Raw genomic sequence first — 144,179 nt, forward strand, 5'->3', positions numbered from 1 at the left:
CTAGCATTTCATCAAACATAACATGTGTATAGGTTGCACTACAACAAGTAAGCAATCTCATGAGAACATATTAGATTAAGCATGAATCTACCCCCATATTATAGTTCCCCTAATCCCTCACTAATCCTAGCTAGGAAATTACTCACTCATGATCATGGAAAACATGCTAACAAGGGTGTCAATCATATTAACAAGTCTAAACATGATGAATGAGTAAAACAATAAACAATAAAGAATAAAGAGTAGAGAAATTGTACCAACTTAGGATGATCAAATAGAAAGCAAAGAATAATAGAAGAAAACTTGATCGATTGGTGAAGAGTTGTCAATTCCCTCAAGGATACGCGCGTCATAGCTTTCAAAGAAAGCTTGCTGTAGAACGATCCGCTCGTCCCGAGTGAAAGACGCGCGTACTAAGCATCAACCCGAGCGGGTTGAGACTGATCCGAGCGGGGTGGACTCCAGAATTCGCTTTTCTTGCTTTTATGCCTATGACCCTTCTATATACTCTTTATTCTACATCTTTGGTTATCATTCTTGCCTCCTCTTCATACTAGTCCATCCAAGATCGTCAACAAGCTTCTGAATATGCATGAGAGACGGGGATTCTGCCTCATTATCTTCGTTCCTACAAGACATATAAAATGCAATAGGAAAGCAAAATAGGAGGGAATTGATGGAAAAAATGGCCATGAAATGCTATATTAGTATGCAAAATAGGTTCAATTAGGAGACTAAATGTGCGCAATTAAGAGTCACATCACTCTGATACCACTTTGTAACACCCCCATCTACCAAGGGGCCTTAACAAGACCTTCCCTAGCAGATAAGGGCGTTACCATCTCAGTTGCCCGAGGAACAGTAATAATCAAATGTCGATAAAAGAACAATTATATTAAATTACAAGTGATTTACCAAAATAAAAGATACAAATCGTGACAACTAACAACTATGTGAAACTATCTCTGCCATGACTCGTGGTTGATTCGTCCCTCCAAGCACCCAGCTATGATCCAGATATCAACCTGCTAAGACCGACTGCTCACCATAGTGGATCACGGCAGACATAACACAAGAAGACAACACAATAATACCACACAAGGTCAGTAACTGAAGGAACAATACAAAGGTAGACATAACAAACACACCAACACACACACACCACCTCCTCCAATCACCCACACGTACCTCTGACTGCCCGAAGGTCCAGTGCTGCCAGATTACCAATCGCAACCAGTAATCCACACCGCCAGTGGGGGACCGCAGCCATTCCCACCTAAGCCCCACTCATCTAATCCGAGCGATAACCCATGTTCCTTAATGTGCACATCCCCTTCTGTGGCGGGCTCCACAGAGGGCGAATCTGAAAGGATTCTATAACCCTCAAATTAAACTCCTTTAATTTTAGATCTACATATCTCATAAAATTAGATGTTGATCTTATGCATGCATTACATAATAAAATAGAAAAGTAAGAACAAGGTTCCTTACTATGATAAAAACGGTTTTAAGGGCACAAGTAAGAACACCTTTCTTAACTTGTTCTTGAGCTCAAAGTAAATGGATGATCCCCTTAGTCCCAATAGTGTGAGAACCTCCTTTCAATTGCACCAAGACAATCACTTAAGTCTAATTAATATATTAACTAGATAAATAATTAGAGACCTTAAAATTAATCTTATTATTATTTCTATTACTACCTTTAGTAATCTAAATATAAGATTTTGAACAATATTTTTCTAAAACTTATTTTAGAGAGATAAAGAGAGAAGTAAGAAGTAAATAATCTAAGAATGAATCTTTTAGAATAAGAACAATTCTTATCAAAATAAAGAGGGGGAAAACCGGTGGGTAGGGGGTGGTCTAAGGACCCAATGCATGCCCTTCAACTTTTAGAATTGTTCTTATCAAAAGAACTAGGGTGTAGATTAGGTTAAGAAGTTAATCATTATGTTTTCCGAAATATAAAATAATTAACCATCTCACCCCATTTACCTTCTAAAAATCGGTTCCTTTATGTAATATGGAGTCTATTTTATTTTTGTCAATTGTCAATTTGTCATATAATGTGTAACATGTAACATGTAACATGTTATTAATAATATTAATGCATATTTAACAATTAAATATCATTACATATATTAATTCAATTATATATAACACTTGATTAGTAATTCATGATTACAAGTATATAAAATGGTTCATGTTAATATAATCTACAACAGATTGTAATTATAATTAACCGATCATTCTTAATTTAATTGTTTCATAAACAAAGTTTTAGTAATATATAACATTTTATTTATTAAAACGAATCTCATTTAATCGAATTACAATAAGATTCATATTCTCACTCACATATGTAAATTGTTCAATTTTAAGGAATTAATTAATATGTATCAATATATAATTAATTAATTTGTCTATTAAGGGAACCGTCCTTTAGGTGTGACCTTAAGGGATCAACTGATCACCACCGTCAAACGACAGTAATGTCAAACTCTAGTCAGTCAATCATTACCGATTAATGTTGATCGGTTGACGTATAAATATGAATCATCCCTTGTGTATTCTTATCATGAGTTTTAATAATGTGATTGCGCTATTGTTGAGGACACATACTCCAACAATCTCCCACTTGTCCGAGACAAGTGTGCGTCACCAATTCTCTTGTCCTATTACAATATCCCACTCAATGCAAGGTGTCTTGCAAGTCGTTCTTGCAAGTGATCATATCAAGAGTGGTTTCCTCCATCTGGAGAGTAACTGTCTGACTGGAATTATCTACCGTAAATACCTTCCGAGCGTGGCCACGCATTTTCAGTTCATAACTCCTCGAGTGGCCCTGAGATTTTTAAATAACCCTGACAAGGGGGTGGACAATTCCTATTGCACAATTCCCTTTGTCTAGCCACAACTCATCATGACCCAAAAGATGCCCATTTGACCTCATTTACGAAAGTCGTAGAGCATAATTTAAAGTCACTCAGAAATTGTGCCAACTTGGGCGAACAGTCTCTAGTCAAAGAATTGACTCAAAAGAATACTATAGTAGCTCTCGCCACGACCAGGCTATGCGAATTACCAGAACTCTATAAGCGGTCACTGCCCGACAGAGTGTCCCATACAGTCTGCCTATGTGATCGACTAGTCATCTCTTATGACCCTATGACACTTGAACTTGCCATCAATCGACTCATATTCTAGTCACTAGGAGACGTCACCTCATATAAGTGACTAGGAGCGAATACTATGTTAATCAAGTTCACTTTAATAGGGTTCAATATTATCTCGACAACCTATTTGGAAAACAAAGTATTATAAGAAAAGAGTTTTGAATAAAACTCAAACGATGAGTGCATTATCACATATGTAAAATTGATACCATATCAATTACTACATAATCTATAATCCATACTTAATGTTGTATATAACTATACATCTCAACTCAATTGAAATGGCATGACTTATCATGCTTAGCATATGAAAAGGCTTTGGTTAGCAAGTTTTAGCAACACCTTGCACTTTCCTAACCTTACTATATACTTTTTCCCTTTGTTATGTATAATCTTTATTATAAACCCCTTGAGTAAGTGTCTAGAGCCAATCTAGACATAGGCTCTCTTGCCTTAGGATACCTCCCACTGTCCTCATAGCGAGTAGGGATAGGACCTTCGGTTATTGGAACGGACTACTATAGTTCCTCCAATTCACAAAACCGAATCATAATATCATCCCTTCCTTCTTGCATATCTTATTACTGCAAGTGTATTCAATTTTCATTGTATATATCTCATTGTTCAACTGCCTAGGATGTTTCTAGCAGATATCCTCCTTTAAAATTATAGCCAAGATGGTTCTCCAATCATCCTTATGTGTTTACAATATGGTTTTTGTGTAACTCCTTGCACATAAAACCATCTCATTTCTAAATGCTTAGCTTCATTTCCTTAGTACTTCCTGAGTACTAACTAATGAACTATGTGTTGGAGTGTCCCCGACAATAATGCGATCACAATTGTCGATCATGATGATCACATGTTTAAATCTCATTTTTAAGAATACGTAAGGGATGATTCATTTTATAGTCAACTGATCAACATTAATCGGTAACGATTGGCTTGCTAGAGTTTGACGTTACTGTCGTGGGACGGTGGTGGTCAGTTGATCCCCTTAGGTCACACCTAAAGGATGATGCCCTAATCTGTAAAGTTGATTAATTGTATGACGATACAAATTTATCAATTCCTTAAAATTGAACAATTCAATTTGTGAGAGAGAATATTGATATCTTATTATAATGGAATTAAATAAGATTTATATTAGTAATTGAAATATTTTATTACTAAAATTGTTTATTGTTTGTGAAACAATAGAGATGAGAATGAATGGTTAATTATAACTAGTATAGTTCCCGTGCTACAGCACGGTATTTTTTAGATTTGTTTTATATAGAAATTTTCTTATTAAATTAATTGTATAAATTAACTATACTTGGAGTTTAATGTTATAATGTACGGAGTACTAAATATAATCTTAGTAAGAGATAGAAAACGAAAGTTTATCACCATTAAAAGACACTTTATAAGTTATTTTTGTCTGAAACTGTTTTTTACTTTACCATTAAAAATAACAATATAATGTTATATCGTTATATGATATGACATAAAATAAAATTAAGTGATGTAAGATCTAATTAAAATGCGTATTGCCTTATAACAAAAACAGGTAAAAACAGTATAGTACGCATTTAAGAAGACAATTTACAAATAATTAACTAATATTTATTATTTTTATTTTTTATTTACATAAAAATTTGTTACGCCATAGAAAACCATATTTTGAGTCTAACTGATGAAGGATAATACTATAAAAAGGAGATTTGCGTAACTTTAGAGTGTAACTGATGAAGGATAACATTTATGGAAATGATTGTATACTAATAAATTAGGGATAATAACTGTTTTTTTGTAAAAGAGGTAAATATAAATGTAATATTGTTTCCATATATAGTTTTGAGAGTTATTTTCTTAGGCGGGAAAACTACTAAGAGTTTTTATTCTCTTAGTAGTAGGGGGATTTTTGTCTGAAACTGTTTTTTACTTTACCATTAAAAATAACAATATAATGTTATATCGTTATATGATATGACATAAAATAAAATTAAGTGATGTAAGATCTAATTAAAATGCGTATTGCCTTATAACAAAAACAGGTAAAAACAGTATACTACGCATTTAAGAAGACAATTTACAAATAATTAACTAATATTTATTATTTTTATTTTTTATTTACATAAAAATTTGTTACGCCATAGAAAACCATATTTTGAGTCTAACTGATGAAGGATAATACTATAAAAAGGAGATTTGCGTAACTTTAGAGTGTAACTGATGAAGGATAACATTTATGGAAATGATTGTATACTAATAAATTAGGGATAATAACTGTTTTTTTGTAAAAGAGGTAAATATAAATGTAATATTGTTTCCATATATAGTTTTGAGAGTTATTTTCTTAGGCGGGAAAACTACTAAGAGTTTTTATTCTCTTAGTAGTAGGGGGATTACAAGATGTTGTGAATTATAATTAAATGACCCATTTTATTTATGTGATCAAGTATTACTAGTCAATTTGTTGTATGTAATTTAATTAATTCATAAAATGATATTTATGTGATAAATATGCATTAAATTAATTAATAACATGTATCATACTACATGTGACATATTGTGTGACAAGTGACAAATTGACAAAAATAAAATGGTAGTCCATTTTAAGTAAATGGACCGAAATGAAGAGGGTTAGTGGATGGTGGTGTTTTATTTTAATAAGCTAAAACAAACATCATCATAACACTACTTACCTAGCCTTACATGTCTAAGGTTTTGATAAGAACAAAAGGGAAAAGGGAAGGACCATATATTGGTGTCCCAACCTCCAAAAACCGTGACCCCTTTAATATACTAGAGATTTTGTTCTCTACCTATTCAACTCATGCATGTTCATTCACACACATGCATAACTTTCCTCTCTCACACATTATTGTTCATCTTTCTCTAAAAAAACTTGAGAAATGATGATCCAAATTGTTCAATCACATTACTGATATTATTAATATAATATATGAGTATTAGTAATCAATTATAAGGTAAACTACTAAACAAATATCTAGCACATATTATTTAGTAGAGATAAGGGATAATCTTGGGTGCAATCAAGAGGAGTGACTTCTATGCTTGAAGTCTTTGGAGGATCATCCTATTACTCATCATAGCTCAAGAACAAGTGAAGGTAGGAGACCTTACTTGTGCCCATGAACCGAAATATTCAATGTAAGGAACCGGTTTTTCCTCTACGCTTATTTATATGTTTTGCATGCATAAGATCCTTAAGTTTTTATGACTAAAAATTTAAACTAAAATATGTGATATTTAAAATATGATTTCGAACAAGTGCTATCAGAGCTTTATGGTTGTTGCATGCAAGATCGGGATCGTTTTTCCGAGATAATACGATTAACGAATAAAACTTGAAATTTGTGTTTTATGTTGATAAATCACGAAATAACGTTGCATGTTAAAAGTTTCTGGTCCTAAGTGATTTTTAAGACATTTTGGTTTATTTATGGATTTTATTGTTCATTTTATATATTATTGGCATTAAAATATGATTTTTATGAGAAAAATGTCATTTTTGGACGAAAAATAGCTAAACTTTGAATTTTCCAGTGGTTTATGGATATGTTTTCACATATATTATCTACTGATGGCCTGTAAATTTTCATGATAAAATGAGTTGTTTTTCTCGAAATATGGATTTTTCAAGTTAAAATCGTATTTAAATGGGTAAATAGGTTAATATGAGATATATTTCGAATCTGGTCATGGAAACTTAGTATGTTGTCATATGAAATTTTACAAGATGTGTGTAAAATATTTGGCTATAATGAAGTATTTATGCATGATTTATGAATTTTTGATGAAAAATCACATAAATAGTGACTATAATTAGTAATAATGCTAAAACATACTTCATGAGTAAAGGAAAAATGTCACATGTTGCATTTTAACATATATTTCAAATCTAAAAGTGAAAAGATGATGTGGATTTTGATCATGGACACATTTATTCGAAATTTGGGTTGAACTCAACAAAAGTATTCTCGACCATTGCCGGATGTGTTTTGGGCTAAAGATAAATATTAATGTAATTTTATCGATCAAGAGTTCTAAAATTAGAATAGATTAAAGAGTTAATCCACCGAGTTATATTGATAAGGGATGAATCGGCCCTACCGTGCCCAAGTTAATATGAATTTGGATCTTGGAATCATTTATCATAGTTGGGTAGAGGTCACTATGTAAATGCATTACTTGTTAAATTATTTATAAGTATTATTATAACGATAAATGTTTTGTTTTCATTATTCCGTTATCATGTTGTTCTATTTCTTTACCTCAATTTATACGATATCATTTCGATTTTAATTCAATTCTCCATTAAAACATCGTAACTAAAGACAAAATTAGAATTTTCTTCTAAAAACCTCGGATTATCCATTGCAAGGATCTCTTGTGAAGAGTATAGATAAAAGTTATTCGTGATCAAAAGGGTTTTTTGATTTTTGACTAACATATCTACTTACAATGAATTATTTCTCATATGCTTAATTAAGTTAAGTACTTTGAAACGTTACATCATTTTGGTAACTAGATTTGTTTGAAATCAAAATTGACCAAAATACCGCAACCACTTCAATGAAAGTTTTAAGACTAAACAAACGAATGAAGAGTAGTCTTCATGAGTTTCAATTTTGCGTCTCTTGGCAAAGACTCATTGAAATGAGTGGGAGCATTCTCTTAAATGGTTAAGAAAAGGACGAAGTTTAAAGAAGTAAAATTAGAATGGAATTGATGCAAGATAATGTTAAAAGTAAAGTTATTGAGAATAACGATACTAAACCTATCAATCCCGACCGATAAAGTTTCCATTTTCTTAATTGTTGGACGCTAGAAAGGAAACTACCCCAAATTATTGAAGAATCAACAAGTTAGTTGTGGGACATCTAATGGGACCTTCTTCTTTAAATGTTTATTTGATTGACATAAATTTTTGCTAGTACTACTTCGTCAATATTAGAAACCGGTGGTGGTTTTCATCATTGTATTTGATACATAGGATGATTAGAATATGACGACTAGCAACAATGATGTTGAGAGATAGAGTCATTGTGTACTCAATCTATTTTTGGGTTTAGAGTTGTACTTAATTGTGACTATTAAGTGCATAAACTCTAAATAAGAATATAAACTTGTTAAGATACAAAAGAGGTTTAACTTTTGTGACCCTATACACCATGATTTGATGTATGGCTAGCCCATTATCAAGGTGATTATATTCTAAACCAAACTAGACTGATATATCATGAAGATGATGCAAGACTCAAATTGGTAACCCAAGATTAAACCTTAGATTCTGGAATGATGAACGCAAAGAGTTATCGAGTACTCTTGAAACCATTAGATCTTACGGTATATGCGTTTCTTGTATTCAAAGCAAGATGTCTCGTGCCTTTTGGTTGAAAAGGAGATCGAGGTTGTAAATCATTGATCCAAAATAGGTTGATCATTTTCTTTTACCAACGATTTAAGTTGACGCTAATGTGTTCACTTAATAAGGTAAATAGAGAAATCTTTGAAGAAGTTCAAAGAGTTCAAAGAATCACTATTTAATCGTGATGGGATTATCAAAGTGAAGACTTTGATATAAGCCAAAGGAAATGTGATATAGTATCACAAATTAATCTCTCTTAACACGCATTATGGGATAATGTGTGGTTGGATAAAGAAATCAAACGCTATTCGATATGGTTTGGACTTCAATCAAGTTACTTTGAATTACTTGATCCTTTTGGGGATTTTATCATTTTGTCTAAACTATTTTTCCACTAAATCTAAAACGAATCCTATGAGATATGAAATGGTAGGGTACCATGTTTGTAAGTTTTCAAAAGAAACAAATGCTCATTTTTCCTTACTATAATCACGAGTACAACAGGTTTGTGGCTCGTGAAGCTGTCTTTCTAGAATACAAGTTTATTTCTAGAAGACAAAGTGGGAGAAATTATTCAAGAGCCACAAAGAATTTTATGTCGCAAGAAACTGGTCTTTCTTCGCTATATGAGACGTTTTATGTAAGACGTTGTTTCTTAAAAACCTAGGAGGTTAAAGTCATCACTTGTTGAAGATGATGAATTAGTGTTACTTTTAGAAAGTAAAGAGCTTGCAACTTACAAAGAAATTGTTTGATTCAAGTTGATTATTTCTGGAAAGTAATGAACTTATGACTTACATGAGAGTGTTTAAGTCACAACTCAATACAAGGCTTAGAGCCATGAAAATCCGAAATAAATTCCAAGTGAAAAGTAAAGAGCTTGCAACTTACAAAGAAATTGTTTGATTCAAGTTGATTACTTCTGGAAAGTAATGAACATATGCCTTACATGAGAGTGTTTAAGTCACAACTCAATACAAGGCTTAGAGCCATGAAAATCCGAAATAAATTCCAAGTGAATTGTTAGATATCAAAGCTTGATTGGTTGCAAAGGGTTTTGCACTAGTTGAAATGCTTAAGTCTATTTGGATTTTCTTAGGGATAGTGTTTCATTATGAGTTATATATAGCGAGTGAATCTAAAACCAACTTCTTCAATTAGAAGGAATGTATTCAATACATGTCTTGAGTTTTGTAGATTCTTGCCATCCTAAGATAATGTGAAACTTAAGAGAGGGTCTTAAGTAGGACATCAATGAGTTTGAATCAATGTTTTGATCATGTTATAAAACTTTTCTCGATAGGTCGAGAAGTTGTGTTTATACATGAAGTTTAGTGGGAGTTACGGTAATTTTAATTAGTCTAATATGTGGATGACATATTGATCATTGGGAATGATTTAAGACTTGGAGAAATATAATACATCTTTAATATCCAGATTTATGGAGATAAATCCACATGATATTAGCATCAAATAAGAAGTCTTATGTTGATAAGATTCATGACTAGTTCAATCAAGTTGAACATATTTGATTGATTCCATTTGCTTCCGCTGCCGGATCATTAAATGAGTAATGATGTATAGCACTTCATATACTTTGAGTATGATGAGTTGTTTCAAAATAGAATTTAAGTAATAGTTACCAAGTAGCCATAAAGATTACCCTTAAGTGCTTGCAGAAGCATTAAAGATGTAAAGCAGTGTTTCTGATGCAATTTGGTGTAAGGGTGTGTTAGAAAATATTAATCTCATTATTAAACATGTTCATATATGATACATTTTAATTTAGTCATAAAATTAAAACTAGATCTTATGCATGCAAACTAAAATAGAAAAGTGAAGAAATCGTCATTCTTACTATAGTAGTTTCGGATTTAGGGCACAAGTGAATTCTCCTTCTCGCTTGTTTTTGAGCTTTCCTTACAAATGGAAGAACAAAGATTCAAAGATAGAATCCCTCCTTAAAGCATATACCCAAGATGACCCTTAAAAGACTATTATTATTTGATCTAGAATAATTATAATCGTACTAAAAATGACCCAAACTATTGTTTTGATCTCTATTATTTCGGTATAGAGAGGAAGGATTTTGGAGTTTTATTTCTCTAAACTTCTCTAAGTTTTGTTGTGTAAAGAATGAATAATACACTTGAGAATGTCTTAGTGTATATCACAAAATAAATTGTAGAAAAGCCTTTGCCTTTTGCTCTAGGAAAACCGGGTATGGGGGGGGGGGGGGGGGGGCAAGGGCCAATGCATGACCAAGATGCTCTACACAAAAGCAACTAGGTGTGCATGGCTACTAATTAGGTTAATGATTATGCTTCTTATATATTATAAAACATAATACAAACCCCAACCCACCCCATTATTTCGGTACATATATTGTAAAATGGAAAGTTCATTTTACAATTTATTTGTCAATTTGTCACATGTAACATGTTCCTTGACATTATGTGTATAAAATGTATTTTTAACATTTAAAAATCAACATATTAATAAAATATGTCACTTATAAAATTAACCTAGTAATTCATAATTACTTGTACCGTAATGGGTTCACGAGTCATAAATTACAACATTCTGTATTTATAATAATTTATTCATTCCGTTTCAATTGTTTCCGTAAACAATAATTTCATCCAAGTAATAAGACAATTCGATCACTTAGACCGTATCTTATTTAATAAAATTACAATGAGACACGTAAATATTACTTCCAAAATCGTCCGTCAATTTTAAGTAATTTAATTAACTCGTATCGTCATACGATCAATTAAATATTCAATTAAGAGTATCATCCTATAGGTATGACCTTATGGGATCAACTGATCACCACCGTCGCACGACAGTAATGTCAAACTCTAGTCAGCCAATCATTACCGATATGTGTGGAACAGTTGACTGTAAAATGTTACTTCCTACATGCATTCTTAAATATGAGATTTAAACATGTGATCATCATGATCAACTATTGTGATCGCATTATTGTCAGAGGACACTTATTCCAACAATCTCCCACTTGTTCTCGACAAGTGTGCGTCACCAATTCTCTTGTCCTATTACTATCTCTCACTCAATGCAAGGTGTCTTTCGGGTCATACTTGCAAGTGATCATATCAAGAGTGGTTTCCTCGATCTGGAGAATAACTAATTGACCGAAATTTTCTACCATAGATACCTTCCGAGCGTGGCCACGCATTTCCAGTTCATTACTCCTCGAGTGGCCCTGAGATATTGTTATAACCTTGACAAGGGGTGGACAATTCCTATCGCACTTATTCCCTTCGACTAGCCACAGCCATCATAACCCAAAATATGCCCATTTGACCCCATTTACGAAGGTCGTAGTAACATAAATCAAAGTTAATCTGAAATTGTGCCACCTTAGGCGAACAGTCTTTAGTCAAAAGAATCGACTCATTAGAATACTATAGTAGCTCTCGCCACGACCAGGCGATATAAATTTGCCAGAACTCTATAAGCGATCATTAGGCCCGACAAAGTGTTCCTAACAGTCTGCCTATGTGATCGACTAGTCATCTCACATGACTCCATGGCACTAGAACTTGCCATCAATCGCATCACACTATAGTCACTTCGAGACGTCACCTCATGTAAGTGACTATGGGCGAATACAATGCTAATCCGTGTTCACTTTAACAAGGTTCAATTGTCTCTACAACCCGTTTGGATGTAACAAAGTATAAGGTGAGATAATAATAACTCAAACGACGAATGTCGACATCACATTCGGGTAGTCAATACCATATTACAACTTTGTGATGTATATCATAAGTGTGCAAACACTAGTTGTTTGCAACATGAGTTTAACATACCATGTGTCCATGTGTTCAAACTCTTGAATTGCATTTTCCTTTATTTTCATGTTTGTCTCACATAGCATGAACCTTACCAAGTACACATCTAGGTTCCCAACCAAGGTTCAGGTTCTTTATCTTGAAAGAACTTTCTTGTTGTTTATCACATAACCAACGAATTGTGGTGGATGATATAACTTGCACTGGTCAAGTGTTCTACCAACTCGCAATGCACTAGGTATACGTTTTCTAGGGTCTTGCAACAATTGTCAAGATGATTAGCCTAGCACTTCTCATAAGTCCTAGCATATTAGAAAATATCAGTTTTGAGTAACTTCTTACTATAACTAAGTATCTTTCCAACTTCTTATTTCTCCCTTTAGCTTGAATACCTTAGGATTTTCATAAATCCTTACGTGTGTTCGAACTTCAATATGTGCAACTTCTTGTCACATAACAGAGTGTTCTGTCAAACACTAGAATAGCTCATTAGTTCTCCTCGAGAATTCATGACGATTCTTCTATGGCTTGCCAATGACTCATCATGCACTTAAGCATATGATTCATTATTAGACATGTGTATGATTATTCTAATGGCGGAAACATTAGTAATCTTTAATCATGTGATCAACCATTCTTAGGTTCAATGAATGACCATGACTGCTTATGGTAATTCCATTTTCATTGACATGAATAACCTACGTTTCTCATTGATTTGATGTGTATATCTCAATACCTATCCAACATCCCATGATGTGATTGGATTCATCATAGTCCATTTTCATCCAGAATTGAAAACTCAAACACTTCTTTGTGAAAGATAGTACTAGCTCGTCATTCTCAATGAGTAATGAGTTATAAATTTTGCAAGATAATTGCTCCCACTAAATTCCATGTCTTCACGTGATAATTTCAAACTCCCACTCAATTCCACATGTTTCGCAATTGACTACTCAATCGAAACATTTCAAGAATTGAAATACATATTGCTTTGCCAAGTTATTAAGATTAAAACCATATATGTTCCCAGCATATCCTTTCAAAATACCTATTTTGAAAAGGTTTTAGTCTTAAACTTATGGAAAGAGATTTTAATCTCTAACTCATTCATTTTTATAATGATGCGTAGCAATGTCATTATTTAAATGTGAAATTCCATTTAATACACGTCCTTCTCAAAATACCTTTTTCCGGAAGGAGGTTTAACCATTTCATTTTCATAATGAGGTTAAGTAATGACACTAGCATGGTTAACAATTAACTTAGCTCTTGTAGATATCGGCATATCTTTCTTTGCAGCTTTTAGTCATAAATCTCATTTATTTTCAAGGATGCAACTTTGTTTCATTTAGGCTCTTAAGTAAATATTAATATTGAAACTCTTTGTCAAAAGTTGTTCATAAACTAGCCAAATCTCTTGTTAAGACTTTTCTTTAGTCATTTTCTTCCAAAAATTTCTTTTGGTTTCCTCGTGTAGTTATCTTGAGAACATATCCTTTTGATTACTTCACTTGGTCTCTTTTGTTATGTAGATCTCATCTATTCAAGACCATAGATCTCATCTATTCGTGTATACTTTCTATTTAGGTATACAAATCATTCTTTCTTCCGTAGATATCATTTACTCAAGTATACAAATTATCTTTCTATTCTTTGTGTCTTAATTTTTCTCCCACTCTATCTTTAGAATAAATACACTAGATATTCAAAGATAGCTTATGAGACACAAATAATGATTTTGAAGTACAAGGAGGACTGTTTCATGGATTAACTAATAGTTTTAGTTTTGATGAGTGTACTTGGTAATTGACATTCCTTTAGGTGAGTTCATCAACTCAACATCACTTTATAATTGATCATACACAAGCCTTTAAGCTTGTGGACATATAATGAATCTCATCATTATAGTTGTCTAATGGATCACTTTAAGTAGATGATCATATGTTTCTATGTGCAAGCATATAAAGACGAATTTTTAGAACAAAGAAATACGATAAAAGGGGTGACTTGGGTTGCAAACCAAGCCACCATAATCCAAAATACAACCATTATTTAGAAAGGATCAACCATTTCCATGTCGAACACGGAAATCAATATAGTTCTAAAAATCCGAAACACATCTTAAAATAAGACAATAATAAAAGCCAAGCTTCATTGGTAGCTACTCCTAGCTCCTTGATGATTTATCAAGCTTGCTTTTCCTTTCCGTTGTCTTTGCTTGGAGGAGGCCCTATTTACAATAAAAAGGGGATACATTATCACAACTTTGTAGCAAAATACCATAGTTGAATTAGAAACATAAAAGAAGGGATAGTCATTTACCTACTGGAGTGATCTTTCCAGCTTTGATGTCACCAAGGTACTTGGAACAATTCCTTTTCCAATGCCCAACACCATTACAATAATGGCATTTATCAAGAAGACCCTTCTTGGTCTTGGAAGTGCTAGCTTCAAAAGTCCTTGGTGGACATGGGAGCTTGCCTCTTACCCTTTTTCCCATTCTTTTTGAACTTCCCTTTGATCTTGGTGCTTATGTTAAGCACATCCTTAGGTGGGTTAACATTTAACCCCATGTCTCTTTCGGCTTGCACAAGTAACTTGTGCAACTCTTCAAGAGACACGTCCTTGTCTTGCATGTAAAAATTCACCCGGAATTGAACATACGCTTTGACTTTGGATAAGGAGTGTAGAATCCTATCTAGAATGAGCTCTTTGGGGATTTTAACTTTTTGAATCTTCAAAGTCTCGACTAGCTCCAACAATTTGAGCACGTGAGGGCTAACCTTTTTGCCCTCCTTGAAATCGAGATCAAAGAATGCCGAGGCCGGCTCATATTGGACGATCCTCGGAGTTTGTGAAAACATTGTCACAAGTTTGGAATAGATTTCATTAGCGGTGCCCATTTTAAAGGCTTTGCTTTGGAGATCCACCTCCATCGCAAAAATCAACACATTTTTCATTGCGGCAAACTCTTTGTGGTAAGCCTCATATGCTTCCCTAGTGGCGGCACTCGACCTAGCATTAGGTTCGGGTGGAGAGGCCTCGGTGAGGTAACGAAGCTTGTCGTCACCTTGGGCGGCTAATTTGAGTTGGGCATCCCAATTGGAGAAATTTAACCCACTCTTTTCAAGTTTACAACGATCCATGAAGGATCGGAGCCATGAAGCATTAGTGAGAGGTGCGGCGTTGGTGTTTGGTGCGGCCATTTGTTATGAGAAATAAAAGTGGTCTACAAAACGAAAATAGAAGGAATAAAACATTTGTCGTTTTCAAAATAATAATAACACTCGTAAAAATTTAATTTAAATTTAATTTAAACAAGTTTTATTGCATTTATCTAGTGACCTCTACCCAAGTTGATAAATGATTTCAAGACCCAAATTCATATTAACTTGGGCACGGGGTAGCCGATTCATCCCTTATCAATATAACTCGGTGGATTAACTCTTTAATCGATTCTACTTTTAGAACTCTTGGTCGATAAATTACACTAATATTTATCTATAGCCCGGAACACATGCGACTACGGTCACGAATACTTCCGTTGAGGTCAATCCAAATTTCAAATAAATGTGTCCATGATCCAAATTCACATTAACTTGGGCACGGGGTAGCCGATTCATCCCTCATCAACATGAATTCGGTGGATAGACATTTATCACCCACTTCCTCTACGTAACAAGGTTTGTACCCCGGGGTGGCCGAGTGCACTCCCTCGCGAAATAGGTTTTCATGGTTTCTACTTTTCGGTAAGGCTAAGTCTCAATTGTTTATTTTAGCGAGAGGTCATGTCAATTTATTATCTATCACGTTTTAAGTGAACTAAAGCGGTGAACTACGATAATTGTAATTGACACGTTCGATAAACTCGATTAAAATGATAATGCATGTTTTAGTTATGACGATTTAGCGATGCATGCAATATATAAATAAAATGCAAAGCATAAATAAAATCCTAGTATGGCCTTCCTTATAAAATAGTAAATCTAATAAACTATTACAAATTCGGAAACCAACTCCTTTGGACCCTTGAACTTCGGTCTTGGCACGCATTTCAAGGCAATACTTTCTTTAATGGATCGCCTTCTCGAGTGGCACCGTCTTCAAGGAACTCCGGAAAAAATAAATTACATAATAAATTACATAATTTCCTATTATACATTTGTAATTAAAAATAAAAATAAATCTATTAAATTACAAAACAGTGATACGAGATCACAATAAATTACAACCGAATCGATATTCCCATACATTTCGGGTAATACCAATTAAAACTAAGGCCATACTAAGTAAAATTACATAATTCAAAAATTACATAAAATTAAAATATGACAATCATGAATAAAATGCAGCATTATAATATGTATGAACATGCCCAATTTTATGCTAAATCGCCTTTAAGGAGCCAATATCATATATTAATCGGTTTTTACGGATTTGCGTGATTTAACCTTTTAAAATCACAATGATTACATAAAATTATATTTATGTACAAGTTAATTACCCTAACCATCTTAGGACTCAAAATTAGTCTCCACTAACATTTGACAATAATTAACCTAGATTTCTTAATATTGTTCTTAAATAGACCCAAAATACAAAATTATGCTATAAACTTCAAATTAAATCATAAAAAATTCAAATAATTTCAAAATTTGAAATTTAAAATCATGAACATTCTGGAAAAATACCATGACACTCATAATACTCAAAAACATGGGTTAAAAATTTTGAAAATTTATTGAGAAAAACAATGTTGCGCTTTATCGGATTTATCAATTATTACCATAAAAATATGAGAAAAATTATTTTTATTAACCTTTCACTTTAAGATCTGAAATATATGATAAAATGCAACATGTGACATTTTTCCTTAGTCATGAAGTATGTTTTAGCATTTTTACTAATTAAAGTCACTATTTATGTGATTTTTCATCAAAAATTCATAAATCATGCATAAAGACTTCATTAATGCCAAAAATTTTACACACATCTTTTAAAATTTCATGTGACAACATACTAAATTTCCATGACCAGATTCGAAATATAACTCATATTAACCTATTTTCCCAGTTAAATACGATTTTAACTTGAAAAATCCATATTTCGAGCATAACAACTCATTTTATTATGAAAATTTATAGGACATCATTAAATAATATATGTGAAAACATATCCAAAAACAACTGGAAAAATAGAAGTTTAGCTATATTTAGTCCAAAAATGACATTTTTATCATAAAAATCACATTTTAATGCCATTATTATATAAAATGAACAATATAATCCATAAATAAACCAAAATGTCCTAAATACATTTTAGGACCAGAAACTTTAACATGCAAATAAATTTCGTGATATTTCATAATAAACACAAATTTATAAGTTTTGTTTGTTAATCGTATAACTCGGAAAAACAATAACCGATTTGCATGCAAACAACCTAAGGCTCATGATACCGCTTGTTAGAAAATATTAATCTCATTATTCAACATATTCATATATGTTACATTTTAATTTAGTCATAAAATTAAAACTAGATTTTATGCATGCAAACTAAAATAGACAAGTGAAGAAATCGTCATTCTTACTATAATAGCTTCGGATTTAGGGCACAAGTGAGTTCTCCTTCTCGCTTATTCTTGAGCTTTCCTTACAAATGGAAGAACAAAGATTCAAAGATAGAATCTCTCCTTAAAGCATATACCCAAGATGACCCTTAAAAGACTACTATTATTTGATCTAGAATAATTATAATCTTACTAAAAATGACCCAAAACTATTGTTTTGATCTCTATTATTTCGGTATAGAGAGGAAGGATTTTGGAGTTTTATTTCTATAAACTTCTCTAAGTTTTGTTGTGTAAAGAATGAATAATACACTTAAGAATGTCTTAGTGTATATCACAAAATAAATTGTAGAAAACCCTTTGCCTTTTGCTCTAGGAAAATCGGGTATAGGGGGTGGCAAGGGCCAATACATGACCAAGATGCTCTTCACAAAAGCAACTAAGTGTGCATGGCTATCAATTAGGTTAATGATTATGCTTCTTATATATTATAAAACATAATACAAACCCTAACCCACCCCATTATTTCGGTACATATATTGTAAAATGGAAAGTCCATTTTACAATTTATTTGTCAATTTGTCACATGTAACATGTTCCATGACATTATGTGTATAAAATGTATTTTTAACAATTAAAAATAAACATATTAATAAAATATGTCACTTATAAAATTAACCTAGTAATTCATAGTTACTTGTACCGTAATGGGTTCCCGAGTCATAAATTACAACATTCTGTATTTATAATAATTTATTCATTTCGTTTCAATTGTTTCCGTAAACAATAATTTCATCCAAGTAATAAAACAATTCGATCACGTAGACCGTATCTTATTTAATCAAATTACAATGAGACACGTAAATATTACTTCCAAAATCGTCCGTCAATTTTAAGTAATTTAATTAACTCGTATCGTCATACGATCAATTAAATATTCAATTAAGAGTATCATCCTATAGGTATGACCTTATGGGATCAACTGATCACCACCGTCGCACGACAGTAATGTCAAACTCTAGTCAGCCAATCATTACCTATATGTGTGGACCAGTTGACTGTAAAATGTTATTTCCCACATGCATTCTTAAATATGAGATTTAAACATGTGATCATCATGATCAACTGTTGTGATCGCATTATTGTCAGAGGACACTTATTCCAACAGGGTGTTACACAAATGACAATTGGCAATTGAGATTGCGCATGCTTTCCGACAAAACCATAATCAAAACACATTAGGATGGTTAAGATACCATTGCGGCTATGTTATTTAAGAAATAGATTTTCTAGAATCGTTCTAGGCAATAAAGAACAATAAGAAATATTTACAACGGAAATTGAGTACACTTGCAATCATGAGATGTGCAAGAAGGATGAGTCTCGCACACTGTGAAAAAAGTGGGAGCTATTCTAAGGCTTGTGGGCCTATGTCTAGATTGGATCTAGACACGTACTCAGAAAGTTTTGTAATGCAAATGTATACATTACAAAGGAAAACGAGTATGTAGTAAGGTTGAGTAAGGTACAAGAAGTTGATAAAACCTACTAACCAAAGCCTTCTCATAGGCTTAACATGATGAGTCATGTCATTTCAATTGGATTGAGATGAACAACTACATACATGATCAAATTGGATTATAAAAATATGAAGTAGTAATCAGGTATTGACCATTCATATGTGATAATCACATTTGTCATTCGAGTTTTTAAATCTAAAAACGCCTTTTATACTTTGTTACATCCAAACGGGTTGGAGAGACAATATTGAACCCCGTTAAAGTGAACTCGGATTAACATGGTATTTGCCCATAGTCACTTGTATAAGGTGACGTCTCGAAGTGACTAGAGTGTGATGCGATTGATGGCAAGTTCAAGTGCCATAGAGTCATGTGAGATGACTAGTCGATCACATAGGCAGACTGTTAGGAACACTCTGTCGGGCAGTGACCGCTTATAGAGTTCTGGCATATTTATAAAGCCTGGTCGTCGCGAGAGCTACTATAGTATTCTAATAAGTCGATTCTTTTGACTAAAGACTGTTCGCCTAAGGTGGCACGGTTTCAGATTAACTTTGATTTATGTTACTACGACCTTCATAAATGGGGCCAGGGCATATTTTGGGTTATGATGGTTGTGGCTAATCGAAGGGAATAGTGCGATAGGAATTGTCCACCCCCTTGTCAGAGTTAAAACAATATCTCAGGGCCACTCGAGGAGTAATGAACTGGAAATGCGTGGCCACGCTCGGAAGGTATCTATGGTAGATAATTCCGGTCAAATCAGTTATTCACCAGATCGAGGAAACCACTCTCTATATGATCACTTGCAAGTACGACCTGAAAGACACCTTGCATTGAGTGGGAGATAGTAATAGGACAAGAGAATTGGTGACGCACACTTATCGAGGACAAGTGGGAGATTGTTGGAGTGTCCCCGACAATAATGCGATCACAATTGCCGATCATGATGATCACATGTTTAAATCTCATTTTTAAGAATACGTAAGGGATGATTCATTTTATAGTCAACTGATCAACATTAATTGGTAACGATTGGCTTGGTAGAGTTTGACGTTACTGTCGTGGGACGGTGGTGGTCAGTTGATCCCTTAAGGTCACACCTAAAGGATGATGCCTATTCTGTAAAGTTGATTAATTGTATGACGATACAAGTTAATCAATTCCTTAAAATTGAACAATTCAATTTGTGAGAGAGAATATTGATATCTTATTATAATGGGATTAAATAAGATTTATGTTAGTAATTGAATTATTTTATTACTAAAATTGTTTATTGTTTGTGAAACAATAGAGATGAGAATGAATGGTTAATTATAATTACAAGATGTTGTGAATTATAATTAAATGACCTATTTTATTTATGTGATCAAGTATTACTATTTAATTTGTTGTATGTAATTTAATTAATTCATAAAATGATATTTATGTGATAAATATGCATTAAATTATTTAATAACATGTATCATACTACATGTGACATATTGTGTGACAAGTGACAAATTGACAAAAATAAAATGGTAGTCCATTTTAAGTAAATGGGCCGTAATGAAGAGGGTTAGTGGATGGCGGTGTTTTATTTTAATAAGCTAAAACAAACATCATCATAACACTACTTACCTAGCCTTACATGCCTAAGGTTTTGATAAGAACAAAAGGGAAAAGGGAAGGACCATATATTGGTCTCCCAACCTCCCAAAACCGTGACCCCTTTAATATACTAGAGATTTTGTTCTCTACCTATTCAACTCATGCATGTTCATTCACACACATGCATAACTTTCCTCTCTCTCACATTATTGTTCATCTTTCTCTAAAAAACTTGAGAAATTATGATCCAAATTGTTCAATCACATTACTAATATTATTAATGCAATATATGAGTATTAGTAATCAATTATAAGGTAAACTACTAAACAAATATCTAGCACATATTATTTAGTAGAGATAAGGGATAATCTTGGGTGCAATCAAGAGTAGTGACTTCTATACTTGAAGTCTTTGGAGGATCATCCTATTACTCATCATAGCTCAAGAACAAGTGAAGGTAGGAGACCTTACTTGTGCCCATGAACCGAAATATTCAATGTAAGGAACCGGTTTTTCCTCTACACTTCTTTATATGTTTTGCATGCATAAGATCCTTAAGTTTTTATGACTAAAACTTTAAACTAAAATATGTGATATTTAAAATATGATTTCCAACACTATGTGTCTATATAGAGACTTCTCTCAAAGATTCGATTTGTAACATCTCGTTATCGCAATGAATTAATCTCACAACGGAAGCATGTGGATTCAAATTCTTCATGTTCAATACTTTTGAACTCGTTAAGATTCTTATTAACATAAGAATATTAACTTTATGCCAATATCCTCTTAGATCTATCTTTATAGGTCTGGATACCTTAGAGATGTATTATTCTTCTCCTATGTCTTTAATCATTCACAATGATCAATATGTCGCTTACATATAAGACTAGTAACACCACATTCCTCCCACTAAACTCCATGTATAAACAAAACTAATCGACAACTCGAGAAAGATTTATCACATGATCAAAACATACAATTCAACTCCTTAACTTCTACTTAAGATTTCTTCTTAAGATTGTATCCTACCTTAGGATAGTTGCGATTTACAAAACTCATGCAAGATGATTTTAAAATCCAACTATATCAAATTATATCCGAATACAATGAAGCGTTGTTGTTGCGTGCAACACCCTTTGCCACCAACCAACCAAGCTAAATAAACATTTTCATGTTTATGCTTATTTCGGACTCTTGTGGAGTTGAGACTAGATAAAGCATTTTAAGAAGTTACAAGTTTATTACTTTTAAAAGGTAACATGACTCCTGTCCATTTTAGGTTTCGAAGAAATAATTACTAATTTTGACCAAGAAGGAACATCTTCCTACATCTTATTCTCAGTTTGTGGCTCTTGAACATTTTCTCTGACTTTGTCTTTAAGAAATAATCCTCTTTTCTCAAAAGACAGCATCACGAGCCACAAACCTGTTAGTCTCGTGATAGTTGGGTTACAAAGCCATATGCTTTTTTCCAAAACAAGCTACAACTTAAGTACCATGCCTAATAATATCATATATGAATTGTACTTGATTGCTTTAACTATGTTTTGTTTTAGTGGAATAAATAATTACTAGACAAATTGTGATAGAAACTACTTCCAACTTTATAGTAAAGATTCAATCATATCGTAATGAAAGTGAACTTGTGATACCATGTCACTCTCTTTCGGCGCAGATAAAAGTCATCACTTTGTTGTTCCCCATTTTAACAAAGTACTAATACTTTGGTTTTTATACTTCATAAGAAGAATTCAATGAACTTATTCAAAGAATTTCTCTTCTCACCTCATTAAGCGGATACCAAGTATCTACCTAGTTTGTTGGTAGAAGAGATGAAGAAGTAATAACCCTTTCTGATTGAAATTATATTCGACCACACATTGAAGTGTAATTTGGTAAATAACTTATTCTATTCGCTATACTTTTCAAGAAAAGTCACGAAAACATCTTGCTTTGAATACAAGATACGCACATTTCATGAGATTCACAAACAAATGGTGTGGGATACTAGTCAAAACTAGTTTTAATGCGATTTTCAATCGAAAATGAGAAATAATTTGGGGTCACCAACTCGAGTCTTGTATATATATAAAATTTTGTTTCTAGTTTGAATATAATTACCTTGATTTGTATGGTCTCACCATAAACTTAATCATGGTATATTAGGGCACAACGCTTATTTTAATTGCATAATTGAGAAACCCTTTGCGTTTTATACAAAACTTGAATTATACTCTTATTAGACATATTGTACATCATAATGATTATTGAGGTACATTTCTAAATACAAAACTAAAACGAGTATGCTACAACATTCATATGTTTACGGATGAAATGGCAACTACCCTAGTTCCATTCATGGAAATTTCTGAACTTATTCTTGCTTATGGTCATACGATTATTTAATGTTAGGATTCTAAGGATTTACAAAACCCTCGGATTGTGTTATGAACACATCCTCCTCTTAATACCCATTTAGAAAGATGGTTTTGTCATCCTTTTGCCATATTTCATTGATACTGTCATTATGTACCAAAAATAATTACCTAGCTACTACTAACAGAAGTCAGCGGTAAGTAGGGTCGATCTCCACAGGGAGGCGGTTTACTATCTACTTGTCTATTCTATCTGTCTAATGTCACAAGTTGGGGGTTTGAAAGGTTTTGACTAAACTACTGAGGCTAAGACAAGAGAGAAAGAAATAAGGGAAATTAACAGAAGAAAAGGGAAACTAGGATTTCGGGTCATCAATGAACGTCAGTTAATTGCAGTTAAGGTCACAAATCAGTCGATGTGTCGGTCTAAGGGGCAATGAATATCTCCTTTCGGTCTCAATTCACCCTAAAATGCTATTAGCTTAACTTTCGCCCTCACTAAAGCATCCTATCGTTCACTGCGGGTCTCACCTATTCCAACCTTTCGGTCCAGGTCAAGGGTTACCAATATTAAAAGGCTAATTGCTTCGAATCAACTAGCAAGATACAGTTAAGGGAAGTTTAACAACAAAGACAACAACAGCAACGACAGATCTAATAGAGTAATTAGCAATTAACATACATTCATTGACTACCCTAATCCTAGCAAGAGAATTAGCTAGACATAAATGAAAGAGCAAGAACAAGGAAAAGAGTAATAAACATTAATTAAAGAGAGTAAGGGAAAGAAGAGAATTACAGTAGAAATAGATCCGGAAATTAAGAGGAACAAAGTAGCATTAAAACAGTAACCGAGGAACAGTAACATGCGATCCCCTCAGCAAAGCACACTTACAAATGACGAAATACCTTCCTATTTATAAGAAAATAGGAATTATTTAACCTAATGACGGAAATAAACTAAAAAGCCCAAGCCCGTAGGAGAATTCACTCGATCGAGTGGTTTTAAACTACTCGATCGAGCAATTCAGAGCTCAGACCGTTCGATCGACCAAAATATTCACTCGATCGACTAAACACTAATATGGAACTGGTCGATCTACCATATAAAGTGCTCGATCGACTGATTATTGAATCTAAACCCACTTGATCGACTAGTAAAGTGCTCGATCGAGTGAATACTAACTTCATCAGCTCATAATTCTCGTTAGTTTGACTTTGACTTGTCCTTTTAGCTCCCGAAACAGCTTCACGCATCCCAAGACAACAATATTTCCGCTTCCAAATTCACTCTTCCTCCAAATGCATGCAAAACAGACGATAAATGGCTTGATTTCACTACTTTCTGGTTCATTCCTGCAAATAAGACAAAATAACCCAAAGTAGCATATTCGGGGCATTTCGTAGCATAAACTACGATAAAAGCATAGAAATACGTGCATAAAATAGGCTAAAAATACTATATAAAATGCACGTATCAAATCTCCCCAAACCAAACCTTTACTCGTCCTCGAGTAAACTAAATGCAAAATAATGGAACGGAAAAGATAACTCAGAGCTAGCTACAAATGCCCGCTTAACCCAATTTAATGCAAGCAAACTAACACTTATAGCAAACAGTCAAATGCAAACGAGTTGTAAGATGTTTATAATAAAGCTGAACCGTCGACCTTGCAAGACCTTTAATAATAGGCTCTCACGGGTCACTCTTCTCTCATGAAGCAAAGGGTGAACATATATATGTAAGAGAGAAAGAAAAATAGTTGCTCACCTAGACTACGACCCACATAGACATGCATGCAACTAATATGATAGACAATTCTAGCTACCGTACACACATTCCAACCAAACAAGGTCCTGTCACAGTCGAGGGCTTACAAAAATATGGTAAAGTGAGGCAATGGGTAAGAAAAGGCAAAACATTTATGGGAATGTGGAGGTATAGGTGATCAAGCTAGTACCTAAACAGAACCATATAACAACATCTATTTCTTAAGCAATTATGAAATAAGCGCATATGCCCTTCAATTGGCACAAAACTCACCAAACCGAACTGAAAATACTCCTCAATAAATGTAAATAAAGCATAGGAGTGAAACCGTCTCATCAAACAACATCTTTTTTTCTTCTATTTTTTTCGGTTTCTTCTTTTCTTTTCCGAATTCCTTTTTTCAAATTCTTTTTTTTCACGTTTTTTTTTTCATCATCCTCCCTTTCTTCATAGATTACCAACTCCGAATCAACAGAATACGAGCCAAACTTGGCACAATGAAATATATACCGCAAATCATACACTAAACTAGCTTGACAAGGCAGGCTAAATTTGGAATGTAGCTAAGGGTCAACAGGCAAATTTGGCTAATGTGGAGTTAAATGGGTAAAAATGAAAGAAAGGAAAATTGTAAGCACCTCCCTGCATGTGACACCAACCACTAACCCGAATGTATACAGGCAAAAAGCAATTGAATTTCATATACGTGCAAATTGATGAACATGTTATGCAAGGAGTAACTACTCACAATCCTACATGAAACTGGTCACAAATGACACCAGTTTATAAGGCTCTAATCCTTAGAAATTATAAGTAGGTTGCCAAAATTTCAGGTCAAGTCTATTCGTTCAGCTTAATTTTAACATAAACTCGTAGATATGCAATAAGACAATGCTAAAAGATAACAGTTCATGCAAGGCTTAAGCAAAAAGATAAATAATAGTGCAATATCATCATTGAAATTGACCATTCCGACTCAACCTATATGCAAAAATAAACATGAATTTTTTTGAATTTTTAACAATTTTTCAATTTTTATGAGATTTTAAAATTTTATGAAAATAACAGACAATGCATACATAAAATAAATATGATAACAGAAATGCAATAAAAAAAATATGCAGACACCGATATGGATGCATAACCTCCCCAAACCAAACCGTACAATGCCCTCATTGTACCAAAACATGGAAAGGAAATGCAAACTAAAGGAAGAAAGAGAGTAAATACGGATAGCTTACAAGATTGTGCGAATAAGAGACCTCCCCAAACCAGCCAGCAACGTGGGAGGTCGCTAAAGAGCTCAAAAATCGTCACGGAAACCGAATCCAAGTAAAAAACACACGATAGCAATAGAACAGTGATCGATCGAGTGAACTGGGCGTCCAAAACTGCTCGATTGAGAAGAATAGCCGTCGATCGAGTAGTTCTCTCTTTTGCAGGTGCTCGATCGAGTAAAATAATCACTCGATCGAGTGGATGTAGCAGCAAAAGTGCTCGATCGAGTACAAAAAGTACTCGATCGAGTGATCCTCAGCGTGTTCCTGCAAAACGCAATTAAAAACAGCCTGCAAACTAACTAAACAAGCATACTGATATAGTCTATGGTATGAAAACCATTTATTACAACTGAAATGAAATAGAAAATGCAAAATAAAAACTCTGGGTTGCCTCCCGGGTAGCGCTAGCTTCAGTCAGGCCCCAGCTCGACCTTCTTTTTCTTCGAGGCTCTCTAATCAGTCATAATCAAAATAGCTCAAAGCGCGCAGCATTAAATCATACATCTGCGCATGTGCTACACAAAAGCATAAGTAGCACCAAAGTAGAATACAAGCATAGGAAATAAAAGTGTATAAACATTTAAGTCTAACAAATTTCCTATGAGAGCTCCTAAATTTATCCACAAAATATAGGAGCGCGGGAGCAGTAGACGATAAATTTGGGCTCCGTTTTAGATTAACAAAATTGAAATGACAAGGACGGTGAAAATTCGTTAAATTAAACGTCCACATGGGAGGGGGTATAGCATTAAAAGGCGAAGCATAAGTCAAGTGAGGTAGCGTACTTTGAATATTAACAATAATAAAATTATCGCTAATTACCTCAGGTAGGTTACTCTCAAGGGAATCATTGACAAAAGAATGTAATACCTCATCCGTGCTAGGAGCAAATACCGACTCAGCTGTCCTTTCGTCGCCCTCAGTGGAATTCGTCCCGTAAATCGCGGCCTCAAGTGCATCCAACTCGGCTTTGAATAGGGGAGACTCACCATAGCCATTGTCATCATCAAAATCATCGTCTAAAACGAACCCAAGCAACAAATCGTTGCTCTCGCTCGCCAACTCACTCGATCGAGCAGAATTATCACTCGATCGAGCATTTTCCTCCTGCATTTCACTCGATCGAGTAGAAATATCACTCGATCGAGAACTTTCTTCGGGAAATTCACTCGATCGACTATTATAAGTCACTCGATCGAGTGATTCTTCTGTACAGCGCTAAAGTCTTCGTGTAAACTTTTGAAGTATGATAGGAATTCGTCATCCGAGTCATAAAGTTCATCCTCAGCATTGGGCAACACGGTTTCTTCATGGGAAAAACCGCTCTCGGTAAAATATACCTCTTCTGGTTGCCAACTATCCGACTCAGCTACTAACTGAGCAATTTCAGACTCGAGCTTATCAAATCGCGCACAAGTGCGTCTATCATCATCTTGCATTTGGAATGCAAGTGTCTCCAACAAAGATTTCAGCTCCGCAAGCTCTTCTTTCTGTATATTAGGAGGATCTTGTTGCGGTGGCCATTGATAGGGTGGATGTGGCGGCACAACTACAGCTGCTTGACTAGCTCGACATTTTCTGCCATGCAAAAGGCTGCATTGTGCTCAGCAGCACCACATCTCCCGCAGTAGATCACCTGTTGTGCCATATAATGGGACATAGGTGATGGGTCAAAGGTACTCAAGCCTTCCCTTTGACGATCTTTCACCTAGAACTGTCTAGGTAGAACCTGTAAGGCCTATCAAAACAGCACTAAAGAAAAAGATTAGAACGGCCTCAAGGGAAAAATCCCCAGAGGCTAAAAACAGACAGAATTAAACAAATAAATAAATAGTTGCCTCCCCGGCAACGACGCCAAAATTTGATACTGTCGTTATGTACCAAAAATAATTACCTAGCTACTATTAACAGAAGTCAGCGGTAAGTAGGGTCGATCTCCACAGGGAGGCGGTTTACTATCTACTTGTCTATTCTATCTGTCTAATGTCACAAGTTGGGGGTTTGAAAGGTTTTGACTAAACTACTGAGGCTAAGACAAGAGAGGAAGAAATAAGGGAAATTAACAGAAGAAAAGGGAAACTAGGATTTCGGGTCATCAATGAACGTCAGTTAATTGCAGTTAAGGTCACAAATCAGTCGATGTGTCGGTCTAAGAGGCAATGAATATCTCCTTTCGGTCTCAATTCACCCTAAAATGTTATTAGCTTAACTTTCGCCCTCACTAAAGCATCCTATCGTTCACTGCGGGTCTCACTTATTCCAACCTTTCGGTCCAGGTCAAGGGTTACCAATATTAAAAGGCTAATTGCTTCGAATCAACTAGCAAGATACAGTTAAGGGCAGTTTAACAACAAAGACAACAACAGCAACGACAGATCTAATAGCCTAATTAGCAATTAACATTCATTCATTGACTACCCTAATCCTAGCAAGAGAATTAGCTAGACATAAATGAAAGAGCAAGAACAAGGAAAAGAGTAATAAACATTAATTAAAGAGAGTAAGGGAAAGAAGAGAATTACAGTAGAAATAGATCCGGAAATTAAGAGGAACAAAGTAGCATTAAAACAGTAACCGAAGAACAGTAACATGTGATCCCCTCCGCAAAGCACACTTACAAATGACGAAATAGCTTCCTATTTATAAGAAAATAGGAATTATTTAACCTAATGACGGAAATAAACTAAAAAGCCCAAGCCCGTAAGAGAATCCACTCGATCGAGTGGTTTTAAACTACTCGATCGAGCAATTCAGAGCTTAGACCGTTCGATCGACCAAAATATTCACTCGATCGACTAAACACTAATATGGAACTGGTCGATCGACCATATAAAGTGCTCGATCGACTGATTATTGAATCTAAAACTACTCGATCGACTAGTAAAGTGCTCGATCGAGTGAATACTAACTTTAGCGGCTCATAATTCTCGTCAGTTTGACTTTGACTTGTCCTTTTAGCTCTTGAAACAGCTTCACGCATCCCAAGACAGCAATATTTCCGCTTCCAAATTCACTCTTCCTCCAAATGCATGCAAAACAGACGATAAATGGCTTGATTTCACTACTTTCTGGTTCATTCCTGCAAATAAGACAAAATAACCCAAAGTAGCATATTCGGGGCATTTCGTAGCATAAACTACGATAAAAGCATAGAAATACGTGCATAAAATAGGTTAAAAAGACTATATAAAATGCACGTATCATTCATAATCATGAAATGTGGCAATTTATAACATGATTCACAAATTTGTATCAAATACTCATGATGTGGTAAATGGCAAGAATGCAATGTCAATGTCATAGATATTCAGGAAGGAATATGTTGGAGTCACACGTCCAACTTCCTTGATCTTTACTTATTGGAGTTTGTATCTATTTTAGTGTCTAACATCTTCTCTTTCGATCCTAGTTCTATCCTTAACGATTAAGATAGGTACTTACTTCTTATTGCTCCCACTAACTTCAAGAATTTCTACTTGATGAAGACTTCTCTTCATATAAATTCCTAGTTAATCCTTCACAAGGGTTAACGTTATTAAGATAATTGGTTAATTAAAATTTCTAACAAATTAATTTTCCAATTTAACATCGTCATCTTCTTAACAACTTAAGTGCTTGATGACAAGTGTTTAGGTTGAGCAATAAGATTGGTGAACCATGAATGTATAGAAGAATTCATCAAAACATATTTTGATTAATTATTATTTCTATTCATATTTCTTCATAAGAAATCATACATAGGCATGTTAGGAATTTAAGATACTAATCTTATATGACATAGGACAACTCTTATGGAGTTCTATGGAATAGAACAATTCCTATGGAACTAGTTCATGCTCTATTTAAACGGTTCATTTGAGGATTTAGAAAGAGATTCTATTTGTCGTTAGTAATAGTGGTTTAGCGGAGACTCATGTTACAATTGAATGATATCGTATATGAGTAGGAGCGATGATAAAGAACAATATAAAACAACAAAATAATGGGAAAAGAAACATTCATCGTTTAAAATATGAAAACATTTTAGGATGTTTTTGCATTTATATAATGACCTCCACCCAATTATATAAATGATTCCGAGATCCAAATCCATATTAACTCGGGCACGGGGAAAACGATACTTCCCTCATTAATATAACTCGGTGGGTTAACTCTTTAACCGATTCTACAATTAGAACTCTCGGTCGATGAAATTACGTTAAGTTCATCTCTAGCCCCGGAACATAAGACTAGTCTTCATGTCCCGTTGAGTCCAACCAAATTTCGTGTGTAATAACTTTTTATTACCCCACTTACCCAATGACAAATGAAAGTACCTCGGAAAACCGAATCTACCCCAAATGTCAAAGGGATTCATGGGTCCTACTATTTGGAAAGGCTAATCTCAATTTTAAATATGTGAGAGGTCTTGTCGATTTATTATCTATCACTTTTATGTGAACTATATTAGTGAACTAACGATAATTATAATCGACACGGTCGAAAAGACGATATAAATATATAAAAATGCATGTGATGTTAATGGCGATTTGGCAATGCATGCAAACATATAAAGCAAGCAAATAAAGTAAAATAAATTTCCTAGTATGGCCTTTCCTAAAATAGAAAATCTTATATTCTATTAAAAATTCGGAAACCAACTCCTTTGGTCCCTTGTATCTTCACGTGACACGTTTCCCAAGGATAGACACCGTCTCGATCGGAACTTCATTCCGAATGGCACCGTCTTTTGGAAACTCCGGAATTACAAATAATTAAATAATAAAATGTACATTGTACTTCCTATTATACATTTTTAAAATAAAATCTAATAAAAATAAAATAAAAGTGATACGAGATCACAATAAATTACAACCGAATCGGTAATCCCTTACATTACGGGTAATACCGATTAAAACGAAGGCCATACTAAGATAAAATTACATAATTCAAAATTACATAAATAAAATATGACATTCATCAATGAAATATGAAGCATTATTATATGATCTAAGAAGCCAAACTATGTGCCAAATCGCCCTATTTAAACTTATATCGTAAATATAATCCGGTTTTATGGATATTCGCGATCTTTAACTTATTAAAATCACAAAATAATACTAAAATCAAATTTTAGTCCAAGTTAATTATACTAACCTTTTAGGACTCAAAAATTAGTCATTATTCAGTTTTTGAGAATAATTCAACTTGATTTAATTTTTATGCTCATTATAGACCTTAAAAATCATAACGTTTTATGAAATAAATCCAAATTAAATTACAATAATTTCAAAATTTGAATTTTAAATTTTTGAACATTCTAGAAAAATTACACGACACTCATAATGTCAAAAATCAAGGTTAAAATTTTTGAATTTATTTCGTGAAAAAGTATAGTTGCTATTTATCGGTTTTATCAAATAAAACATCTAAAGCATATGAAAATTAATCTAATCAATGTTCCAACTTTAGATATGGTATGGGGGATAATAATGTAACCTAAAATAAGTTTTTCATGCGATGTAATTCGCTTTAGCTATTTTTGCTAAAATAGTCACTATTTATGTCATTTTTACACCTATAAATTCATAAATCATGCAAAATGAATCAAGTTCTTGTACAATTTTACACACAGTGAGTAAAATGTGCATGTGACAACATATTAAAATTACATGGCTTGTTTCGAAGCTTAACTAATTTAAACCATTTTACCTCTATTTATTTCATTTTTATCTCATAAAAATTATAAATCATGCAAAATAAATCAAATTTATATGAAATTTCACATACAATAAGTAAAATATGCACGTGCGGTAATATAAAAATTTCAAGGCCAGAAACAAAGTTTAACTATTTTTAGCATTTTAAATACCATTTTATACATAAAAATGTAATAAAATTACCAAAAATCATTAAAATGAGCCAAAAATTACAATAAATCATCAAAATGACCTAAATATAATTTAGGACCAGAATATATAACATGCAAAAATTTTCGTGACTTTATAATATAAATTACAAAATCTCTAGTTTTATATGTTTTTAATTTAACTCGGAAAAACTATAAACCGATTATGCATGCAACAATCATAGTTCTTGATACCACTTGAAATGACTCTATAACCCTCTAATTAAACTCCTTTAATTTTCAATCTAAATATCTCATAAAATTAGATGTTGATCTTATGCATGCATAACATAATAAAATAGAAAAATAAGAACAAGGTTCTTTACTATGATGAAAACAGTTTTAAGGGCACAAGTAAGAACACCTTTCTTAACTTGTTCTTGAGCTCAAAGTAAATGGATGATCCCCTTAGTCCCAATAGTGTGAGAACCTCCTTTCAATTGCACCAAGACAACCCCTTAATTCTAATTAATATATTAACTAGATATATAATTAGAGACCTTAAAATTAATCTTATTTTTATTTCTATTACTTCCTTTAGTAATCTAAATATAATATTTTAAAAAATATTTTTCTAAAACTTATTTTTGAGAGATAAAGAGAGAAGTAAGAAGTAAATAATCTAAGAATGATTCTTTTAGAATAAGAACAATTCTTATCAAAATAAAGAGTGGGAAAACCGGTGGGTAGGGGGTGGTCTAAGGACCCAATACATGCCCTTCAACTTTTAGAATTGTTCTTATCAAAAGAACTAGGGTGTAGATTAGGTTAAGAAGTTAATCATTATGTTTTCCACAATATAAAATAATTAACCATCTCACCCCATTTACTTTCTAAAAACCGGTTCCTTTATGTAATATGAAGTCTATTTTATTTTTATCAATTGTCAATTTGTCATATAATGTGTAACATGTAACATGTTATTAATAATATTAATGCATATTTAACAATTAAATATCATTACATATATTAATTCAATTATATATAACAATTGACTAGTAATTCATGATTACAAGTATGTAAAATGGTTCATGTTAATATAATCTACAACAGACTGTAATTATAATTAACCGATCATTCTTAATTTAATTGTTTCATAAACAAAGTTTTAGTAATATATAACATTTTATTTACTAAAACGAATCTCATTTAATCGAATTACAATAAGATTCATATTCTCACTCACATATGTAAATTGTTCAATTTTAAGGAATTAATTAATTTGTATCAATATACAATTAATTAATTCGTCTATTAAGGGAATCGTCCTTTAGGTGTGACCTTAAGGGATCAACTGATCACCACCGTCAAACGACAGTAATGTCAAACTCTAGTCAGTCAATCATTACCGATTAATATTGATCAATTGACGTATAAAAATGAATAATCCCTTGTGTATTCCTATCACGAGTTTTAATAATGTGGTCGCACTATTGTTGAGGACACATACTCCAACGCAATCAAGGGCGTGAAGCCACTCCCGCAAGTGACTCCACTCAGCCGAGGGTGCACCTCGCGAACTAGAGACAAACAAACAACAATGACCAGCAACAACCAATCCACACCACCAACAACCATACTAAAACCAATTATATAATACGAGCGACACACTAAACAACCAACAGTACTGAGTAGGAGAACCTACCTCTAGCCAACCGCAGCGATTCCGCACACGACCATAAGACAACAAGCAACCACCATAACCACCTATAACAAACAGTATAACCATCTATTACTACTACGATGATGATGATGATGACAACATACCTATACATAACATTCCGGCGACAAGACCGCTACCCGACTCAAGCATCCCATCCCCATGGTGTCTCCACCCTCAAAGGCTCCAAAAGGGTGACTCAAGGTGAAGGAGAAATGATATGACGACATCTAGGTTTAGGAGAGAAGGAAAGGAAATGATTTGGGTTTCACGATATTACGATTTATAATACCCCGCTGAACTCACGTTACTCGATCGAGTAAACAACTTACTCGATCGAGTGGCCTCTACTCGATCAAAGGACTAAGTTACTCGATCGAGTAGCCTCCGCTAGATCGAGTTACCAGCACTCAAAAGGGTTATAACGACACAAGGTTGGCTCGTAAGGTTTCTGAAAGCCTAACCAGGTGTCTAAGGTCACTCAACAACGGTCAACGAGTCTCTAAAAGGACGGGTATTACACTCTTCCTCTTCAACTGCCTGATATCGATCCTCGGCTCCCACTTCAGTCTCCTTTGCCATTTTCTTCTCCCTTGACATGTCCTCCTCGACTTCCTTCTGTACATTAACACTTATCCATATAACACATACTGATTTTCCAAATCATATAACACATTGTATATAAGACATCAATATTATTACCTCTTTTTTCTCCTCCTCCTCCTCCTCCTCCTCCTCCTCCTCCTCCTCCTCCTCCTCCTCCTCCTCCTCCTCCTCCTCCTCCTCCTCCTCCTCCTCCTCCTCCTCCTCCTCCTCCTCCTTCTTCTCCCCCTCCTCCTCCTTCTCCTCCTCCTCCTCCTCCTCCTCCTCCTCCTCCTCCTCCTCCTCCTCCTCCTCCTCTGCTTCCTTTATGACTTCTTGAACCATATCCAACTCTTTTTCTGATGGCTTTTCCCCAGTTTCCAACATTCTCAGCATCGACCTAGCCATTTTCTGTTGTTGTGTAGTAGAAATTAATGTCAGCGTATATAATTATAAATTACGTTGAATCAAATACAATATTTATACGATTACCTTCTTGGAATCATCACTACTCATCATCCTTCGAGTAGTTTTCCCAAAACACTTAGTGATACCAACATCCGTCGATACCCTTCTCACACGATGTGGATGCTCTATTTTGCCGATTGCCCTAGCAAGAATGTGTAGATACCTCATTTATACACCTTCCGCCAACCACCCAGTGATGATTGGGCCGCATGTTTGGTATGCGGAGCGATTTATTACAGTCCGTAAGTTTATCGTCAAGTGATAGCTCAAATACTTGTGTCTACCCCTTGGTCGTCATCTACGCATCGATATGGTCGTTTTGACAGTAATTAGAGTTCATTGGAGTCAGGGTAAAAAAACCGCTTCATTTTCTAAGAAACCGTTTAAAATGCCGAGTCATAATGTCTTATAGTATTTTGGATATTTATTCCATAAATTAATTTTATATCTTTTTATAAAATATATCCCATAAATCGTATTTTACGAAATAAGGAAGTAGAGATCCACCGCAATTCCCTAAAAGAAACGCGGAATTCTTTCTTCTGCAGGAGGAAACCACTGGGAAAATGACGCAGCAGATGTTGCGCCTCTTCGAAGGATGGCAGCAGCTGCTGCGCCCTTTCCCCAGCTCGTTTCTGCCTATTTTCAGATTTTTCCGTGATTTGTTTCCAAAGTTTGAGTCATTCCATAACTCTTTATATTTGTTAGTATAAATAGGGACCTTCGTTCCACATATTTTTCACGCGAGTGTCCGCCCTTCTCTTCTCCCTTTGCATTCTAAGACCGTGCTCTAAGCTTTCAATGCCTACGTGCTTGATCAATCGACCACATAAGATCAGATCATTCTGAGTTCCAGTCACGTTGCATGACCGTCCAATTTGACCACTACACATCAATCAACTTAATCTAAATCCTCTAACGAGGGCACTTTCTACATACATTCGAGTCGAGCAATCACTAAACGTTAACTTAGTTAATCTCGTTTCGTCAAACATGTAAGTCTGAGGGTGTAAATCCCATCTTTTTTATTGTATTTTATTTTTTTACCAATTATTGTAAGATTTACGTCATAAGTATGTTTAAAACCGATTTCTAAAACCCTATTATCAAACCGTTTTTTACGGATCAGCAGTAACCAGACGTCAAGAAGAAACATATCAACAGCTGCGCCTCTTCAAAGAGTCGGAGCATCTGTTGCGCCTCTTCTAGGGGCTGCCGCTGTTTCTGCTCTTCTTCTTCTTCTTCCTCGGTTTTCCTGTTGATTTCGTTCCTTTTGTTTACTTTCTTGTTTTCCTCTCTTTCCTTCATACATAATAAATTTTAATACATTCTTATTAATTATAAGGTTTTATTCCGGCTTAAATCCCTTATAATGAATATTTGCGGGTTTTCGTCATTAAATCTAACCCGGATTTTAGAGACTCGATTCGTTCATATCAAGTTTCTGGAATTCGTCCTTTGTACATGTTTTCGTCGTTTATTTTCAGTTTATTACATCCTTTAAAAATTGTTTCCGTCTTCATAATTAAACCAAATTAGTTTTAGTTCATTTTAATTCCTTTTTAACCCGTTTTGATCCGTTTTAATTCGTGTTTGTCGCTTTCATGACGACTTCATATGTAATTAACACGTTAAATCACTTTCACTTGAGTCAAAAGTCGATAATCAATCTTTAAACATACCAATGAATGTTAACTACCCGCAGTTCTGACTTCAGAGACAAAGCTCACCACAGGAACAGACGCAGTGATAGCTGCGCTGCGCCTCTTCCAAGGGACGCAACAATGTTGCGCCTGTTGCGGGATGAATTCTGTCTCTGAATTTCCGTTCTTACTTTGACTTAATCTTTCAATTACGTAATTCATTGACTATTAGCTGTAATACCACCCCTAATCTGTCCATATTTTCCGACCTTATTTATATTCCTTTATTTTTCTCAAATCGTCCGTCTTAAGTGTATTTTTGACGTAAATCAATTAAATCATTGTAATTTCAATTACCGTTATTTTATTTCTCGTATTTAATTATGGATGATGTATTTATTTGTTTTTCACATGTAACCAATTCTAACATCTAATTCGACATTTATAAGTGCTAATTACTTGTTCACCGACATATTTAATCTCACATGATAGGATTAATCTGTGGATGTTGCATTCCATGCATATAATCGACAACATATCAAATACGAACGGTTTCCCTAATCATTAGTAGAGGCCGCTATCGAGGCGGGCGGGATTAGGTGTTCAGTAAAAGGACTTCCTAATTTGTACCCTCACCCCTTACTCCAGATCTCTGTGAACATCCGTGTTCATTGGCATCTACGAGAGTCATTCTAGACATAGAATGCTAAGAGTAACGAGTTCTTAGTGTTCATGTCACTACTTTGTGTCTTGACATGACACGAGGTATTCGAACGGTTCCAATTTCCCATAAAAATTGGTGGCGACTCCACAAATGCAAACGCTTGTCCCAAGCGCCCCCGTAGCCCCCGTGTCCACAGTTTGGCGTCTCCGCTGGGGAAAATACACTTACGTGTTACCCAGGGATAAACTTGAACAAGGTTAGGGAATAATTTATATGAGACAGTTGTCGGTTTTCATTACTTGACCTTCTTAGGTTGTTTTATTCGGCCTTCTTAGGCCTAACCCAACCCATTCGACCAATCGCCCCATCTGGACGGTCCAAATTATTATCTGGGCCTAAGGATAGATAGCGATTAACGTCAACCATACCGTGATGCATACTCATGTTTGTATCAAGGGCTTTCACTACTCGAGGAAATGGACTAGGAACCGACCTTACTCATGTTTGGCACAGACCTCTCCACAGACCAGGATTTGGTATAGCAACCCACCTTTTAAACCAAAAACTTTTTAAATGCACTCAACATACCGTTATAATGCCTGTATGAATGTTTGTATCATATGTGATCGCCATTTTGTAAACAAAACCATGACGAAATTTTGTAAAATAAAAATCCATTTCAAAACATAAACATTTTCAAAGATGGCCTAAAATAGCGCAAAATGAGTCGAAACTCTGTCCAAATGTCCAGTCAAAATTCGGGCCTCAAAACCCATTTCAAAAACCTCACTTCAAGTCAGCACTCCTACAACTACACTACAGTTGCTTAGGACAAACATTTCAAAACGTTGTCATTTTCAAACCTCACTTAACACAGTGGCACACTCCCACTTCACAAGTTGAGTCTTTTTCGAGTAAGTGTACTAAAATGGTCGATTGTGTTTTGATTCGTCATCGATCTCTTATCCCCAATTTCCAAGATGCCTGGAACTAGTGATGCAAGTGTTAATGGACAACCCCAAAATTGTAATGATCTAATCCTAGCTGCGCTCATCCGTCTCCAAACAAGCCAAGACCAAGCTTATGCTCGCCTCAACGCTATTGAAGGCCGAATTGTTGCTGTAGAAACTAGGCTGCCTCCTATAGAGAATGATGTTCCTAACGCGAGCGTGCATGATGACATTCCACTCTTCATGGGACAACAAGAAGTCAACCCTCTACTAGGTCCTACTGAAGCTGAAAAACGACTCCAATACTTGGAGGAGCAACTAATGTACCTTAACGGACATGACATCTACATGGAGAATAATCGTAAGTATGAGGCCGTGAATGCTCAATTGTCGACCAACTTCAACATAACTGACATTCCAAAATTCAAGGGGCATGAAAACTCTTTGAACCACATTCGTGCTTTCAAAGATTACATGTCTATCAAAGGCATCAAACCCGAGATGTTCCTAAGGATCTTTCCTTCATCTCTCGACACCATTCCTAAACAATGGTTTTACTCTTTAGAGCACAAGAAAATTGCCACGTGAGATAATGCCGCAATTGAATTCACTAAACAATACGCGGATAATGCTGAGAACCAAGTCAACATGCGCTTCTACAGGTTCTTACCCAAAATGAGAAAGGAGGCTTCACCGACTTCCTAAGTAGGTGGAGGAAGACTAGCACATAACTTGTTGAACGTCCAGACGAAGCCACTCTTGTGGAAACGTTCATGGATAACCTGAGACCTATTTATGCAAACCACTTGAGGTACCAAAACATAAAGTCTTTCAAAGATCTGACTGTGCTAAGGACAACAATTGAAGATGACATCCGCAAATGACTCTTGTCCAAAACGGTAGGTCGTGGATATCAAGGTTCGACGAGTCGTTCTTATGGCTCTACTAGCAAGACTGATGAGGTTAACCTTGTCGAATCATCAAAAAAGAATAACCCACAAAGAAAGTTCACGAACATTGGTGATTCATATTCTAACGCTCTGAAAAGGTTGATGAAACACGGTAAGCTCCAACCCCTAGGACCTACACCTAACCCAGAAAAGAAGTCTAAGTTCTGGGACGAGAATGCATACTGCGAGTATCATAGAGGCAAGGGACACGATACAGAGAAGTGCTTTAAACTGAAACATGTTCTTCAAGATATGATCGAAGATGGTCGTTTACCCATACCTCCCGGAGGTAAGCCTAACAATACTCAGAATCCTCTTGTAGTTCTGATGATCATAGATGAAGAATCCACATTGGATTGTTCACACCTCATTTCTCCAGCCGAAGATGAGATTCATGCACTAGAAGAAGAGGGGAGTTATTCCACCATTTCTCCTACCATTTCCGATTTCGTCGCATGGGCAAAAAGTGTGGGTTGGCAAGTTTCAGAGTTGGAAGTTGTAGTAGCATCTCTACGCAATCCCGGCACCATACCTAGGGAAAACATGTCACTAACCCCGAGTCTATCTGAAGAGTCTACAATGCAAGAGGTAATCACAGTAGTTGACAACCTAGTCGACCAAATAATCAGTCTAGAAGCCGAGATCATCAGGTTGAGAGAGCTCAGTATCGTCAATGGAATATGGGCCGATGACGATGAAGATGAATACCTCATAGAACACTATTTAGTCAAAGCTAGTGAGGATATAGTCAAGGTTAGCGAGGACCAAGATATAGACCACCTTACTCGTTCAGGGCGTCCATATCAAAATATCTGTCGGAACGGTCCTACGACTAATGGTCCAGTTACTAATACCAATGTCATCACACCAAATGATGGCAAAGATACATCTACTGACCAGTTGCAAAAACAAGTGCAGAAGACAAAGGCTGATCTTTTAGTCTGGCAACTAGTTGCGAGTTCATTTCCTCATCGCCAAGCTTTATCGCAAGCATTGGCTAAATTGAATATGGCACACAACTCAACACCTGACGACGTAGTTAACTTGGTCTTCCAAGATTCAGTTAAACTAAGTAACCCAATTACTTTCTCAGACGAAGATTTGCCTCCCTTGGGCGCCAGTCATAACCTAGCTCTATACATTACAATCATATGCCTAAAGAAGAACGTACCAATGACTTTGGTGGATGATGGCTCCACAGTTAATGTCATACCACTAAAAATGGCATACAAGCTAGGCATGAAAGAATCAGATTGGACTCCTACCAACCAAGGTGTTCGAGCATACGATGGAACACGACGTAAAGTAGTAGGACTAATCAATCTCACTATAGCCACAGGGCCAATCGAGCGAAATATTAGTTTTCAAATAGTGGATATCGAAGCATCATTCAATATACATCTGGGAACGCCTTGTATTCACGCTTCCAAAACAGTAACATCCACCTTGCACCAGAAGATTTAGATTCCTCTAGATGGAAAAGTAGTGACGATCACTTTGTCACCTATCAAGGCAGTAATAGAGAAAATGTCAAGTAACCAAGTAGTCCAGATCCAGTATACGAGCTTGGAGGCTTTCAGAGCATAAACCTTGTAGAGAGCGAACTGGCGCCTCTATACTTCAACCCATACTCCAATTTAGTGGTCAACCACATACTCAAGTCTTAGGGATACTTCCCGGGAATGCCATTGAATCCTGCCAAGAAAAATACCTTCGCACCTTACAAAGAAAGAAACTCTCAGAGGATACCATTAGGATTGGGATACAAGCCCACAAAAGAAGAATCCTTAGAAATGCTCACCCAATTCCAAAACCGCAAGGATAGAGGAATCCAGATGCGACCCTATCTCCCCACCCTAAATGGATACTTCGTTAGAGAAGGGAGTCAAGAATACTTTTATGGGTATCCCGAACCCTGGCACTATAAAGGAATGCAACTAGCTGGAATCGAGGTCTTCCACGATTTCTACTTCATCCCTCCAGAAGCGGTTCTTACCGTCAAAACTCGTCAAACACCTTGTTTAGACGAACAAGCTGTTAGCCTTCTATTTGGAGAAGACCGATTCATCAGGGCAGCACAGGATGAGATCATTACCATGATACTTCAAGATGACCATTTCAACCCGACAGTGCTAATTACCGAAACCAGTTCGAATCAACAGAAAGGATGGAGAAAGTCGATCAAGTGGACTAACAACCAAGGAAAGCTCTTCAAGGTCACTACTGGAGAAGGAGAGATGTTCAAAGGAGAACCTGAAGACAACGAACTCGAGTCAGAGTCGGAGTCGGAGTCAGAGTCAGAGTTAGAGTCTGAGTCTAGAGAAGTCGCTAAAGAGTCTTCTTCTGTCGTCACTCCTCATCCCCTTGTTTCTCCTCGCATAGCATCAAGTAGTAACAGTAGCTTGGGAAATTTCCCAGTGGCTATCCCTTTACCGCCACTGACTACTGAGCAGATGGCTTCTTTGTTTCAACTCTTTTCAAAATTTAATATGAATAAATCAGATTCTGCTTACTCTTTTTGTTATTTTGAATGCAATTCTATTTACGATGATAATGGGGACGATCCTAACCCAGACTCAGTCAAATTACCTCCCTACATAGTTAAAGAAATATTACAAGAGAGGGAAGGGGCACCAGTTATAGAAAATACTGAACCCATCAATGTAGGAACCAAACTAGAACCTCAAGAACTTAGGATAAGGACGACCTGAAACCCAACTGAAAGGGCCAATTTCATAGATCTCCTACATGAGTTCAAGGACGTTTTCGCTTGGTCTTACAAGTACATTCCAGGAATCAACAGGGATATTGCAAAACATCGAATTCCAATCAAGCCAGGTTTCAAACCTCTGAAACAGAAGCTTCGTCGAATGAGGACCGAATGGGCTCTTAAAATCAAAGAAGAAGTCGATAAACAATTCAAAGCGGGATTCATTAATGTTTTCGAGTATTCAGACTGGGTGGCTAATATAGTCCCTATACCTAAAAAGGATGGGCGAATCCGAGTTTGTGTTGATTTTAGAGACTTATACAAAGCAAGTCCCAAGGACGAGTTTCCTTTACCATACATCGATATATTGGTAGACAATACAGTGGATCACGCGTTGCTATCCTTCATGGATGGGTATGCAGGGTATAATCAGATCAAAATGGCCATAGAAGACATGCATAAGACTGCCTTCGTTACTCAATGGGGCACATATTGTTATACTGTTATGTCGTTTGGACTAATCAACACCTGGGCTACATATCAATGTACTACGACCACATTGCTACATGACATGATGCATAAAGAAGTAGAAGTGTACGTCGATGATATGATTGTCAAGTCCAAGAATAGAAAGGGGCATATTGATAACCTTCGCAAATTCTTCCTAAGACTGCGAAAGTATAACATGAGGCTCAATCCTCAGAAGTGTGCGTTCGGGGTAATGTCAGGCAAGCATCTGGGATATGTCGTCAGTCAGAGAGGAATAGAAATTGATCCATCCAAGATCATACCTTTAATCGAAATGCCGCAACCCCAAACAGAGAAAGAGGTTAGAGGGTTTCTGGGCAAAGAACAGTATATAAGCCGATTCATATCAAAGCTTACTATGATTTGCGACCCATTTTTAAAAAGCTCAAGAAAATAGATCATACCATATGGGACGATGACTGTCAAAAGGCGTTTGACAGGATCAAGGAGATACTAGCCAAGCCACCAGTGCTAATGCCTCCCCAACGAGATCAACCTCTTGGTTTATATCTCACAGTAATCGAAACAGCCATGGGGGCTATGCTCGCACAAACTGTTGGAAAAGAAGAAAGAGCTATCTACTACCTTAGTAAGAAGTTCATAGAATATGAATGTAATTACACATCTCTCGAAAAGAAATGCCTCGCTCTTGTGTGGGCAACAAAGAAGCTACGCCACTACGTGTTTAGCTACTCTGTCAAGGTGTATTCTAAAATGGATCCCGTCAAATACCTCTTCGAGAAACCCGTTCTCAACGGACGTTTTGCAAGATGGACCCTAATTCTTTCAGAGTTCGATCTCAAATACGTACCTCTGAAGGTCATAAAGGGACGCGCCGTTGCCGAATTCTTCGGAGATAATCCTGTCAACGACACCCAAGAAATAGACATATGGTCATTTCCAGACGAGGATATCCTACAAACAAGTGTAGACTCTTAGGATCTTTATTTTGATGGAGCATCAAATCTAAGAGGATTTGGAATAAGAGTGTTGCTCATTTCTCTTGAAGGCGAGCATACACCACTCTCTGTCAAACTCGACTTCGAGGTCACAAATAATGCAGCGGAATATGAAGCTTGCTTCATTGGTCTACAAGCAGCAGTAAGTTTAGGAATCAAGAACCTTCGAGTTCACGGAGACTCCTCCTTGATCATCAACCAAATTACGGGATCTTGGAAAATTCGAAGTGAAAGTCTAGAACCCTATCAGGCTAGGATAGACCAAGTCGCCCAATTCTTCGATCAAGTCACCTATTTACACCTACTGCGTGAAGAGAATCAATTTTCAGACGCTCTTGCAAAACTTGCATCTTTGATTAATATGCCAGCCAACATGGTAGAAATGCCTTTATGCATCGAACGACGGTCAAAACCAGCCTATGTACACCAAATTACAGATGAAGAAGGAAGTCCAAAGGAACCTTGGTTCTAAGCCATCCTAAACTTCAAGCTCAATGGTACATATTCACCAGATATGGATAAGAGGGGACAACGTGCCATATGCTTACTAGCCTCTCAATACCTCCTCGTGCAAGGAGAATAGTACAAAAGAACACCTCTTGGTGTAGTTTTGCGTTGCCTTGATCAATCACAGGCACAAAAATTGATGGAAGAAGTTCACGATGGAGAATGCGGTCCTCACATGAGTGGACCCATGATGGCAAAGAAAATCACGCGTCTAGGATACTACTGGACCACAATGGAGTCAGATTGTATTAAATACGCCAAACATTGTCATAATTGTCAAATCTTCGGGAATGTGCAACACGTCTCTCCCTCACTACTTTACACCATGACATCTCCTTGGCCATTTACTGCTTGGGGAATCGACAACATTGGAAAGATCACTCCACCTGGAATAGGAGGTCACTGTTTCATTTTGGTAGCTATCGACTATTTTACCAAATGGGTTGAGGCGGCATCCTATGCTGCTCTTATGGCTAAGTGTTGAACCATATAGTTTATATGTTTATGTTTTGATGATGTCAAGGTGTTTTACATTCTATATACTTGTTGCGTGTAATCGTTTGTTAAGTATTTTAGAACTAACCTATTACGGGCAACAAAGAAGATTGTGACAATTGCGTGAAAAGTTCAAGCTTTCGTTCAAGATCAAACAATTCAAGATTCATTCAAGAACTATGTGAAGACGAAGTTCGTCTAAAGATTAATCAAGCTTGAATGATGACGTAGCCTATACTCGAAGATCTCCTTGAAGATTAGAATAGTATAGGTAATTATCTCGTAATGGTAATCAAGAATGAGTTTCTTGAATTAGTAAAGTTATAGCTTTGCAGCTATAACATTACTAGTAAAAGAGCTCAATGTTATAGCTCTTCTACTATAACATTGAAATGCTGAGTTTTTATACACGACTTATAATTGTTTCGAAAATTGTTTTATAATTGTTTAAAGTTTGTTTTAAATGTTTTAATAAGAGTATTTATATAATAGAGCCCGGTTTAGTGAGGAGTCCGGTTTTATAGTAAACTTTAATTGGTAGTCATGATGGATCAACTTATGAGTTGGACTTTGCTACTAATTAGGGTTTCTATATAGCCTCTCTTAAAACCTAAATTCTAATTATATGTTAAGACTAGGGTTTGCACGAGTCACGAGGCACATGAGCCGTGACATCTCGTGTTACCTAGGGTATATTAGGTAAAGATTTTATTCTATAATAATATCTTTACATATCTTATATATCTTACTTAATATATTTATTTATGGTTAAAGATATTCTTGTTTTAGGAAATCTTATCATAATCTTAGGATTTATAGTAAAGATAATAATTGGAAAGATTATATTCTATCTCTTTGAATATTCTTTATTATCTTTTGTGGGCTTTTAGGAAAGAGATAATAAGAAGATATGATTTGTTTCTATATCTTATTATTTCGGCTATTAGGGTTTGACAAAACCGTGTAGCCTACTCTTTCTTCTCCTATAAATACTTTGCTATTTACAACATCTAATAGAAAGACCTTAAGCATAAAAATTGATTTTAATTTTACAAAGCAAACCGTGTGTTTTAAGCAGAAAAACCGATTTGCTATTTTGAAAGGTCGTGTGTCATAAAACTCGCATACTCGTTCTTCATTTATCGTTATAAGATAATAGTGCTTAGTTGATTTCTTAACTTGTTCATTAACGTGAACCTTTTGTTAGAATCAATAGTGCTTTCTTATTAGCGTAAGTTAGTCACTCGAGTATTTAACGGTACTCATTGAGTTACAGCTAGAGTTAGTTGTACGAGTTGAGTTAGTAAATTTGTAATCCGTAGAAAGGTACTAAATTTATTAATCGAGAATAGTGGACGTAGGTTTCGACTTGTGAAACTGTACCACTTCAAAACCCTGTGTCTCTTCGTTCGTTCTTTCGTTTATTTTTCTTATTACGTTTACCTTCATTAGTTGATTAGTTAAAGTTTAATCAATAAACTTTAAATAATCAGTTACATATACATTATCGAAAAAGCTTTCAAAAAGTTTTAAATCCTCAATTCACCCCCCCCCCCTCTCTTGAGTATTTTGGATCAATAGACTCTTCAATTGGTATCAGAGCCTCGTGCTCTTGATTGCCTAACCGCAAAGAGGCTGATCTATCTTGTTTTTCATTTATCTTATCGTTTTATATTCCGCTGCCTATCACGTGATAAATGGATTCCAAATATCTCAAGTGTCCTGTCTTTGATGGGAAGATTTATGGATTGTGGAAAAACATGATGACTCACTATGTGAAAGGACACGATTGGGAGTGCTGGAGGATTATTCAAAACGGACGACACAAAATTCTTGTGGCATACGAGGAAGGCACTACCTATGAAAAGAAAGAAGAGGACTATGTCGAGGCCGACTACAAGAAGGCCGAAAAGAACTCCAAAGCAATAAGTCTTCTGCAAAACGGAATGACTTCTACCGAGTTTGATCGGTTCTCTTCATGTTCCACGGCCAAGGAGATATGGGATGGGCTCGAATTAGCTTATGAAGGTACTTCCATTGTTAGGAAGCACCGAATTGATTTGCTTATGCAAAAATATGAGCTATTCATCATGGAGCCTAATGAGTCCTTAAATAGTATGTCCGCAAGGTTTTCAAGTATAATAAATGAATTAAAAAACCTAGGTAGAAAATTCTATACCGAGGACATTGCTAGAAAGGTTCTTAGGAGCCTTACTAAGAAGTGGCGTGCTAAGGTCACTGCAATGGAGGAATCACGAGATCTTGAAACCCTATCTTATCAAGAACTCATTGGTGCTCTCATGGCCCATGAAATTACTCTTAACAAAGATGAAGCTGAACCAAGTCGTAATAAGAGAATGGCCTTAGCAAGCGAAGAAGTTGACTCTGAATTAGAGGATGAAACTGTTCTGTTTGCACGCCGTTTCAAAAATAAGATATTTCGAAACAAACAAACAAAGTCATCCTATAGCAACAATAACAACAAATCCTTCAACAAAAAGGTCAATGACTCAAAGTCGTCCTTCGCAAATAGAGGTTGCTTCAAATGTGGTGAATCTGGTCATATGATCAAAGATTGTCCAACATGGGAGAAGATAAAGGACAAGACGAAACGTGATAAGACAAAGAGAGAATTCAAGCAAGTTATGATGGCTTCGTGTTGGGGAGACCTTGACTCTGAAGATGACGAGGAGTCTGAAGATGACGAAGTAGCAAACCTTTGTCTCAGCAGTGTTAGTCTTGACCTAATCTCCGACAGCGATGATGAAAGTACAAACTCACATTCAAATTATTGCCTTCTCGGAGAATCAGACGAAGATGACGATGAAGAGGTAGGTTAACTTGAGCTTAAAAAACGCGTTAAGAAATTGTCTAAAAGTGCTTTAATTGAATTCTTTGAACAATCTCTTGATAAGTGTCACGAACAGGATTTGGAATTGAAAGATCTAAAGGAACAGATTCTCGAAATCGCGGAAGAGAATCATACTCTCAAGACTAAAGCTAAGAAGTTGAAATCTAAGGTTATAGCTGAGAAAGCTACAACATTAGATTCTACTATGGCTGAAAAGAAGGAATTAGAATCCAAAGTTATAGCTAATGAAGCTATAACTTCCGACCTAAAGCTTAACATCAAGCACCTTCAAGCCAAAGTTATAGCTAATGAAGCTATAACTTTAGAACTTAGAAAAGTCAAGGAACTTTTGGAAACTAAGGTCACATCTAATGAAGAAGTGATCTTAGACCAAAAGAAAGAGATAGATTCTCTTTCAAGACAATTGAAGGAATCTAAGACTGATATGATCAATGTTAAGAAACAACACACTGATGTTGTTTTTATTCTTAACAAACGATTCCAAGACTTTCGTGATAACTTTAAAAAGGACAATGATGTAGATCACACGAAATGTCAAGAGGAAATTAAAACCCTAAAAGACCTTCTTCTACACGCTAGAAAGGTCCATGACAAGTGGGAAGGTAGCACAAAAGTCCTAAACTTCCTAACCGAACAATCTGATAATAATATGAAGATGGGGTTAGGACATGAGTGTTGCAGCCGTAGAGATCACTCTAAATGCAAATCAACACCTTCGAATTTTGATTTTAGAAAAAGGAAGTATGCTGATCTTCCTGAATACTTGATTTGCAATTACTGTGGTCATACGGGTTATATCCAAATCAATTGTGTCAAAAAAGCTCATGATTTACGAAAAAATGCCGAACATGCCAAAACTGTTGACACAGTTGTCGAGGATAAGGAAACCCCCACTAACGAACCTAACGAAGAAAGGAACAATAAATTTCGTTGGTTCTATGACATAACCTTTGACTACACTAAAAAACCTAGCACTTCACAAAGCCCTTGTAGATCTCAACCCACTAAACCTATTCACAAGGGAAATAGTCAAGAGAGACCTAGAGAAATTCCTAGACCTAGAGAAAACCCTAACCCTAGAACTCCTCCCAAACCAAACAAACCTAAGGTTAGAAAAACGGTCATTAGACGTGTTTGGGTTCGAAAGGATTTAGTATTTAGAGTAACTAATCATAAGGGACCCAACTTAGCTTGGGTACCTAAAAACTGTATCTAATCCTTTATACAGGAAGAAGTGAAAGAAAACAATCAGTGGTATCTTGACAGTGGATGCTCAAGACACATGACCGGAGATAAGAATCTGTTTCATTCACTTAAACCCTTCAATGGAGGAAAAGTAACGTTCGGGGACAACAAAAAGGGAAAAGTTATTGGCGTTGGCAAAATCGGAATCTCTAAGTCTCGCGCAATCAGTGACGTTTACCTCGTGGATGGTCTAAAACATAATTTGCTAAGCATATCTCAACTATGCGACAGAGGTAACAAAGTAGTTTTTCATACTGATAGTTGTCGCATTATTATTGAAGGAACTAGCAATGTTATTCTTCAGAGAAAAAGGAATGTTTATATGGTAGATTTAAATCTTTGTGCCTACTAACTCTTTTTCGTGCATGAAAGTTACACTTGATGATCCTTGTCTATGGCATAAACGTTTTGGTCACATTAGCTCACTAACCTTGAATAAACTCAAGAAGTGGGACTTGGTTGAAGGGTTACCTAAGATCAAGTTCGACCAAGAAAAGATGTGTGATACGTGTGCAAGGTGTAAACAAGTGAGACCATCATTCAAACCAAAAAGTGTAGTAAGCACAAATCAAGCCTTGGAATTAGTGCACATGGATTTATGTGGACCAATGAAGGTAAGGAGTAGAGGAGGATCCAGGTACGTCTTCGTTCTTGTAGATGACTACTCAAGGTATGTATGGCCTATCTTTCTTCATTCAAAAGACGAAACTTTTGATGAATTTGACTGTCTTATGAAACGTGTTCAAAACAAATATAAGACTAATCTTGTATCTATTCGTACGGATCATGGCACTGAATTTGACAATCAAACTTTTATAGAATATTGTAGAGTTAATGGTGTAGGGCATAACTTTTCCGCACCAAGAACTCCTCAACAAAATGGTGTCGTTGAACGTATGAATAGAACCTTAGAAGATATGGCACGTACAATGCTCTTGTGTAGTGGTTTACCTCGTAACTTTTGGGCTGAAGCCATTAGTACTTCTTGCTACATCCATAATCGTGCTATGATCCGACCTATCCTTAAGAAAACCCCCTACACATCCGATTCGACATCCTATTCTCGAATGAGAACAAGCGGACCTACGGAAACGAGGGAGGTAGGTGCACCGAACAAGACAGAAAGAGAGGTTGAGCGGGAGGTTCATGATGAAACAGAAGCTGATGTTGATGATCGAGAGGGACCACCTATCTAGAGCTGGGATGGATTTGTCGAGGTGGCTAAGCAAAGAATGCCTCAAAAGGGTGGAATCCTGCGTCTACCTACGAAATATCATGCCATCAGTCAGTATTCCGCTCCTCTGTTTTTGCACGAAATTTAATCAATTAAATTTATCATAAGCGGTAAGTTATGAAAAAGACAAAACTCCTTAGAGGTCGAAAACCTAATATCTCCCATCTTCGCTGTTTTGGGAGTAAATGTTTTGTACATAATAACGGTAAAAACCGTTTAAGTAAATTCGACCCTAGGAGTGATGAGGCGATTTTTATAGGATATTCAGATCATAGCAAGGCTTACAAGGTCTTCAATAAGAGAACTCTTTGTATTGAAGAAAGTGTCCACGTTATTTTTTATGAAGATAATGTGTTCGATAAGCCATTACAGGATGAGGAAGAAGACTTGGATGAACCCGACTTTCGTCTCTCAAGAGACGATCCCCCGGATTTGGAGTTAGAGGATAATGAGATTGAGGGAATAAACGATGAACTTGATCGTTCCTCAAAAGATAAAAAGGAGAAAAACAATGTTATAGTTGACGATACTATAACATTGACTCAAGATAAGAACTCCCAAACCAATGTTATAGATGATGTTACTGTAACATTGAATCCAAATTAAGGTGTAGAGTCCGAGGTTATAATCGGCTCAAATACAACACCTGGATTGGATTCAGGGAGAACTTCTTCTAATTCCGAACCAAATGAAGTCGGGACAAGCTCAAATAACGATGAAGAACCAAGCACTTCAATGAAGTGGAAATACAAGAACTCACACCCCATGGATAATATTCTTGGGAATATTAAGAAGAGTGTTCAAACAAGACGTTCCTTAAACAACTTCTGCTCTTTTTACTCCTTTCTATCCATGATCGATCCAAAGAATATCAATGAAGCTCTCGCTGAATCAGATTGGATTATAGCTATGCAAGAAGAGCTTCAACAGTTCGAAAGAAACAAGGTTGGGCATTTAGTTCCTAGACCTAAAGACCGTTCAGTCATTGGAACTAAGTGGGTCTTCAGGAACAAATTAAATGATGCCGGAGTCATTGTTAGGAACAAAGCAAGATTGGTGGTCCAAGGGTACAATCAACAGGAAGGAATAGATTATGACGAGACTTTCGCACCTGTTGCTCGTCTTGAAGCCATTAGACTTCTCATAGCATTCGCCGCACACAAAGGAATGAAACTCTTCCAGATGGATGTCAAGACAGCATTCTTGAATGGTTATTTACAAGAGGAAGTCTTCGTTGAACAACCCCATGGTTTTAAGAATATCAAATTTGAGGATCACGTGTTCAAATTGGATAAAGCCCTATATGGATTAAAACAAGCACCTAGGGCTTGGTATGATCGATTATCTAAGTTTCTACTTGACAGTGTTCAGTAGAGGATCCGTCGACAAAACCCTATTTCTAAAAACTGAGGATTCTGACCTTTTGGTTGTTCAAATATACGTCGATGATATCATCTTTGGATCGACCAACCGAAGCTTGTCCAAATATTTTTCTGAGTTGATGACTTCCGAGTTCGAGATGAGTATGATGGGAGAATTAAAATTCTTCTTAGGGCTGCAAATACAACAAACAGATGAAGGCATTAAGATCCATCAACAAAAATATATCAAAGAGTTGATTCGGAAATTTGGAATGGAAAATTCACACGCTATGCCTACTCCAATGGTTGAGAACAAGAAATTGACATTGGATGAAAACGGTAAATCAGTTTATGAAACTACTTACCGTGGGATGATTGGGTCACTGTTATATTTGACCGCAAGTAGACCCGATATTATGTTTAGCGTATGCGTTTGTGCAAGATATCAATCGTCTCCCAAAGAATCGCATATGACGGCCGTAAAAGGAATTTTACGTTACTTGATTGGAACGGCCAACTTATACCTATGGTATCCAATGGAGTGCAATTTTGATCTAGTCGGTTATTCCGATGCCGACTACGCAGGATGTTCTCTAGACAGAAACAGCACGTCGGGTGTCGCCACGTTTGTCGGACCGCGTATCATCACGTGGGGTTCGAAGAAACAAAATTCGGTTGCTCTCTCAACTGCTGAAGCCGAATATATTGCCGCAGGACTGGTATGTACTAAACTTTTATGGCTTAAGCAACAATTACGTGATTATGGTGTTGACGTAGGATGTATTCCTATTTTATGTGATAATACTAGTGCGATAATAATTTCTAAAAATCCCGCACAACATTCACGTACCAAACATATTGAAATTAGACACCATTTTATACGAGACCATGTTGAGAAGGGGAATATAAAACTTGAATTTTGTAGTACTGAAAAACAATGGGCAGACATTTTGACAAAATCATTAGCTAGAGAACGATTTGAGACTCTACGGTTGGAAATTGGTTTAATCAGTGGTACCTAAGCTTCTATATTTGTTCGATCTTTTTATGACTGACTAGTTAAGTTAAGATTGTATGACTGTGTCCGTATATTGCGTTGCATGAATAATTTCGTTGTAGAAATATTTTTACCATAAGATTCTATATATTTGTTATTTAGAATTTAATTGTTATACAAACTAATTCCTTATTACAATAAATATAACACACCAATTCTTTTATTTTTCCAAATCACAAAGAATCTTTCCTTTTTGCAAATTCTTGTACACGGCTCAAACAATAAACTTCCTATACAAACACAAATTCCTTATTCTTATCCTTTGCCTAATAAATCTATCCCTTAAATTCCTACACCTACCATAATTCATACTCCTAATTATACACTTACCATATTTACTCTCCACTTGTTAACCATAGCCTACACCTATATCTACCCCCTTGCGTGTTAACCGTCCACCCAACCCCACTTGCATACTTTTCTTTCTCTCATATTTTTACCATCATCACAATTCATCTTCTTTACTCAAACCATCACCATCACCTCCTTTTTCAACAATCACCATCATCATGAATCCATCTCATGCAAAAAATACCCGATCCTCAACCCGTCACCACCAAAACCGCCCCTTTCCTAACCAAATATCACCTCTACCACAACATGATCCTCATTCCATTAATTGTCCTTCACCACAACCAAACCAAAATACGCCCCTATTTCGTAGTCGGGACGAGTCGGTGTCCGAAGACAAAAGACGCCATCTTTTCAAAGGAAAAAATAAGGTGGTTGTCGATAATAGTGAAGCTGTGGAGGAACCCGAGGTAATAGTTCGGAATGGTGTTGCTCGTACCTTGCTTAGGGATGCTTTGAAAGCCGCGACCAAGGAAGGGTTAAATCGTGTTCGGCTTACTCATGATGAAAGCATCCTAGTTAATCGAGTTTTGAGGTATTCCATTCATGGTGGTAGGTACTATCCGAAATCTTGGTTGGTTAGTGTTCCCGCTTTTGCTTTCTTTGTTAATTTTCTTGATTTTCAAGGGTGAAGTCACATTAGTCAGTTTTCGGGTCCTGTTTACCCAGTTGAGGTGGTTCAATTATTTGCTAGTGTCTCAATTAAGAAAGGGGTCTTGTATGCGGTTGTTAATGGCGTGGATGTGACGGTCTCTGTTTCGGATTTTTGCTCTGCTTTTTCGGTTCCCGATGAAGGAATTGAATTAAATCCGAGTCTTGAATGGTCTAATGTTGTGAGTGAAAAGGAGTTGTTAGTGAAGAAGTATTTTGAGGAGATGACGGAGGGAGGTAATATCGTGGTTCGCCCTCTCTCGGCAAAAATCAAGTTCCTCTTGAACTTTTTGTGGAACACAGTGGTGCCGAGGAGAGGTGGCCGTGATAAGGTGTCGAGTTATGAAGCTATAATGGTTTATTCTTGGTTGGAAGGTCAGAAGGTGAATTTGGGTAGTGTTGTCTTGCACCGTATAATTCAGACAAGTCTTACGGTAACTAAGGAAAAGTTGAGCACCACAATCGATTTGCCATATGGCATGTGGATATCTCGATTGTTGGAAATAAAACGAGTGGTGGGGCCTGACAGTTACAGTGTTAGTGCGCGGGACTGTATGTGTGACAAGTTGATCAAGCTAATTGGTCTTGTTGTTGATGGACCCGAGTTGCTTCTTGCTAAAGATGTTGAGAAAACCCCGGTGGATTCGGGTTTGGGAGCTATGGAGTCGAAATTGGAGGGGTTTATGAGTGGTTTAAAGGAGAAATTCGAGGAGCATTCGACTAATTTGGCTACGGTGTTGTCACGGGTTGGACCGTCTCGGTCTTTAGACTCGGGCTTGGATGCTACTCGGGTATACTCTTGGATGGAGGAAGTGGACAAAAGGTTAGCGGGTTTTGAGAGGGAGTTGAAGGCAATTCGTGGGGAAGTGTTCCCACACGGTGATCGTCTCACCTTCCTTACGAGCCAGGGTGGAGCTTTGGTGATGCACGGGAAAGCCATGGCGAGTAATCAAGCTCTTACGTTGGAGGCCACGAAAGCTCTTTCCTTGAAAGTGCTTAACTTTAAAAGGAGCATTGGTACTCTTTCGCAGCTGGTTCGGAGCTCGTTTGACCGTCTTGATGCCTTAGAGCATCGTACTAGGCCCGACTACGTGAACCCGTACCGTACCCGAAGTATTTGATCTCCCTGCCTTACCATCATTAGCCCTTGCCTTAATTAGCTTTCTTTTTATTTCTTTTAATGGTGTGTTAAACAAACTTCTTATTCGGCCCATTTTGGCAATGCGCTTGTGGTTATGGCCCAAGTGTTTCATTAGACATGTGTTCATTCGGCCCATTTTGGCTTTAAACATGTTTAATTCTTAGTTTGTATGCTAATTATCTTTTGGATGCTTATAGTCTTTGCGTGTTATTACTATTTCCTATGACGTTTTATCTCTTGCCTCGTCTTATATTATTCTAGTCATTTTTGATTTGTTCTTAGCTTTTCGATGATGTCAAGAGGGGGAAAGAACGTCTATAGTAAGCATCTACCTAAGCTTGCTCCTTGTCAAGACCAATTGTCTCTTATAGTCCTTAAGTTTCGGTTTCTGAAAAATTGTCTTGATCTTGCGTTAATCTTTATTATCAAGATAACGGTATTATATTGAGGGGGAACTTTTTACTTAGTCAGAATTTTAGAAGACTTGCCATCATCAAAAATGGGGAATTTGTTGAACCATATAGTTTATATGTTTATGTTTTGATGATGTCAAGGTGTTTTACATTCTATATACTTGTTGCGTGTAATCGTTTGTTAAGTATTTTAGAACTAACCTATTACGGGCAACAAAGAAGATTGTGACAATTGCGTGAAAAGTTCAAGCTTTCGTTCAAGATCAAACAATTCAAGATTCATTCAAGAACTATGTGAAGACGAAGTTCGTCTAAAGATTAATCAAGCTTGAATGATGACGTAGCCTATACTCGAAGATCTCCTTGAAGATTAGAATAGTATAGGTAATTATCTCGTAATGGTAATCAAGAATGAGTTTCTTGAATTAGTAAAGTTATAGCTTTGCAGCTATAACATTACTAGTAAAAGAGCTCAATGTTATAGCTCTTCTACTATAACATTGAAATGCTGAGTTTTTATACACGACTTATAATTGTTTCGAAAATTGTTTTATAATTGTTTAAAGTTTGTTTTAAATGTTTTAATAAGAGTATTTATATAATAGAGCCCGGTTTAGTGAGGAGTCCGGTTTTATAGTAAACGTTAATTGGTAGTCATGATGGATCAACTTATGAGTTGGACTTTGCTACTAATTAGGGTTACTATATAGCCTCTCTTAAAACCTAAATTCTAATTATATGTTAAGACTAGGGTTTGCACGAGTCATGAGGCACATGAGCCGTGACATCTCGTGTTACCTAGGGTATATTAGGTAAATATTTTATTCTATAATAATATCTTTACATATCTTACATATCTTACTTAATATATTTATTTATGGTTAAAGATATTCTTGTTTTAGGAAATCTTATCATAATCTTAGGATTTATAGTAAAGATAATAATTGGAAAGATTATATTCTATCTCTTTGAATATTCTTTATTATCTTTTGAGGGCTTTTAGGAAAGAGATAATAAGAAGATATGATTTGTTTCTATATCTTATTATTTCGGCTATTAGTGTGACACCCTCATTAATTGCGGAAAAAAAAACACGTAATTCTAGAATAAAACTGCATGGATATGTTTGTAATAGGTTCATTTGGGTAAAAACCTGTAATTTTTAAAACCTGAACCTGTTATAAAGATATCCAAATTGGAAGGTGTCAAACATACAAGGTCTAACTAGAAGTTTCACAACATAACCATCGCTAAAGTCGCGAATAGCAAATTATACAACCAAATGTAAGGAGGGAGACATATGTCCCTAAAATGTATGTGACATAAAAAGTATTTAAGGGTCACAATATAATAAAGCCAATCTAGGTCCCAAGGTTACTTTGCTCGCTAGCTCGTCCATGTACCCCATATATGCATCACCTACCTGTCATTCGCATTTTATACAAATACGAAAGCCACAGTCAGTGGGGAGTAACTCCGAGTTCTCCCAGCCACGAAATGTCATAATTAATATAACATGTAAACATAAGAATATGAATACGAATCACACAATGCCTTAGCATATAGATGCTAGACAATCGTGCTTATCATGTGAACAACAATATAACAACACATAGTCCTAGCATGTGAATACTAGACCGACTCATACTACACTATCATGTGAATCACATAACATCCAGGAATCCAAACTCTATCAACCATAGCCGGCTTGCATCTCACCTTCTATGATTCATAGAATCATCAAACAAGAAAGGGCAATATATCAAAGACAGGCATAAGTTCTTAGTCCCGTCAATAGTCACTCTGTAACTCGAGTCTATACCACGAGGTAGGGAAGGTAATCGAACCGGTATCTTGGCTCAGAGGTTCTATCAAAACATGGCCAAGACACAACACAACCCTAGCCTAAAATCTGCGCAGACCTAGACATGCGGATACACACCACCGCACCCAAGACCCACAATTTTTCTAAAACAAAGTGAGTACCCTAAGGAGTCCACCAAAGGGTTGGCTAGTACTTAAGCTGACCACTTACTCTCAAAATAAGTAACGAGGTCATGCCCCAACTTGGATATAAACCCACCAAGTCAGGAACACAGAGGCTATTAAGCAGTGAACATATACTCGTCAAATACTATAAAGGCCTATCTATGATGAAGGCCGAAATACTCACCTAGGACCTAGTCCCAGCTAGTCCCAGCTTGAATACTTTAGCCCACACCACACAAGACAAGTAGGATACCCAATTAACCATAAGAGGGGCAAAGAGTCCAACTTACTAACATAAATGCTAACATTCTATCATGTGAAAGGCTATATAAATGTCTATTCAGCAGACAATCCAACCATATCCTCAATGTCATCAATAACCAAATTATAGCTAACCATCAATATCATAGTCTATGAGAATAAACTAAAATGGCTAAAGGCAAACAAGACTCAAGCACAAGGCATCCAAAGCATCCAACAACCAACATGTGAAATGATAATTACAAATATCAAGGCATAACATAAAACTTCCAATAACAACCAATCTTACCTCAAAGACAAACCCTCGACCCGAGTCCCGCGACGGGTCATCGGTCAAATCGAGGCTGACCGGTTTAAACCTAGTTTGACCAAACTCGTTCGGTCAATCTGGCCCAGCTCAGAGTCATTGCCTACTTTGGCCCAAATCATAAAATTTATCACAATATAATTCTCATGCTATTTCTAATTTCTATCATGTGAAAAACGAAAGTAACACATTATCAATCACCTAAACACTTAACAAACAACAGGCACAACATTAACTACTAATGTGACATTAATTAATCCAAGAACTCGGAATAGTTACCTTACGCTAGCAAAGAGACAAGTAATAACTTGAGAAAGCTTCTAAAACCCAAAATTACTCTTCATCTTCAACCACATATGAGGCACCTAAAAATTATGTGAAAGGACGATATTAACGAATTATCTTTATATAAAATATGAGACGGAAATTAATTTAATTATATTTTATATAAGCCAAACTAGCGTCAAAACAATTTATGGACACGGCTCAAAAGTTATTATGACAACCTCAAACTCGGCCTAACCACCAACTACACATGGCCTCAAACTCGTGACTTAGCTAGGCCACGGCCAGGCCACAGCTAGGCCACTGGGAGTCCGACACGACCACCACCCGACTACCCATAGCCACCCTTCACCCTACTTCATAACCTGACCCAAAAATCAGTCCAAAACAGAACCCAAAAGATGCCTAAGTTCGACCCCAACTCCAGTCCTCAAATGCAAAGTGAAGACCCACGATGACAGCTCTCGTCCCTGCCCAAAACAGAGTACCAATCGTCCCCTTAAGACTCAAATTCTCGCGCCTAAAAACAGTCCTAGCTGAGCCAACTAAGTCAGCATTTAAAACGGTTTTAGAGCGGAAATCCACAAGTATAAAGCAACTCAAAAACAGACCCTAAAGACTACAAAAATCGCCCCAACACAGATTCCAAATTAGTCCAAAACAATCCCTACATGTCAGTATACACCGTCTCAACTATAAAACACACCAATTATCACCCAAAACAATCCATACATGTCAGCATACACCGTCTTAAATATACCACTTACTAGCTAGCATCCCAAATGATCCCTAGAGGTCAGTATACACCGTCTCAATCATCTCCACATATCAGTATACACCGTCTCAACTATACAACTGACTAATTAACATCCATAAGGATCCCTATATATAATTATACACCGTCTTAATTATAAAACAGACTAACCAGCATTCGAAATAAACATATTTTACAAGTAATATCGAGTCATCTATAATTGTTACCTTTTTCCGATTGAACTAATCATTTATGACTAACAAATCTTCTACAAGACCGTCTATTTTAGTACATACAACCGTCTTATAATAAATAAAGCTGAAAACATAAATGGGTTTGTAAAAATACATGACGAAAATGAATTTTACTTACAACGGATTGACAAGAACGACGAAAGGAGCGCTATGGAACAAAAAACATTGATAACGGATGACAAACGGAGTGGCGGGGATCAATTTAAAATCGATAAAAATTAAAACAGAAGCGAAAAGAAGAAAAAGGAAGGGAGAAGAAGAATGATGCGTGAGAAATGAGGGAGCAAACTTGCACACTGCTATTTATTATACGTGACGTTTCTTCATCATTAAGTAACTTCGATATTTATTAAAACCGTTTCGAGTTAAATTTAACCGATTTAAGTAAAAATTTCAGTAATAAAATGGAATCAATAATAAATAAATTTAATGAGTGAAAATAAAATAAACTCAGTTAGTTAACGTAAATAATAAGAAATCGGCTTGAAACGGAATTATTAGCGATTTTTACGAAACTAACGGATATTAATAAAAAATTGCTAATTTAGTGAAATAAGCTCAAAATAGCTAATTGGACGGTTTTGTTCCCAAAATCCATCTCGGGTTCACTTAAAACAACTTTCATAAGGACTCGTAAAGAAACGGAAATTATTAAATAAATAAACTCGAACTAATTTCAATAAACTCGAACTAACTTTAAATAAACTTATTAATGATTATTAAAATTAACGTATCGAATTATGATGAAATTAATTAATTAGCTAAGCATAAATATATAAATCGTTAAATGATGTAATTAAATTCAAAATAGCAATTAAAAGAATTTTATCCAACTTAATAAAATACGGGGTGTTACAATCACCCCATCTTTTAAAAAGTTTCGTCCTCGAAACTTGAAAGTATAAATGAAAGGTTATAAAAATAAAACTGAAATTGGAATATGGAATTGGTAACCAAAACATTTAAAAGGTCACTTATCGTAAGAATCAAAATTCTTTCAAAAGTTTCAAATAAAATTTTCCGACAGAACCAGATTCTCATCAAAGGAACGGAAGTGCTCTCGTTGCGCATTCAAGAACATCACATTCCAAATCCAAGATAAGGTTAAAGGCAAATCATTTGTATAAATCGAAAATCAAAATACTTTCAGAAACATTAATGAAAAGTTTTCAAAAGTATAAGTCTCATTCATGGAACGAAATTGCTCTTGTTGTGCAAACAAGAACGCTAACCTCCCAAGTTAAAGACAAATTTAAAACCGAAAATCACTTGTCGACAAGAGTAGAACAAGTTATTAAACGTTTCTAATAACGAGTTCTAACATCCGATAAACGTTAAAATCAAAAGAAATGGTAATTTACTCAAATTTTCTTTTGCAAAAAGCCAAAATAGAAATAAAGATTTCACTTTTAAAGCCAAATGGGAGTCAAATCCCTGAAAATGTAACATTTAACTTTGACAAAGAAGTCATAAATAGATCAAAGTTAATAGAAATTGGATAAAATTTAAAGAAATTTCGGGTCTAGTAATTAAAATTACGATACATGAGTTTATATACAAGGAAGGAATAGGGCACTAAATCAAATTTTCATTTTCAAGTCTTCAAAAATAGGTTAGGTTTGCAGAAGTGACATAAACTTTTAAGAATGAATCGAAACTGGTAGCTTGAAAGTTTAGAAGTTGTACAAAAAGGAAAGTAAATTAGATAGCATAAAAAAAAGTATGTTAAGAGAGCTCAAACTTAAGCAACAAGAGAGCTATAATGAATTTCATAGGGTAAAAATTGAAATCAAAATTACAATGATGTCAAAGATAGAGTTTCACAAGATACGAGTGTCAAACTTAAAGGAGGAGCAAGATGAAGCGAGGAAATGAGGTATGAACGGTAACGCTTATGATCAAGGAGAAAGGAAAATTAGACAACAAGGAAACTTAAGCAACATGTCAAGATGTGAGACTAAAAGAGTCGAATCATAAAGATAACTAGTTAACAACTTGAGAAGAGATATTAGAATTAGGGAGGTATTCAAGACAAGGAAATAACGAGTAAACTTTTATACTTAAGAATCAAATCCAACCAAGGTATGAACGAAAGGGAGGAAAACGATTAAAGGTATGAAAGAGGATTTTAAGGCTTAAACCATACGCTTCCTAAAACTTAAGGTTCTCTCTAACAAGGTCACGCCTATTAGGGTATTGTACCTTCATGACAAAACGACCAAATCCCAAACAAGGGTCAAGGTAAAATAAACGCTCGCTTAAGGGGTGATAAATCGGTTAGATACTTCTTCCACCTATCTTATCACATATTAGGATTTCCCTAAATCAAATCTACCACTCAAGTATAAAAGCATCTCTTTATCTCAAGCACTCGACACAATCTCAATGTTTTAAAAACCAAAGAATGAATTGATAAAGACTTCTCAACAAAGTTCTCAAGGAACAACTAACACCAGATCACATTCCCAAACTATACGGGATTGTTAACATCTAAAAATGGGTTTTCTTCCAAATTCAAATTCTAAACTTATCTCATGTTTACTCCTAAGGCGACGACGCTCAACCTACTAAGCTTTCAAATCCCAAACATAAACAACAAATCCAAGTTCTATAACTTTAATTACATAGGCAACTCATTCCTAACACAAAGAATCCACCAATCGATTATACTCACTTTGTCAAGGAACTAGGTATAAGAATTACTAAGTATGTCTCATCACATTACCTAAGTCTTTCTAACATCACATCCTCTCAAAACCAGGGTTGAGGGTCAGACACAAACAATCTCCTCAAAAGTCGAATTTTCCAACCAAGGTCAACATTCCTCACAAGAAAAAGTACTATCTAATGGCGTTCAGGGAGGATAAGCAAAGATCAAAGGACAAGTTAGGAGTACAAGCGTAGCTTTTAAAGTAAAACAGAAGGGACTTTAGAAGGAGGATAAGCACCAAGAGATTAAGAATAAGGCGAGATACAAAAAGAACGAGAAACATCTTCAAGGAAGTAGAAGTATTCTTCAAAGGTTGAACAAATCTTCAATCCTCAAAGAATAGGCACTAAATCTTGATCTTCGTAAAATATAAGTGTCCTTTCAATGGAACGGAGATACTCTTGGCGATCACTCAAGAACATCAATATTCCAATTCAAAGACATAAAAATACATTTTTACACCAACAAATGATAAAACTAATTATCAGACGTCTCCAATAACAAGCTTTAACACTAATTGGCGTTAAAACCAGTGAAAAACATTAAAACATTTTCAAAACCTTTAGTTCAAAAATTTTTTTATAATAAGGGTAATAACTCCATTAGCTATAGATAAACTCACGGTCATTGATCCAAGAACGCAACAATTATTAAATAACAATCAACAAACAGGTTAGTACCTAACAAAGAGCAAACACAAAGAGACTACAACATAAGGTCCTAAGTCTACCCATCTTACCCATCTCTCGAGTTTATTATTTTAAGGTCAAGTTATTTATATTGGGGTGCACAAACGTGCGTCGGGAGCAAATATGCTCTAATACCAACTGTGACACCCTCATTAATTGCGGAAAAAAAAACACGTAATTCTAGAATAAAACTGCATGGATATGTTTGTAATAGGTTCATTTGGGTAAAAACCTGTAATTTTTAAAACCTGAACCTGTTATAAAGATATCCAAATTGGAAGGTGTCAAACATACAAGGTCTAACTAGAAGTTTCACAACATAACCATCGCTAAAATCGCGAATAGCAAATTATACAACCAAATGTAAGGAGGGAGACATATGTCCCTAAAATGTATGTGACATAAAAAGTATTTAAGGGTCACAATATAATAAAGCCAATCTAGGTCCCAAGGTTACTTTGCTCGCTAGCTCGTCCATGTACCCCATATATGCATCACCTACCTGTCATTCGCATTTTATACAAATACGAAAGCCACAGTCAGTGGGGAGTAACTCGAGTTCTCCCGACCCACGAAATGTCATAATTAATATAACATGTAAACATAAGAATATGAATACGAATCACACAATGCCTTAGCATATAGATGCTAGACAATCGTGCTTATCATGTGAACAACAATATAACAACACATAGTCCTAGCATGTGAATACTAGACCGACTCATACTACACTATCATGTGAATCACATAACATCCAGGAATCCAAACTCTATCAACCATAGCCGGCTTGCATCTCACCTTCTATGATTCATAGAATCATCAAACAAGAAAGGGCAATATATCAAAGACAGGCATAAGTTCTTAGTCCTGTCAATAGTCACTCTGTAACTCGAGTCTATACCACGAGGTAGGGAAGGTAATCGAACCGGTATCTTGGCTCAGAGGTTCTATCAAACCATGGCCAAGACACAACACAACCCTAGCCTAAAATCTGCGCAGACCTAGACATGCGGATACACACCACCGCACCCAAGACCCACAATTTTTCTAAAACAAAGTGAGTACCCTAAGGAGTCCACCAAAGGGTTGGCTAGTACTTAAGCTGACCACTTACTCTCAAAATAAGTAACGAGGTCATGCCCCAACTTGGATATAAACCCACCAAGTCAGAACACAAAGGCTATTAAGCGGTGAACATATACTCGTCAAATACTATAAAGGCCTATCTATGATGAAGGCCGAAATACTCACCTAGGACCTAGTCCCAGCCTAGTCTGACTTGAATACTTTAGCCCACACCACACAAGACAAGTAGGATACCCAATTAACCATAAGAGGGGCAAAGAGTCCAACTTACTAACATAAATGCTAACATTCTATCATGTGAAAGGCTATATAAATGTCTATTCAGCAGACAATCCAACCATATCCTCAATGTCATCAATAACCAAATTATAGCTAACCATCAATATCATAGTCTATGAGAATAAACTAAAATGGCTAAAGGCAAACAAGACTCAAGCACAAGGCATCCAAAGCATCCAACAACCAACATGTGAAATGATAATTACAAATATCAAGGCATAACATAAAACTTCCAATAACAACCAATCTTACCTCAAAGACAAACCCTCGACCCGAGTCCCGCGACGGGTCATCGGTCAAATCGAGGCTGACCGGTTTAAACCTAGTTTGACCAAACTCGTTGGTCAATCCGCCCACTCGAGTCTTTGCCTACTTTGGCCCAAATCATAAAATTTATCACAATATAATTCTCATGCTATTTCTAATTTCTATCATGTGAAAAACGAAAGTAACACATTATCAATCACCTAAACACTTAACAAACTACAGGCACAACATTAACTACTAATGTGACATTAATTCGTCGAGTAACTCGGAATAGTTACCTTACACTAGCAAAGAGACAAGTAATAACTTGAGAAAGCTTCTAAAACCCAAAATTACTCTACATCTTCAACCACATACGAGGCACCTAAAAATTATGTGAAAGGACGATATTAACGAATTATCTTTATATAAAATATGAGACGGAAATTAATTTAATTATATTTTATATAAGCCAAACTAGCGTCAAAACAATTTATGGACACGGCTCAAAAGTTATTATGACAACCTCAAACTCGGCCTAACCACCAACTACACATGGCCTCAAACTCGTGACTTAGCTAGGCCACAGCTAGGCCACTGGGAGTCCGACAAGACCACCACCCGACTACCCATAGCCACCCTTCACCCTACTTCATAACCTGACCCAAAAATCAGTCCAAAACAGAACCCAAAAGATGCCTAAGTTCGACCCCAACTCCAGTCCTCAAATGCAAAGTGAAAACCCACGATGACAGCTCTCGTCCCTGCCCAAAACAGAGTACCAATCGTCCCCTTAAGACTCAAATTCTCGCGCCTAAAAACAGTCCTAGCTGAGCCAACTAAGTCAGCATTTAAAACGGTTTTAGAGCGGAAAACCACAAGTATAAAGCAACTCAAAAACAGACCCTAAAGACTACAAAAATCGCCCCAACACAGATTCCAAATTAGTCCAAAACAATCCCTACATGTCAGTATACACCGTCTCAACTATAAAACACACCAATTATTACCCAAAATAATCTATACATGTCAGCATACATCGTCTTAAATATACCACTTACTAGCTAGCATCCCAAATGATCCCTAGAGGTCAGTATACACCGTCTCAATCATCTCCACATATCAGTATACACCGTCTCAACTATACAACTGACTAATTAACATCCATAAGGATCCCTATATATAATTATACACCGTCTTAATTATAAAACAGACTAACCAGCATTCGAAATAAACATATTTTACAAGTAATATCGAGTAATCTATAATTGTTACCTTTTTCCGATTGAACTAATCATTTATGACTAACAAATCTTCTACAAGACCGTCTATTTTAGTACATACAACCGTCTTATAATAAATAAAGCTGAAAACATAAATGGGTTTGTAAAAATACATGACGAAAATGAATTTTATTTACAACGGATTGACAAGAACGACGAAAGGAGCGCTATGGAACAAAAATCATTGATAACGGATGACAAACGGAGTGGCAGGATCAATTTAAAATCTGATAAAAATTAAAACAGAACGAAAAGAAGAAAAAGGAAGGGAGAAGAAGAATGATCGTGAGAAATGAGGGAGCGACTTTGTCACTGCTATTTATTATACGACGTTTCTTCATCGTTAAGTAACCGATATTTATTAAAACCGTTTGAGTTAAATTTAACCGATTTAAGTAAAAGTTTCGGTAATAAAACGGAATCAATAATAAATAAATTTAATGAGTGAAAATAAAATAAACTCAGCTAGTTAACGTAAATAATAAGAAATCGGCTTGAAACGGAATTATTAGCGATTTTTACGAAACTAACGGATATTAATAAAAAATTGCTAATTTAGTGAAATAAGCTCAAAATAGCTAATTGGACGGTTTTGTTCCCAAAATCCATCTCGGGTTCACTTAAAACAACTTTCATAAGGACTCGTAAAGAAACGGAAATTATTAAATAAATAAACTCGAACTAATTTCAATAAACTCGAACTAACTTTAAATAAACTTATTAATGATTATTAAAATTAACGTATCGAATTATGATGAAATTAATTAATTAGCTAAGCATAAATATATAAATCGTTAAATGATGTAATTAAATTCAAAATAGCAATTAAAAGAATTTTATCCAACTTAATAAAATACGGGGGTGTTACAATCACCCCATCTTTTAAAAAAAAGTTTCCTCGAAACTTGAAAGTATAAATGAAAGGTTATAAAAATAAAACTGAAATTGGAATATGGAATCGGTAACCAAAACATTTAAAAGGTCACTTATCGTAAGAATCAAAATTCTTTCAAAAGTTTCAAATAAAATTTTCCGACAGAACCAGATTCTCATCAAAGGAACGGAAGTGCTCTCGTTGCGCATTCAAGAACATCACATTCCAAATCCAAGATAAGGTTAAAGGCAAATCATTTGTATAAATCGAAAATCAAAATACTTTCAGAAACATTAATGAAAAGTTTTCAAAAGTATAAGTCTCATTCATGGAACGAAATTGCTCTTGTTGTGCACACAAGAACGCTAACCTTCCAAGTCAAAGACAAATTTAAAACCGAAAATCACTTGTCGACAAGAGTAGAACAAGTTATTAAACGTTTCTAATAACGAGTTCTAACATCCGATCAACGTTAAAATCAAAAGAAAAGGTAATTTACTCAAATTTTCTTTTGCAAAAAGCCAAAATAGAAATAAAGATTTCACTTTTAAAGCCAAATGGGAGTCAAATCCCTGAAAATGTAACATTTAACTTTGACAAAGAAGTCATAAATAGATCAAAGTTAATAGAAATTGGATAAAATTTAAAGAAATTTCGGGTCTAGTAATTAAAATTACGATACATGAGTTTATATACAAGGAAGGAATAGGGCACTAAATCAAATTTTCATTTTCAAGTCTTCAAAAATAGGTTAGGTTTGCAGAAGTGACATAAACTTTTAAGAATGAATCGAAACTGGTAGCTTGAAAGTTTAGAAGTTGTACAAAAAGGAAAGTAACTTAGATAGCATAAAAACAAAGTATGTTAAGAGAGCTCAAACTTAAGCAACAAGAGAGCTATAATGAATTTCATAGGGTAAAAATTGAAGTCAAAATTACAATGATGTCAAAGATAGAGTTTCACAAGATACGAGTGTCAAACTTAAAGGAGGAGCAAGATGAAGCGAGGAAATGAGGTATGAACGGTAACTCTTATGATCAAGGAGAAAGGAAAATTAGACAACAAGGAAACTTAAGCAACATGTCAAGATGTGAGACTAAAAGAGTCGAATCATAAAGATAACTAGTTAACAACAAAAGAAGAGATATTAGAATTAGGGAGGTATTCAAGACAAGGAAATAACGAGTAAACTTTTATACTTAAGAATCAAATCCAACCAAGGTATGAACGAAAGGGAGGAAAACGATTAAAGGTATGAAAGAGGATTTTAAGGCTTAAACCATACGCTTCCTAAAACTTAAGGTTCTCTCTAACAAGGTCACGCCTATTAGGGTATTGTACCTTCATGACAAAACGACCAAATCCCAAACAAGGGTCAAGGTAAAATAAACGCTCGCTTAAGGGGTGATAAATCGGTTAGATACTTCTTCCACCTATCTTATCACATATTAGGATTTCCCTAAATCAAATCTACCACTCAAGTATAAAAGCATCTCTTTATCTCAAGCACTCGTTACAACCTCAATGTTTTAAAAACCAAAGAATGAATTGATAAAGACTTCTGAACAAAGTTCTCAAGGAACAACTAACACCAGATCACATTCCCAAACTATACGGGATTGTTAACATCTAAAAATGGGTTTTCTTCCAAATTCAAATTCTAAACTTATCTCATGTTTACTCCTAAGGCGACGACGCTCAACCTACTAAGCTTTCAAATCCCAAACATAAATAACAAAGCCAAGTTCTATAACTTTAATTACATAGGCAACTCATTCCTAACACAAAGAATCCACCAATCGATTATACTCACTTTGTCAAGGAACTAGGTATAAGAATCACTAAGTATGTCTCATCACATTACCTAAGTCTTTCTAACATCACATCCTCTCAAAACCAGGGTTGAGGGTCAGACACAAACAATCTCCTCAAAAGTCGAATTTTCCAACCAAGGTCAACATTCCTCACAAGAAAAAGTACTATCTAATGGCGTTCAGGGAGGATAAGCAAAGAACAAAGGACAAGTTAGGAGTACAAGCGTAGCTTTTAAAGTAAAACAGAAGGGAGTTTAGAAGGAGGATAAGCACCAAGAGATTAAGAATAAGGCGAGATACAAAAAGAACGAGAAACATCTTCAAGGAAGTAGAAGTATTCTTCAAAGGTTGAACAAATCTTCAATCCTCAGCAATAGGCACTAAATCTTGATCTTCGTAAAATATAAGTGTCCTTTCAATGGAACGGAGATACTCTTGGCGATCACTCAAGAACATCAATATTCCAATTCAAAGACATAAAAATACATTTTTACACCAACAAATGATAAAACTAATTATCAGACGTCTCCAATAACAAGCTTTAACACTAATTGGCGTTAAAACCAGTGAAAAACATTAAAACATTTTCAAAACCTTTAGTTCAAAAATTTTTTTATAATAAGGGTAATAACTCCATTAGCTATAGATAAACTCACGGTCATTGATCCAAGAACGCAACAATTATTAAATGACAATCAATAAACAGTTTAGTACCTAACAAAGAGCAAACACAAAGAGACTACAACATAAGGTCCTAAGTCTACCCATCTTGCCCATCTCTCGAGTTTATTATTTTAAGGTCAAGTTATTTATATTGGGGTGCACAAACGTGCGTCGGGAGCAAATATGCTCTGATACCAACTGTGACACCCTCATTAATTGCGGAAAAAAAACACGTAATTCTAGAATAAAACTGCATGGATATGTTTGTAATAGGTTCATTTGGGTAAAAACCTGTAATTTTAAAACTCGAACCTGTTATAAAGATATCCAAATTGGAAGGTGTCAAACATACAAGGTCTAACTAGAAGTTTCACAACATAACCATCGCTAAAGTCGCGAATAGCAAATTATACAACCAGATGTAAGGAGGGAGACATATGTCCCTAAAATGTATGTGACATAAAAAGTATTTAAGGGTCACAATATAATAAAGCCAATCTAGGTCCCAAGGTTACTTTGATCGCTAGCTCGTCCATATACCCCATATATGCATCACCTACCTGTCATTCGCATTTTATACAAATACGAAAGCCACAGTCAGTGGGGAGTAACTCCGAGTTCTCCCAGCCATGAAATATCATAATTAATATAACATGTAAACATAAGAATATGAATACGAATCACACAATGCCTTAGCATATAGATGCTAGACAATCGTGCTTATCATGTGAACAACAATATAACAACACATAGTCCTAGCATGTGAATACTAGACCGACTCATACTACACTATCATGTGAATCACATAACATCCAGGAAACCAAACTTTATCAACCATAGCCGGCTTGCATCTCACCTTCTATGATTCATAGAATCATCAAACAAGAAAGGGCAATATATCAAAGACAGGCATAAGTTCTTAGTCCCGTCAATAGTCACTCAGAACTCGAGTCTATACCACGAGGTAGGGAAGGTAATCGAACCGGTATCTTGGCTCGAGGTTCTATCAAAACATGGCCAAGATACAACACAACCCTAGCCTAAAATCTGCTTGAGACCTAGACATGCGGATACACACCACCGCACCCAAGACCCACAATTTTTCTAAAACAAAGTGAGTACCCTAAGGAGTCCACCAAAGGGTTGGCTAGTACTTAAGCTGACCACTTACTCTCAAAATAAGTAACGAGGTCATGCCCCAACTTGGATATAAACCCACCAAGTCAGAACACAAAGGCTATTAAGCGGTGAACATATACTCGTCAAATACTATAAAGGCCTATCTATGATGAAGGCCGAAATACTCACCTAGGACCTAGTCCCAGCTAGTCCCAGCTTGAATACTTTAGCCCACACCACACAAGACAAGTAGGATACCCAATTAACCATAAGAGGGGCAAAGAGTCCAACTTACTAACATAAATGCTAACATTCTATCATGTGAAAGGCTATATAAATGTCTATTCAATGAGACAATCCAACCATATCCTCAATGTCATCAATAACCAAATTATAGCTAACCATCAATATCATAGTCTATGAGAATAAACTAAAATGGCTAAAGGCAAACAAGACTCAAGCACAAGGCATCCAAAGCATCCAACAACCAACATGTGAAATGATAATTACAAATATCAAGGCATAACATAAAACTTCCAATAACAACCAATCTTACCTCAAAGACAAACCCTCGACCCGAGTCCCGCGACGGGTCATCGGTCAAATCGAGGCCGACGGTTTAAACCTAGTTTGACCAAACTCGTTCGTTCGGTCAACGGCCCAAATTTCGCAGTCTTTGCCTACTTTGGCCCAAATCATAAAATTTATCACAATATAATTCTCATGCTATTTCTAATTTCTATCATGTGAAAAACGAAAGTAACACATTATCAATCACCTAAACACTTAACAAACAACAGGCACAACATTAACTACTAATGTGACATTAATTCGTCGAGTAACTCGGAATAGTTACCTTACGCTAGCAAAGAGACAAGTAATAACTTGAGAAAGCTTCTAAAACCCAAAATTACTCTTCATCTTCAACCACATATGAGGCACCTAAAAATTATGAGAAAGGACGATATTAACGAATTATCTTTATATAAAATATGAGACGGAAATTAATTTAATTATATTTTATATAAGCCAAACTAGCGTCAAAACAATTTATGGACACGGCTCAAAAGTTATTATGACAACCTCAAACTCGGCCTAACCACCAACTACACATGGCCTCAAACTCGTGACTTAGCTAGGCCACAGCTAGGCCACTGGGAGTCCGACAAGACCACCACCCGACTACCCATAGCCACCCTTCACCCTACTTCATAACCTGACCCAAAAATCAGTCCAAAACAGAACCCAAAAGATGCCTAAGTTCGACCCCAACTCCAGTCCTCAAATGCAAAGTGAAAACCCACGATGACAACTCTCGTCCCTGCCCAAAACAGAGTACCAATCGTCCCCTTAAGACTCAAATTCTCGCGCCTAAAAACAGTCCTAGATGAGCCAACTAAGTCAACATTTAAAACGGTTTTAGAGCGGAAATCCACAAGTATAAAGCAACTCAAAAACAGACCCTAAAGACTACAAAAATCGCCCCAACACAGATTCCAAATTAGTCCAAAACAATCCCTACATGTTAGTATACACCGTCTCAACTATAAAACACACCAATTATCACCCAAAACAATCCATACATGTCAGCATACACCGTCTTAAATATACCACTTACTAGTATACACCGTCTCAACTATACAAGTGACTAATTAACATCCATTAGGATCCCTATATATAATTATACACCGTCTTAATTATAAAACAGACTAACCAGCATTCGAAATAAACATATTTTACAAGTAATATCGAGTAATCTATAATTGTTACCTTTTTCCGATTGAACTAATCATTTATGACTAACAAATCTTCTACAAGACCGTCTATTTTAGTACATACAACCGTCTTATAATAAATAAAGCTGAAAATATAAATGGGTTTGTAAAAATACATGACGAAAATGAATTTTACTTACAACGGATTGACAAGAACGACGAAAGGAGCGCTATGGAACAAAAATCATTGATAACGGATGACAAACGGAGTGGCAGGATCAATTTAAAATCGATAAAAATTAAAACGAAGCGAAAAGAAGAAAAAGGAAGGGAGAAGAAGAATGATGCGTGAGAAATGAGGGAGCGACTTGCCTGCACTGCTATTTATTATACGACGTTTCTTCATCGTTAAGTAACTTCGATATTTATTAAAACCGTTTCGAGTTAAATTTAACCGATTTAAGTAAAAGTTTCAGTAATAAAACGGAATCAATAATAAATAAATTTAATGAGTGAAAATAAAATAAACTCAGCTAGTTAACGTAAATAATAAGAAATCGGCTTGAAACGGAATTATTAGCGATTTTTACGAAACTAACAGATATTAATAAAAAATTGCTAATTTAGTGAAATAAGCTCAAAATAGCTAATTGGACGGTTTTGTTCCCAAAATCCATCTCGGGTTCACTTAAAACAACTTTCATAAGGACTCGTAAAGAAACGGAAATTATTAAATAAATAAACTCGAACTAATTTCAATAAACTCGAACTAACTTTAAATAAACTTATTAATGATTATTAAAATTAACGTATCGAATTATGATGAAATTAATTAATTAGCTAAGCATAAATATATAAATCGTTAAATGATGTAATTAAATTCAAAATAGCAATTAAAAGAATTTTATCCAACTTAATAAAATACGGGGTGTTACAATTAGGGTTTGACAAAACCGTGTAGCCTACTCTTTCTTCTCCTATAAATATTTTGCTATTTACAACATCTAATAGAGAGACCTTAAGCATAATAATTGATTTTAATTTTACAAAGGAAACCGTGCGTTTTAAGCAGAAAACCCGATTTGCTATTTTGAAAGGTCGTGTGTCATAAAACTCGCATACTCATTCTTCATTTATCGTTATAAGATAATAGTGCTTAGTTGATTTCTTAACTTGTTCATTAACGTGAACCTTTTGTTAGAATCAATAGTGCTTTCTTATTAGCGTAAGTTAGTCACTCGAGTATTTAACGGTACTCATTGAGTTACAGCTAGAGCTAGTTGTACGAGTTGGGTTAGTAAATTTGTAATCCGTAGAAAGGTACTAAATTTATTAATCGATAATAGTGGACGTAGGTTTCGACTTGTGAAACTGAACCACTTCAAAACCCTATGTCTCTTCGTTCTTTCGTTTGTTTCGCTTATTACGTTTACCTTCATTAGTTGATTAGTTAAAGTTTAATCAATAAACTTTAAATAATCAATTACATATACATTATCGAAAAAGATTTCAAAAAGTTTTAAATCCTCAATTCACCCCCCCTCTTGAGTATTTTGGATCAATAGACTCTTCACTAAGCATGTGGCAAAGTTCATACAAACCAATATCATCTGTCGATACGGTTGTCCACATGAGATCATCATGACAATGGGTCACATTTCCAAGCCAAAGCTGCGCAATTGCTAGCCAAATACAAAATAAAGCACCACCATTCCTCGCCTTATAGACCTCAAACTAATGGCGCGGTAGAGGCAGCTAACAAGAACGTCGTCATGATTCTCAAGAAAATGATCGACAATTATCGAGATTGACCTAGTAAAATACCTTTCGCACTATGGGGTTATTGCACATCAGTTAGGACACCCCTGGGGCTACTCCTTTCTTTCTAACCTATGGCATAGAAGCTGTGCAACCGGTCGAACTAGAAATCCCGTCTTTACGCATCTTGCTTGAAAGTCAAATTCCAGAAGCGGAATGGAATAGAGATAGATATGAAGAACTCATCCTCTTGGATGAACGAAGATTGCGAGCATTACATAATTTGCAAACATATCAGTCATGTATCAAACGAGCCTTCAATAAACGGGTTAAGCCCAGGAACATCAAAGAAGGAGACTTGGTCCTCAAATTAGTCAGAGCTCTCCTACCTGTCGATCCGCGTAGAACGTTTAAACCCAATTGGGCCGGACCTTTCCTAGTCAAGTCCATACTCTCGGGGGTGCGGTTTGGAGTACAGACCTAGATGAGAATGAATTTGCTAACCAAACTAACTTCGACCAACTGAAACGATACTACCCTTAGTACAGGATAGGAAACGCACCTCGCGTAAACACCCACATGTCGCTCATGCGACACGAAATAAAAATAGCCCTTGGCCCGCTGAAAGAAAGCTTATGTCACCAAGCTCTTACATTTTGGCATTTCGACATCCTCATATCATCAAATAAATTGAGTTGTATTTTAGGAGTAAGTAAAGCTCATGCTTATTTTCTAAAGTTCATTACAAGCTCTTGCTTCGAACAAATTATTCTTTTGCATTTATTCGAACTATGCACAAGGTTTGATTTCATTTTTTTTTAATGAATACATAGGCAATCTTCACAGGATACAACCCATTTTCTATTTAATGTAAATAGAAGGACATTTGCATTTGCATTTGAAATTCGACAAGAATAATAAAAGGAAATCATAATAGTTTTTTAACTAATTAATCTTTTATTCATTTGTTCCATAAATAATAATAATATTTCAAATAATAAAAAATGCTGAAAATAAATGTTATAGGCTAGGATTCTAAAAACCCCGCCGTTTATTACAACTTAAATAATATTAAATAATAATAATAATAATAATAATAAATGGCTAAGGCTATTCTTCCATTTTCTCTTTGCCTTTGTCACACTTGTGATACTTTTTGTCTCGACCACGAGCCGGGCGCTCTTGTGCTATCTTTAACCTAATCATCAAAGGTCTCTCTCGTGGTCTAGCCTTGCCATTTCGATCCATCTCCATCTCTACGGCAGAAACGGTCTTCGGTTTCTTCGACGGATGAACGACTCGGAATCCGGCCTCTTCTTCCTCCTCAGTCAAGTACTTCTGGTTCTCCTTTGATACCTCACGAATCTTGTAGTCAACAGGCTCGTGTTTCCTCAATTTCTCGCGCTCTTCAGGAGTACCAGCCTTCCTCCATTGCAAGTATGAATCAGATACCCATAAGGAGCCAACAAGAACTGGTATGAACCACATGTTCCTCTAAGCCCACCTAATTGCCCATTCCCGACAAATCTCTGCAGTATGCGCCAATGCAGTTTGAGGAACGGTGTCAAGCTTCGAAATATTCTGCTTAAGGCCCACTTGCCTCATCAACCTCTCCGGATAAATGCAAATCATGAATTCCAAGTCAGGGATACGAATTGACCGTGTCAGGTCCAAAGATGAGACTCCAGTGACTGACCAGAGATGCCACCACTGCACGATTCATCGGATCAGAGGACCTCCTTCATTCTTTAATTTATTTTCCAAGTAATTGCAAACCCGAGTGAAGTCCACCATGTAGAGCCTAGTTCTAATTGCAATCGATCGAGCATGATATCCTGGCACATTAACTGGGGGCTCGATCAATCGCAGCCGCTCCATCAGCCAAACCTGCAAAAAAAAGACGGGAATTAATACCCTTTCATCAACCGAAAAAAAACAAAACAAAAATAAGAGAGAAAACGAAAAGAAAAAAAACGAAACACACAGAAAAACGGTTGACATATATGAAAAAGAAAGAACGTGGGTTCTTACTTGTAGAATGATGGGACTTCCTAAATAAGGAAGCTCGCGGTTAGCCTTTCTGTTATCCAAACCAAGAATGGTCTCTCCTAAAAGTAGGCATGTTGGGCTCTTGCGCAGCTCCATTTGTTCCACTAGGCTTGTAACACCCCGTAATTTCGGACCGTTATTATGTTGCGAAAGTAATTTATTAATCAAGTTGAATTTAATATTAATGTATTTGAAGTAATAATAATTCAATGAAATATAATTCTATTATATTTTGAAGTAAAGTATTTATTTTGATAGTTTCGAAATGTTTAAAAATAGTTTAAACCATGTAAAAACCTTTTATTTCGAAATAAGGGCATATCGGGGAAAATGGCGATTCTTGTGAAAATTGGGCAAACGATTTTGGAAATGGGTCATATGAGTACTCAATCTTCTTGTAAGCTCGTGTTTAAGAACTTTGGCATTGTCGGAATTTGCATTTGACGAACGGTTCTAATTATCGTCAAAACGAGCCAAAACCGACTAATGAAATTCCGCCAAATACCCCGCTCCTTCCCTCCTTTCCACGGCACACCTCCTCTTCCTCCTTCCCATTTCTTCCTAGGACTTCCTTTGTTCTTCTTTTGTGCCTCTTGACCGAAATCCACAAAAGAAAAAAAACAAATAATCTTACAATCGTAATTTCATCATAAATTCTTCGTTTCTAGTCCGATTTTCGCAAAATTTATATTTTCGGAATCCTCTCTTCAAGATCTACATCCTAGTATGTTTTAATTTCAGTTTTCATTATGTCGATTTAAGATGATTTTGGGCATAATTTCGGTTTTAATAGTTATTATTGTGTTTTTGTTGTTTTTAATAGGTGAAGATTATGAGGATGATATAGGGGACTCCTATATAGTAGAGGATGATGGGTAGCTACTGTTTTTAGGATTTTCTCAAGGGTTATTTTGCCTTTTTCTAGCTTAAGGTAACATATTTCGAGTTACTCGACGAATTAATGTCACATTCTTTGCTTTTTGTATGATTTTGTGAATATTATTTGAGTAGTTTATTTCACATGAAAATATGTGTTAAATTCATGTCTTTTGTATGTTTAAGTTCACATATTAGTATGGAAATGAAATGGAAATGATTAATTGATGCTTCAGACGATGTTAAACTGAACAAAAATGGAGAAATGGAGGGTTGGGGGTGGCGGCCAAAGAGTCCGGCAGAGTCCAGCGGGCCACGGCAGGCCACAGGTTGGCCCCGGGTCGGCCCGTTGCTTGTTTTCGCGGTTTTTCATGTGTTGTTCGTCGTTTCGGGCGTATTAATGTTATATTTAGTATAAGTAACATATGGGTAATCTTTTGAAATGAATTATGTTAGTAGTAAATATAATGTTAATGGTAAAATTATGCTTATATTGGTAGTTTTCACATGTTAGGATAGGTTATGATATGAAATTGTAATGAATAGGCTTAAAATGAATTTTATAGCGATAATTGCAATGTTGGATGATTATGCCGAAAACTGAGCCCTTAGTCCCTTTGACTGAATCGATGTCAGTCAATTGTGTGATTGGTCAGCCACGATTGAACCCGTACCTGTCGCAGGATTGGGGTTGCGGGTAAAAATTCGGTTGGATGAAAATTATTGTGAAAAATGGATAATTGGCCTTATTCTTGTTTTAGGCCATTTATTATGTTTTTAGTTCACATGTGTTGTTGGTTGAGTTGAATGGTTCTTATATTGTAGAAACGGCCTTAGATTCCCTGAGACCTTTAATATTGTTAATATTGCTTGAAATGGAATTGGTATTGAATACTTCTTGCAGGTTGTTGTGTTTGTCATAGATAGGTCTTTATAGTCTTTGACGAGTATATGTTCACTGCTTAATAGCCTTTGTGTTCCTGACTTGGTGGGTTTATATCCAAGTTGGGGCATGACCTCGTTACTTATTTTGAGGGTAAGTGGTCAGCTTAAGTACTAGCCAACCCTTTGGTGGACTCCTTAGGGTACTCACTTTGTTTTAAAAAAATTGTGGGTCTTGGGTGCGGTGGTGTGTATCCGCATGTCTAGGTCTACGCAGATTTAGGACTAGGGTTGTGTTGTGTCTTGGCCATGTTTTGATAGAACCTCTGAGCCAAGATACCGGTTCGATTACCTTCCCTACCTCGTGGTATAGACTCGAGTTATAGAGTGACTATTGACGGTGCTAAGAACTTATGCCTATCTTTGATATATTGCCCTTTCTTGTATGGTGATTTTATGAATTGTAATAGGTGAGATGCAAGCCGGTTACAATTGATAAAGTTTGGATTACTGCTTGATATATGTTTCACATGATAGTTTAATTTGGTCAGTTTAGTGTTCATATGTTAGAATATTCGATAATTAGTTTATTTATGATGTTGTTTACATGTTACATTACATGTTACATTATATATGACTGTAACACCCCGGTTTATAAAAGAAGTCTTCGTCAAGACATTCCCTAATAAAACGGACTGTTACCATCACGGTTTCCCGAGGTAGTGAATAACAAATTAAACTCCAAGGCAATTTATATAATATTTTAACTTAATTATTACAAATCCTCTTTTCAACTCAAATTACAAGAACTGACATAAATAAAAGTGGAAGTCTTCTAGATGATGATCTAGCTACTAAGTCGTCTGATCCAATGTCTCACGCCCATCCAGCTCCCGTTACTCCCCACTGAATTGTGGCTTTCGTGTTTGTATAAAATGCGATTGACAGGTTGATGATGACTAGATGGGGTACACGGACGAGCTAGTGAGCAAAAGAACCTTGGACTTAGTTTGGTTATATTTTGTAGTAAACCTTTAAACATATGGTTGTGTTTATATTTTGGAGGGACATATGTCTCCCTCTTTTACTTTGGTTTGTATCACTTTACTCTCGCGACTTTAGCATGGTTATGTAAATTAGTTTGTTAGTATTTGCAGGTTTTGGCACTCTTCACTTGGAAATGTTTGTGAATGGTTTAGAAAAGTTTTTAAAATTACAGGTTTTATTTAGTTGAACCAATTACAAACATATCCTGTCAGTTTTTCTGTAGAATTTACGTGTTTATTTATTGCTAAAAATGAGGGTGTCACAGTTGGTATCAGAGCATATTTGCTCCCGACGCACAGTTGTGCACCCCAATATAAATAACTTGACCTTCAAATAATGAACTCGAGAGATGGGTAGGATGGGTAGACTTAGGACCTCATGTTGTAGTCTCTTTGTGATTGCTATTTGTTAGGTGCTAACCAATGTTCTCTTTTGCAAGATGGCCCCTCCAAGAAACGTAGATAATGCAATCCTACAAGCTAGGTTTGTTAATTGTGAGTTATTAATTTTCGTGCCGTTGAAGCTATGACCGTGATCTTACTCGTTGGTGACCAAGATTGAGTGGCCGTTGCCGAATGTTGAAGATTGGTTATGCCAAATGGAGGATGCTTCCACTTTCTCGATATTTCTTTTCGTATTCAGTGTACCTTACCTTAATCTTTCAATCTCGTTGTCTATTCGTCTTTCTAATTCCTCTTCTCTCGCCTTGGTAACTACTCTTCTATTCTTTCTCCCGATTCATCCTTGGTTCGTTTTCTTCTTATAATAAGAGTCCTTGTGGATACCTTCCTTTTATTCCGTGGGATAGTCCCCTTGTTCAAGAGAACTCGGTTTTGAGAGAATGTTTTTGACTGAGCCTCGTACCTTGGGGTGAGTGAATGTATCATTGGAGGGCGTGAACGAGTTGAGAAATTGATTGTTTAAGGTTTGAATTGTATATGAGAAGATAACTTGGGATCCTTTGGTTAGTCTTGTTAGTTGTGCTTGACGTGAGAGCCTAGTGAGTTGAGAAACACCTTGGGATTTATGTCTATTGAGAGCTTGTTTGTTATAGGTGATTGAGCATGGGTACTACCTTAGCACATAAGTTGGAATGAACCTAAGCTACTTCATTTGAGAGTCTCGATGTTTCTTGTGGAGAATTAAAGGAATGATAGTTAGCCCCAAGCTTTGTAGGCCTTGAAAGGAATACAATAGGACATTGACGTTGCTTAATGGATTGGTATCGTACTTTGGAATTAGTTAGTTTGTTAAACCTTTTGAGTTGACAAAATCTAGTATAGAGTAGCCCTTGTTGACCTTTTGAAATTTGAGAACACGTGGTTGACCTTATTAATCATATCTGAATTTGGGAATTTTGGTGGGAAGTTGTTCGATGTAGTTCGTGAGTTCAAAGATGCGATTCTAATTTATGGTATCGGAGACTAGAAGTACGAAGTGGTGAGATGATAGTGTAAACAAGCCATGGTACTTGGGGATGACATAGCAAGTGAAGTTCGATGACGAGAATTCTAAAGGAGATACTTTGGGACTTGGATGGTAACAAATGAATTTGTGTGGTGAATTGATTTTGGCTCTTGGAACCGATTGAGTTGAGGAAGACCTACCATTGTGGAGTCCTTGTTAGTCCTATGATTTGGTAGACTTTTGAGTCTTTGTTGAGCACCTTAGTGATGTAACCTTATCATAGCGATCATAAGCTTTGAGGAGTGTTTGGTTTAGCGGTAACCCTTTCATTATGTCGCTTCTGTTCTCCTCTCCTTCTCTTTAGCGTTCGTTGAACCATTTTTTATGCCGAAGTTTACGTATCTTCTTCTTGCCTGAGATATCTTCTTACTCGAGTACCTCTTATTTCTGTCAACCGTTATCTTTACGATCCGACTCCTTAGTTTCCTAACTTGTCCTGCTCATGCACTCTTCGAAAATATTTTACCGTTTCTCTATTCCGTTATCACTCCTTATCTACTTAGTATAGTTGGTACCTTGTTGACCATGTTTACAGAGTTAGTGGGTTGTGATTTGAGGATTTTTGTATTTTGATTTTTGTCGGGAATTGGTGTAGGAGTTTGTGTTTGTATTTGACCATGTAATATGAGAGCTAGATTTTTGATGGAATTCTTATGATGGCAATGTTGTAGTCTCCTTGCGATTTGAGGTTCGCGTGATTTGGTGGTATAAGACTCACTTTGGTTTCGATTTGATGATGAGACTAATGGGATTAGTTTACCTTGGTGGAGTATTTCTATGGTTATTTTGGATTTGTTTTGGGCATTGTTCGTTCGGGGATTGTTCGTTTGTCATTTGAGCCTTACGTTACGGTATTGGGGATTGATAGCTAAGTTTGTGGAATGTTATTGTAAGTTTGGACCTTATATTTAATCCTTTGAGGAATCTTTCTATTGGAATTGGAATATTGTTGGGAAGTAGGATAGTGAATTTTGAGTAAACCGATCAGATGATTTGTGTGATGAACCCATTTATCTTATAGTTAGTGCTAATTATGATTGGATAGTGCAACTTGTTGCTTGTGGGTTGGTTTCAAGCATGAATGTGTTTGGGAATATTGAATCTTGGTAAGGGTATAATATTGTTACTAGTTTCGACTTTGAATTTTGATTTTGTTCGGTGGAGGATATTGGTGGAAACATTTTGATTGGGAAATTGTTAAGTTATAATTGTAGAGGATATGATTGTCTCAAGGATTAGCTTATAAGTAGACTTGTCGATGAGTGGTTCAGATGGTTCTTTGGATTAGTGTGGCCTCTAGTTGTTGCCCTGTTGATGTTCGGAGGACCTAGTAGGATGACTCTGTGGTTGGAAAATTGAGTGAACCTTTCTCGATGTACCGATCTTCCTAATTCCGATCTCCGACAATTGTCATTCTTGCTATTCTGGCTTGTTCCGTTGAGTTCGCCTTTTTGGAACTCATTTGACCTTTTGAGTAAAGTGTCTTGTTCGTTGACATCTTTATTGACTTCATCCAAAAATTCCACCTTTAAGAGTTCAACTCCTTCTTGTCTGTTGGGTGTGAGTTCCCTATCGCGAGTTGCACTTCTCGTTCCCGAGTTGTTTTTCCATCTTGCATAGATTCTATCTTGTTTGAGTGAACTTTTGGTTCATTATTTTAAATTTGAAGTTAAATCTACAAATTGACCTCTTTCTATAACATTTGAAAATGATTTTCCACTCTCTTTCAACCTTAGTGTTCGATTTGATACCTAAGTTATTTTTCGTTTTGTGTAATTTCGGGCCAATGTGAGTTAACTTTTCGATTCATTGTTAAAATTTGTATTATGTTTGGAAAACTTGACTTCTGGTAAAGTTTGAAAAATGATTTACCATTTTTCTATAACAATTTCATTTGACCTTTCGCTTTCATTTTGTTTTGGCGTTGATTCGTTTGTCGGATTCGTTATTGGAGACGTCGATAACTAGTTCTGCACTTATCGGCGAATGATTTCGTATTTTGATTTGTCCTTGATTCGGAATGATAGCGCGCTTGCATGCATCAAGAGTTCTCTCATTCCCTTGAGATGGACATTGTGCTTTTGAAAGTTTTCTTAACCCCTTTTGAAGGATCATCTTTTGAAATTCCAATTTGTTTTGAATGTTTTGATTTTCGCCCTTGGAAAATTGAGTTCGTCCTTATTGTATTTTCATTTTCTACTTGCAAGTTTCGAGGACGAAACTTCTTAAAAGGAGGGATGATTGTAACACCCCGTAATTTCGGACCGTTATTATGTTGTGAAAGTAATTTATTAATCAAGTTGAATTTAATATTAATGTATTTGAAGTAATAATAATTCAATGAAATATAATTCTATTATATTTTGAAGTAAAGTATTTATTTTGATAGTTTCGAAATGTTTAAAAATAGTTTAAACCATGTAAAAACCTTTTATTTCGAAATAAGGGCATATCGGGAAAATGGCAATTCTTTTGAAAATTGGGCAAACGATTTTGGAAATGGGTCATATGAGTACTCAATCTTCTTGTAAGCTCGTGTTTAAGCACTTTGGCATTGTCGGAATTTGCATTTGATTTAACGGTTCTAATTATCGTCGAAACGAGCCAAAACCGACTAATGAAATTCCGCCACATACCCCGCTCCTTCCCTCCTTTCCACGGCACACCTCCTCTTCCTCCTTCCCATTTCTTCCTAGGACTTCCTTTGTTCTTCTTTTGTGCCTCTTGACCGAAATCCACAAAAGAAAAAAAAACAAATAATCTTACAATCGTAATTTCATCATAAATTCTTCGTTTCTAGTCCGATTTTCGCAAAATTTATATTTTCGGAATCCTCTCTTCAAGATCTACATCCTAGTATGTTTTAATTCCAGTTTTCATTATGTCGATTTAAGATGATTTTGGGCATAATTTCGGTTTTAATAGTTATTATTGTGTTTTTGTTGTTTTTAATAGGTGAAGATTATGAGGATGATATAGGGGACTTCTATATAGTAGAGGATGATGGGTAGCTACTGTTTTTAGGGTTTTCTCAAGGGTTATTTTGCCTTTTTGTAGCTTAAGGTAACATATTTCGAGTTACTCGATGAATTAATGTCACATTCTTTCCTTTTTGTATGATTTTGTGAATATTATTTGAGTAGTTTATTTCACATGAAAATATGTGTTAAATTCATGTCTTTTGTATGTTTAAGTTCACATATTAGTATGGAAATGAAATGGGAATGATTAATTGATGCTTCAGACGATGTTAAACTGAACAAAAATGGAGAAATGGAGGGTTGGGGGTGGCGGCTCAGCAGGCCCGGCAGGCCCAGGCAGGCCCACGGCAGGCCCTGGGTTGGCCCGTTGCTTGTTTCGCGGTTTTTCATGCGTTGTTCGTCGTTTCGGGCGTATTAATGTTATATTTAGTATAAGTAACATATGGGTAATCTTTTGAAATGAATTATGTTAGTAGTAAATATAATGTTAATGGTAAAATTATGCTTATATTGGTAGTTTGCACATGTTAGGATAGGTTATGATATGAAATTGTAATGAATAGGCTTAAAATGAATTTTATAGCGATAATTGCAATGTTGGATGATTATGCCAAAAACTGAGCCCTTAGTCCCTTTGACTGAATCGATGTCAGTCAATTGTGTGATTGGTCAGCCGCGATTGAACCCGTACCTGTCGCAGGACTGGGGTTGCGAATAAAAATTCGGTTGGATGAAAATTATTGCGAAAAATGGATAATTGGCCTTATTCTTGTTTTAGGCCATTTATTATGTTTTTAGTTCACATGTGTTGTTGGTTGAGTTGAATGGTTCTTATATTGTAGAAACGGCCTTAGATTCCCTGAGACCTTTAATATTGTTAATATTGCTTGAAATGGAATTGGTATTGAATACTTCTTGCAGGTTGTTGTGTTTGTCATAGATAGGTCTTTATAGTCTTTGACGAGTATATGTTCACTGCTTAATAGCCTTTGTGTTCCTGACTTGGTGGGTTTATATCCAAGTTGGGGCATGACCTCGTTACTTATTTTGAGGGTAAGTGGTCAGCTTAAGTACTAGCCAACCCTTTGGTGGACTCCTTAGGGTACTCACTTTGTTTTAAAAAAATTGTGGGTCTTGGGTGCGGTGGTGTGTATCCGCATGTCTAGGTCTGCGCAGATTTAGGACTAGGGTTGTGTTGTGTCTTGGCCATGTTTTGATAGAACCTCTGAGCCAAGATACCGGTTCGATTACCTTCCCTACCTCGTGGTATAGACTCGAGTTACAGAGTGACTATTGACGGTGCTAAGAACTTATGCCTGTCTTTGATATATTGCCCTTTCTTGTATGGTGATTTTATGAATTGTAATAGGTGAGATGCAAGCCGGTTACAATTGATAAAGTTTGGATTACTGCTTGATATATATTTCACATGATAGTTTAATTTGGTCAGTTTAGTGTTCATATGTTAGAATATTCGATAATTAGTTTATTTATGATGTTGTTTACATGTTACATTACATGTTACATTATATATGACTGTAACACCCCGGTTTATAAAAGAAGTCTTCGTCAAGACATTCCCTAATAAAACGGACTGTTACCATCACGGTTTCCCGAGGTAGTGAATAACAAATTAAACTCCAAGGCAATTTATATAATATTTTAACTTAATTATTAAAAATCCTCTTTTCAACTCAAATTACAAGAACTGACATAAATAAAAGTGGAAGTCTTCTAGATGATGATCTAGCTACTAAGTCGTCTGATCCAATGTCTCACGCCCATCCAGCTCCCGTTCTATCTCTTAAACCTGTCAAGTCTGCTCCCCATAAAACGGTTCATCACAGGTGTTCACGAATACACAGGGTCAACCACGAGGTTGAGTAGGTAATACAATGAAACAATAAAATATGATATGCATGCTCCTCCGTCACCTCCATCTCCATCTCAACTCATCACACACATCTCAAACCCCGGACAACCCAGCCATACCGATCCCCGGTAGACTATATATATCGACCGTAGCCGATCTGCCAGCTCGCAGCTGAGGACATCAGGGCAAGTCCTGCAGAACCCGTCTGGGCCTTATCACAACATCACATCGTATCTCGACATCGTCACCACCACATCCTCCTCCAACTCCAATGCATATGAAATGCTCAACAGTAATTAATGCAATGCAATATGTATATAAATCACTGAACTGATAAATCATAAAGTCAAGCCAGTTACCCGATGTTGTGATATCATACTCAATACGATCAAATCAGTCAATCACCTTTCCGAATATAAATGATAACGTAAATCAACAACCATGAATCAAGTCAACACAATTCAACAACAACGATAATAGGACAAGTGTATTTCCCTACCTCAAAGTGCCAGCAAATCCAATTAAGCAGTTCAAGTAGTCCAGAACATAAAGCAACGAATGATTAACGATCCTTCACGAATCCGTCACCTAAAACAATTATAATATTTATAATTACTAACTACTAAATATAGAAATCTCCCAAAATAGAAGCTTTCCCGAAATACAATCCCGACACCAAACTTATGCCCAACTGATAACTAAAATAACCCGATTAGTATTTGCCCCAACTTCCCAAAATAGAAGTTACTAAAAATAGAATTTCCTAAAATGGACTTTCCCGATATAGTAGCTTTTCCATTTAGCCATCCCGACTCAAAACCCGACTTGAATTATTTAACCGACTCGGGAATTTAAATTAAATAATTATTTAGATGACTCGGGAATTAAATTAAATAACTAATATGATAAATAAAATATTGAACGAATTAAACGTTTTAAGAAAACCCGACTCAAACATAAAACAATTCAACAACCCGACTTAAACCCGTCTTTCATTAATTAAATAACTCGGAATTAAATTAATTAGTTAAGCATACGACCCATTAACGAATTATAACGATTAACTATGAAAACCCGTTTCAAAAACAACTCGAATAACCCGTCATCAACCCCCGTCCCTTCACACACGCTCACACTCCTCACGCGCCACCCACACCACCACGACAACCACCTGACCTGCTGCCCACTTCGTCCCCACCACCAACCACCGACCCCAAGGTGGTCGACTGTCGCCGGCGAGTTGAACCAGGGCCGTCATTTGGCCTGGTTCACCGCCAAGCCTCACCAAACACCCCTTTTTCACGATGCACCACCACCGCACCCATTAACTAACCTCTGCCAACACACCACCGAACTGCTCGCCGTCAGCCCACGTACCCAGACACAGTGGCGCCGCTGTTTCGACCTCGCCCGAGTCCACAGTGGCGCCACCCCAATCCCAACCATTTAAACCCGTCTGAAAAACCCGTAAGTTAACCCGTTTTGCCCCCTTAATCGATATTGCCTTTCTCTGCCACCCTAACCACCTACAACCACCCCAACAACCACCACGATACTCGCCACTCACCACACTACTCATATAACTCGTCAACAACTACCAACAATGTCTCAACAAGACACTAACAACCCCCAAAATACCCGACAGCAAAGAAGGAAACAGAGGAGGAGGGTGGAGTTCTTACCTTTTCCGCCACCAAAACAGCCACCAGGGCAACCCTAGGTCGTCGACAATCACCCCCTACCTCTTCCTTGCAGTGCCCTCAATCACCCACGGCCTCTCTCTCTCTCTCTCTCTATGCGTGAGGGTGAAGATTTGAGCTGAAGAAGAAGGGAGGCGTGAGGGAGGCGGCTGAGGGAATAATAGAGGAGGGAGGCGGGTTAAGGGTACTATTAGGGTTAGGTTTAGGGTTAGGGTTAGGGTTAGGGTTTAAATGGGCTTAGGGTTAAATGGGCTGAATAGTTATTGGGCCAACTCACATGGGTTAGCTCACAAATTCGAATTCTTATAAACCCGTCACAATTAACTTATATCGATACAACGCGAGTTAATTAAAATAATTTCCGTAATTATCGACTCAACAATTAACCCGATATAATTAGTAATGTAAAATGTATAATAATTAATATTTAATAATATCCATTTAATTTATTATATAAAAAATACGGGGTATTACAGTCTTCCTCCCTTAAAATGAACTTCGTCCCGAAGTTCGCTCCCGTACCCAAACCTCAGAAGGGTATTGCATATCGTACTTACGGACGTCACGCATTTCTAACATGGTTAACACACACTTTTGACACATCAATTAAACCTTACAAATACGAAATGTTACATTCTGCCCTCCTAAAAATAAACTTCGTCCCGAAGTTTAACTCATCTTCACTTAACCCAATTAACTACAACTAATAACTACCTGCGAACACGGATATATAACAACTATATAATCATCTGAGAACACCGTCATCTTCCATCTAAATTCCGATCTCAAACTCAAGTAACTCAATAACCATGGTCGCACTGGACCGCAAATGTAACTCGGCACAAAGGCCCCACAACTCATAACTCAATATCAGCAGTTTAACTTATATTCTCCTTTTACACATCGGCCAACTAAAGAAGTAGGAACAAAACATATGGAACTCATTTGCATAGGTACCCCACAACTAAACATCAACTTGGTCAACTATAATCTACAAACAAGTGCAAATTAAGCATCAAGATTTTACAATCCTCCCCAACTAGAAACATGGTTACGTCCTCGTAACCTTCATTATTATAACAAAAGTTCTCAAACTACTGCTATCAACTGAAAGAGGATGAAAGATTCACAATTCACGTTCAAGTTAACTAATCCTTACCAAAGACAGTCAATATACAAACTCTCTCAAGGAAGCTACCGTTACCAGTAAAAATCGTTAGTAATTATTTATTTTATCAATCATTGTAATCTCATACCTTAGAAACATAGGGAATCAATCAACATGAGAAAAGAATTAGGGTCAAAACTTGATAAATCGATTTTTGAAAATTTATAACCTAATAGGTCCGATCTGACTTTCCTTTTCTTAATTGTACAGATTTAGGTCAAGACATAGAATCACCGATAAAATGAAGACAACCAGTTTCGCAGTACTTATCATCCCAGAAATATTTTTAATCCTCATATCAAAGGGTTGGGAATTATTCACGAATGACGAATGCACCTTGATTGACAAATTCTACAAACTTATTGGTCGAGTCAAACAAGCGAGTAAACAGCGATATTGGAAAGTTAATCATACAAGACTATCATACATAAAATTTCGTTCTTGGTATTAAATATATTTAAACTGCACCCAACACCATGACATAAAAGATTAATGTATTTAACTATACCAATTTTTACCAATATCCCTTACATATCATGCTAATATCAACTTACCGTGTTAACATATAACTCCCTTAAATCACCACGTTACATTTCCCGTTTGGACATTCGTAATTAACCACACCCACCAATTTGCTATATGAACGAACAACATGACTAAATTATCCCGCTACTTATGACTCCATTCTAGTTTCATTCCTCCAGACTAGCAATTATCATGGACCATACAACCAGACACCGGTTGGAAATCTCATTCCGAATTTATACTCACACGACAAAATTTAACTTCCTTTTTCAAAACTTTTACTTTCATACTGGACGGTGAATAATTTTCTTAACATAATCTTATAACAGAGCCGTCCATAGAATCCATTTACAGCTTACTACGAACTCAAAATCAGATAAACTTAATTTAATTCCTTTAAACAAAACCAGCTTAGGTGTCGACTCATATATCGTAATTTACAGGTTCATCTTATTCATTTCAGTCCTATCTTTACTAATGAGCGACTATTACTTCAATCATCAGGATTTTAGTTGCACTTCTTTACTCAGTTATATTCACGGCTCAATTAAACGTAACTATAACGACTATCTTTTAAACTAGCGCATATCATGTGAATCATCAAAGGGTTATCTCATTATAATTGCTAATATAATTATCATAAACAATCTTTATTAAAATATAATTGATAGTAACGACTCGAGAATATAGATATGTCAAATGTCGTGTTACAATTGCAAAAATCACTTTAGCATTTTATGTCAATATAATAACGAATATATCCAATAAGAAACAACAATACTGTTTATTATCATGTTATAGGTTTAGGCTCAACTGAAATAATTTAATGAAATGAAAGTTATAAGTATCACCATAGACACACCGACTCACATAAAAGACATTAGAACTCAAATGACATTCTACGTGTGTGAACATTTAGACACAATCATTACTACCACCCATTTGTAAACTTTTAAACATAATTATTGTAAATATTCATGCGAGTATATTAGAACAATCAAATTAACTTTTAGTGCCATCAACTTTACCAAGATACGACAATATAATTTTATATTTATATATATCCGACCACTATGCAAATATGATGAACACACCAGAGATATTACAACATGCCAAATGTATATAAAATATGCAAACAACTGGACTCGTATTGTAACACCCGCGAATTTCCCATTTTGAGATATAAAATTTATTTAACCGTTTAATTAATTTATTTTATATTTTAAAATTATTTAATTTAATTAGTTCATTTTTAAGCACGAATTTTATAAAAAGAATATTCTAAAACTTAATTTATATAAAAATACGTATTTTAGTCAGACAATAATAATAGAGACAGTAATAATATTAGTTTCCGTCTTAAGTTAATATAGACTCAAAACATTATTCCGACTAGCTTAGACCGTCACATTTCCTTCTTGCAAAGATCGTCGCATTTCTCTTATAAAGCTATTTCATTTCGGACGAACCCGATTCCGACAACACACTCTCTTACACTCTACTTTTTAATAATTCTATTATTATTATTATTATTATTATTATTATTATTATTATTATTATTATTATTATTATTATTATTATTATTATTATTATTATTATTATTATTATTATTATTATTATTATTATTATTATTATTATTATTATTATTATTATTATTATTATTATTATTATTATTATTATTATTATTATTATTATTATTATTATTATATATTACTTTTATTACTCCGTATCATTTATTGTTGTTGTTTTTAGCACCCGACCCCACCTGCTTTTACCCCTCATTCCTTCTTCTTCCCCCTGCGCAGCACACAAACAACAACAACAGCGAAAGTAACAGCAACAACAACTCCATACTCAACTACCCATTTCCGCCATCCTCAACCATAGATCCCTCCTTCATTCCTCGACCAAATTTCATTATTTTTACACCAATAGCTTCCCCATCTCGTCCTCCTCCTTTATATGCAATAAAGAACCAAACTTTCGTCCTGTTTCTTGCGAGTCGTCTTTCTGGGATGCGATTTCTGAGCTGACTTCTTCCATTCGGGGTTTAGAGTCACCATTGGACGGTTCCTTGGACTTTAAGAGATCAAAAACAGGTAACGGTGATAGGTTACTCGACAAACATGTCGAAATTTCTATCTTACATGTCGTTTTTGTGTTCTTATTTAATAAAGTTTAATTCTTTACCCTTTTTTTTTGTTTGTATGGTAAATGTGTCTCGTTTCGATGCCTGAATGGAACGGCATCGTCCTCTGTTTCTCTGACCGTCGAAATAATGGTCGCGGACTGTTGTTGTGCAATTTCTAGTAGTCGAGATAGTGGTTGTGGATTCCTGTCACGGTCTGGGTAGGGTCCGTTTTGATGATTTTACCTGAGTTTTTCCGTCTCAATGATGGGTAAATTGGCCTGTTTCCCTGGTGGTCTTGAGTGTCGTTGGGTTAGCTTTGTTTTTCAGCCGAGAAAGGGGTGTTTACAGTCTGTTTGTGTGCCCTGTTACGGCCTGCACTTCGGCATGTCCTTGGCGGGTCTGGTGGGTTGTTTTAGGACTGTTTGTTGCTGGTTTTAGGACGATAAAATGTCGTTTTGTAGGACGGGTTTTCTGAGTGGTTCTGGTTGTCTTTTGGGACTGTCTATGTTTGCTTATCTCACTCGTATTTCCATCTTAATCTCGCCTCAAGTGTTGTCTTAAAGTGGGTTGAAGTGGACTGTTTGGGTGTCATTGTTGGAGCCGTGATAGACGGACTTCGTGCTGTTTTGTGGGACTGTTTCGGTGCTATTTTGGGGACGGTCTTATGAAGATTTCGGGACAGTTTGGGGCGGGTAATTGGTACCTTTCATGGACTGTTTTTGAGTTGTTTCGGATGACCTAGTTCAATGTTGCTTTTAGACGGGATTGGGACAGTTTTCACGGTGAGTTTGGGTTGTTGTGGGTGGTAGTGAGCTGTAAAAAGGGGGTGTCCGAATGGTGCCAATGAGTCGTGGTTATGGGTACCCTTAGGCGCCTAGCTTAGTTTATTTGATATGTTTAAATTTCCGTCTCCTTTATACTTAAAGGCTTCTTGTATCGCTTACTTGAATGGGTGCTTTGGATGAGGGATTGTGTCGTGTGTTGACTCGCTTTTGGAGGATGGGTCACGGTGGGGTGACAGGGGCTGGCCGTGGGCTGTTGGTGTTAGCCACGGCCCATGGTTGGTGCGAGAGGATGGTGACTCGAGTTCATGAAAATGGTTGAATACCTTGTGACTCTTTATGCTTTCACTCTAGTTGTCTTCACAATTTTGATGACTTAAGTTTTGGGCTTACCACAAAATTCTAGTTGGACTCCCCATGTCTATTTTGTTGGACTTGTATGAGTAAATAGTTTGGGCCAACCTTATGCTTAGTAGTAGGCTCATGAAGGAATTACTTGAGTGGATCTTCATTTTAATCCGTAAATTTTCTTTGACGTAAATTATTCACTACTACTTGTTATATTTTATTTAACCGGCATGTATAATTGTAAAATGAAATGTTTATTTTATATCTTACAAGTATGAAAAGATGATTATAATAATTACTTGTAAGAGTCCTATTCTTGTAGAAATGTCATGATATTATCATATATGCTTGGTTTACATTTACGCCTTACTTGTGCCGTTCTGCCAAGTATTAGTTTACGCCGCTCTCGTGCCGTTCTGCCGGGAGTTGGTTGATTTATGTTTTTCCCGCCTCTTTCGGACTGTTCTGCCGATTGTGGGTTACCTCATACCGTATTCTGGTGACAATGCCTTTATGCTATACATTTTGCTTGACTTGTCTTTACGCCTCTTTCGGACTGTTCTGCCGATTGTGGGTTTAGCTCATATTTTCCGCCTCTTTTGGATCGTTTCGCCGATTGTGGGTTCTCGACTTCCGTTCGTCGATCGAGTCTTGGATGCGGACTGTTCGTCGCATGTCGAATCGGGGACCGTTCGCCCGAGAGTCTGGCCAGATTTAGACTAGGACTGAGTCTTGGGAGTACCATTGTCGTCCTACCAGGGGAATTATATATTGATATATGAGTAGTAAAGGTCTTGCTTGGTTATAGATATTGGTATTTGTCTTTTAAGGTAAGAGTTATGCCTTGTGTTGTTTGTCTTGGTCCTATTGGATACTAGGGGTGAGCTATAAGCCCTCTAGTTGCGATATGATCGTCGGGATTGATGATCCCATCCGTTCTTATGGTGAGATGCAAGCCATAAGTATGAATGCGACATTAGTAGCCACGTCCCGTACAATGTTTGCTAAGTGGTTTTCCAAGTAATGGCTACAGTTTTTATCCTTGTAATTTGCTTTGGTTGATCTCTTACTAAATTGCTTCACATGATTCGGATTCTAATCTCATATCTATGTTGTATTTCCTTGAAATGCGTGCCCTTGTATAAATGACCGTATTCTTGTCTTTCATATTATTTAATTGTCTCACATGATTAGTTGAATATTTATTATGCTAATTTCGATCTATCTTGTTCTATCTCATTTAATTGCCACGTTTAAATATAAACTTGATATTCATATCTTTTGTAAGTATCTTACCTGACTTACCTGTTTTAGTTCTTTGTTATGTTCGTTTCGACATTTTGTGGCTGGGAGAACCTTGAGTTACTCCCCACTGACTGTGGCGTTCATGTTTACATGAATGACAGGTACTAGTTGGTGCATTCATGGGGTGAAGACATGTGTGAGCTAGCGAGCACTTTGGCCTTGTAGTTGGTTTATTAGGATTGATTTGACTCACCTTTTATTGTATTGTCATTCGAGGGATATATTTTCCCTCACCTCGACTATCACGTTTGTATAATTTAATCTTTATTTCCGCAATCATTATTTGTGTTTTGGGTTTTAATGAACCCCCGCTTTAAATTTTAAAAGTGTCAAAAATTTCCTAAATTTCCGCTTTAATTTATAAGTTATATTTTCCGCTTTATCGCGGGGTGTCACACGTATAAACATTTCACCCTTGATTAAGAATCAAATTAAGCTATTCAATTTTACTCATACTATCACGCCAACAATGTTATCAACTAACTTTAATTTTATCACTTGTTAAGATACATAACTACTGGACATGCGTGCTACTATCGTCATATAAAACATTATAAATTCACATTACTAAGGCTCATGAATTAATCAAACAACGGTATGAAAATTTAACATAGGACGCACATTTTACAAGTCATGATTCACGTTGTAACTTTCAAAGATCACGAATAAATAACCGTTCAATTAAAACTTGATTCATATTATTTTTATAACACACGGAGAGTTAAAAACACAGGAAAAAAAAAAAAAGGTTTAAAGCACAAGAATTCCATTTTTAACGAATTTTACAGCTCAGTTGGTCCAAACAAACATGTGACAGCTATTGGTCCAAAACTTGGGTCAGTTTGCAAAACTTATTTAATATTGAAACATCAAGATTTTTCGTGGCTTATTAATTTGAAAACATATGCGAATTTTATGATCGATGGAGTTGGAATTATGTAAAAATTATTAACACAATTTAAATGAGGATTTTCACAAAATCGTTGGTCGAACATTACTGCACAGGAACTTCCTAACCACAGCTCGCTAAAATATTTATTACTCCTAGTCTGTATATCCTATAAGCATGAAACAAACGCCAAACGATCACCAACTCCCAAGACTATCTCTCATAAAATTTTCATCCATGGGCAATAAACAGAAAAGAAATGGCAGTAAGGTCAATTAAAGAGTAACATCAACTAAACGAGTTTCAGCACTATGTCATTCATTTTCTATGTCCCAATTCTTACAACTATACTATCGATACTAATCCATCCTAACTTAAAACTCACACTGTACAATTCGTAACATCTACCCCATGGAATCCCTTCGCATCTCGATCTATTCCTTACATCTAAATCACGATTGTTATGACTACAAACATGTAATTCAATAGTATTTCTAATTACTATCACAATACTATACTAGCATGGCTTTGGGATCACATAACCGCACATTACTTAGTCATAGTAGTGCTATCAACACATCATTCATACAAATTACTTACCGTAGCGTTGTCCTGCAATAATCAATGTATCAATCAATTAACACTTAGGCAACGATATATGAATTTCATGCTCAACCTCAAGCAACTTTTCTACCCTTTCTCTCGTATACACTCATGGTTTCCGGTCAACTGAGAGGGCCACAGGTTCGGTGTGAGGGGGCCCCTAACTCATACCTTACCTTAGTGTGCTCCACAGCTCTATCCCGGGGTTCATTTTATTTAGACACATCCTATGTTCATTGGGCTCATTGGTTTAGGCCTGAGGATCGTTCGCTCTGATACCACTTTGTAACACCCCGGTTTATAAAAGAAGTCTTCGTCAAGACATTCCCTAATAAAACGGACTGTTACCATCACGGTTTCCCGAGGTAGTGAATAACAAATTAAACTCCAAGGCAATTTATATAATATTTTAACTTAATTATTACAAATCCTCTTTTCAACTGAAATTACAAGAACTGACATAAATAAAAGTGGAAGTCTTCTAGATGATGATCTAGCTACTAAGTAAATCGATCCAATGTCTCACGCCCATCCAGCTCCCGTTCTATCTCTTAAACCTGTCAAGTCTGCTCCCCATAAAACGGTTCATCACAGGTGTTCACGAATACACAGGGTCAACCACGAGGTTGAGTAGGTAATACAATGAAACAATAAAATATGATATGCATGCTCCTCCGTCACCTCCATCTCCATCTCAACTCATCACACACATCTCAAACCCCGGACAACCCAGCCATACCGATCCCCGGTAGATTATATATATCGACCGTAGCCGATCTGCCAGCTCGCAGCTGAGGACACCAGGGCAAGTCCTGCAGAACCCGCCTGGGCCTTATCACAACATCACATCGTATCTCGACATCGTCACCACCACATCCTCCTCCAACTCCAATGCATATGAAATGCTCAACAGTAATTAATGCAATGCAATATGTATATAAATCATCAACCGATAAATCATAAAGTCAAGCCAGTTACCCGATGTTGTGATATCATACTCAATACGATCAAATCAGTCAATCACCTTTCCGAATATAAATGATAACGTAAATCAACAACCATGAATCAAGTCAACACAATTCAACAACAACGATAATAGGACAAGTGTATTTCCCTACCTCAAAGTGCCAAAGAAATCCAATTAAGCGATTCAAGCGAGTCCAGAACATAAAGCAACGAATGATTAACGATCCTTCACGAATCCGTCACCTAAAACAATTATAATATTTATAATTACTAACTACTAAATATAGAAATCTCCCAAAATAGAAGCTTTTCCGAAATACAATCCCGACACCGAACTTATGCCCAACTGATAACTAAAATAACCGGATTAGTATTTGCCCCAACTTCCCAAAATAGAAGTTACTAAAAATAGAATTTCCTAAAATGGACTTTCCGGATATAGTAGCTTTTCCATTTAGCCATCCCGACTCAAAACCCGACTTGAATTATTTAACCGACTCGGGAATTTAAATTAAATAATTATTTAGATGACTCGGGAATTAAATTAAATAACTAATATGATAAATAAAATATTGAACGAATTAAACGTTTTAAGAAAACCCGACTCAAACATAAAACAATTCAACAACCCGACTTAAACCCGTCTTTCATTAATTAAATAACTCGGAATTAAATTAATTAGTTAAGCATACGACCCATTAACGAATTATAACGATTAACTATGAAAACCCGTTTCAAAAACAACTCGAATAACCCGTCATCAACCCCCGTCCCTTCACACACGCTCACACTCCTCACGCGCCACCCACACCACCACGACAACCACCTGACCTGCTGCCCACTTCGTCCCCACCACCAACCACCGACCCCAAGGTGGTCGACTGTCGCCGGCGAGTTGAACCAGGGCCGTCATTTGGCCTAGTTCACCGCCAAGCCTCACCAAACACCCCTTTTTCACGACGCACCACCACCGCACCCATTAACTAACCTCTGCCAACACACCACCGAACTGCTCGCCGTCAGCCCACGTACCCAGACACAGTGGCGCCGCTGTTTCGACCTCCCCCGAGTCCACAGTGGCGCCACCACAATCCCAACCATTTAAACCCGTCTGAAAAACCCGTAAGTTAACCCGTTTTGCCCCCTTAATCGATATTGCCTTTCTCTGCCACCCTAACCACCTACAACCACCCCAACAACCACCACGATACTCGCCACTCACCACACTACTCATATAACTTGTCAACAACTACCAACAATGTCTCAACAAGACACTAACAACCCCCCAAAATACCCGACAGCAAAGAAGGAAACAGAGGAGGAGGGTGGAGTTCTTACCTTTTCCGCCACCAAAACAGCCACCAGGGCAACCCTAGGTCGTCGACAATCACCCCCTACCTCTTCCTTGCAGTGCCCTCAATCACCCACGGCCACTCTCTCTCTCTCTCTCTATGCGTGAGGGTGAAGATTTGAGCTGAAGAAGAAGGGAGGCGTGAGGGAGACGGCTGAGGGAATAATAGAGGAGGGAGGCGGGTTAAGGGTACTATTAGGGTTAGGTTTAGGGTTAGGGTTAGGGTTAGGGTTTAAATGGGCTTAGGGTTAAATGGGCTGAATAGTTATTGGGCCAACTCACATGGGTTAGCTCACAAATTCGAATTCTTATAAACCCGTCACAATTAACTTATATCGATACAACGCGAGTTAATTAAAATAATTTCCATAATTATCGACTCAACAATTAACCCGATATAATTAGTAATATAAAATGTATAATAATTAATATCTAATAATATCCATTTAATTTATTATATAAAAAATACGGGGTATTACAATGACATTTCGTGGCTGGGAGGACTCGAAGTTAATCCCCACTGAATTGTGGCTTTCGTGTTTGTATAAAATGCGATTGACAGGTTGATGATGACTAGATGGGGTACACGAACGAGCTAGTGAGCAAAAGAACCTTGGACTTAGTTTGGTTATATTTTGTAGTAAACCTTTAAACATATGGTTGTGTTTATATTTTGGAGGGACATATGTCTCCCTCTTTTACTTTGGTTTGTATCACTTTACTCTCGCGACTTTAGCATGGTTATGTAAATTAGTTTGTTAGTATTTGCAGGTTTTGGCACTCTTCACTTGGAAATGTTTGTGAATGGTTTAGAAAAGTTTTTAAAATTACAGGTTTTATTTAGTTGAACCAATTACAAACATATCCTGTCAGTTTTTCTGTAGAATTTACGTGTTTATTTATTGCTAAAAATGAGGGTGTCACAAGGCTAAAAAAACGAGGATCGCCTCTCATCTCCTTGTCAACATGCCCTTGAAGGACATAGTAGTGAAGTAGACAAAACCCGAAGGCTCTACGCCTCGCAACATAAGAAATAGAAGGGTCTTCCCTATTTATAAATTGGTCAATAAAGACAAACATACGGACTCCTTTCGAGGTCACGAGACGGTCCACCTCAGCCTTGGTCTATCCGAGCAAGTCTCTAAATTTACTTTTATACCCTTGAGAGCTAAGAGGTATAGCGGGTGCATTCTCCGGGTCCCACTCTCCAATAGCAGCTATTTATTCAGGGAAAGGACAAATATCGCCTCCAGGAAAGGCAAACACATGAACATTTGGGTCCCAATACTCAAGACAGGCATCCAAGAAAGGCTTCACAATTTTCACTAATTTAAGACTCAAGATCGATCCCAAATTAAAAGCACCCATAATTTTAAAATTTTTATGAAGATATAGGAGTTTTTGTGTGATAGACGGAATAAAGATGAAGTAATTGTGTGAATAAAAGCTTCCCCGAGGCCTCTATTTATACTAAATCCTAATTTCTATCGAGGTCTGACTAGCTGGGGAAATGGCGCAGCATCTGCTGCGCCTCTTCGAAGAGTCGCGGCTCTTGCTGCGCCTCTTCCCAAGGCTGTTTTCCGTGATTTTCATATTTGGATCTTTTCTAATTTGATTTTGCTATGATTTTCTATTCCTATAGGGTATTATTTTGGTAATTACGCCAAATTACCATGTTTTATGTTTCCTAATTCTTCAGGTTCGCTTTTCGAGACGAACTCGACATTTTTGCCAAACAAGCACACTTACCCATTTTATTTTATTTTCTTTTTTAGGGGAATCATTTCACTCCTCGTTTTAAATACATTTCACACTTATACATTTCTTTTTAAGTTTTTTTAGGGGGTAGCGCTCCCTACCGTCCGGTCATTTTTTTGCTAAATTTTTGGGCATTTTTTGGGCATTTTCTGCTCATTTTTATCAGTTTTTGCTCATATTCGGGCACTTTTTTTTTTTTTTTTTTACTTTTTTTCGCGTTTTGCGCCAATTTACGCCATCTATATGCTATGAATTTTACGTGTAAATTCTATGTCAATTTCGGCAGAATGACGGCACAAACCGTCACCTACCAAACCTGTTTTTTAAGCTAACCTGCAAGAACAGCAAACAACCAGCAACAAAGGCACTCAGGCCACCATATATACAACCAAAATGCGATATATACATCAAGCTGGGGGCTCTCGCCCAAAACAGGTCCGAAAATCCAAAACGAAGTCCAAAATGTACAAAGTATATACAAGACGACAAAAAAAGGGAAAGCAGCTACACCTGGTCACCACTCAGCTCAGCTACGGTCGCCTCGAGAGCAGCGATCTCAGCGTCTCTGACCTCCAACTCCCTCAACAGACGAGCTGTCTCCTCTCGGGACTGCACCAGCTCGCGCTCCAAGTCACGCTCTCTCTGCATACAAATGAAGGAGAAATGCCTTATTTCAATCATTTCAAAACAAAAATGTGGGAAATTGCAATAAAAATTCGAAATATCAATGAAATGAAATAAGTAAGAGAATGAGAGGTTCATACCTGTCGTCCTCGGTGAATACAAAGAAGGTTCAAAAGGAATGAAAGCATTCTTATGCAAATAAGACAAGTAAGACAACCGAAACTGGGCGCTTACCCTCCTCACTAAGTGCTGCCACTCCCCCAAACCGGCGTCCGTCACCTCCTCCCCGAAGTCGCGGATCTCCGAGATCATCGTCATCCCCGCCGCGTCAGTGTACTCGAGCGTCTCTGGGAAAGCTGGGGGCTCGACGCCTGCAATCTCGATTTCTTACATGGTTCAAATGACTCTTTATTTGACGATCATTCGTCATTTATCAAATCAATTCAAAAGCGGGAGAAGTAAGACACTTACCACGATCGGCCAGAACGCCAACCTCCGGTGAACGAACTCAAAGTACTCCTCACCCGGAAGGAGAAGGGCGTCACCGCTCGCGTTCGCCAAGTCAGCCTCTCTCTCAGCGTCAGATGGCTCCCTAAACATCGTCTGTGGAGGATCGATGGGAACCACGAAAGTGTCACGAGAGCATTGACGAGTCAAACGCTTGCCCAGGGACCACACAGGTCCCATGGACGTCCTCATCAATAACCGGCTCGAGCTCCTAGGACGAAGGACCTCAGCCACGAAAGCAGGAGTGTCAGGGTAGTCATCCCAAGGTCTAGGCACCCACTAAAACAAGCAAACGAGGGGTCATTCCTATGATCGGCTCTAAATGGGAAGGGGGTCATTCCTATGACCCCACTTCTAAATAAAAAAAAAAAACATAAAGAAAGAAAGGTAATCAAATAATGGTCAAAAGTACTTATGTTCTCCGACTTCAGGGCGTTCACGCCCCGTCGACAAACATCGTAAGAAGAGCGTTGGCTCTTCCTACGACACACTACCCAGTCTCTCACGACGGGGTACGCCCTCGGCTTAGGCTCCGTCCTCTTGGGCGCGAAGCTGGAAAGTAGGAGTATACCCACGCCTGCAAACAGAAATGATCGATAATGATCTTTCATAATTCGATAGAAATGGAAATAAATAAAGAAGTAATGATCTTTCATAATCCAAAAGAAGGTTCATACCTCCAACAAGAGTCCAAGACAGACAGTAGCAGGAGAAGTCCCCTTCTCCTCAGCTCAAGACGTACCATGGCCCTCATGTAGCGAGTGAGGACTGCAAAGCCATGAGTAACCCAGTCCCACTGACCCAGCCTACTCAAGTAAGACATAAAAGGAAGAAGCTTCGTCGACAGCTGATACCCGTCGTAAGGTGTCAAAAATAAATTTATAATTCCAACTACAACTATAGCTAGTGGCAGTCGGGTCGAACCACAGAGAGGCAGATGTAATAATTAGCTGTCTAATTCTAGTCTTAAAGTAACAATTGTGTGGGGGGTTTGAATTGAATTGGTCTATAACTAATGGCAAATAAACGAGCTAATAAAAGAAATAGGTTAAATCAAATAATAAAAAGGGGTACTAAGATGGTCGGTTCAGTGTAGTTTCGGCGGTAGCAACTAAGTAATGTCTGAAACAAATCACAAGAGACGGGAAAATAAGAAGTCCTCTCGGTCCAGTCTTAACAGGTAGCATCTTTCGATCTAGCTACAGGTCCCTAATATCACCAATACTGACTCTCGTCCTGAAAAGTGACCAATAACCTAAACTTTACCTATCTTTCAATCTTAGCATAGTTTAGTCATTTTAATTGGTAGTCTAACAACTTTCCCTATCTTTTGATCTAATGGGTCGGTCATATCCTAAACATTCAACTAGTCGCGTGCACTCGATTCGTCAAACATAACAATTAAAATCAATTAAAACGAAATACGACTCACGTGGCCAGTCGATCGACCAGGGAACCCAGTCGATCGACCGGCATGCAATTTCAGGTCATGTTAATTTTAATGTCGCCTAACCTACAGATTCCCTACATCCTAGCACGAATAATTTAGCTACTCATGACGATGATGAAAACAACAACAATATTAACGAAATAAACTACTGAACTCATGCTTAAAACATTTAAATAACAAATAACAATAAACGATAATTGGCTTTTGGGATACTAACTAGCAATTATATCCTCCGAATGATAATAAAGCAATGAAACTAAATATAAGAACAGAAAAGTACCGAACGGAATTGCAGAGAATAAAGATCCAAGAACCCGAATGCCAAAGTAACTTTTATTGAATGGAAAAGATTATAAACTAAAGAACCCTAAAGAATTTCTGATAATAAAACTAGATTAAAAGCTTGACAAAAACTGGATGATTATTCTCAAACCTAAAGCTACGTTATATAGGAAAACAACGCAACTCTTATTCCTAAACCTAAGAATACATTGGGCTTCGGAAATCTCGTTCTATTAATTCACGTCAGAATTAGCGGTGTGGTCGATCGACCAAGGTGACCGGTCGATCGACTGGGCTGCAGTGTACAGTAGCTCCTGTGACTCGTGCTCTGGTCGATCGACCATAGAGGTCAGTCGATCGATTGCTTTAGCTGATAGTCCGCTTCTAATTCTTCATAAAGTTGTCTTCCAGGCTTCGAAACGCGCACCAAGTTCATTTCTCGAGTCTCTACTTCATGTCAAATGCAGTGCAAGGTACTCAGGGACGGATTTAGCTCAATATCTACTCATTTCCGCATAAATCTGCAATATTACATAAAAATGCAAAAGTAGACAAAATGGGGCAAATAGTAGCATAAACTACACAAATGAGCTCTGAAATGGGTGTAAAATGAGGTGTAAAACATCATATAAATGACACGCATCAAACTTCCCCAAACCAAACCCTTGCTTGTCCCCAAGCATGAACTAGACTCGATCCTAAAACCTAATGGAACGAGTTCAATCTCAGAGCGAAATGCAAACATGTAAAGCCTAGACCAATTTAATGCACAACTAACAGTCAATTAGGATTGTGAATCATGCAAACGAGTTATGAAGTCGGTAAAAACTGCTGAACCGTCAACTGTAGAGACTTATCAAATTGGACTCTCATGGGTCGCTCAGATTACTCAAATAAGCACAAGGTGAATATATGTAAAGATAGAAAGAAGTAATTTGTAATGACTCTCACCTAAGTACGACCTATAAGAACATGCCTACAATCTAATATGAAAATGATCTCTACAACCGTACATATGCATTCCAACCAAACAAATGACCATGACACATGCCGAGGTAAATATGGATTTGTGAGGCTATGGGTAAGAAGAGGCTAAGATAAATTTGGACAAAAACAGAGTTAAAAGCCAAGCTAGTAACTGAGGGAACCAAATTAGTAATATCATCCAACTTCTTGCTCAAAATTCAAATCAAAACGGTGCTAATAACAAGCACAAATCTCACAATCTCCATAAAAATCAATCAACTCCCCATAAGATACAAGTGCAACATGGGAGCAAAAATCGCCATATAATAAAGACTTTGAATATGCGAATTGATTCTTTTCTTCTTTTTCTCGGACTCCAGTCGATCGACCAATGATGCCAGTCGATCGACCGTCCTCTATAGTACAGCACGTAACTCTTTTTTTTTTCTTTTCAATTCTATTTTTTCTTTCTTTCCTTTTTCCATCTTCCCAATTTCATCTCAAAATGAGCACATGCCACCAAAAACGGAGTAACAATCCCAAGAACTTAAACTACTAGCTTGACAAGGGCAGGCTAAATGTAGGATGTAGTAACGGGACAAAAAGGTTATTTTTGGCAGTGTGGAGCTTATGGGCAAAATTGAACAAAGGGGACCTCTTCCACATGTGTCAACTAACCACAAACCGAATGCATACAGGAATTAAGCAGATTAAGTTCATATTTATGCACATTTATGTAACATGTCTCATAAGGAGTAACTACTCACAATCCTAGATAAACCGGTCATGAATGACACCAGTTATAAGCTCTAAACCTCAGAAAATGATGTAGCTTGCCAAAAATCAAAGTCAAGTCTCATGTTCAGCAAGTTAATTAACGAAAACTCGTAGACTATGCATATATGATTCTACTAATAACATGTTAATTAGCAAGGCTTAGGCAAAAACAGATGCAAATGCAATGTCATCATTGAAATACTACCGTTCCGACCCGACCTATATGCTAAAGTAAACGTGCAATTTTTTGAATTTTTGAAAATTTTCAAATTTTGAATTTTGTGTATATAAGAGGAAAAAAAACAACAATGCAAGACAAAAAAAATGAAAACGTGAATGCAAAACAGAATGAATGCAACGCAAAACCCTTCCCCAAACCAAATCACACAATGTCCCCATTGTGCAAAATCATATAATGAAATAACAGGAAAACGGTAATTTGCGTAAATTAACTACATAAGGCATGAAGTAAGAACTCGGAAACTCACAAGACTTTAAGCGCAGCAAAAGGAAACCTCCCCAAACCAGCGTGAGCTAGGAGGTTTCAGTAACTAGCAGTGCTACCAATAAGTACCTGAAAAGACAACAAATACCACGCATAATTCCGAGAAAGCAAAATTGGGACGGTAAAATTATGTGCGGAAATGATAAAACAGAAGAAAACAGAAATTAAGCGAAGAATAAAGTGGAGAAAAGACTCCCTCAACTCCGCAAATCGATCAAACACAGCAGGGGAATGATCGTAAACAGGTACAGCAGCGAGCAACGGTCGATCGACCACCTCACCCAGTCGATCGACCAGGATGTCAGGAACAGAAGCTCCTGGAACTGTGCAGCCAGTCGATCGACCATACAGACCAGTCGATCGACTGGAATAGCTGCTGCAACTTTCTGATTTCTTCGAATTAGCTCACTAACTTGAGCTAATATGGTCTATATACCTGTAAAAGCACATAATAACGCGCCCAAAATTGCGCAAAACCCGAAGTAACCGACTAAAGTGTTTAAAATCCTAAGCAAACGTATTAAAATGCGAAGTCTCGCGCACACGAAAAACGGTAAATAGTCTAACAAAACAATAAAATAAATGGTTTATGAAGCATTCGATCAACTAGTAGTTGATCAAGAATGGCCACGGGATGGCCCACTTGGTTGGCTTCTGGCTACAAGAAGTGGCCTCAACAGTGCTCATCTTCTCAGCTGCACTATTCTCAACTCCGACATCCGCAGAACTCAATGGATCAACAGCTTCATCATCCTCCCAAGCAATGACCTCTTCTGACTCATCAGAATCCAAATCGGATTCCCTTACTTTGACTGGCTCATCTTCAAGCTCCTCATCAGTGCCATAGCTAAGACATCCTAAACCGCCTCTTGAAACGATTGGCTCCATCACAGCTGGAGCAACATGCGGCTCTTCCTTCCCCAAACCAGCTCCTGCAATATTAGAAATAGACGAATCTTCCTCCAATTTGCTCCCAATCTGGGCGAAGGGGTTACAACAGGAATAGGCGTAGAGACAGGCATATCAGGAAGCACAAAATAGGATTTCTTTTCAGAAACCGTATTACAAGTTATCGGCCACATGGGCTCTTTCTTCTTAGCAGTCTGGGCAAAGACAATAGAATGCTTTCCTACTTTAAAGGTCAAAGTCCCTGAACCAACATCTATAACTGCACCAGCAGTGTGCAGAAATGGTCTACCCAATATAATAGGTATGTGGGCATCCTCAGGCATATCTAGTACAACGAAGTCAACAGGGAAGAAAAACTTTCCTATTTGCACAGGAATGTCCTCTAAGACTCCTATAGGCTGGACCGTAGATCGATCAGCCATCTGTACTGTCATGTTGGTAACTGCAAACCTAGTCAATTTCAGCTTTCTAGCAAGACTCAAGGGCATAACGCTAATACTGGCTCCTAGGTCACACAAGGCCTTCTCAATAGAAAAGGTGCCAATACTATATGGAACTGAAAAACTACCCGGGTCTTCTAGCTTATGGGGTGCAGTATGGGTCATATAAGAGCATGACTCCTCAGTGAGTGCGACAATACGCACAGTTTCAAGTGACCTCTTTTTAGATAAAAGTTGCTTCATGAATTTCATATAAGCAGGCACTTGATTGACTAACTCAAGAAAAGGAACTTGTACGTTTAAGCTACGAATAACATTTTCAAACTTATTAAACGATACCTGTTCCTTCGTCGGCACCAATCTCTCTGGATAAGGGGCTGTAAGAAGTAACTTAGCCCTCTCCTCTAAATCTCTCATGCCGGCATCGGTGGACTTAGGCTGAAAGTCCACAACCTTGTCCTTGTTGTAGCTTGACCTTTCTTCAGACCGTCTCAAATGTGAACCATTAATCGACATAGGGTCGTATTTGAACCGAGGCCCGACCCATCAGCATTTGGGTCTTGCCTCAATATTTTCGGGGCGATCGTACCCCGAAACAAGTGGTCCCTCAAGTTATCGGGCATTGGAGGACAAAAAGAATCACCTTCAGCAGTATTTGTCACCGATCGACCAGGTTGGTCGATCGATCGACCGACTTCCACAGAACAAGAGCTATAACTTTTCAGCGGATCTGGTCGATCGACTAGGTATGTCGATCGATCGACATACCCGATCGTCTTTTTCTTGTTATTATTCGTTACAGCTTTCTTCTTGCTTCGTTCCGCCTCATCTTTTTCAGAGACATCCTCGACCATAGCAGGCCCCTCAAGGGTAGACCCACTTCTCAAAGTAATGGCATTAAGGGTCTCCTTTTGATCCGTCTGAGTCGGTAAATGTCCCGGAGCTCGAGTTGTATTCTTGCTTGCCAATTGAGAAATTTGGCTCTCTAACATCTTCATCCCGGCCTCTCTAGCTTGAGACTCTTTCAAAGAACAAATTCTTCAAACTCAAGAAGATCGGAATTTTGGGATTTGTTATTCTTTGTGGGACATACGGAGGCTTTTTGGTCTTGTTGTTGCTTATGAGGGGGCACATAATTCTCTTTATTCTTTCTTTGTTGTGAAGGTTGAGTCGGATTCAAGACATTTTGGCTGCTCCACCTCAAGTTTGGATGGACATTTGGCTCATAGTAAGTGTTTGTCTGCCTATAATGTTGAAAGGCAACACAAGACTCAAAGGGACTAGGACAATTGTCTGAAACATGTCCCTCAGCTCCACATCATTTACAGACGAAAGGACCGTCTAAAACAGCATTTACATGGTAAATCCCTCCTTTTGAAGCTCCTCCCAACTCGTACTTATCAAATCTCGCCGTGAGAGCCTCCAATGCAGCTACAGAAGGAGATTCAGCAGCTCTCCTTTGATTTCCCCTGGGATTTCCATACTCAGCTTTATGGGTGGCCAAATCATCAATAATTTTCCACCTCTTAGTTTCTCCCATATTCTCCTGGAATCTGCCACTGGCTGCCGCATCCAGGATAGCCCTCTGATCGTCATAGAGCCCATTGTAGAACTGATTGCATAGGCTCCATTTCTCAAACCCATGATGCGGAATGGTTCGCACCAGCTTCTTAAAACAGACCCACGCCTCATGAAAGTTCTCGTCAGGACCCTGTTTAAAGCTCGTAATCTGAGATCTAATGGCATTAGTCTTCGAGGCAGAGAAATACTTCTTATAAAACGCTAAGGACAGCGAATTCCAGTCAGTGATCCCATTAGCAGCTCGATCCAGGTCTCGGTACCACTCCATTGCAGTATCACGAAGAGAGAATATAAACATTGTCTCCTTCACCTGGTCCTGGGTCACATCGGTCGGTGGGGGTATAGAGCAGCAATAGTCAATAAATATCTCCATATGCTTGGCTGCATCTTCATTTGCAGCTCCCCCGAATTGGTTCCTCTCAACCAAGTTGATATAAGAAGGCTTCGGTTCGAATTTTCTATCAGCTCTCGGTAATTCGAACCCCTTATATAGATTTGCAGCTGTCGGCTCAGAGTGACTTGCTATAGTCGCTTCTTCAGCCATCTCTAGAAAATCTGGAGAAGTGACGGTCTCAGCTGATGAAGTAGAAATAGGAGATGATTGTGGATCTTCCTCAAACAGCTCGTTCTCATAGTAGCTAGACAGAGTACTCAGCTCTTCCTCTGTCGGCAATATCCTAGATGATCGTCTCAACTCGAGCAAAGTCTTCTCAATCTTAGGATTGAACGGTAGTAATTCACCACCCTGTGACCTGCGCATAAGAAGAAACTACAAAAAGAATGTGAGAATAGTTTAAGGAACAAATGTCCCTTAAACTAAGAAGCAGAGTAAAATAAAACAACTAAAAATTAGAACAATTGCCTCCCCGGCAACGGCGCCAAAATTTGATACCCGTCGTAAGGTGTCAAAAATAAATTTATAATTCCAACTACAACTATAGCTAGTGGTAGTCGGGTCGAACCACAGAGAAGCAGATGTAATAATTAGCTGTCTAATTCTAGTCTTAAAGTAACAATTGTGTAGGGAGTTTGAATTGAATTGGTCTGTAACTAATGGCAAATAAACGAGCTAATAAAAGAAATAGATTAAATCAAATAATAAAAAGGGGTACTAAGATGATCGGTTCACTGTAGTTTCGGCGGCAGCAACTTAGTAATGTCTGAAACAAATCACGTGAGACGGGAAAATAAGAAGTCCTCTCGATCCAGTCTTAACAGGTAGCATCTTTCGATCTAGCTACAGGTCCCTAATATCACTAATACTGACTCTCGTCCTGAAAAGTGACTAATAACCTAAACTTTACCTATCTTTCAATCTTAGCATAGTTTAGTCATTTTAATTGGTAGTCTAACAACTTTCCCTATCTTTCGATCTAATGGGTCGGTCATACCCTAAACATTCAACTAGTCGCGTGCACTCGATTCGTCAAACATAAGAATTAAAATCAATTAAAACGAAATACAACTCACGTGGCCAGTCGATCGACCAGGGAACCCAGTCGATCGACCAGCATGCGATTTCAGGTCATATTAATTTTAATGCCGCCTAACCTACAGATTCCCTACATCCTAGCACGAATAATTTAGCTACTCATGACGATGATGAAAACAACAACAATATTAACGAAATAAACTACTGAACTCATGCTTAAAACAGTTAAATAACAAATAACAATAAACGATAATTGGCTTTTGGGATACTAACTAGCAATTCTATCCTCCGAATGATAATAAAGCAATGAAACTAAATATAAGAATAGAAAAGTACAGAACGGAATTGCAGAGAATAAAGATCCAAGAACCAGAATGCCAAAGTAACTTTTATTGAATGGAAAAGATTATAAACTAAAGAACCCTAAAGAATTTCTGATAATAAAACTAGATTAAAAGCTTGATAAAAACTGGATGATTATTCTCAAACCTAAAGCTACGTTATATAGGAAAACAACGCAACTCTTATTCCTAAACCTAAGAATACATTGGGCTTCGGAAATCTCGTTCTATTAATTCACGTCAGAATTAGCGGTTTGGTCGATCGACCAAGGTGGCGGTCGATCGATCGGGGCTGCAGATGTCTGATAGCTCTGTGACTCGTGCTGCTCGGGGTCGATCGACCATAGAGTTCAGTCGATCGACTGCTTTAGCTGATAGTCCGCTTCTAATTCTGCATAAAGTTGTCTTTTAGGCTTCGAAACGCGCACCAAGTTCATTTCTCGAGTCTCTACTTCATGTCAAATGCAATGCAAGGTACTCAGGGACGGATTTAGCTCAATATCTACTCATTTCTGCATAAATCTGCAATATTACATAAAAATGCGAAAGTAGACGAAATGGGGCAAATAGTAGCATAAACTACACAAATGAGCTATGAAATGCGTGTAAAATGAGGTGTAAAACATCATATAAATGACACGCATCAACAGCCTCTCCCCCTTGTCTCCGAGGTAAATCGAAGACAAGAACCACCATAGCCACAAGCGAGCCCTCTGCTCAGCAGTACAAAGAGGAGGAGGCACCTCCCTCCCATCCATCATCACCGTCGCCGGGGTCCTACCCGCAAAGTAGTCCCTAACGCAACAACTCGGTACCAACTCGGGAACGCTGGCAGTACCCTCCGCCAGGTTCCAGCCGATCAGCCTCCTCGCCTCGGCTGAGTCCACCTCCATGGCCGTCAACGACCACACCAAAGCCTCCTCTCCCCACGGCAGACCAGAGATCATGCCGTAGTCCTCCCGAGTGACCCCGACCTCTCCAAAAGGCATATGGAAAATCGAGGTCGTGTCCCAGTACCGATCAAGGAAAGCTCGAATCAGGCAAAGGTTAGCCCGAATCTTACTTTCCCTGATCGCCCTCCACGCTCCCACAAAAGCTCTGAGGCTCCCAACTCGATGATGGCCTTCTCCTCCTCCGACAGTCTCTCGAAGGCGTCCATCATCGTCGTGTAGCCGAAAAAGGACCTCATGTTCCCGGCATCCCGCATCAATTCGAAGCAAATGCTATCTTTAGCGCAAAGGCAAGTGAGAAATGAAACGATAAACAAGTAAGGAAGGTAAATAAGAAATGACAAGTTCGAAATTTACCAGACTCCTCGCCGTCCTGTAGGACAGGGGGCTCTCTGCCGCCCAAATGAGTTGTCTACCATCCCATTTTGTTGGCCCACTCGGGTGCACCTACTAACTGGCGACCACCACGTCCCACCACTACAACAAATTGTCACTTGCGCCACGAATTATGCCACGGGAATTTATAATTCGTGGCTAAATTCTGCTTAGCCACGGGAAAAATTTATTCATTATTTTGGAAAAAAATTTATGCCACGGGATAACGTTTCCTGTGGCGAAATGTCACTTGCGCCACGAATTAGGTTACACCCGTGGCAAATAATCAATTTAGCCACGAACTATGTCACACCCGTGGTGAGATTTTATTTAGCCACGAATTGTTCCGTGGCAAAAAAAAAATTAGCCACGAACTAACAAACACCCGTGGCGGGTATCTTTTCCGACTTAAATTAAGATATTTACATGTTAAGGCAAACCTAAAAATTGCTTGCTTAAAAAAAATACAAAATCTAAATGAAATTTAATCAAATATAAATAATATGAAAAAACATTTAAATATAAAATTTTGCAAACATTTTGATTAATTTAATTAATATTTTTTTTATTGTTGTATTTACTTTAATAAGAAATTTTAAAATTTTATAAACTTATATGCAAGCAAGGAAAAGTTCATCGTCTAACTTTTTTGATTTTCTTACAAATCACAATTATGTTTTGCAGGTTTTTCAAAACATTGCTAATTTAAGAAATTTGTTTTGATATATAATTCTATTTCTTAAAGCCGTGTATCTCTTTTCATTTTTTTAACTAAAACATTATATTCTTGAATAAATATTTTAAATTATCGTATCGCATTTAAATACATAACATATAAAATTAAATAAATAAGTTATTTATCATCTATCTTAGATAAATCTAACATATTGTCAAACTGTTTCATTCAAAATTTGATTTATAACTTTATTTGTAAGATATTTATTGAAAAAATTGAATATGATATAAAATTTAACTTGGGGAGAAAAAAAGTTTGGGAAATTGTTTTCAGGAGTGGAAAAGAAACGACAATTAGATTAGAAAATTGATTAAATAAAATAAGTGCGCTATGAAATGAAAGTAAAAAAAAAATATGATTTCCCACAAATCAATTAAGAAAAAAAAAATTTTGGAAAAATTATCCATATAAAAAATTCAAGGGTTAATTGATAAACAGTACCAACATAATCAATAATTAGTAATCAATACCAAAACATTAATTTTTTTTCGACTATAGGTACTAAGTCGCCTTAAAATCTAATCCCAACCTACTTGAAAAAGTCCAAAAACCATCATTTTAGTACAAATCTCCACTCATCCACTTCCAAATCCCTCTCTTAGGTGAAAACACCTTTAAAGTAGGAAAAACATTAGAATAAGAAGGCGCCTCGGTACCTATCATAGAAAATAGTTAATATTTTGGTACTGATTACTAATTGTTGATTATGTTAGTAGTGATTATGAAAAAGATGACTAAAGTTGGTAGTGTTTATCAATTTACCCAAGATTCAATATGGAAAAATTTGTTTCATTGAAAATGAGCGAATCACAGGGAAAATATAGAAATTATAATAATTTAAAGTCACATGCGCAAATAATGTGAAAAAATTGAGAAAAGAAACGATAAATCATAACAAAGAGAAATTAGTTTAAGAAAATAAGCGATTCTATTGTACGACAGTGTTATTCGTGTTTTTTGTTTAAAAAGTGACTACATTTTTGTTAATAGTGACTACTTTGGGGAAAAAAGACCTTTAGTTATAAAAAGTGGTCATTATTTTTACCACAAAATGGTTACTTTTTTCATATCGTAGGTACGACGGTCATACAATAGAATTTGTGTAAAAAATATACGAAAAAATGAGTACTAGTGAAATAAAAATAAGAATGTCGATAAATTAAAGAAATAAAAAAATGTTAGGAAAACACGATTAAGTTTTTTTTTTAAGAAAAAATGGTTTTGCTAACTTGGGCAAAAAAAATGACGTCAAAATCATTAATCGGGAGGGTTACATTGAAAATTTGATTGATTTTGCCAATAATGTTTTTCCCACAAAATTCGTAAATCATGTAATATTTTTGCAATTAAATAGTACTAAAGATAAGTTTAAAAGGAAAAAAAATAAACTTAATAGGATTCAAAGTGCTGATTATATCAACAAAGTTAACTTTAAAATTCGGTAGCACATCAAAAGAACTTTACAGTTAAGTGTGCTCAGGTGAGAGTAGTGTTGGGATGGGTGACCTCATGTGAGGCCTCTTTGATGCGCGCGAATGCATGGCTGGTGAAACCAAATAACGTTCAAATGAATCGAGTTCACTAGCGAAGCCAGTACCTATATTGTCACAGTTCCATATATGATAAATATCGATTGTAAAAAAAAATATTTTACATTTTATTTATTTAATTTTCATATATATTGTTTGCCGCGGGAATTATTTTTTGGCCACGGGAATTGTATTGGCCACGAGAGTTATTAGTCACGAGAGAATCCGTGGCCAAAAATTTAATAATAGCCACGTTCTTGTTTTTCCCATGGCTATCTCTTTGCCACGTCCACTTGCGCCACGAAAGGTATTCCCGTGGCCAAATGATTTAGCCACGGAAATTTAACACTTGCGCCACGAATTTAGCCGTGGCCCAAGTGCTCATTTGTAGTAGTGCACGTTGGCCCACCTCGGGACCTCTTCAAACTCCTCCTCAACCACCTCCTCTCTCTCACCCTCTACAAGAGCGAGAGAAGGGTCGAAGTCTACATCTACGTCTATGGGAGCCCTCCCCGACGTAGAAGTATGTCACCTGCAAAATTAAGTAAATTAGGCTGCGTCAAGCCGCGACGAGCCTTGATGTGGTCGTTTCAAGTGTTTTCAAGTCCTAAAAGTGGCCTTTTTCTCGCCATCATTGGCCATTTCTTTCAAAACCCGACCATTCATGTAGAATATTGGATCAAGTCAAGTCTAAGTTCAAGCCTAGTCACGGGTTTGAGTCGAAATTTCGGCAGAATTTCGCTATGATAACGATTATGTCCTAGAAAAGTGTCCTGAAAAAGTCGTCATAAATCAAAAATCCGATATGGTAGGAAGTTCACCCATTACACAAGGGTTCCAGAAAACCAAATTTCACCAAAAATGGACAATCCTAAAGGCATTTTCGAAGCAATTTTCGAAACAGCTGAGAAATAGCCTCAATTTCGCTCAAATGCTCAATACTTGACGAAAATTCAAAAAGAATACATGGTTATGTTTCTAACATTGCCAATTATCAATTTCTAATGTCAATTTCATCAAACAAATTCATTAAGGGCAAAACCCCCAAATTTTCGACATAAAGGGGAGGGGTAACCCTAATTTTTCGGCTCTAATTGATCAAAAACGAGAATTAAAAGCAATAATGTGATGCATACCTCGAATAGTCATGATTAATGGAGTAGATTGATCAAATTTTGACGGAAATTAGTAGGAATTTGAGAGAGTTTAGAGAGAATTTGTGTTTTATAATTATGAATAATACACGGTTTTTTCGAGTTTTTACTCAGACAGGGACAAACCCGGGAAAAGACACAGCACCTGCTGCGCCTCTTCCAAGAGCCGCAGCTCTTGCTGCGCCTGTTTTCCAGCTTTCCTCTAGCTCAATTTTCAATAGTTTGTTATAAGTTTGTTATTTGTGGGCCCATCTTTGGTGAGCCTCTTCTCCGACACCTTACATCATATATTTGGTCTATTGGGCATTTATTTTTTGTCCGGGCCCGTATATTTTTCTAAAGCAGATTGCAAAACCGTCGCAGTATTTTATCTCCCAGCAAGGATTTTTCTTGCAACAATGAGCGGATTTCCAGCGGTGCTTAGGACGCGCCATTATCAGTCAAATCTATACGACGGTGTTTTAAGATACACCCTTATCAATATCTTTTTATCCCAGCGAGAGTTCATGACAACCGATTGCATTTCTTGAGAGATGGAGTTTATTTGGAAGCAGACACAAGCAGATTTCCAGACAGAATCATCAACATATTCCCCGATGAGTGTTCGCTTGAGACCGACGCAAGAAAATTCCCCCAGCAGTTTCTACCGACGTCCTGCTGTCCTCAATATTATTTGTTTCCTCATGGAGTTCGGCAAAGGTGTCATTCTCCAGAAGTTCTCATAACCACCTTCCCTTAGACGCCTTCCCTTCGATGTTTTCCTTTAGGGCCCCACACCCTAGCACAATCCTTATATATCTTTGAGGTCTTACCCTCAGCTCCTACGCAACTCCGGAAAGCTTCTCGAGAAAGAAGCCTCGGGTATGATTTCTTCTTATGGCTGGCGAGCCTCCTTATGTAGTATAATGGACTTTAAACGACCCTCCCCGAAAGTCGACAGACTCTAAAATGTTCCCAACGATAGGTCCTTAGTTTAGACCCCTTCAGCCGCCTCGCGTCGCCATAGTCGTCAGGTTGTAATCTTTGATTGACCTGATTTCTATACTTTGACTTTTGCCTTGTCCAAGCCTTAGTCAAAGTGGTGGCTCTGTAGATACCTCATTTCTACACCTTCCGCCAACCACCCAGTGATGATTGGCGCGCATGTTTGGTACGCGGAGCTATTTATGACAGTCTGTAACTTTATCGTCAAGTGATAGCTCAAAAACTCGTGTCTACCCCTTGGTCGTCATCTACGCACTGATACGGTCGTTTTGACAGTAATTAGAGTTCATTTGGAGTCCGGATAAAAAAAACCACTTCATTTTCTAAGAAACCATTTAAAATGCCGAGTCGGAATGTCTTAGAATATTCAGGATATTTATTACATAAATTAATTTTATATCTTTTGGTAAAATATATCCCATAAATCTTATTTTACGAAATAAGGAAGTAGAGATCCACCGCAATTCCCTAAAAGAAACGCGGGATTCTTTCTTCCGCATGAGGAAACCACTGGGGAAATGACGCAGCAGATGCTGCGCCTCTTCGATGGATCGCAGCAGCTGCTGCGCCCATTCCCCAGCTCATTTCTGCCTATTTTCAGATTTTTTCATGATTTGTTTCCAAAGTTTGAGTTTTTTTAGTATAAATAGGGACCTTCGTTTCACATATTTTTCACGCGAGTGTCCGCCCTTCTCTTCTCCCTTTGCATTCTAAGACCGTGCTCTAAGCTTTTGACGCCTACGTGCTTGATCAATCGACCACGTAAGCTAAGATCATTCAAAGTTCCAGTACGTTTCATGAACGTCCAATTTGACCACTACACATTAATCAACTTAATCTAAATCTTCTAACGAGGGCACTTTCTACATACATTCGAGTCGAGCAATCACTAAATGTTAACTTAGTTAATCTCGTTTCGTCAAACATGTAAGTCTGAGGGTATAAATCCCATCTTTTTAATTGTATTTTATTTTTGTACCAATTATTGTAAGATTTACTTCAAAAGTATGTTTAAAACCGACTTCTAAAACCCTATTATCAAACCGTTTTTTACGGATCAGCAGTAACCAGACGTCGAGAAGAAACGCAGCAACAGCTGCGCTTCTTCGAAGACTCGCAGCATCTGTTGCGCCTCTTCCAGAGGCTGCCTCTAGTTCTCCTCTTCTTCTTCTTCCACGGTTTTCCTGTTGATTTCGTTCCTTTTGTTTACTTTCTTGTTTTCCTCTCTTTCCTTTATACATAATAAATTTTAATACATTCTTAATAATTATCACGTTTTATTCCGGCTTAAATCCCTTATAATCAATATTTGCGGGTTTTCGTCACTAAATCAAACCCGGATTTTAGAGACTCGATTCGTTCATATAAAGTTTCTGGAATTCGTCCTTTGTACATGTTTTCGTCGTTTATTTTCAGTTTATTACATCCTTTCAAAATCGTTTCCGTCTTCATAATTAAACCTAATTAGTTTTAGTTCGTTTTAATTCGTTTTTAACCCATTTTGATCCGTTTTAATTCGTGTTTGTGGCTTTCATGACGACTTCATATGTAATTAACACGTTAAATCACTTTCACTTGAGTCAAAAGTCGATAATCAATCGTTAAACATACCAATGAATGTTAACTACCCGCAGTTCTGACTTCACAGCCCGAGCTCACCTCAGGAACAGACACAGTGATAGCTGCGCCTCTTCCAAGGGATGCAGTAAAGTTGCGCCTGTTCCAGGATGAATTCTGTCTCTGAATTTCCGTTCTTGCTTTGACTTAATCTTTCAATTACGTAATTAATTGACTATTAGCCGTAATACCACCCCTAATCTGTCCATATTTTCCGACCTTATTTATATTCCTTTATTTTTCTCAAATCGTCCGTCTTAGGTATATTTTTGACGTAAATCAATTAAATCATTGTAATTTTAAGTACCGTTATTTTATTTCTCGTATTTAATTATGGATGATGTATTTATTTGTTTTTCACATGTAACCAATTCTAACATCTAATTCGACATTAATAAGTGTTAATTACTTGTTCACCGACATAGTTAATCTCACATGATAAGATTAATCTGTGGATGTTGCGTTGCATGCATATAATCAACAACATGTCAAATACGAACGATTTCCCTAATCATTAGTGGAGGCCGCTATCGAGGCGGGCGGGATTAGGTGTTCAGTAAAAGGACTTCCTAATACGTACCCTCACCCCTTACTCCAGATCTCTGTGAACATCCGTGTTCATTGACATCCACAAGAGTCATTCTAGACATAGAATGCTAAGGGTAACGAGTTCTTAGTGTTCATGTCACTACTTTGTGTCTTGACCTGACACGAGGTATTCAAACAGTTCCAATTTCTCATAAAAATTGGTGCGACTCCACAAATGCAAACTCTTGTCCCAAGCGCCCCCGTGGCCACCGTGTCCACAGAATGTCATCACGTCCTTGAGGCTTTCTTTTTCCTTGCTGCACCTTCTTCTCACAGATCCTCTACATACACAAAAAACCATTAAGCAACTAAATTTTATTTAAACTAACAATTATATAACTCCGACCACAAGTGGTAGGAGTGACATATTAAGTCAAACTTACAATTTTCTCTTTGATGTCCTTATCATATTCAGTTCGTGGCGACTGAATTTTTCTAACCTTTGCCTACAATTCATTAATCACATTGATATCCTCTCAAAATATGTATGATTACTATGAACATATATAACATCCGACTAAAACACCTAATAGTCTAATACTATAAGAATTATGTACTTAAAAGTTTCGTCTTAATCAATCTATAACCACCTCGGGAGCCGTAAAAGACGGTCTTTTTCTTTGAAATTCATCAAATAAATTGTATCAAGAAACAACAGCATGACCAAACACTAAACTCTATATACTTCTTTACTTATTAAGTTACCTTAAACTTGTCAGACTGCCTATAAGCGATATAGCAATCCCAATGGTCTTGACTGAAATACGGATACTTCTTTGTTGGTGGTTTCTTGCTCATCTCCCCGGTTTCCTTGTTGAACAAGTGGTTCTCAGCAATCTTTAACTTCCAAGAACTTAGGGCTTCCCTTGTCTTTTTTTAAGGTACTTATCATCCTTTTCGGGGACAACGTAAGCTAATTGTATATATGATGAGCATAGTCGGTTTGTTTCGACTAATACACATATCAAGTAGTAACTTAATTTCAGCTAAAGCATTTATTATAGTATATACATACCTTTATTATGTTTATTAGCATGGTATTCCGTATTTTACTCAGTTCACTGATACGGGGCGTACCTACAGGCACATACTGCCTTACACAACAACCAATCCTGTTGGAATATGTGTCCTCCGACAATGATGCGATCACAACTGTTGATCTTGATTATCACATGTTTAAGTCTCATTATAAAGAATACAATTGGGAAGTAATATTTTACTGTCAACTGGTCCACACGTATCGGTAATGATTGGCTGACTAGAGTTTGACATTACTGTCGTGCGACGGTGGTGACCAGTTGATCCCCGAGGTCATACCTAAAGGGCAACACTCTTAATTGATAAATTAATTGATCGTATAACGTTACGAGTCAATTAAATTTTTTAAAATTGACGGACGATTTTGGAAGTAATATTTACGTGTCTCATTGAAATTTGATTAAATGAGATACGGTCTGAGTAATTGAATTGTTTCATTACTCAGATGAAATTATTGTTTAAAGAAACAATTGAAATTGAATGAATTATTATAAATACAAATTATTGTGATTTATAATTGGTAAAATATTTTGGTACAAGTAATTATGAATTACTAAGTCAATTTTGTATATGACGTATTTTATTAATACGTTGATTTTTAATATGTTAAAAATACATAACAAATTTATGTTAACATATGACATGAGACATAAGACAAATTGACATTTTGACAAAGATAATATGGAGTCCATATTATCTATGTGTGCCGAAATGAAGAGGTGGATTAGGCAAAAATTAAGTTGATTTTGTTAGTGGTAAGCACAATCATTACCTACTAAACTAGCCATGCAAACTAGTTGTCATTGTGAAGACAAACTCAAGCATGCATTGGCTCCCCTCCCATCCTCTTACCCGGTTTTGGACAAGGGCAAAACCAAGGGTTTTGCCTTATAATTTAAGATATACACATGATAATATCTTAGATAATTATTCATTCATTCATCATTCATCATAATAATATTTTAGAGAGATAAAATATTTTCTTCTTCCTCCTCTTTCTCCTAACCGGTTTTAGGAGATAAAAACCAAATATTTTGTGTCAATTTTTCCACAAAATTAATATTGTACTAGTATTCATAATATTAATTTTATTAAGAGTGTGCTTTGGGTATTAAACTTTGGGAGAGATCATATACTTGGATCTTTGTTCATCCATTGAGGAAAGCACAAGAAAAAGAGAGAAGGAGATCTCTCTTGTGCCCTTATAAACCGAAATTCCAATGTAAGATAAAGATTTCTTCTTTATATTGTCTATAGTTTGCATGCATAAGATCACCAATTAATTTTATGATTATATTAACCTAAACATATATGAATATGTTGAGTATATAGATCTACTTTTCCTTCAATCGGTATCAGAGCCTTGGTTGTTTGCATGCAAATCGGTTAAAAGTTTTTCCGAGTTATACGATTAACATATAAAACTTGTTAAATTTGTGTTATTATGATATATCACGAAAATCATCATGCATGTTAAAATTTCTGGTCCTAAAATGTTTTTAGGATATTTTGGTTAATTTGTGGATTTTTATTGTTCATATTATATAATAATGGCATTAAAAATATGATTTTATGAATAAAATGTCATTTTCGGACTAAAATTAGCTAAACTTCGAATTTTCCAGTGATTTTGGAATATGTTATCACATATATTATTTTGAGATGACCTGTAAATTTTCATAATTTTTGGACTTCTTATGCTCGAAAAATGGATTTTTCATTATTAAAATCGGATTTAGATGTAAAATAGGTTAATATGAGATAAATTTCGAATCTGGTCATATAAATTTAGTATGTTGTCACATGAAATTTTACAAGATGTGTGTAAAATAATAGGCTATATTGAAGTCTTTATGCATGATTTATGATTTTTGAAGAAAAATAGCATAAATAGTGACTTAATTAGTGAAATATTAATAAAACATACTCTATGACTAAGGAAAAACATCACATGTTTCATTTTATTATCTTTTTCAGATATAAAATTGAAAAGTTGATGAATATAATTTTTCTCATGTTTTTATGATTATTTTGTTAAAATCGATAAACCGCAACATTGTTTTTCCGGATAAATTTCGAAATTTTTAACCTATGTTTTTGAACATTATGAGTGTCATCGTATTTTTCCAGAATGTTCATGAGTTTAAATTTCAAATTTCAAATTTATTTTAAATTTTGTGATTTATTTGAAGTTTATAGCTTTTTATTATAATTTTAAGTCCATTAATGAACAAATTTTTAGACATATGAGTTAATTATGGTCAAATAATTAGTGAAGACTAAATTTTGAGTCCTAAGAGGTTAGGGTAATTAACTTATGCATAAATATGAATTTATGTAATTTTTGTGATTATAAAATGTTGAAATCACGCAAATCCGTAAAAACCGAGTAATATACGATATTGGCTATTTAAAGGCGATTTAGCATAAAATTGGGCATGTTCATACATATTATATTGCTGCATTTTCTTTATGATTATCATGTTTTTATTTTATGTAATTTTGAATTATGTAATTTTACTTAGTATGGCCTTAGTTTTAATTGGTATTACCCGAAATGTATGGGAATATCGATTTGGTTGTAATTTATTGTGATCTCGTATCACCGTTTTGTAATTTAATAGATTTATTTTATTTTAGTTACAAATGTATAATAGGAAATTATGTAATTTATTATGTAATTTTATTCATTTCGGAGTTCCCAAAGACGGATTTCTTCAAGATGGTGATACATAAAGACGGTGTTACCTCGAGATGCGTGCCACAACCGAAGTTCTAGGGACCAATGGAGTTGGTTTCCGAATATGTAATAGTTAATTAGATTTTCTATTTTAGGAAGACCATACTAGGATTTATTTTTATGCCTTGTATTTTATTTATATGTCACATGCATCGCTAAATCGCCATAACTAAAACATGCATTATCATTTAATCGAGTTTATCGACCGTGTCAATAACAATTATCATAGTTCACCGCTTTAGTTCACTTAAAACGTGATAGATAATAAATTGGCATGACCTCTCGCTAAAATAAATAATTGAGACATAGCCTTACCAAAGAGTAGAAACCATGAAAACCTATTTCGTGAGGGAGTGCACTCGGTCACACCGGGGTACAAACATAGTTACGTAGGGGAAGTGGGTGATAAATGTCTATCCACCAAATTCATGTTGATGAGGGTTTTAGCGGCCACACCGTGCCCAAGTTAATGTGGGTTTGGATCATGGACACATTTATTCGAAATTTGGATTGAACTCAACAAAAGTTTTTTCGATAAGGGTTTTATCGGCCACATCGTGCCCTTGTTGAATGTGTTTTGGGCTAAAGATAAATGTTAATGTAATATTATCGACCAAGAGTTCTAACAGTAGAATCGATTAAAGCGTTAATCCACCGAGTTATATTGATAAAGGTTTTATCGGCCACACCGTGCCCAAGTTAATATGAATTTGGGTCTTGGAATCATTTATCTAGTTGGGTAGAGGTCACTAGAAAAATGCATATAACTTGTTTAAATTATAAAGTTTTACGAGTATTATTATTAAAACGTCATTTGTTTTACTCCTTCTATTTTGTTTTGTAGACCACTTCTTTTCTCATAACAAATGGCAATACCAACCCCTAACGCCACGCCTCTCGCTAATTCATCATGGCTCCGATCCTTCATGGATCGATGTAAACTTGAAAAGAATGGGTCAAATTTCTCCGATTGGGATGCCCAACTCAAATTAGCCGCCCAAGGTGAGCTTCGTTACCTTACCGAGGCCTCTCCACCCGAACCTACTACTAGGTCGACCGCCGCCACTAGGGAAGCATATGAGGCTTACCATAAGGAGTCCGCCGCAATGAAAAACGTGTTGATATTTGCGATGGAGGCGGATATCCAAAGGAGAGCCTTTAAAATGGGCACCGCTAATGAGATTTACTCCAAGCTTGTGACAATGTTTTCACAAACTCCGCGGATCGTCCAATATGAGGCGGCCGCGGCATTCTTTGATCTCGACTTCAAAGAGGGCCAAAAGTTTAGCCCTCAGGTGCTCAAACTTATGGAGCTAGTCGAGACCTTGAAGATTCAAAAGGTTGAAATCCCCAAAGAACTCATTGTAGATAGGATTCTACACTCCTTATCCAAAGTCAAAGCGTATATTCAATTCCGGGTGAATTTTAACATGCAAGATAAGGATGTGTCTCTTGAAAAATTGCACAAGTTACTTGTGCAAGCCGAGAGGGACATGGGGTTAAATGTGAACCCACCAAAGGATGTGCTTAACATAAGCACTAAGAGCAAGGGGAAGTTCAAGAAGAATAGGAGGAAGGGTAAGAAACAAGCTCCTACTTTCACCAAAGCTAAGGCTAATGATGCTAGCGCTTCAAAAATCAAGAAGGGTCCTCTTGATAAATGCCATTATTGTAATGGTATTGGACATTGGAAAAGAAATTGTTGCAAATACCTTGGTGATATTAAGGCTGGAAAGATCACTCCAGTAGGTAAATGACTATCCTTTCTTTTTATGTTTCTAATTCAACTATGGTATTGTGATACAAAGTTGGGATAATGTATCTCCCTTTTTATTGTAAATAGGGCCTCCACCAAGCAAAGACAAGGGAAAAGAAAAGCAAGCTTGAGAAACCATCAAGAAGCTAGGAATAGCTTTCATGGAGCTTTGCTTTTTTTATTGTCTTATTTTAATCATGTTTTGGATTTTAGAATCTTTAAGTTTCCGTGTTCGACATGGAAAGGTATTTTGGATAATTGGTTGTATTTTGGATAATGGTGGCTTGGTTTGCAACCCAAGTCACCCGTTTTATCATTTTATCCTTTGTTCTAAAATTCGTATTTAAATGCTTGCTCTTAGAAACATATGATTATTCACTTAAAGTGATCTAATAGACAAATATAATGACGGGATTCATTATATGTCCACATGCTTAAGGCTTGTGTATGATCATTTACAAAGTGATTTTGAGTCTATGAACTCTCTTAAAGGAATGTCAATCACCAAGTACACTTACGAAATCTAAAACCATTAGTCAACCTATGAGATAATTCTCCTTATACTTCAAATTCATTATTTGTGTCTCATATGCTATCTTTGAATCTATAGTGTATTTATTCTAAAGATAGAGTGGGAGAAAAATGAGAACACAACACACGAGGCAAGATAAATTTGTGTACTTGTGTAAATGAGATCTACGCAAGGTAGAATGATTTGAATGAAGGTATATCTATTTATATAGTATATCCATAGATGAGATCTATGGTCTCAAGTAAGTTCTATATGACTAAGAGACCAAGTGAAGTAATCATAAGAGTATGTTCTCAAGATAACTACACGAGGAGACCAAAAGAAAGTTTTGGAACAAGAATGACTAATGTAAAGTCTTAACTGACTAGTTTATGATAAAATTTTGACCAATAGTTTCAAAAATTTTGCTTAAGAGCCTAAATGAATCAAAGTAACATACTAGTAATAAACGAGTTGTAAGGATTGATATACCGATATCTTCAATAGCTAAGTTTTTAACCTCGCAAAAGTCATTGCTTAACCACATTATGAAAATGAATTGGTTAAACCTCCTTCTGAAAGGGATATTTTGAAGGACGTGTATTAGATATTATTTATATTTAAACAATGACATTGCTACGTATCATTATGACATGAACGAATTAGAGATTAAAATCTCTTTCCATAAGGTTAAGATGAGACCTCTTCAAAATAGGAATTTTGAAAAGATATGATGGGAACATATATGGCTTCATCTTAATAACTTTGCAAAGCAACATACACTCCAATTTTGAAATGTTTTCGATTGAGTAATCAATTTCGAAACATGTGGAATTAAGTGGGAGTTTAGAAATTATCATGTGAAGACAATGAATTTAGTGGGAGCTATCATCCTTTGAATATTTACAACTCATTACTCATTAGGAATGACGAGCTAATATCTTCTTTCACAAAGAAATATTTGAGTTTTCAATTCTGGATGAATATGGACTATGATGAATCCAATTACATCAAGAAATATTGGATTAGTATTAAGAAATACACATCGTATCAACATACACATAAGTTATTCATGTAAATGAAAATGGAATTGCCATTAGTAGTCATGGTAGTTCATTGAACCTAAGAACGGTTGATCTCATGATCATTAGTAACTAATGTTTCCGCCATTAGAATAATCATGCACATGTCCAATGGTGAATCATATGCATAAGAGCATGATGATTCATTGGTAAGCCATAATAGAAACGTCATGAATTCTCGAGTAGAATCCGATGAGCGATTTCGGTGTTTGATAGAATGCTCTGTTATGTGACAAGAGGTTGCACATATTAATGAAAATCCAAGCACATGTAAGGATTTATGAGAATCCTAAGCCTTTCAAGCTAAAAAGAGAAATAAGAATTTTGGAAAGATACTTAGTTGAATAAGAAGTTGCTCAAAACTAATCTTTCCTAATATGCTAGGACTTGTGAGAAGTGCTAGACTAATCATCTTGACAAATTGTTGTAAGACTCTACAAAACATATACCTAGTGCATTGTGTGTGGATGGAGCACTTGATTAGTATAAGTTATATCATTCACCACAAATTCGTTCGTTATGTGATAATCAATAAGGAAGTTCTTTCAAGATGAAGAACCGAAACCAAGGTCGGGAACCTTGATGTGTACTTGGTAAGGTTCATGCCACTACTACAAAACTCGTTATGGACATCAGTCGATGGACATCGGATTATCTGGAAAACCGATGTAAATAACATGCACATCGGTTGTTTGCAAAAACCTGATGTGCATATAATAATATGTACATCGGTTGCGTTAAAAAACACATGTCCATAATTTCTGATTTTAAAGGACATGTGATATTTAATAAAACTCATGTCTATATAAAAGTCAAGGACATGGAACATTATATTTAACCGATGTACATCTAAAGTGAAAATTTCCGCCCTCACTTATAATTTCGATTACATACGTTTTTCCCCAAATCCTCTCCCTCACTTTCACTCCCAAACCCCAACCCATTTGACACCCGTTTTCCCCTTTCCCTTTTTCCCTTTCCCTGAAGAAAACCTAAAGCCCTCCACCGGTATCACCTTCACCACCTCCACTCCGGTGACAACACCTCCGCCAAGAACGTAAGCCTCCGCCGCTCATTGCATCAATTTATAATGCTATCCATTCAACCTTTGGTCCAAGACACATTTCCTTAACAATAATAATTAGTTTTGTTTCCAAAGCAAAGAGAAGAGGAGGGTGTAAATCAGACTAGTCAATGCAAAGTAAAACTTTCATGAACTTATTGCAACTGCTCGAATTGCTAGCAATAAATACTCGCGGATGGTATTATATATCTGTCAAATTCCTTTTCCTACCAATGTCTTCAATATTTATTTGTTCACAATTTGATTAATTGTTCGTTTCAGGCTTGTAAAAAGCTCAATCGGATTGAGCTGTCAGATTGTGAAATTTATGCGTATTGCGAACCATGTCCAATGTGTTTTGGCGCAATCCATCTTTCAAGAATCAAGGTATGTTTTCCTCTTCATAACCATGCAAATGCTTTGCTTTGATAAATGATAACTTTCCTGTTCAATTTAATTCAAGTTTGATATAATTTCTTTCTTTAGTAATCGATTAAACCTTTAGTAATCGATTTTCAAGATCTATAAATTAATTTAGTTCATCTCATTTATATTCAATTCCAAATCTTTAGTAATCGATTTTCAAGATCTATAAATTTCATGCTCAATTTAATTTAAGTTTGGTATAATTTCTTTCTTCTTATTTTATTGTTGTCTTAGCTTTACTTGTTAATCTAGTTAAACCTTTGTTAGTTTAGTAAAAATGAACTCTATTAGTCGACTTAGAAGATATAATATATCATAAAATAAACATGTTTTACGGCTGCCTAACAACTGTTGGTACGACTTACAAATGAGCGGGATGAGGTTAAGAGTGCTCTAGAGGATGAGAAGATGAATGTGGCAAAGTTAGAAGGGAAGGTGTCTGAAATGTCGAAAAACTTGGAGGAGGCTGAGAATGTGATACAAATATCGAGGATTAACAACGAGCAGCTTGAGAGCAAGTGTAGCAGACTGTGGAAGAGAAGGATTTCTTTGAGAAAAGTCGTGCTAGAGCATTGGAAAGGATTGCCAACTTAGAGGATTCTTTGATATCAAAAATTGAAATGCATGAATCAACCTTGGGTATGCTGAGGAACATGGCAATGCAACTGTCTGAAGGAATGGAGGTGAATGAAAGGTCTATCAATGGAGGACTCAAGTCTTTTGTGACAGAACTAGAAGCGATAAGAGTAGTTTTTAGGAACAAAGATGAGAAAGTTGGAGAAATGGAAAAGCAAATGAAGAGGTTGTCATCCTGTGTAGAAGATGTAAAGAAGCAGAAGAAGATATGGACTATGGTTTCTTCAACGACTACCATTTTAGCCGCTGCAATTTCTTTCGCTTATGCTACCAGGGTACGCTAACAATGTTGCAAACTGTTTCTGATCTTTTTACCTCTTAACGTTTCTTAATTTTAGTTTTCTTAATACAATGGTAGTTGTACTTATTGAAGGGTCATTAATGTTTTCTCTATGATCCTCCCTTTTTGAATGCAAACTGTAATAATAAGACGTCTGATGGTTGACAATCTGTTGATGCTTGTAAATGTGGATTACTTTGCTTTCTTCTTTAATCATCTGTGAATGTCTGTAAATTTTACTCATTTTTTTTTGGTGAAATGTGAGTCATTATATTATGTATCAAAAACTAAAAGAAGTGTTAACATATACAAGGCCCTAAAAAAGGCTCCCAAAAAACAACCAAACTATAGAAATTGTTAGAAGCCAAGATTCCTAAGCATAGCTAGGCTAACTTGATCCATGTTTGGACCAGCTTTGAAACACAGAGCTAGGCTAACTTGATCTATAGAAATTTTACTCATTTGTAATTATGAGTTTTATGGATTATTTTGACAAATAGTTAGACTTGTGTGAGAACGACGGATGGTAACTGATAAATTGATTGTTATTCATACCTGTTCTGAATTTTCTGAATGTTGTTTTTATTTGTCGATCTGTGTTTTTTCAAGATATGAGGATTATGTGGATAGAGATAGCTAAGTGCTTAGACGAAAAGTCACTGGTGAAGCTCGCAAGTATCTGCAAATGGTTCTGCAAAGTCGTCACAGAAGATCGAATGCTTCTGGAAATACGCTTTCCTATGTGATCTTGGCATGCCTGATCCAGGGGATGTATCCTTCAAGTGGAAAAACATCTATGCATCAGCTTTTGGTAAATGATCAGAATTCTATTGGATTTCGCTCGTGTTGTTATACAGTGTTTTATTATGCCGTGACTTTAATCGTGTTACTGACTGCATCTGCGGTGTTTGATAAGTTCGATTTATAGTTCTATTGCAGATGGTACTCACTCATACCTCTTTCGTCAGCACGAGAAACACATTGGTATGACATTCGTCCTTCATGAACATCCGGTCAGTCCATCAAATTTATTGTGCTTACTGCCAATTCCACTTTGAAAGTTATGTGATGACTTACTCCTAGAGTCCTAGGTAGATTAAAATCCATTCAGTATAAGAATGATTTGGAATGACATTGGCATATTTAATTCCTCTCTTTGCTGCTCGAGCTAATTTTTGGGAAAATGCATCTGTTTATGAATCTTCAGGAAAAAACCTTGTCGGTATGGCTTGGTAATATGCCCAATGGGAGATGAGCAAATCTGTGGCTGCTAAGTAGTCTTGTCTCGTCGGCCTTTTTTTTTTTTTTAAACAATTAGTCAGTTTACATATCGGTTTATATTTTTGTATAGGTTAGTTGTCTAAGTAAATTTGACACATTATGTAGATGAAAATTTTTTGTAATTGGCTTTGGATAACCGATTGATTGTATACAGATATTTTTTGTTGATTATGGAATCATTTTTCATTGTCATCATGTGTACGACTAATATGGGCAACAACGTAATATTTTTTTTTTATAAAAAATAATAATTATAGACATCGGATTTTTACAAAAAAACTGATGTCTATTGATTAAATAGACATCGGTTTTCCTAAAAAACCGATGTCCATTGATCAAATAGACATCGGTTTTCCTAAAAATCTGATGTCCATTGATCAAATAGACATCAGTTTTCCTAAAAATCCGATGTGCAAATTTTAATGGACATCGGTTTAAAATCCGATGTCCATTAATCCACAATGGACATGACCAAACTCTACATCGGTTGTGTATCCGATGTCCATATAGCGAAAAGTCCGATGTCCATCACAAGTTTTGTAGTAGTGTGCTATGAGTGATAACATGAATGTAAAGGATAATACGATTAAGAAGTTTGAACACATGGACACGTAACATGTTAAACTTCTATTGAAATCAACAAATGTTTACACACTTACGATATGCATCACAAAGTTGTAATCTTGTATTGACTACCCGAGTGTGATGTCGACATTTGTCGTTTGAGTTATTATTAACTCACCTTATACTTTGTTACATCCAAACGGGTCGTGGAGACAATTGAACCCCGTTAAAGTGAACATGGATTAGCATTGTATTTGCCCATAGTCACTTGTATGAGGTGACGTCTCGAAGTGACTAGAGTGTGATGCGATTGATGACAAGTTCAAGTGCCAAAGAGTCATGTGAGATGACTAGTCGATCACATAGGCAGACTGTTAGGAACTTTTTGTCGGGCCTAATGACCGCTTATAGAGTTCTGGCAAATTTATATAGCCTGGTCGTGGCGAGAGCTGCTATAGTATTCAAATGAGTCGATTCTTTTGACTAAAGACTATTCGCCTAAGATGGCACAGTTTCAGATTAACTTTGATTTATGTTACTACGACCTTCGTAAATGGGGTCAAATGGGCATATTTTGGGTTATGATGGCTGTGGCTAGTTGAATGGAATGAGTGCGATAGGAATTGTCCACCCCTAGTCAGGGTTATAACAATATCTCAGGGCCACTCGAGGAGTAATGAACTGGAAATGCGTGGCCACGCTCGGAATGTATCCATGGTGGATAAATCCGGTCAATCAGTTATTCTCCAGATCGAGGAAACCACTCTCGATATGATCACTTGCAAGTACGACCTGAAACACACCTTGCATTGAGTGGGAGATAGTAATAGGACAAGAGAATTGGTGACGCATACTTGTCGAGGACAAGTGGGAGATTGTTGGAATATGTGTCCTCCGACAATGATGCGATCACAACTGTTGATCATGATGATCACATGTTTAAGTCTCATTATAAAGAATACAATTGGGAAGTAATATGTTACTGTCAACTGGTCCACACATATCGGTAATGATTGGCTGACTAGAGTTTGACATTACTGTCATGCGACGGTGGTGATCAGTTGATCCCCTAGGTCATACCTAAACGGCAACACTCTTAATTGATAAATTAATTGATCGTATAACGTTACGAGTCAATTAAATTATTTAAAATTGACGGACGATTTTGGAAATAATATTTACGTGTCTCATTGAAATTTGATTAAATGAGATACGGTCTGAGTAATTGAATTGTTTCATTACTCAGATGAAATTATTGTTTAAAGAAACAATTGAAATTGAATGAATTATTATAAATACAAATTATTATGATTTATAATTGGTAAAATATTTTGGTGCAAGTAATTATGAATTACTAAGTCAATTTTGTATAAGACGTATTTTATTAATACGTTGATTTTTAATATGTTAAAAATACATAACAAATTTATGTTAACATATGACATGAGACATAAGACAAATTGACATTTTGACAAAGATAATATGGAGTCCATATTATCTATGTAAAAAAAATGAAGAGGTGGATTAGGCAAAAATGAAGTTGATTTTTTTAGTGGTAAGCACAATGATTACCTATTAAACTAGCCATGCAAACTAGTTGTCATTGTGAAGACAAACTCAAGCATGCATTGGCTTCCCTCCCTTCCTCTTACCCGGTTTTGGACAAGGGCAAAACCAAGGGTTTTGCCTTATAATTTAAGATATACACATGATAATATCTTAGATAATTATTCATTCATTCATCATTCATCATAATAATATTTTAGAGAGATAAAATATTTTCTTCTTCCTCCTCTTTCTCCTAACCGGTTTTAGGAGATAAAAACCAAATATTTTGGGTCAATTTTTCCACAAAATTAATATTGTACTAGTATTCATAATATTAATTTTATTAAGAGTGTGCTTTGGGTATTAATCTTTGGGAGAGATCCTATACTTGGATCATTGCTCATCCATTGAGGAAAGCACAAGAACAAGAGAGAAGGAGATCTCTCTTGTGCCCCTATAAACCGAAATTCCAATGTAAGATAAAGATTTCTTCTTTATATTGTCTATAGTTTGCATGCATAAGATCACCAATTAATTTTATGATTATATTAACCTAAACATATATGAATATGTTGAGTATATAGATCTACTTTTCCTTCAAATCCAACTCGCAAAATACCCGGCATTCTCACCATATGGCAGCCTCGTATCTTTATCCCAATGTAAAGGATTAGGCATCTTTGAATTTATTGCATCTAGGGTGATACCGTCGTTTTAGTATCAAAAATAATTACCTAAAACTACTAACAGAAGCTAGCGGAAGTAGGGTCGATCTCCACAGGGAGGCTATTATATCTATCTGCTAATCTAAGTCTGTCTGGTAACAAATGGGGGTTTTAAATTGATTTCTAAATACTAAAAAGATTAAGGCAAGAGAATAAGAGAAAAGAGCATTAAAAGTAGAGAAGATTAAAAATGTGATCAAATAAAGAGAATTATGCCACGAATTCGGTTTACTATGGCAATTAATTAACTCAGTCGTAAATAGTTCAGACGATCTAATGTGAGAAGAGCAAGGGAAAGGTCCTTCCGGTCCGCTATCCACCCTAGAATACAACTAACTTAACTTCCGTCCTCATTAGGGTAGTCTACTATTCATAACAGGTCTGTTCGATCTACTATTGAATTTGACCAATTTAACGGGTTTAGAAGCGTACACTCAACTAAACGATTACAGTTATATTGTTAATGAAACAGCTCTCACAATTTAATCGTCTAACCTATTTACAACATCGTCAACTCACTACCATTGCTCCCCTAATCCTAACATAAGGAAATTTAGCTACTCATGCTATTAATGACACTAACAATAACAACGATGAATAAACTAAAGAAAGACATAATGGACGAGTAATAAAGATGAAGCATAAATTAATAAAGACAATAAATAAGTAGAGATTAAGGAACAAGAATTAAGAACAAACAAAGAAGAATTAAATTAAGAGCAAAGAATGGAGAAAGATTACAAAGGTAAGATCCGGAATTAAGAAGCAAAGCAACGTAGCAAAGAGAAAGGAGCAGCAGTAATTAGGAGTAGTAATGTATGATCCCAGATAATTTAGCCTAATGACGTCTTCACCTTATATAGGGAAGAGTGTTTATTAACTAAAACATAAACTAATCACGGAATAAAATCTCGTTCAATAAGCATAGTACTCGATCGAGGCATTTGAGACCTCTCGATCGAGTAATTCTTTATCAAATCCTCTCGATCGAATAATTCTTCTGCAAATCCTCTCGATTGAACAGATATGGCCTTCGATCAAGAGTTTCTAATTCAGCCCACTTCGATCGAGCTCAGCACGGTCTCGATCGAACACCTTGAACCGTCAAAACCACTCGATCGACCAAGAAAGCACTCGATCGAGCAGTTGGCCACTGAAAACAGCTTGCAAACATTTGGTCAGCTTACAAGGACTTCCTTCACGCTTCCCGGGGCATGGTACTTCCGCTCTAAATCCTCCATCTCCATAAATGCATGCTAGGAGGAACGAATAAGGCACAATTTCACCACTTTGAAGTCCGTTCCTGCAAAAGAGACGAAACAAAACAAAAGTAGCCTATTCGGAGCATTTTGCAATATAAAACAATGAGAATGATATAGAAAAGCGTGCAATAAGAGGCTAAAAAGACTATATAAATTGCACGTATCAAATATCCCCAAACCGAACCTTTACTCGTCCTCGAGTAAACTAAATGCAAACTAATGGAACGGAAATGAAAACTCAGAGCTAGCTATAACTTGTCCACTTAAACCGTTTAATGCAAACAAAACCGACATTTATAGCTACAACAGTCAAGCACAAACGAGTTGTATGATGTCTATAAATAAGCTGAACTGTCGACCTTGCAAGACCTTTAAAATTGGACTCTCACGGGTCACTCTTCTCTCATGAAGCAAAGGTTGTGTGTAAGTGCAAGAGAAGAAGAGAAAATAGTCACTCACCTAAACTACGACCCACATAAACATGCTTGCAACAAAAATGATAGACAATTCTAATCACTATACATGCATTCCAACCAAACAGTGTCTGTCACAGCTGAGGGCTTACAAAAGTTATGGGAAAGTAAGGCTACGGGTAAGAAAAGGAAAAACTATTATGGGATATGTGGAGGTAATGCGTCAAGCTAGCACCTAAACAAAGCCATACTAAGCAAATCCAATTCTCAACCGATTATAAAATCAATCACAATCGCCCTTCTTTGGCACAAAAACTCACTCCACCAAACACAACAACTCCTCAAAAAGATATAAGTAACGCATAGGAGTAAGACCGTCACAAACATCCCTTTTTTACACGGTCCGTTCTTTTTCTAATTCTTTTCTCATTTTCTTGCCCACATCTTCTCTTCTTTTTTTTCTTTTTCACAACTTTTTTTTCCTTTCAATACCAACATATCAACCTTTCTTTTTCTTTTCTACCAACTCCGAATAATATAAAACAAGCCAACTCACATCAATGGGAAATATACCACAAAATACACTAAACTAGCTTGACAGGCAGGCTTAATTTGGGTGTAGTTAAAGGGTCAAAAGGCTAAATTTGGCTAATGTTCAGCGAAATGGGTGAAAATGAAAGAAAGGGAAAATTGCAAGCGCCTCCCTGCATGTGACACCGACCACAAACCAAATGTATGCAAGCAAAAAGCAATCGAATTTCATAGAAGTGCAAATTAATGAACATGTTATGCAAGGAGTATACTACTCTCAATTCCTACATGAACTGGTCATAAATAACACCCAGTTATACGGCTCCAAAAACTTAGAAATTTTAAAGTAGTTTGCCAATTTTTCAGGTCAAGTCTATATGATCAGGTGTATTTTTAACATTAACTCGTACATAATGCGCATGACAAAGCTAATAAAATGTCAATCCGATGCAAGGCTTTAGTGAAATGACAAGTTATAGTGCAAAATCATCACATAAATCTACCGTTCTGACTCGACCTATATGCATAAATAAACGTGATATTTTTTTGAATTTTTGATGTTTTTCTATTATTCTTGTGATTTTTTCATTTTTTTGAAATTAAAAACAAATGCAAGCAGAAAACAAACGTGAATGCAAAAGCAAATGCAAAGGCAGACTTAAAGGATGCAATACCCTCCCCAAACCAAAACGGACAACGCCCTCGTTGTCCTCCAGCATACACCAGTAGTATTTATACGGGGAACGGGATAATGACAACCAATAAATGAATGAAATAAATAAATAAATAAATAAATAGATGGAGATGAAATATAAATAAAGCGGAAATACTTACAAAATAAGCAAACTTCCCTAACCCAGCCAGAAAACTGGGGAAGTGAGTAGACCAACAGCTACTCGTCAGCCCCCTCCTCCTTGTCAGCCATCACGAAGTCGGGGTCACTCTCCTCGTCTCCTCTCCTCTGTCGACCTCTAGCAGTGAGGTCAGCTCGTACCCTCTCCTCCCGCTCAGTTGTGTCCTCCCCACTCTCAGGGTGTGGGTACCCCTCCGCCGGGTACCGGTAGAAAGAAGGGTGTGGCCAGCCCTCGGGAATGGGACGTCTCCTCATCATATGATACTCGTATAGAGGGAATAAGGCAAGTGCCTGATTCCGCTCTATACGAGCTACCCTGGTACACATCTCAAGAAGAAGAGAGTCATGACGCCCTTGGACCATGACCTCGGGTGCCGCAAAGGGAGTAGGGGGGACAAAGTTAGCCGGCATAATTGGCTGTGGGACAGAAGGAGTAGGGATAGGGGTCGGTGTAGGCGTAGGCGTGGACGTGGACGTCTTCCTAGCCTGAGTCGGTGTGGAACCCTCTCTAGTCTCAGGTCGCTTCCGCTTCTTAGAAGCAGAAGAAGTGGAAGGAGTAAGTGAAAGGTGGTAGGAAGGTAGAGGTGGATGTAACCTACCCGACACAGTGGTCAAAGGTAAAAGACGGGGTAGATCGGGATAAGGTAGGGTCACGGACTCGAAACCACAAATCTTCCAAGTCCGCTGATCCTTAGCTAATCAAAACATCGCCAACATTGCGTTAATATCAATGTACACATCCCTATCTATATGTGTCAGGCCACGGGGGAAGTCAGTGAAGAGGCCACAGGAAAGGTAGGATGCTATCCCACCACAGGAAATCGTACCCATCCTCTTCTGCCCGGCAACGTTAAACTGTTCAGCCCGTCACTTGCCTATAGGTCAATGCTCTCATCGTGGTCAAACCCGTCATCCCCGTCCCGTTCAACAACTCAGCCACGGGTTCGAAAGTCCCCAACTTTTCTAATGAAGAACGACACAAAAATTTTGTAGAGGTAATGTCACAGTCCATCAAATGCAGAAAACGCTTACGATGAAGAGGGTTAATAAAACGTACCGCAGGATATTCCTCTACAGGATCCAAGGAATCGTCAGCTGCGAACCTGGCAGCGGCTCGTGCAGCAGCAGTAGACCCCCCTCCTCGTCCTCGTCCCCGTCCTCGTGAACCTGAGGCAGCAGCAGCCAGTCCAAGAGCGCGGCCTCAGACTAGTCTAGGTACGAGTGCAGATGAAGTAACTATGATAGGGGGTGTCGGCGCAGCAAGGGTCGACACCAAAGACGGTACAGTAGCTGTAGTAACAGTAGCAGAAACAGAAAGTGTAACAACAGGGCTGGTGACGGTGGTGGCAGCAGGGACCACCGTCTCAGTAACAGATGGACTAGTAGTAGAACTAGAGGCGGGCAAAGAACTACTATCCATCCTATTAATCAAATAAGTCCTAAAATCATAGCACAATCCAACAACAAAACGATTTTTCCCCAAATTTCGAAAAAAATTCGAAACCCTAAATGCATAATTAAGGTCGAAAAACGCAATTAAACAAAGGGAAATAAGGAAGAGGACTTACTTGTGAATTACCCAAGAAAATATTGCAAATAAAATCAACAAATTAAGCACAAATAAATCGGATTAACACCCGATTTTCGCAAACCCTAAATCGCGAAAAATCCCTCAAAAACACGAAATTTCAAGGGGATTATAGAGGGAAAATGTCGAAATTATAGTAAGGAACAATATTGGGTAATTAATTTGGTAGAGAAGGGAAGAAAAAAGGAGGATTGGGGGATTTTAATGGGGTTTATCGCAAAAACAAAGGAAGGAGAAAAGGTTAGAATGAAAATAGAATAGGGAAAAAGAAGACTCCCGTGCATATTATCAGCGTTTTCACTCGATCGAGTGATTTGAAACCACTCGATCGAGTACTTGCTTCTCCATTCAGCTGGATCGAAACATTTGAACCTATTCGATCGAAAGCTTCTCTTTCCTCCTTGAATTCTACTCGGTCGAAAACAGCAGAGATTTTGATCGAGAACTTTTGCTCCTCATTTCTTCTCGATCGAGTACAGTACAACTCGATCGAGGAACCTTCATTTTGGGCATTTCGATCGAGTACTCTAGTTTACTCGATCGAGGGATTTGGCTGGGCATTCTGCTCGATCGAGTACAAAAAGTGCTCGATCGAGGTCTTTTTCCTTTTGCACGCATCCCAATGCATTATATCTTCCCCAAACCTGCATAAGTATACTACAAAATACTTCCCGAAAATACCAAATTCAAAAATACGCAGTCTATATTCGGTCTTGTGCTAAAAACTAACCACGCTATTGTCTAAAGTCTAAACGCAAATAAAAATGTCTAACAGAAATTCAAATTACAAAGTTTTTACAACGGGACATTTCCCGTTCAACTTCCAAAGCAATTTAATAGCCCATAGGAGGGCTTCTGACTGGAGGAGGTCCCTTCAGCATCGAGAACCGTCCTCTTGGATCGCCATGAGCTTGAACTTGTACTAGTTGAAGAATAATAGTTCACGTGCACATACGCCTTCACTTTCTTCTTCCCTTTGTCATTCTGTTTGGCATTGTCTTTCGCATCATTCCCATCATTGAGCCTGGTTTTCACTGTACCTCTATCGACGGGATCTCCAATATCCACTCTATCTATACCTGCAATAATGGAAACAACAGAATTATCCTCCATATTGCTCTCAGTCTCAGGCGGAGGTGTTAATATAGCAGCACAAAACTCGATATTATCAACTGGAGAATCTGTGTCAGGGTCTATAAAGGGTAGGGCATTGCAAGATTGAACCTGCATAGGAGCCCTACGAACATTTGACTGATAGAAAATCAGCTCCTCGTCACCTACCTGAAAAGTAAGAGTCTTCCCCCCAACATCTTGTGGACATGGCCCACCTGCAAGCCCAACCGATCTGTGGACATACAGCGGTCTTTTGAAAGCCACGCTCGGCGGCGTAAAAATGCTTTCGACCGGATCGTTTTAGATCGGTCGGTTTCGTCTCGGTAAGGGTCTCGAAACGATTAGAGATGTTCGGAGTCGCCACAAAGCATTTGTGGGATGCTTGGAACCCGTTCGAATCCACTTTATACCTCAGTCAAACGAAGCACAAAGCAGTGTTTGACATAGATACTAAAGATAAGGAATCGTCCCTCTTTAGCATCCTATCTCTAGAATGACTCTCGTACGCCCTGGATAAGGTCGTCCACTATCCAAAGTTTCTGAGTAAGAGGTGAAGGTGCGTATTGGGAACCCCTTTAATCAGACACCCAATCCCGCCCGCGGTAGCGGCATCTACTGATCGATCTTGGTTGGTTGAATGCAAAAGTTGATAAAACGGTTTAAATGCATGAATGCGCATCCAATAATTTAAACCTAACATGTGAGAGCTTTCTAAGTCGGTTGGTTTAATCCAAGTATCAAGCATAAGATGTCGAGTTGGATTAACGGTTGATTTGCATGCAAGACAGAAATTAAACATCCATTTACCGTATTAGGTTTATGGTGCATAACGTGAACCATTTGTCTTAGTAGAGCATTTTTCAAATATGATTTTTTGAATGAGTAAATAGTCATCTAATCCGTCCTATATCTGGGCTAACCGGAGTCGGGATCGTCCTAGACTAATGCTGGAAGGGGAACAGACCCTACACCAGGCAGCCATATGAGGCGCGAGCCTGTTGGCGATGCAAGGGGGTCTCCCCTGGTTTTGGAAATGAGAAGGAAAAGGGCCTGTTTAGGCGCGGGTCAGTCAACGGTTTTAGACGCGTTCTGACCATTTGGAAAACGTTTATAAAACATATTGAAAAATGGTTATTTGACCCGATTTGGTTTGAAAGGGTCGTTTAGACCGCATTTGTTGATTTGAGGAACGAGACTCGAATAATCATCATGATTTTCATAATATTCGGTGTCGAGTTCGACTTGGCAAGCTTGACATGAATAGTTTTGAAAATAATTATGAACTAATTGTATTAAGTTCATTTGAATATAATTAGTCGATACTCATCATCGTACCCGGGTTAAAATCCGGGATGGTATGTGGAACCAAGGATGACTTTGTGTTGGTGACTAATATGCTTGTTTTGAAAATGTAAAGAAATGATGAAAGGCTTTAAAATACCTCCCAAAATGAAATAAAAGGCTTTAAAATACCTTTTAAATGTAATTAACCAAATATTATCACCGAAACACGGATTTAACCGTCATGGTATAAGGAACCAAGGGTGAAAAATGTTTTATGGTTAAAACAAATGAAATAAAATAAAAAAGTTTTGAAAATATTTGAAATGGTAAAAACCGATTACAAATATGAAAATGAATTAAAGGGGAAAGACGAGAACAAACACGGTTGAGTTCTGACCTGGACACCCCATTGAGGCTCGAGCCGTTGTGCACAATAAAGGGCTTCTGCCTCAGGCCAAAACTCAGTTTTGGCTCATTTATCCCATGTTTTGGATCGTGTTATGCATATTTTAGCATGTTATAGTCATAAAACGAATGAAGAAATGATAAAATAAGGATTTTTACACCCTCATACTTACATGTTTGGTTATGGCTAGAAACCGACGTAAGTGTAACAACTCGTTTGGTCGGAAAAGACTCGGTTTAAAACCGTTTTGGTAAGTAAAAAGTGTGTTTTATTAAGATTAGTGACGGTGTAGTGGTCGAAGTGGTCGGTCAAGTGATTTAATGCACGATGATGGTACCAAACAATGTGTAAGGCTTGTATTTACGATCGGTAGGTCGTAAATACGCGTCGGATTGTGACTTAAGAAGTCGAGTCGAGAATTTTAAGGGAGAAAAGAGGGGGCGGACACTCGCGTAAGTTCTCAAATGGGGGCATTTGAGGGGTATTTATAGGAAAATAAGTGGTTGTGTGAGTTTTGAGCGACGTGGCCACCTGGGCTGCTCAAAGAGGCGCGAGCCACGTCGTGGGTCTTTGAGTTGTCCTGTCACTTTCACACAAGTGCAATCATGATTTGTTCTATCCTAGGATTTGTAGTCACATGTTTGGTACTTAACCATTCATGAATCCAGGAAATCTTAGTATAGAAGGCTTTGAATGTGTTGTTTTTGGTGGTTGACTCGGTTTGACTCGTTGTTGGAGTCGGGATTTGAATTTTTGAGTCGGTTTTTGGTCCGGTGTCGGTTTTGACTCTAGTTAGTGTCATTGCGACCCCGTCGTCGTGCATTAAACACTCCAGGTAGTTTTGAAAAGTTTTGAAATGTTTTATTTTCGAAATCGTTTTATGTTTTCCGACGTAAAGTTGTACGCAAACTGTCGATCAAACGCCGCGATTCCAAAACATGTTATAGTTTGATAATCATCGGGTGTTTGTTGGAGTCTCAGCAGATACTGGGTATCTACACTTCTATCACTGCACGAGCACTAAATAAAAATGGTCGTCCTAATATAGTAGGAGTGTAAGAATCCTCGGGGATTTCTAAGTGATGTGACTCTTATTTGCGCACATTTAGCCCCCTAAATTAGCCTATTTTGCATACTATTATAGCATTTCATGGCCATTTTATCCGTCAAATGCTTTCTATTTTGCTTTCCTAGTGCATTTCATATGTTTTATAGAAAAGAAGATAATGAGGCGGAATTCCCGTCTCTCGCGCATATTCGGAAGCTTATTGACGATCTTGGATGGACTAAGTATGAAGAGGAGGCAAGAATGATGACCAAGGAAGTAGAAATAAAGAGTATATAGAAGCATCTTAGGCTTAAAAGCAAGAAAAAAGGGAACAACAGCTCAACCCGCGCGGGTCAAGCTCAACTGGAGCGCGACACAGCTCAACCCTCTCGGGATAAATTCAACCCGCTCGGGTTAAGGCTCAAGATGCTCATATTTCGCTCGGGACGAGCGGATTGTTGGACAGGAAGCTTTTCCTTGTTACATGATCCGCGCATATCCTTCGAGACTTGCAATTCCGCACTCAAACACTTAGCATTGTTATTTACTAATCTATCCTTGCTTAACCTAATGATGTACCACTATAAATACTCCATTTGTAATAATAAAAGGACCAATTTCCTTTAGATTAAATTAATCCTTCCTTAGATTAGATTAAGCTTTCATTAGAAGTATATTAGAATAAATTAATCTCAATTATTCCACTAAATTACATACTAATCTTTCCTTAATTATTGTTCAACTTTCTTATTGAGTAATTCAAGTTTATTATTGGGTAATTGAAGATTATTGGGTTATTATTGGAGAATTGACAAATCTTCATCAATCAATCAAGTTCTCTTGTTTTATTCTTTGCTTTATTATTTGGAATCATATTCATTGGTATAATCTCTTTTGCTCTTGTTTAATTATTGTTAATCACATCATTTATTCATCATGTTTAGCTTTGTTAGTATGATTGACAACCTTATTAACATGTTAAACTTGATCATGAGTGAGTAGTCATTTAGCTAGGATTAATGGGGAATTAGGGAAACAAACATGGGGAATGATTCATGTTTAATCTAATATGTTTTCATATAATTTATTTGCTTGCTTGTTGTGATTTCAACTTATGCACATGTTATGTTTGATGAAATGCGAGCCTATGAATCCTTGCATTTTTTACCCATCACTTATCTTTTCAATGAGACTTGTAAGACAAAAACCAACTCGAGTCTCATTAGACCATGCATATAGTTGAATAAGAAGGACTAAGTCGACTTGTAGGTGTTGTACAATCTAATCGATTCAGCTCTGGGACCCAAACCATCTCAGGGATTGTAAGATATACACTAACTCGATCCCATCACAACAATAAGTGCTTGCATCTAGTAGAGAACATGTTTGTATGATCAACTCCCATGAATCCCTTATGAACCCATAATATCCTAGCATTTTTAGTCATTTGTTTACATCTCTTAATTTATTGCTTGTTTCACTTTCCATTGCTTTTATTAGATTAGAATCTTCAACCCATTACAATTGTGACAACCCCAAGCACTACCATAATTAGATTGAACAATTTGAGTACCCCCCGTCCCGTGGATCGACCTCGGCTTAACCACTAACTAGTTGTTTATTGAGAATTATAAATGTGTTTGATTGAGAGCCCCAACGACACTCTCATCAAAATGGCGCCGTTGCCGGGGACGGTGTTGTGTATTTGAATCGTTCTTTTGTCTAGTTTTAGTTGTGCTTGTTCTTGAGGGATTTTGGTTCCTTGAGAAATTTAATTCTTGTACTTGCATTAATTCATATATTTAACATGTCTACATTCATTTTTTGGCAATATGAAAATGAGTCTTTTGATAAGTATATTACAAGATTTGAAGATTATATGACTCATGCTTGGCATCATGGTTTTACTCTTTCAAATTATGAAGCATGTTGTGTTGTTTATAATGGCATGAATCTTGAAACCCACAACTTGGCATTTCACTTGAGTGGTGGTAGGATATGTGAGATGAGTTGTGAGGAATTTTGGGAATTTTTTGAATTCATGACCATCCATTGTCTTAAGCAAATTGTACATGACATCTTTGAGAGTGCCAAGGAAGGTATGGAAGCGATAAAAGCCACATTTCAAAAATTCATTGATGAAAGCTATGAAAATGAGATTTGTCAGAATGAGAAACCTTCCTATAACCTTGAGCCTACCCACTATGTCCACAAATTCGCCCCTCCTTGGGAAGATGGATTGCTAGATGAAGAGAGTGATAATGAGAAGGAGTACATTCTTGATTTTGAAACCAATGCTTTGATGCCATCATCCTACTCTTCTTGTGTACCAATGAAACCAACTTCCATGGAACTTGATGATTATGAGCAAGGTGAGACTGATATGGATGTGAGCTTGAGTGAAAACTCACCCTTTGAGGATGACATATTAGAGGGAGACAATTGTGTTGAACTTGGTGAGCGTTGTTACGACAACCCCTTTGATAATGGACCTTGTTGGGATGAGGAATATGATGAGGACATTTGGGAACCCCAAATAGACACGCTTAAAATCACCTTAGATGATAACGAGAGTACTTGCATTGAATGCGGCGATTTTGACTATTTGGAGGATGAGTTGAGTGAATTGCCAACCAACTACCCATTTCATGTTCCTTCCATCCATCGTATCTCTTATGATTTTTGTCATAATATTCTTCACATGTTTGTTCGGTCTATTACTTGGGCATTTTTCAATTGCATAATCTTGTGTTGTTATCCATGCCTATTTATATCTCACTCCCAAGAATTTGACCGACTTCTACGTGCTTTGAGTGCTAGTGCTAATCTTCCATGAAATTGTTTATTGTTAATATTTGGTTTGATGGAGTTCCTCAATAACCATTAATTTGTATATATGCATTTAGTGTAATTTTGCATTTATTCATTCATTTAATAAATTGCATGAGAGATGAAAGAGAGGGATCTCATATTTTTAATTGAGCTTTTTGAAGGAAATTAATGAAAATGAGAAAATGGAAAATGTAAAGAAATGAAGAAAATGGAGATTTGGGTTTGTGAGCACCTTTGTTATCATTAAAAAGGTGTTGGGTCGAAATTTTTGGAAATCTGCGCATCCCGAGTCCAATCTGCGCGGATTGAAAGACAAGAAAAAAGGAAAAGCTCCCTGCCTGAAAATCCGAGCGGATTCTGAAGAAAACGCGCATCGCAGCTGCCAACCCGAGCGGGTTCTGCTCAACCCGAGCGTGTCCACTGCCAACCCGAGCGGGTCATTTTCAACCCGAGCGGGTTCAGCTGCAGTTTGCAGATTTTGCTCAGGATCACGGGCAGAATACTTCCAACCCACTCGTGTTCAGCTTATAACCCGTGTTTGCTCATTGTTTCAGCCACAAATTTGCTCTACACTCAAATCTCACCTACCATCTTCATCTTCTACCTTTAAGCTCAACCCCAACTCATAAAACTCACTCAAATAATCATCAAATCCAATCAAATCACCATCAAATTACTCTAAAAATCATTCTAATCCATTTCTACACAATAAAAACCAACTTTCCAACCTTCTACATACTCAAAATCACCCATTTGCATCACTTTAAAATTTGGAGGATCCAAAATCCGTGAGCTCCATTTTGTCTTTCGGGTTTGATTTTTGCCTCCTAGCTTCACTACATTGCTTCTAGTGTTCTAGTAAGGCATTTTCAAGGTTGTTTGGCTCTTATTTGTGGAGATTTGAAGCATTCTTGAGTAGTGATACTTGGTGGATTTCAAGACTACAACAATGAGTTTTTGGGGCAAGAGTAAGACTACTACTAGTAAGGGGTCAAAGAGGAGAAAAGGAAGTAATTCTAATGCTCCACCGGAGTTCTAAATGCAAGAAGAGGAGCTAGTACCAGAGGTAGAGCAACTTGATGATTTCCCGGAGGTAGTATTCATAAAAAAATGAGCATAGGAGGCAATTTGTAAAACTACTTGGTAAGGAATTCAAGCCTACTTGTTTCATTTGTCGTCAACTTTTGGATAAACTTGGTATTGAAGGACAAACCGAGTCTTTGTTTAGAGGAATGGGTCTTGAGACTTTGTTTAATATGCATGAAGAAACATATCTTAGCCTCACATTGGAATTCTTGTGTAGTCTCAAAGTTTTTGAAGGAGAAAGATATGGGGTGTCTTTGGAATTTAGGTTCTGTAATGAGACCCACCAAATACATTTGGGTACCTTTGGTGAAATTTTTGGACTTGTGATACCCGAGACCGACCTTGAGAAACCCGTGGGGTTCACGGAGTCACACTTGTGGAGAGCGATCACCGGGTTGGAATTAAATGGTTTTAAAAGGTGTCATGCCTTTTACATTCATATGGCGCAACAAGGGTTTATTGATCCTAATGGTCCTAGGCCTTCTTGGGTGCAACCACACCTTGTGTTTCCAAACCAAGTCATGAATGAAGATGATCAAAGAGGAGGAGAGGAAGAAGAACAAAGTGAAGATGATGATAGCCTTAATGATGGAGGCTTTGATTGAGATCGTGATTGTAAGACCCTTTCTTTCCCTATCTCTTATGTATATTTTGCATTGTAATATATCTCACATGATTCATATAGTTAGTCGCATATAGACTAGAATTCATGCATAATCACTAATGACCAAACCTATTCATTTCTACACTAGAAATAGTGTTTAAATCGGTTTTGGGAGGTTTGATCATAGGTGACCATAGTTTACTAAAAATCATGCATCATATAATATAGTTTAGTTTGCATTCATTTGTTATATATGTCATATAGAATTACATTTAGTTAGAGCATGCATTCATTAATATCATTGCATTTATTTAAAAATCCAAAAACATGTAATTTCTTTTTCATTCCTACTCCTACATGTACATTGAGGACAATGTCCAAAATAAAGTGGGGGATGGGAATTTATATTCTAAAATACATAAAAATTGAAAAATTTCGAAAAATCTCAAAAATATGTTCTTTAATTTCATAAAAACAAAATCCATAAAAATTTGAAAAATTTAAAAATTCCAAAAACATGTTCTTTCCTTTTTAGTGTAGAATTGTATATCTTGTATATATTTGTTTGTTTGTCTACTCTTTTTCACATTGATCGACTATGCCATATCCGAGAGATGAGGATATTGAAGACCGCATGGTATGATCTTTCCAATCTCCTTTTTCCTCTTTATGTTAATGACAATGTGGCTTTATTTTGGTTGATGCGGTATAAACAATGTGAATTTAGGAGTTTTATTATTTGGCATACTAGTTAGTAGAAGCATATGTATTAGGTTGTATAAATGTTAATTGCATCATGGCATGTAGTTTGCATGGTTAGAAAAAGTTTTGTGAAAGCATCTATTTGGGAAACTTGACAAGTGTATATAGGCCCGTGTAGATACTTTTTCTTCTTGAGACTTTGCTTGGTAGAATATTTGTAAAACACCCTAGGATTTACCATGCTAGTATCCTTTGACCCATGGATTAAGGCCTAGTCAAGTGTACCTTGTGGTGTGATAACTCCTTGGCTACCGTTTATTCCAAGGTAACCCTTGAAACCATGCAACCATCATCCATATTCTACCATATTTTTGTCATTAAAAAGGGACGGAATGGGCACAAAAATTGTTCAAATTTGAGTTCAAGAATTGAAATGAAAACAAAAAGTTTGCAATTGCATCAAAAGAAAAGAGGAGTAACAAAAATGAAAACTCCTATGCTTCAAATACAAGCACTCTCACTACAAATGGGGTAGCTTTGAAAATGTACAAAAGGAAATGCAAGAAATAGTTGAAATTGTCAAGTGTTGAAATGCCAAACATCAAAAGAAATGGCAAAATGAAAGTGTTCTCAAAATGTCAAATGCCACAAGAAATTGGGGGGGAAAACAACAATAAAAAGTAAACTCCCACATAAAACTCAAATTCTATTTATCCCTTTTCCATCATATCCACTTTTGTTCATGGTAGAGAGGGGACGACCCTTCTTCTTGTCTAGGCAAGAAGGGGAATTTCGCGATCCTCCAGTATTTCTAACACCATAGGGAGACTACTCTTGACGAAAGCATTTAACAATTGAGGACAAAGGTACCCTAGCTTGACACTACTTGGAGGTGATTTATTGGTATCCTTCTAGGCTTAGTAGTTTGAAGAAACCATATCTATAATGGAATGTGTACCCTTAGATTGTTTCCCTTATAGATAGTTTCCGCCACTTAGATGAGGAAAGTGGCTATGTTGGAATATGTGTCCTCCGACAATAATGCGATCACAACTGTCGATCATGATGATCACATGTTTAAATCTCATTTTAAGAATACATGTGGGATGTAATATTTTACAGTCAACTGGTCCACACATATCGGTAATGATTGGCTGACTAGAGTTTGACATTACTGTCGTGCGACGGTGGTGATCAGTTGATCCCCTAAGGTCATACCTAAAGATTGATACTCTTAATTGAATATTTAATTGATCGTATGACGATATGAGTTAATTAAATTACTTAAAATTGACGGACGATTTTGGAAGTAATATTTGCATGTCTCATTGTAATTTCATTAAATAAGATACGGTCTAAGTGATCGAATTGTTTTATTACTTAGATGAAATTATTGTTTACGGAAACAATTGAAACTGAATGAATAATTTATTATAAATACAAGATGTTGTGATTTATAA

Source organism: Silene latifolia, chromosome X (genome assembly GCF_048544455.1).
Source record: "Silene latifolia isolate original U9 population chromosome X, ASM4854445v1, whole genome shotgun sequence".
Classification (NCBI taxonomy): Eukaryota; Viridiplantae; Streptophyta; class Magnoliopsida; order Caryophyllales; family Caryophyllaceae; genus Silene; species Silene latifolia.